This window comes from Aplidium turbinatum, chromosome 8 (genome assembly GCF_918807975.1).
Source record: "Aplidium turbinatum chromosome 8, kaAplTurb1.1, whole genome shotgun sequence".
Classification (NCBI taxonomy): Eukaryota; Metazoa; Chordata; class Ascidiacea; order Aplousobranchia; family Polyclinidae; genus Aplidium; species Aplidium turbinatum.
In genome coordinates this window covers 9839814-9983855 of record NC_137479.1, presented here as the reverse complement: position 1 = coordinate 9983855, position 144042 = coordinate 9839814, and the positions used below count along the sequence as shown (strand labels likewise).

At 37.6% G+C, this 144042-nt stretch overlaps 3 protein-coding genes and 2 non-coding genes across 8 annotated transcripts; 3 read left to right on the top strand and 2 right to left on the bottom strand.

Moving 5' to 3' along the window:
* Positions 1 to 7083: 7083 nt before the first annotated feature.
* Trnai-aau (transfer RNA isoleucine (anticodon AAU)) lies at positions 7084 to 7157 on the top strand. Its single transcript has one exon. It is a non-coding gene; the product is annotated as a tRNA-Ile (tRNA).
* A 10972-nt stretch (positions 7158 to 18129) lies between these two features.
* Positions 18130 to 18202, bottom strand: Trnar-acg (transfer RNA arginine (anticodon ACG)). Its single transcript has one exon. It is a non-coding gene; the product is annotated as a tRNA-Arg (tRNA).
* A 16009-nt stretch (positions 18203 to 34211) lies between these two features.
* On the bottom strand, positions 34212 to 35252 carry LOC145776040 (uncharacterized). Its single transcript, XM_082587448.1, has one exon. It carries the CDS (start codon positions 35250 to 35252, stop codon positions 34212 to 34214), a length of 1041 nt encoding a protein of 346 aa, XP_082443574.1.
* A 4861-nt stretch (positions 35253 to 40113) lies between these two features.
* Positions 40114 to 86310, top strand: LOC145775076 (kinesin-like protein KIF1A). The gene is made up of 43 exons (XM_082586272.1): positions 40114 to 40213; positions 42769 to 42842; positions 43128 to 43310; positions 43852 to 44114; positions 44597 to 44708; positions 46147 to 46290; positions 46845 to 46865; positions 51362 to 51519; positions 52498 to 52691; positions 53886 to 53965; positions 55494 to 55573; positions 56411 to 56566; positions 58043 to 58149; positions 59705 to 59845; positions 60170 to 60299; positions 60866 to 60938; positions 68816 to 68915; positions 69416 to 69573; positions 69919 to 70091; positions 70537 to 70665; positions 71599 to 71925; positions 73539 to 73657; positions 74075 to 74181; positions 74617 to 74800; positions 75486 to 75615; positions 75843 to 75933; positions 76644 to 76762; positions 77588 to 77643; positions 77821 to 77938; positions 78332 to 78486; positions 79002 to 79110; positions 79606 to 79629; positions 80537 to 80651; positions 81151 to 81281; positions 81657 to 81870; positions 82335 to 82513; positions 82844 to 83006; positions 83503 to 83562; positions 83766 to 83890; positions 84405 to 84551; positions 85021 to 85213; positions 85706 to 85824; positions 86157 to 86310. Exons 1-43 carry the CDS (start codon positions 40114 to 40116, stop codon positions 86197 to 86199), a joined length of 5604 nt encoding a protein of 1867 aa, XP_082442398.1. The 3' UTR covers positions 86200 to 86310.
* A 7550-nt stretch (positions 86311 to 93860) lies between these two features.
* On the top strand, positions 93861 to 136376 carry LOC145775223 (A disintegrin and metalloproteinase with thrombospondin motifs 12-like). Of its 4 annotated transcripts, none has more exons than XM_082586476.1 (27): positions 93861 to 94225; positions 95591 to 96039; positions 108400 to 108610; positions 109560 to 109661; positions 109812 to 110035; positions 110455 to 110538; positions 114392 to 114516; positions 118119 to 118268; positions 119576 to 119719; positions 119800 to 119950; positions 120670 to 120762; positions 121124 to 121333; positions 121736 to 121847; positions 123027 to 123160; positions 123393 to 123513; positions 123828 to 123967; positions 124254 to 124364; positions 124666 to 124807; positions 125089 to 125215; positions 125872 to 126091; positions 126720 to 127054; positions 127318 to 127732; positions 128374 to 128523; positions 129243 to 129416; positions 129543 to 129689; positions 134414 to 134564; positions 135060 to 136376. In XM_082586476.1, the coding sequence occupies exons 1-27, from the start codon at positions 94039 to 94041 to the stop codon at positions 135209 to 135211; spliced, it is 4761 nt and encodes a 1586-aa protein (XP_082442602.1). In that variant the 5' UTR covers positions 93861 to 94038; the 3' UTR covers positions 135212 to 136376. The 4 variants fall into 4 exon arrangements, with proteins under 4 accessions (XP_082442602.1, XP_082442601.1, XP_082442603.1 ...); XM_082586475.1 differs by having other exon boundaries at positions 135009 to 136376; XM_082586477.1 differs by lacking the exons at positions 134414 to 134564; positions 135060 to 136376 and adding an exon at positions 130642 to 131330.
* Positions 136377 to 144042: the final 7666 nt, after the last annotated feature.

The following is a 144042-nucleotide window of genomic DNA, read 5'->3' as shown; positions in this document are numbered from 1 at the left end:
TATCATTATCCGCAACTATTTCTATTGTCTTTTCACCATTGAATCAGCTCCTCAGACTTTCTTTTGTCGTATGTTGTGTAATGTTTATTTCTTAAAAATATGTTATTTGAACAATTTTCCGCTTTTATGCTTATCCTCATCTCAAACAGATTGCTTGTGAAGACCGTATATTTTAATAGTTTCCATATTTTAGTAAAGATTTCCATGTTTCATTTAACTCTTTTATCTTACCCCTACATCTAAACTTATTGTTTGGTTCCTCTTGAACTGTCTTTTGGTCACATGTTCCTGGTGCTTCATCTTTATTACCTTATCTCACTTAGAATACACTGATTTGTGGTTAGTCTATGTAATTCCGACATATACACTTGGTACTAATTATTACTTCCAGACTGTAGATTCATCCTCTTTATCTTCAATTAATCTTACAGTACAACGGCTTTAATCTCTTCCAAACTCCTCTTCTTTAGTCTTTCTCTGATCTTATTGGCTCAAAACGTAATAAGTTTACCAACTAGTCTTTCTGTTTTTACATATTCATGGTATTTTACCGCCACTCGTGTGTTTTTCAGATATAAATCCAAAGGTAAAGCTTTAATTTTGTGTAACATTTTCAAAATAACGTCAAACGATTTTTTAAGACATGTACAAAATATCATAAAATTGTGTTTGAACCTAGAAACAAATAGAAAAAACAAAATGTATATCTACGTAATACTTTTCACTAAACACAGATGCAAAATTGTTAAATCACTCAGTTTTGATGATCACTGTCTGTTACACAACAACAATCTATCTTTTGCTTGAGTAAACGTTTTTTTTCTTTTCTTTTAGATAAGTCACAATATCTGTACACACCTTTCCACAGTGATTGTCTACCAAAGTGGTGCTCCTTCCACAACACTTGTTCGAAATGTTTGTGGTGACGTACTTGTATTTAATATGATTGTGATATGCTAACTGTAAGCTATCAAACAAAATCTAAGACACTGTAAAATATATACCAAAGAGCATTTGTCAAGAAAAACTAGAATATACTATAATAGAAAACTACTTTAACATATTCTATATAATTTTTTATAGGTATAATATGATATATATATATATATATATATATAATAAAAAATATAATAGAGAGGTATAATTTTATAGGATAATCTAGTTATAATATGTTTTTCTGCAAATACTCTTTGGTATATATTTTACAGTGTCTTAGATTTTGTTTGATAGCTTACAGTTAGCATATCACAATCATATTAAATACAAGTACGTCACCACAAACATTTCGAACAAGTGTTGTGGAAGGAGCACCACTTTGGTAGACAATCACTGTGGAAAGGTGTGTACAGATATTGTGACTTATCTAAAAGAAAAGAAAAAAAACGTTTACTCAAGCAAAAGATAGATTGTTGTTGTGTAACAGACAGTGATCATCAAAACTGAGTGATTTAACAATTTTGCATCTGTGTTTAGTGAAAAGTATTACGTAGATATACATTTTGTTTTTTCTATTTGTTTCTAGGTTCAAACACAATTTTATGATATTTTGTACATGTCTTAAAAAATCGTTTGACGTTATTTTGAAAATGTTACACAAAATTAAAGCTTTACCTTTGGATTTATATCTGAAAAACACACGAGTGGCGGTAAAATACCATGAATATGTAAAAACAGAAAGACTAGTTGGTAAACTTATTACGTTTTGAGCCAATAAGATCAGAGAAAGACTAAAGAAGAGGAGTTTGGAAGAGATTAAAGCCGTTGTACTGTAAGATTAATTGAAGATAAAGAGGATGAATCTACAGTCTGGAAGTAATAATTAGTACCAAGTGTATATGTCGGAATTACATAGACTAACCACAAATCAGTGTATTCTAAGTGAGATAAGGTAATAAAGATGAAGCACCAGGAACATGTGACCAAAAGACAGTTCAAGAGGAACCAAACAATAAGTTTAGATGTAGGGGTAAGATAAAAGAGTTAAATGAAACATGGAAATCTTTACTAAAATATGGAAACTATTAAAATATACGGTCTTCACAAGCAATCTGTTTGAGATGAGGATAAGCATAAAAGCGGAAAATTGTTCAAATAACATATTTTTAAGAAATAAACATTACACAACATACGACAAAAGAAAGTCTGAGGAGCTGATTCAATGGTGAAAAGACAATAGAAATAGTTGCGGATAATGATAAACAAATCTTTGCTTAATGGGTCTGTTGAATAAATTGGCGTCATTGGTTTGCAGTTGTTAAAAGTAATCATCACGCGTAAATGCTATGGTACTATGTATTCAAGTAGAACGTTCAAGTAATTTTTTTATGTTTAAACGTAAGTTGATGGTAAACAAACCGGTAAAGTCGATTACAGACCAAACAACTGTTAAAATCTACGAACACAAAGTTTTTTGATGTTGTGAAACAAAATTATTGCAACTGGTTTGGCTCGTGGTGATAAACGTGGATCATTTAATAAAGCATCATCATGTGTTTTCAAGCATATTTTCATCAAAATCGGTTTAGACCTGTTCAAAAGTTACCATGAAATGCATCAGACTGCTTGATTTTTGTTTAGATCTTGTAAAACACTTAAAGTTACACAAGAGGCGGAGATATTAACAAAAATTTACCAAACAATATCACAATGAAAAAAAAAATCGTACTTTTACGTGATGTAAATAAATAAACATTTTTGCCACAAAATCAATTTGAAACGATATTGTAATCGATTTAAAATAAACCGCTAATTTCATATAAATCGTGTTCAGACTTGTTTTAAAAAAATGGGTTATGTCGATTCTAAACGAATGGATGGCGTTATATGGTTGGAAATAATTAATACTTTTGGTATTTCTGTATACAAACAAGTAAAATGTTATTCGTTATATGTGTTTAACTTTGATTCAGTTTCAAAATTGACATTTTGTAGGCACAAAATTATCGCAAATCACGAAGGTTACATCATTCTAACTTGAGTTTCTTTATTTTTATCCACCGTTTTTATTATAAGTAAACTCGTGATAAGTAGATTGTAGCTAGAAAACACGTAAAAACCTAATAAGTTGTTGCAAAAGTGTTGCTAAAACCTGATTGTTTGTCAGAAAATAGTAAAATAGATCAAAGGTAAAGCGATTTTTCATCTATTTATGTCGGAATCTGAGCAAACAAAAGGGACTTATTGGCAAATTTTTAGATGTCTATGTTTTTTATGTGAAAAAGTGAATCTTGTTGTGATTAAGAAAAACCACAACCGTGTGTACAAGCAACTGACGTGAGGTTAAGAAACAAAACAAACAGAATTAAGTGCTAAACATTAACCCAAAAATCGAAATACTAGATGTGGGATTTCGATCCCACGCGGACTTTAGTTCATTGGTTCTTAAGATCAACACCTTAACTTAGTGTTCAGTACGCATGACCAAACTAAAAATTGTTATATTACGTCTGTTTTAAACAACATAAAACAGTTTATTGCAATTTCATTTAAAAAATGTTTTGACTGTGATAAAACAAAGACGTTTAAAGTCATAATTCAACTGTGAAAACTCGTGATCATGAAATTATGTGCTATAGCAGGTGCCTAAGCTTTTCAAACAGGAGATGCTAGCAGTTTATTAAAGGGTGTCATCCAATTAAGGGAAGCGATTAAGTTGTAAGATCCACTTCGTTAGACGAATTTGATAGGAATTAAGGAACTATGGGTTCGTTTTTATACAAATCAATCAGTGTAACAGATAAATTTTGAAGTTTGGATGTAATACAAGACAATGTATTAGGATTGGTATAAAATAATCTTTTGTTTCCGAGATCTGCTTGTGTGCTTTCACCCAGCAATGAATTGAAGTGAAAAAATTTAGTTGTGGATTGATACTCATAGAAAGTTGTTGGCTTAAATGTACCTACCTCACTGAAATTAGGTTATAAGTAGATGTGGAAAAATCATTACATAAAGTTAGAGGCATATAGAACGTATAAAACAATGGGTTACTAGAAAAACATCTTTCAATGTGATAAAATAGTTTGGTATATTTGTTAGAGGTTACATATTAGGTAAGATATAATTACAAAACAGTTTAAGCACTGAGCGTTATAAAACTGAAGAACCCTAACGAAACAGCAACCTGTCATGAAAGTTCATAAAACAACATTGATTAGTTACTTATGCAAGTCAACAAGGAAACTAAAGTGAATCTTAAGTTATAACTAAAGTGAATCTTGTGTTATAAACTTATAAACTACCAACCCTTGAATGGTAAATTTACGTCAATACTACAAAATTTTTACCCGTCAAAGCATTTCATCAAAACAATGCAACTCCGTGACTTCTTCTGTTTCTTAAACAATCTTGTGGAGTGGTTCTGGTGTTTGTAAAATGCAACGCATATGAAGCCTACCAAAGACGTTTTTAATAAAACAACATTAAGACTGATTTATGCAATACAACTTACCACCATTCAAAAATAATGTGTTGTTATTTCAAAACAGTTAGTTATAGGTAATTATTATCTTTACAGATGAATTGTACTTATGGAATAGGAAGAATATACATAAGTAATCTCTAAATCGCTAAGAATGAATGTGAAATTAAATTGTAGTTGTAGCAGGTAGAAAATATAAATCACTTAAAGTAATATGCTTCATAAAACTAGGCTACTAGTATAAAATTTTATCATCTACAAAGTAAACCATGCGTGTGTTTAACAAAAATAACAGGGGTTGAAAATGTGAAAAAAAAAAATACTTGTGACCATAGTATAAACAAGACACTAATCCGTTTTAAAAATGTAAGCGTGGGATCGATCACGGATCCAACAGCTCAACAACAAAACCTTCAGAACCGAATGGAGGTGAAACCCTAAGTAAACAGTGTTGTCATTTAAAAGTCTCATGAGACACATCCAAAGTGTTTTATGATTTTTAGATTAAGATTATAAAAACAATTTAAGAGTTTGCAAATCATAAGTGTGCTTTAAGTTGCTGGAAATACGCTTAAGGTTGCTGGGAGTAAGCTTATGGTTGCTGGAAATACTTTATCTTAAAAAGAAAAGAGTAAATAAGCGGATGTATTATTCTTGAGAGAAATAAAAAAAATTATTTCAACAAACTGTACACTAAAACTGTTTAAAACATTAACACGATAAAAATTTTAAGAAATTAAAAATGTTAGTTCTGTAACTTACAAAACTGAAAAAAAATAATTTTAATAAATCATAAACTTTTCATTGCAAAAACCAACAACTAAAAAATACTTTTAACAAACTACAAACTTTTAAGTTCCATAATTTAAAACTGAAAACAAAATTATTTCAACAAACTGTAAACTAAAACTTTTTTAAAACATTAGCACGAAAAAAAAAATAAGAAATTAAAAATGTTAGTTCTGCAACTTACAAAACTAAAAAAAAAATAATTTTAATAAATCATAAAGTTTTATTCTAATAAGATACACACGAAAAATTAATTTAAATAAAAAAATAGTTAAGTTTTATTTTACAAACTAGAAAGTAGTTTTTACAAATCGTAAACTAAAAGTTTTATTCTAATAACATAAACATGAAAAATTATTTTAAATAAAAAAAAATAGTTAAGTTTTGTTTTACAAACTAAAAAGTAGTTTTGACAAATCGTAAACTAAAAGTTTTATTCTAATAACATAAACACGAAAATTAATCACAAACTCAACTTTTATTAAACTGAAAAATAGTTTTAACAAATCACAAACTTTTAATTGCACAAACCAACAACCAAAAATATTTTTAACAAGCTACAAACTTTCAGTTTGTATGATTGATAAATTTAAAAAAAAAACATTAACTAACGAGATGCAAACTTTATGTTCCATAATTTACAACTGAAAATTAGTTTTAACAAACGTTTAAGTTCCATAATTTACAACTTAAAAAAATAGTTTTAACAAACTACAAACTTATAAGTTCCATAACTTACAAACTGAACATAAAAAAATAGTTTTAACAAATTATAATCTGAAAGTTTAACACATGAAAACATACACATGAAAAATTATGTTAAGTGACAAACTTAAGTTTTCTTTTACAAACTTAAAAAATATTTTCAACAAATCGCAATTTTATTTTTACAAGCTTAAAAAACTATAACAAAATATCACAAGTTTCTGTTGTATAATTTGTAACGTTAAAATCTGTGTTTGGAGATTTGTTTGTATGTTTTTATCAGCAGGTGTCATTACGTGTTGCAAAATTTGTAACGTTAAAATCTGTGTTTGGATATTTGTTTGTGTGTTTTTATCAGCAGGTGTCATTACGTGTTGCAAAATTTGTGCTCTCATTCTGCTGGAGTTTGTATTTTTTTATGCTTGTCTTGAGGTAACAATTTGTGATGTAGATTGCGCTAGGTTTGTTGATTTTTTTCCAGTCCTCAGATTGTAGAAGTATACGTTGCAACAATTTGTTCTATAGCTGTTCATTTGGGTGTTCTCGTTGTTTAAAAGAAATGTTGATTGTTTAGCTGGTATTAGCATCATCTAAAATAAAAGTGTAAAATTTATTCCTGCATGATAAGCCTAAAGTTATGTTGTTTTGACCAAGTTATTACTCCAGGCTAGTTACATTTATCAAACCTTACCATAAAGTTTTAGCTGAAGCCGCTGTTACAGCGAAACGAAGACCTGGTGAAATAAAGGTTTACTGAAACCAACATTAACTGAAAAGATGATAAAATGCAATATTTATTAGTGTTCAAGATGATTAAATGCAGTATTTATTAGTGTTCAAGATAATTAAATGCAGTATTTATTAAGTTTTTTCGGTCAAGTCATGGGTTTTGCCTTACAATGAACTAAAACAATTCCACTGATTAAAAGATTCATCAAAGTACAACGAAATGTTCAATCAACCTAAACATTCCAAACAACAGTGAAACCTCATATACCAATAAAATCACCAAAAGATCCCACCAATCAATGACAAGTTATGAAACTCGAAAGATCCACTCCCCATAAGAATGCAACACAGTATTCGGAAAGACCTGGAATCGAACCAATAGACCTATTGTCCGTCAGCACATAGGTTTTATTAAACAACAAGATTTCCAGTAAAAAACTGGTCGGTTAGCTCAGTTGGTTAGAGCGTCGTGCTAATAACGCGAATGTCGCGGGTTCGATCCCCGTACTGACCATGTATTTTATTTTGATGTAAAAAGTCTTTCTATATTTCTTTCAGTAGAAGAAGTAGCTAAATGAAAAAAAAAAAATCTAGTTTCATTGGCGTTTGAACGAACTTCAGAATTTCCTCGAATTAGGCTATATTTTGTATCCAATTTAAGATGAGCTGTTCGCTATTGCAATCAGTGTCGGTCTGGCGGAGCAGCCTCCTTGTTTAACCATTTGTGATGACAGTGTCCATGTTTCTGCATTGTAGAGTAGCGTAGTCCATATATAACATTTCGCATTGGAGTGTTGATGTTAATTTTTCGTGTTAAAATCAAATATAAGGATTATTAATAGGCCCTACATTTCCCGCAACTTAACAATAGATTATTTCCTGCAAAGATGAAAAATAATTAAAATCAGGTCATTTACAAACGCTCATACGTAATTTGAATGTAATCCGTTAAACCAAAACTGTTTTTCTTTCTAACCTTCTTTCTGCACTGATTCAACGTCTAATCAAAATCAACTTTTTAATACAAACCACTCAACTAAAACCGCTATTCTTTCAAAATCGCTATTCTTTCTAACCTTCTTGACGTTTTTATACCAATTCAACATCTAATTAAAATCAACTTTGGGGCTATGTTTCAGCTTTAATTATTCCATATCCAACTCAATATTAAACTTTGCTAACATATTTCAGTACAAATTATCACATCTAAACTTTACTAACATACTCTGACAATCTAACAACACAAGAAAAACTGGATAATGTTAACTGACTAAGAGTGCATTGTACCAGCTGCTTGCTAGGCTATAGTTTATAAAAGTCTACTTCAGGAAGCAGGCTGAGTTCGTGCATCCACAACAAAACTGCTTATGATAGACAAATCTCTGTTTAGTGGACTTTAGACCTACTGGGTTATGAGAGTTTTACGCCTAACCACCACCAGCTGTGAAGAACAAAACGGTTTCATTAATATCACTCTTAACAGATTCGAAAAATAAGAAAGGTACACATTTCAAAAACAATTATTATTTATCAAATTTAAAAAAATACTAGCATAGAATGATGTCACGCGCCGAAATCAGATGGTGATACCCTACCTGTGGTGATACCCGGGGATACCACTTCCGTCAATACCCTTGGGTCTACCTTTGGTGCTACCACATCCGGTGATACACGGGGCAATAAGTATACATGATTAACTACTGTAAATACCATTCAAATCCCTTGACATTTCCTGCTTCACCAGCACGCTCAATATAGCCATTAGATTTAAGATCTTTCATGGTGTCAGTAAGGAAATCACGAAGTTCAGGCTGTTTTAAAGCTTTCTTTCTTAAAGCAGCAGCTCTATCTGACGCCAACACAAAATTGTTAGGTAGATCAATATCTTCCTTCAACGGAACAGGTATCTCAAATCGACCATCTTTCAACTCAATATTCGGTTCGACAAGTTCTCTAGCCAAAATATCATTGCGAGACAATTCACAGGTTTCATTTTGCAAAGTCAAATCCTGAATGACTTTATTCAGGTCTGCTATTTCTATATCGCGAGACTCAATTTTACGCTGAAAGCCAGAGATGACATCCGACTCTGAAGACGTCTGCACTCTGCACACTTTAGCAACGCTTTCAACTAAGGGTGACTTACCACCACAAGCCAACCAACCGAGAGGAGTGAGCAAAGCATGCGGTTCACTACGATTGTCACCAACACGCTCTTCTTTTGCACACATCAAATAAGCGTTGTCGTTGCCAATCAGTACATCTACAGTACTACAATCATTCAAATGAAACATATTCACGTCATGAAAATGACGGAAACCACTTAAATCTTGTTTATGGGGTAAAGTTTTAACATCGTCAGCCCAAGCTGGGTTAACCACCGAGGTTATATCACAAAACAGTTCATCAGTCTCTAACGACTGGATGTTGAGTTTAACAAGGTCAGCACAAGTAGGTTTCTGACCAGCCAGAGTATCCATTTTAAACGACGCTTTATCATACGGTTTAAGACCAAGTTCGCACACCAAGTCACTCGAAACAAAGGTCAACTGCGAACCAGGATCATGCTGACAATACACCAACTTCGATTTGCCAGTCATTGGATTCAAAACACGAGCAGCAGTTACGCGGTTAAAGGCTGCTTTAACATTTCCAATCTTAACATTACGCACAGGAACTCTGGCACCAGCCTCATCTTTACCGACCAAATCCAGAGAATCACGTGACGTCACATAAAAATCATGCAGAAGAAAATAGTGTTTCCTATCGTTGGTAGGTCCACACTTACGACAGTTATTTGCATGATTACAGTCTCTAACCATATGCTGGCGCAAACAATTCAAGCATTTGCCAGCTTTCACAATGACATCTCTCCGATCTTTAGGTGTCAAGCGCAAAAATTCTTTACAATTAGACAAAAAATGATATTCAACTTGACCACGTGACGAACAACAAAAACACGCCGGTATGTCACTATGTCTGGCCACACCGCCGCGCGGTGCGCCAACAGCAGTCGAGTACTGCGAACTCCCTGAAATCACATTATCATGGGGTTTTACCGACGTCTGCCTAACCGGACATGAAGGCAATTTTCCTTTGCCAAACTTTTTAAAATGCTGCGACTCACCAGAATCGCCCATTAGCATAATGCTAAAATCAGTCGACTTGCGCGTTTCCTCCCGTACTACAAAATCAAACAAACTCTGAAAAGTAGGTTCCTCAGTGCTACCATACTGATCACCTAAAAAGTCAAGATAACGCTGCTTAGCGTCAAACGGGAGTCGTTTAGCCAAATCCAAAACAAAACGTCCTTCTAATTTATCACGCTGACCATAAGCTTTCGCGTAAAGCAAACACTGCGACAATTCATCTTTAAACTCTTTCAAATCACTGGAAGAGATAGAAGTCAATTTGCTACCATAGCGATACTTTCTAATTTCTGGTTCTGCGAAAAGACCTCCACGAACTCCAAAACGTTGGGACAAGCGAGATAACGACATTTCTATCCTGTCTTCCTCTGACAAGCCAGGAGTGTCGGAAACCAAATTAGCAATCGTTTGTGCAGCTGTTCTAACACAAGCTGCTTGCAACAAAGTCAAACGAGTTCCCTTAAAGGGCGAAGCTGCCATCAAGGCCAAAACACGATTTTTAAAGAAGACAAATGGCATATTATTACCATCGTAACCAATCAAGGCCGCCTTATCGAAGAACGTCCTACTATTTTGGTATTCAAAAAAGCAATCCTGCTGTTGAGAACTCGATTTAGCGGGAGAAGACAAGCTATATCCCTTAAGGGGCTGAGTGGGCTCAGTCACATGCACAGCCCGATCACGATCCTCACACACGTTAAAATCAGGAGACGCGATACGCCTCTCACAACCACCCAAATTACGTGTAGCTGGGCGATCAAAAACTAGCGGCGCTGAAAACTGTGAAGGGGGCAAAGCATTACTGCTAATGGCGGCCCCGTGACCTGTACGCTCTGGGGGAGGAGTTCGGTTGTAATTTGCAGACCTTGGCTCTACAGCCTTCGGAAGACCCTTAGCCGCGGCCCCGAGACCTCCTGAAACAGCTGGAAAACATGTGGATTGTACAGGTCCACTTACGGATTGAACAGGCGTCTGGAAAAGGTTAGGTAAATTAAACTGTGATTGATGTTCACTTCTGGAATGCCTAGAAGAGCCCTTCCTAGAGCTACGCCGGGAGCCCAACTCAGAACGATATTCAGCTAAAGCTACCTCCTTACGTTGTTCAGCCCTCAACTGTGCGTCTTTGAGTGCGAACTCAGCAGCTCTCGCTTCGGCTTTCGCGGCAGCCTCAGCAGCTCTCGCTTCGGCCTCAACTCGTATGGTCTCAGCTCTCGCGGCGGCCTCAGCAGCTCTCGCTTCGGCCTCGGCTTGGATCTGGAGCTCCTCTCGTCTTAGCTGTAGGTTAATTTGTGCAACTATCCGTGACGAGCTCTCAGACATCCTAGTGCTTACATTTGAGGCGCTATCCTCAGGATGTATGTCAGCATCTAACCTATCTGAGAAATCACTTTCTTTTTGTTCGAAGTTATTTTTTAACGAGTTAAATTCGGGATCTACCCTATCACGAAGTTCTGCCAAGATTGCAGAGTTAACAATTTTACTCAAAAGAGCATGGAAATGCCTTAATTCCTTTTCTAAAGTAGATAAGTTAGATCTAAAAATTAACAGTTCCTGCTTATCACTCAAAGAACCTAGGGCCACAGAAAGTTTCCCAATTTGAGTCAAAATATCCCGTCTAAGATGCCGGGCCTCTCGAACTGACTTAGCCTCATCGTTAATGGGTCCCTCCCTAGAATGGCCTGCCCGACCGCAAAGAACATCATCAGGCTTAAACTCAGTCGAGTCGACGGCGGTCGAGTCCCTGTCACCACCGAGTGTAGACATATTAAATGTTAGGGCTAAATTTAACAATTAAAAAATTAAGTTACACAAACACACAAAATTACAGTAGTTATAAAAAACTTAACTGCAAAGACCGTAAAAATACAAAAAAGAATTTAAATGCACGATACCGTAGCTGTACGAGTATGTGAAGTCCAAACGTCCACAAAACTTGCTTGGATTCTTCCACTTGAATCTTCAAGCACAGATGGATTGCCTTTAATCTTCTTTCTTGCCAATGAATGTCAAAGTTATTTTTCTTCTGTACCAAACTGAGAAGAAATGTCTTTACTTTTTAGCTTAAAGTTCTTCAGTTGCCTACCGAGAAGAAATGTCTTTAATTTTCTTTGCTTCTTTAGACTACCAACCAATAAGATCTTCTTTTATTATTTCTTTGCTTCTAAGTGCTTCTTGGCCTACCAACTAACTAACTTCGTCTTTTATTTTTTATGGTCACAGCGGTAAACCATAATCTCTTCTTGGGAAAATTTTAACATAAAGTTCCCTAATCCGTTCGTCTGTATATAATGACCGAAGAAACACACACTTGAACTTCTTTTCAAACAGTGTATTCCTGTAAAATTAGCCCGAGGCTACCGAAAACGAGGGGGTGCAACGCCTACACCACTTAAACTGTCACTACACAACAGATTACTTGGATAAAAGACGGAACTTTTGTCCAGCTAGCAAGCACTAAGCCAACAGTTAAATGTGCGGCCAACTTTCAAACAATCATTTTACGAATGACCAGAATAGATATCAATATCTCAAATTCACGTAGAAAGTAACTGTGACGCAATAAATGAAAGACAATTATGAAGTCATTCCAACAGGTGTTTAAAACTGATGTAATATTTCCTGTTTAAACAGGCCCAAACAAGTCCAAACAAGTTTGACACAAGTCTATGAACGATGGTGCAATTTTGGCACATTTTCTAGCAACTTCCATGACGTAATATTCAGTAGACTTGAACGGTTTTATGTGACGTTTGATTTGTACAGAGATTGGCCGTAACAGTAATCACGATACAAGATAAAAGGTTTTTCAACTCTTGCAGATGAAAAGAAAACAGAGAAACAGATTAGACGTGGAGATAGATATTCGTTGTGCTCTTTCCAATACTCTTCTACCACATTCATGAGTTGTCGAAACAAAAAATCACAAGCTTCACACAGAAAACAAAAAAATCACAAACTGTAAAATGTGTGAAGCTGTTAAACTGTTAAATTTTTCCAACATACTTCCCATCATAGACTGGGTCTCTAAAGCCACATATGACATCACCATTAGAGTGGCTCGTTTTTAAACCTTTTTTAAAAATTTCTCGGGGTACTGGGGAAATGGTGCCAATGGGTGAGAAAACGCTCATGACAAAATTTGAGATTCGTAACAAATTGCCTTCAGCCTCCTCATGGGGCTCAAAAATGGAAAAATGAGTTCAAAAAGGCAATTTTTCCAAAAAATTAAAAAAATATTTTTAGTGTGGGTAGATACAAAATTGTTTAGATATATCTAGCCTAATTAACCTATGAAAAAAAATTGGAGTCATTTGAATTATTCCTTCAGCTTCCTTACAGCTTCTGAAAATTTCCATATTGCTGAAAATTTCGAAAAATTATCCATTTAGAGCAGACACTACTTTGTACCAAGACAAACTACAAAATATTCAAAATCAAGGAAAGAAGCTATTTGATATTGCTGCTTGTAAATGTTTGGATTTTACATTCTGCTTCTAAAAAAGTGCCCTGTAAGGAGCAGGACTTCTTGATTGACCAGCGCACGAATAAAATGATTATATTTGGTATTGACCACCGTGAAACGATCAAAGTTAGAAAAATGAATCCGCGGAAAAACAAACGGAAACAGTGCCAAGCAGCACAGCAAAATCAATACGTTGAACGCATTGAACTGGCTTCATCATCGTCTCAATTAGGGTTGCCAGATTGGGCGCTTTTACGCCCAATTGGGCTACTTTTGATTTCTCCAAGCGCCAAAAATTCGTGTTGGGCGCGCTTTTTTGGTTGGCGCCCAATTGGGCTACTTTTTTTTTTAAATATAATATAACTTTTTATGTAAAAATTGTATCATGTTTAAGATGTTTACCTAATTCGTAGTTATTTCATAGAGGAGCAGCGTTTTTGGAGGCCTCGGTCAAGCAGGGTTACCAATTTACTAAGTATAAAGATGCCAATTTTCAAAAATGTCCATGTTTAGGCTTTAATATCTGGCAATCCTGGCAACTTAAGTGATTCATGAAAATGCAGTGGGCATCAGTTCAGTAATTCAGTTTGTTTTTATTTCTGACGATCACAACGAAAAACAATATATTTTAAACATAGCAAGGGTCTAGAAAAAGGTAGAAGCAACAAAACACGGACGCTATAACGTGCATGATGCCAAAGCAGGACAATCAGTTATGGCATGGTCGCAACTCGTAACACGCAACACCTTAATAAAGTTTTTACAAATGTAGAAAGATGAGAAAAGACAGGCTAGTGAAATTTTTTTTAACAATTTATATGAGTAAAAAAAAGATAGTTTCTATGTTGAACGACCAAGGTGGGTTATCAAAACTGTTGATGGTCTTGAGGGGGACACTCTTGATGCGTTAGCTCATCACGAAAAGCAATTAAACCATTTTTTGTGTTGTTTGGTGTGGAACCGGTACGGTACTTGTTTATAGTTATTTTATCAAACAGTTAAGTGAATGCATGGTTGCCAATCTGTCTGAAAGATGTGAAGAACTGGAAAAACACTTATAATTTGGGACTGATGATCAAGCGTTCTTCAATAATTTTGTATAATAGCCTATCTCTTTGCTTGGGCTCCAATTTGGGCTCCATTTTAGAACCCCCAAAAAATTGGGCTACTTTTGGGCTACTTTTTGCATAAGCTTGGGCTCTTTTTTATATTAACTTCTGGCAACCCTAGTCTCAATGTGACACAGACACATCGGTAACATGTGATGACAGCGATGCATAAATTTGTGAAGAAGAGTTTGCTGACTCTGAGAATATTTTCGGTAAAAGCAACCAAAGGAGAAATCGGAGTCTCTCATCTGTAGCTCAAGTGTGCGACAGAGCAAGTGTGTCTGACAGAACAGCAGCATTTATTGCAAGCTCATTGTTGCTGGACATTTGAGTGATAAGTAAAAATGATGACAGCTCTGTTATAGATAGACTTACCATAATTTCTTGGGCATAATCCGGGACAAACTCAAAACTATGAATGAAATAACTGGACGAAAGGCTGAAGGCCTGAGCTTGGTAAATTTTTATTCCATGATTATATTTATAAGCTTTAATAACTTATTGCATAATAAAGTATTCTAACTTTCTGTACGGTACTTAGATTGAATAAAATTTTTTATTACTTTATTGAAAGGAAAATACATGTTAATTTAAGCAACACTAAGTCACAAATCAGACATTTATAAGAAAAAAAAAAAAAAACAAACACTGAGAACAAAGAAATAACACTAACTCACAAATCAAACATTTATAGGGGGATGCATTCAGAAACCATTGGCTTCATCGTTTCATTGAAGTCAATAGAATAATGACGCAATAAACGTCACTCATTAGTCCCTAACTAAAGGATTTGTCAAGCTATGCGCGATATTTTACTCAACCTAATAAGCTAAAAAATTAGGATATTAAAATAAGCCTCGAGTTAAAGCAAAGTTAAGCCTTTTGGGACGGAATTATTTCATAATTTTGCATCAGGTTGGAGTTAATTTTGAAAATTACACTAAAGTAAAATTCCGGGACATTTTGCTAACCGGGACGGGACAGAAACTATAAAAGTGGTTGTGATGACCTAAGTAGGCCTACTAGGCTACTAACAGAGGTGGGCAAAGTTACTTTCAAAAGTAACTGTGTTGCAGTTACAGCTACTTGGCCAAAATAGTAACTGAGTTACCGTTACAGTTACCGATTTCAAAAATGTAACTAGTTACAGTTAGCCTACTTTCAGTTAGTTACTTTCAGTTACTCATAAATCTCAATATAAAGTTCTGCATCTGGCCAGCTCTGCATGTAAGTCCAGTTTAACCGCAATGTTTGATATATAGGCTATTGACTAGTGTTAGAGCCATCCATGCTAACATAACTGCACAAGTACAAAACCAACAATGTTTTATTAAAAAAATTACTCAGTATAAATATGCTTATTTCCTTTGAGAAATACGAGCATTTCAAAGTGCTCGTCACTTAGGCATGCCCTTTTGGGCTTTAAAATGTCCTTGCCCAATGAAAACAACCTTTCCACTGCAGCACTTGACGGAATGGGAGTGTTATGTTTTAAAAACAGTTTTTTCATCGGTCCGCTTGTGAATCTGGAACCGCTTAACTTGGGCTCAGGGTCAGCTTCCAAACACTCCTGCAACAGATTCAACGCGCATTGCTTTTTCTTCTTGGTTTTTGCATAAAGTGGTGCAAAAAAGTCCTCTGTGGCTCTATCACCATCCACTTCAGTGTCGCTGCTGCTCCCCTCTTCAGCAGAGCAGGTTGCTTCTTCAATTGCTTGAAGCATGTTTTGTTTTATTGTGGTCTTCAATTCAGCAGTGTCGCTTATCAGCCATTGGACACAGGTAAGTCTAAATTGTGGGTGGAATCCAGTAGCAAGCTGAAAGTCGCTGTCCTCGAACCAATGACCAATTCTGGTTAGGATTGCTTCCACAAGAACGGCAAGCACACAGCAATGCTGTTGCTGGTTTTGATGTCAGACAACCTTTTTAAAGTCATTGCAAGCGTGGGTAGCAATACCCCCAGATATGCCTCCTTCTTGGAAATAATTTGTTTTCCGTGCTATGACTCGAAGTTACTTAGACATCGACTTCCGATTTTGAATCGAGAAAACAATGATGTAATAAGGTTGCGAACAGTGAACGTAACACCGAGACTCCGGGTCCTAAATGCTCCAAAACTACGGCTCCTGTACAACTCTGGCAGCCAGGGGCGCCGGAACGATTTTTGACTGGGGGGGCAAGATTACGAAAAAAGGGCACTTTTGTTTACTAAAGGGCCAATTTTTTTTCAAGTTTTAAGATAAGATATAGCGATAATGCTAATCTATCAGCTCACTATGTCTTGAGTAATGATAGCCTACAAGTGTCCGGTATACAAAGAAGGGCATCATGCCATGTTATAATGATGTAACCTACTGTCAAGCCTTAAAGCAGCATGTGGCCATGGCCGCTAAGTAGTGCTTGAATGACTGCCGGTGCTACCTCCTCTATCGGCCAAGTTTGGCCGCCGGTCTCTCTAGCCAATTATTTAATTTCGCAATAGAATGATCGTGGATTAACTGTCGAAAATATCTAGTGTCAAAGAGTGACACAAAGTTAGGTCAGCGCGTCATAATCGCCACTGTTGCATTGTGCGGGAATATTGTTTATTGATGGAATCAGTGGCGTACGCAGGATTTTCTCAAGGGGGGGGCCATTGAGAGCAGCGTAGCCAGGAATTTTGAAAGGGGGGTTTTGACGACCGGCGGACGAAGCCCGACGGCGTTTTCACTTAAGACGACACCCAGCGGCGGGGGGTCTGGGGGGCCTCCCCCAGAAAATTTTGAAAAATTACATTGAATTTGGTGCATTCTGAGAGCATTTTCAACAAAAATGTGGGTATGAATATTCCTGTAAAATGGTGCTGTCAGGTGGCATAGCAAAAGGATAAGATCATGTTTTCTTCGGCATTTTTCGGAAATAAAGCTAAGTCTCTATGTTTTCTTGTTGTTAATTCCTGACTGGGATGTTTGAATGTTTGGTATTGGCAAAACGCGCTCTTTTAATGCAGTTTTATTTAAAATTAGGGAAGTTTTTTTTAGACTGAAAGCATCATTCCCAAGCATAAAGAGACTGAAAGCATCATTCTCAATATCGTGACGTCACACGCGTGTCAAAGTGGGGTTGTAACCCCCAACCCCCCTCCCCCCCCCTGGCTACGCCACTGCAGAGGCCATTGATATCCCAGACGTCTTCATGATATCCCAGTATGGTTTTAGTTTAGACTTTATCCATTTCTTTCTCCCTAATCACCATAATAGGCTTACAGAACACTATGCTACATTGGCATACCTGGGGTGGGGTAGGTGGATTGGGCCATGTACTTCGTATTGGCTTAGTCTATAAAACAACATTGTTACAGTAATTGCTTTGACAGAGCAATGCAAAACATATTAAATACCTTAATCTACGTCGTTAACTAGGCCTACTAAACCATTTTTCAGGGGGGGGGCCATGGCCCAATGGCCCCCCCCCCCTGCGTACGCCACTGGATGGAATACATCCATCTGCGATCACCAGCGCTGTAAGTCTTGTTTGTAATTCTCGACGTTTATTTTAGCAAAGTCTTAATCCGAAGTGCTAATTTACATCGGCTGGCAATGCGGCCTATAAGCTGGGAGCTGGCCTATAAGTTAACAGCTTTCTAAGAAAATGTGCAGTGATAAAATTCCTTAGAATGAGGTAGGCTATCCCGCAACAGTTGTTTTTGCCCTATAAAATTTTCTTTCGAGCTACGACACTGTCATGAGATTGACAAAAAGAAAAATCAGCAAAAGTAGAAAATGAGCGAGCGCGCCAGGACTCGAACCTGGAATCTTCTGCTCCGTAGGCAGACGCGTTATCCATTGCGCCACGCGCCCGTGCTGCCTGCAAAGTAAAAAACTACATATTTAAACGCGCTTAAATTAAATAGACATTTCTGTTCGAAGTGGCCCATCATTATCATGGTTTCGTTTCATTCACATTTATTTTGCATTGCTGGCGCTGATATGCATTATGCAGTGAAGAAAAGGGTATGCATACGAATTTGGCACCAAGAAAGGGAAAAGATGGTAAAACCAAGAGGTTCCAAATTAAAACAGTGTCCAAAAATCAATATAGCAAAAGCTGGGAAGCCAATTTCCTACTTGTTACATTTTATCTTCCAATATTGGTTACTGATGCTCAGGGCCGGGTGAGCAATGAGCAACAGACCACTGTTACTCTGTCAAACCTAGTGACCAGTAGTGACCAGTAGCGACCAGTAGCGTAAGTGCGTAGTAGTGACCAGTAGCGTAAGTGCGTAGCCAGGAATTTTGAAAGGGGGGGGGGGGGCAGGGTTGCATTCCTGGGGGGGGGGGGGGCTCGGGGGGCTCAGCCCCCAGAAATACGAAAAGGCTTGATGTAGGGGGGGCTCAGGGGGGCTCGTTCAAGCTTCCATTTTTCAGCTTTTCTGGCTGAACAACAACTTCTCGACTGAACAAGTAAAACTTTAACAGCTTTTTCACACAGAACTGCAAAAAAACACGAACATAAGTTGATAGCAATCGCCAATTATCACGCAGGGCTTATCACGTTTGTCAGAAACTCTCCAGACTGGGAATATCAACTTCGTAGTAGCTAATCGTCATGTCAAATGGACTGTTAATTCTCTACTTCAAATAAAAAAATCTATTTCAGAAGAAAAGTAGGCCTATTCGTTTGATGAAGTTGTTAACTTGAGTCCCGGAAGTACAAAAAACTACTCCTTTAAAGGCACAACATTGGACCAGTTCAAAGCTCGACGTAGAGACTACCCATCTTTTGATCGTAATCGGTTTATTCAAGCTTTGGTTGACAACATTGGAAGCAGGATGGTGAACACCAACAATGAAAATTCTGTGAAGAGCTTGGAAATTACTGTACCAGAGTTGTGGCCTGCTGCAGTCGAAGTTCCATGGCAAGAAGGGGAGCACAGATTACGAAAAATGTAGGAGAGATTTCATGTCATCACTCATCACTCCTATTTCCGATTGTATGTTGACAATCCTTGTCAGTTGTCATATACCAGATACGATAAAGTTGCTCAAGAACGTAGTAGGCTACTAAACATGATTGCTATAAGTTCTGCTTAAGTCGAACGTGGATTTTCACAAATGAACTTGGTCATCACACCGCTACGATCACGGCTGACCATATCACTTGTTTCAGCATTGTTGTTCATCAGCAAAATAACGGCAGTGTTGGGCGCGATAACTCATTTTTTAGTTAAGCGATAACGATAATTAATCGATAAACAAAAAATGCCTAAAGCGATAACGATAAACGATAAATCAAAAAAAAGTTAAGCGATAACGATAAACGATAAATTATCGCCGATAATGTCCGATAACGATAGTTTTTTTTTCTTGATTAGAGCTGCCCCATCCCATGCAGCACGAACTGTTTTCATCAACATGACGAAAAATCGAACATAATACCTACTGTAGTGTAAAGGGACAAAACTTTTTGTAAGTTATGCATAAATAGAATCGCAACAGCGGCAGTAGGTATCAAATCTTCAACCTCTTGATCCAGAATCAAACCACTGAAGTAACCGCCGTGCTTATAATTATACCTTCAGATAGGGGAGACTCAGGTAAGTTGGCCCAATAGGCAAGTTGGCCCACTCTAAATAATTTTTTAACTACAATAGTTATTGTTTCGTATCGTACGCATACTGAGAAAGTGCTGTTGAAACTACCTTATCACCAGGTTGGGAGGCTCTAGCAAGCAGTATAAACATGTAAGCACGATTTTTGTATGAAAAATTATGATTTTTAAAAGTTTTGGATTTTAGAAGTTTTTAGATGTCGAGTGAGTTTTTTCTTACTATATAAGAAAGGTTATTATTTAGTGAGTGCAGCGCTAGAGTGGTTATTAAGGCTCACTTTGACGGTGAAACCGTTGTTAGAAGCTCGATAGTTTGACATAAATTTTAGTTTTTACAATATGGTTGCCATGCAGGGAAGTTGGCCCATATCGTGGGTGGGTATGTTGGCCACCATGCCTTCATGAGGTATTATATGAAATGATAATGGAATAATAATAATTAATACGATGACTTATTTTTGCAAGATTGAAGTAGCCTATCATCAAGTATCCAAAGTAAGTAAATCCCGGTTTTACATCGGCTTTAAACGATCAATAACAATAATACACTTCCTTACATCGTTTTTATGCCACATATTGCGACAACTTATTCCTAACCCAATAACCCATATGGTAGGCTAATAATAGAATAATGGTAAGTAATCAAGAAAACCAATCGCGGAAATGTGTATCAACCACTTCTCAAGCGACGGTCTAAAAGGTACCTCGTTTCAGAGATACATTAAAAAATGTTCCGATATTGGTAACCTACTCATGCAAAAATGGGGTTTGTAGCCTATATTGCAAACAAGGTCCTGCCTACCAGTATTGTTAAGGTGACCAAATCGTTAGGAATAAAGGCATGCCGTTCCAACTACATGATGTTTGATACAACCTTTGTTATTTTCGAAAGCATATTTGGTGTAGGCTACTCATGTAAAAAAAAGTTTACTGAGGTAAAATACAGCATTAAGTAATTAAGTTATAGCCTAATAGTAGATTATATTATAAACCATACATGAATGCATACAATGTAGGCTATGTATGCCTCTATAAAACCAAGAAATAATTAGAAAGAAAATAAAATTGGGGAGAAAGAGAACTTTTCCACTGTTTAATATACCATAGATGGACATGTTGCCCACGTGGCCAACTTACCTTCCATGGTGGGCCAAATTACCCGCACAGGAAGGCAAGATGGTCCATTTTATTTTTTTCGGAAAACTTGAAAAATTATATACCTAAGAATGTTTGTTTGATGCAAGTATATGTCCACTTCTAGAGTGATAAATTCTCTACTCTTCAATAGCATTCGCTTTAACATATGTTTTGTGATTAGCTCACAAATTTAATTTTTTATTTTGCTGGGCCAACTTACCCGAGTCTCCCCTACCAGTTGGATGCTTTTATCAATTGAGTTACACTGCCGCTCACGTGCAGTAGGCAAAATAATTAAATCAAATGAAAAGACCATAAAAAATGCCAAACTTTGTATTTTGTTTTCTGCTTAAAGGTCTGTTTACAGCAAAGTCAGCAATAGGCTAATTGAAAAAATTCCAAAAAACGCAAAATGCTTGAAAATTCATCAGTAATCTTAAGCGTTATTGGTAGTAAAAATGTGCATACTGTGAAATTCATCAAGCTTATCAAATTAGTCGTGTTTGTTTAAGAACAAAAACATAATCATCGTAATTTACTGGTAATTTCAGATAATTTTTTTTGTTTTCTTTGTGAACACCATCATTAATTAAAGCAATGGCAGAACGCTGAGTTGTTGAGATAAGAATTACAATATAAGCACTGTATTTGTGGGAATAAAAGTATTTGATTGAGCTATAGGCTATGTCGCATAAGTAAATGAGAAAGGTTATAGGCTACTGTATTTAGCATAATTTTACCACGCAACTCGATGCGCCTATTCTCATGCAAAAACTACTACAAGATGCAAAAAATGTGATGTCGGTCTGCATGTCAAATGCTTCAAGCAATATCATATTCCGCAATGACTTGTTTCAGTGATGTTGTGTTACTTTGCTAATTTTCATCTTCATATTTTTTGAACTTTCATTTCAATAAAATGCTCGATGACAATAATGACATGACAAGACATTTCCAATTTATCACTTTGAGCGATAAGTAAAACGTAATAACGCTTACGCATTACGCACAAGAAACTTGTGAAATTTGATAACGGATTTGCCTAGCGTCTTATTATATAGGACGGCTTTTTTCTCAAAAAGTACAAACACAATTAGGAAAAAAATAATTGTGATATGTTTTTTAGGTCATAATTAACCTATGCAATATTTAAATTTTTCGAAAATTATTTTAAGTACTTTTACTTTCGGCACAAATGGGTTAAATTTTTAAGTTAAATGGCACTTACGCATTTGGTTATTATTTTTGGATTAAAGTTATATTGTAGCGATCCATTATTTCATCATGTAAGTTTTCCTGCCTTTTACTATAGTGAACTAGTTTAACTTAAATTTATTTCCTAATGTTTCTGTAATTTTCCATGTAATCTGCTCCCGAAGTCAATAAGAAAAAAGGGAACAGAAAATAAAAGGGTTTGTTCGCCCTTTGACGAGAGCTCACACGAAACCAGCTCACATCAAACCAGTCCAGTTAGACCAGTTCAGCTCTCAGAAAACATTAAATTGATTGTTTACTTAAAATGTAATAATTCGTGATAATGTTCTACTGTTCTGCAATTTCACTATTCTGTAATGTTTAAATTCAATTTGTGTTATAGACTTACAACCATAGGCGCCGACTTTTCAAAAAACCTTGGGGGGCGAGAAAGGTGATGACGTCATAACCATAACGCTATTTTGCTCAATTAAAATAGTCTTTGATCAAGCTTACTGTCTTGTTTACATTGACACCTAGGTCGCAAGCCGAATTTATTAGAACTGCTGCTTAAAACGATTAGTTTGTAGCCGTAGCCTAGCCATGCAGTATAGCCTACGTCTAGTAAAAATTTTGATTATGTTAGCCAGTGGCGGCTCGTGGTCTTAAAACATGGGGGGGCTGCATCAACCAGTAGGCTAACCTAATATAAATAATTATAAACCTGTACCGGACTGAGTTATAAATGCACTGAGTTAGGGTTAGTAACACAGTAACATGTTCTTTTAATTGGCTGTCGTTTAATGTTTTTATCATTTAAAGTAAACTTTTGATAATGGCTTGAATTTGGTCAAGTTTAGGTGGTCACCAGATGGAGCTAGTATTATTTTGGAACTTGGTATTAACTTAGTTGGTTAGATCTGTGCTTGTGCTTTCCAACGATAGCAAATTTGTTGAAATTGAACAACAAATGAATAAATGGGAGACATGACGTCATCATCACAAAAGGACGAATTGTTAAAGAGCACCAATAATTACAGTAATTGGCTTTACTTCACATCAAAACTAGTCTGTCTCAGTGACTTCTCAAAACACAGATCAAGTAAAGTAACCTACGACCACTTCACCTAATCACCGATAGCTTCCACACGCTTACCCTAAAGATTTACGAGAATCAAAGTTGGAATCCCTGACCGGGGTCTGTTCTATTTGCAGTCCCTACAGCGCTTGTTCAGTGACGCTAAAAAACTTTTTTCTGAAAAACCTACGTCATAAAAAAAAGAACAAAAAACACCGCACCTGCAGAATTTGCAGACCCAGAGTTGCCAATTAATTTTTGTAACACAAACTTTTTTTTTATTGCAAAAAAAAAATTAATATTAAGAGTTTTTTTAATTCTTTAAGCGAAATGAATTTAAAAAAAAACATGGCAAAACTATCTATATATAATATAATTCACAAATGCACAAAAATGTTGGGGGGGCTGCAGTCCCGCAGTCCCTTATGACAAGCCGCCACTGATGTTAGCTCATAATTGGAACAGTTGGAAAACAAGCCGATTCATTTCCTTTTCGTGGGAGTGAAAAACAACGATCAAGACAGTGAAGTTATATATTACGAAATAAAACGCAAAAAAATCATGATCTCAAGCAGAATAAAAACCCGCTATGAGTTTTATTAGCTTCGTTTTGCTAATTACTTACCTTCAAAGCGTTAACAACGGCGAAGTGTTTTCTCTTATGTTTTTATAATCTTTTATCGAATCTCGTATATGCTCGAGTCAGGCCCGGATTTAGGGGGGGGCAGAGGGGGCAGTTGCCCCGGGCCCCCCGACTTTTGAAGGGCCCCTATGTGGTTAAAATGTAATATTGTGTTATTTTTTTTCCTTTTGGCCTTTAAAGTTTTTGCAAAATGCTGTGCAGTAGGCTACTGGACTGATGCTACTGTAGACGTAAAGATCGTTTTTGCATGGGGGCCCCCCCGATCTAAAAGTGCCCCGGGCCCCCCATCAGCTAAATCCGGCCCTGGCTCGAGTATAGGTCGAGATGTTCGCAAGTGATTTTCATCTCAAAAAGACAGGTTCAACTTATACACGGGACAAGCTCGGCAGTTTTCAAAATGAACACATTTTTGCTATAGGGCAAAATCATTGCCAACGTAGATTACGGAGTGTGTAATGGCGTCGGTGGAGTTAAAAGTTTTGAATACGATTTGCAGTGACTCAAACTTAATTTTCAAATGTAATGATTTCTATCAATTTTAAACTTTATGCACTTGTTGAGCAATATGCAAAGGTCACAAGACAAAACAGAAAGAGCTGCTTTAAGAAATCGATTTTTTTATTTTTGCGTGTAGGATACAATCGTTCTAATTACGTAACATTCCATGATCGTGGAAGTCGATGTTAAACCTTAGCGACCGCATAAAACAATGATGTCAGGTTAGTTAGGTGATAATAGCGGTAAGAGACGTTGTTAATGCAAGCAATATCTGCGACCAAGTTAAATACCTTTTCTTTTATCGGTTTTCGATTTAATTCTTACACATCGTGAAAAAAAACAATGCGTTCTGTGGAATCATAATTGATCACACAGCGGGAAGACCTCATTGAAAATTGCGCGTCTAATTTAGCTGGTTTACGTAAGTTACGTAAGTTAGCGTAAGTTACTCTACCTTCTACTTTGAACTTTCCATACCGTATGAGAAAGCCATGCGATCAGCTGCTGTTTTGCGGGCAAGAGCAACGTAGGCTATATTTCGCTTTCGGCATTCCTTAAGTCTGTTTAAATGATCTAAATCTCTTTCGCAAAGTGTTTTATCTTTGAAACACCACTTGTAATAACCATTTTTGTTGCCCCTCAACCATAAGTTTACGGGGGGCGCCGCCCCCCGGCCCCCCTGGAAGTCGGCGCGTATGCCTACAACATTATACGAACACCTTCTGATAACTTAAAATTATAATTCGAATAACAATAACTGTGTGGAAATTATTTCATGAAGTCAGATAGCCAAACTAGATAAATTAGATAGATAGAAATTTCATCAAGCAGTTAGACAGCCTTTATCTTAATTCAAATTATAAACAAACATTAGATCCCAAACAAACATTAGACCTTAATTCAAATATAAATACAAACTATCCTTATACGTTAAATATAACGTAAAATATATGTTGCCACAATATCGCCAAGCTAGAAAAAAATCGATCTTACAGTCTATAATCGATCTTGTGTTGTTATTGTATGTGAATTTTGTCTGTTAAACTGAGTTTGTGACGTAACCGCACGTCTCAAGGCAGGTTCTTGCAATTTTAGTTAATCTACTCATCTAAAGATTTAATGCGCTTAAAACAGTAAGTTTCACGTTTTGACCAGAGAGATTTTATTTTTTTACGACAATTACTAAAAGCTAACACCTCCAACGAAAAAAGAAAAACAACACTGTTGTATTTCCTGACGTTTAATATAAAATAAACAATAATAATTGTAGCGATAGCCAACCAAGTGAGAAAACCATTTACCTCTTGTTACTTACTAATAATAATAATAATGTTATGGTTTTATTTATTGTCGCTCTACAACAGCTAAGGTCTTTTAGCGACAGGGCTCATTTTTAATTTATATCAGGTTTACGATGTTATCACATTATTACCCGACTCATTCTCACTGCGCTATGCAGGATAGAACACAATCGGTACCGTTTTTTTTTTAAAGTCTTCGGTTTGACCCGACCTGGAATCGATCTCCGATCTACCAGCACCAGAGCCGAAGGCGAAACCACTGATTCAGTGTATAAAAGCAACGCAATATATAGTAAGAAAGAAACGCAAAACAATCAACTAAGGAACGTGGTACAGAACGCTTAATTGATTACACGTGCAGTGCGGTGGTAATCAATTCCAACGTCTGTACCAGAAAACGCTGAATGTGATTATGTAGTGAGGCAGGTCACAAGTTTACATAAAATCAACGTAAATAAAATGACGACTATAACAAACACGAAAAACACAAGAATAAAATAGTTGATCGTGAGGTGGCGCGAAAGACCATGTTTCCGATATAAAAGCGGCCTCTTATTGCGACACTTTCACAAACCACTTGCCAATTTCTTTCGCTTCGCTTCAAAGGAATCAGTACCGCCTGTGTGCTTAATTTTTAATTGTAAAATTTACTCGCGGTTGCCGATTGCAGCAAAACAACAAGAGACTTGTTGCATGCATTTCATTGCATTGCAATTTGCAACTCTAAAAATTATTGTGTTGTCAGGGCCGTCGCTGCAGGGGGGCGTGCCCCCTCCCCTGACAACGACCTGTGCACACACACTTCAGGCACTGAAGAAGAACTGGTTTTAATTTTAGTTTCATTAACTAGGTGGCTAGTAAAAATATTACTTTTCATTGTCTTTCCACTTGTGTGTTGATCCGAAATAAAATTTATCGGCGATAATCAAATATTGCCTTTCGCGATAACGATAAACGATAACTGACATATAGCGACAATACGAGAGAAGAAGAAGAAAATAACTGAAAAAAATAATTGAGCGATAACGATAAGCGATAAAAATTTATCGCCGATAATTATCGGCGATAAATTATCGCCGATAATGCCCATCACTGAATAACGGACCACCTCCTCATTTATGGAATGGCACTGCGGCAACTCAAGAAGTGATTGCAGACTCATCGGTCGGCTGTGGATATTCAAGTTAAACATTCTAAGCTGCCCACATTGAATGAACTCAGATCTCTGCAAAAACTGTTTGCTGCGGCTAAATCAAGGACTGTCGTGGTGCTTATAACTTAGCCCATAAAACCAAAGACCTGGCAGACAGGCTATTTGTTTTGTGTAATCTCGTTTGCACCAACTTGGAATATGCTTTTGATGTAATTGGAGTTTTTTAAACTGTTCGTTAATAACTAAATGAGTTTAGTGTAACTGTCACATTGGTAGCTTATTGGTTCTTATATAGCAAATCTGCAACCACAAGCGCTCATTTCAAGAATTGCATTTCCTTACTTTCCTATTGCAGTCAATGTTTTTGCAAGTGTGCTTAGGATTGGCTCATACAAATAAGTTTACAATTGAGTTAAGAGATTGGAATTAGCTCATGCAAATCGAGTTTCAAGTGTAGGCCTACGCAGTAAAAAAAAAGCAAAGGAGATTGCAGTGTAGCAACCAAGTCAAATTTCAAACTTATAATTTTATATCGGATTCAACCACGTTTTCACGTTTTGTTGCTTTTACCTTTTTCTGTACTTCAAGCTATGTTTTAGCATGGGTTGTTTTTCGACATGATGTTCCTTTTAAAAAAGTTAAACATTGTTGGCTAACCTACACCGATTAGCCTACTTATACATACTTTGTCTATAACAACACAGCTAAGTGTTAGAGCCCCCCAAAATTTTTTTTAGGAATGCACCCCTGGGGGGGGGGGGGGGGTATTGACGGCCGGCGGGCGAAGCCCGACGGCGTGTTCGCCGAAGGCGACACCCAGCGTTGGGGGTCTGGGGGCCTCCCCCAGAAAAATTTGAAAAATTAGTTTGACTTTGGTGCATTCTAAGAGCATTTTTAACAAAATGCGGGTATGAATATTCCTGTAAAATGGTGCTGTTCGGTGGCATAGCAAAAGGATAAGATCATGTTTTCTTCGGCATTATTCGGAAATAAAGCTAAGTCTCTATGTTTTCTTGTTGCTAATTCCTTGCGGAGATATTTGAATGTTTGATATTGGCAAAACTCGCTCTTTTAACTCAGTTTTGTTTAAAATTAGACAAACTTTGTTTTAGAGACATAGGTTGATTGCTTTTTTTGCGAGATTATTGCGGTTTTATTATTTATCAATTTTCTCCATGGTTGATCCAAAAAACGATCTTATTCTGTAAGTCACTAACTTTTATGCTTTAAACTTTAAAGTTAACCCAAAGTTTAGCAAATAGACTTCATACATCTTGATGAGTGTCAGACAAAAAGCTTTGAGACAATGAAGTTACTTCATTTCTGATATATTCAAGTTTTGTATAACGAATCACTGGAATCAGTTATATACAATAAAAGGTCAGTGCAATTTTTCACAGCTGTGGATATTGCAGTGTTTCCATGGACTGCACGAGTTAGCTGCAGACTATGGATACTAAACAGTTGTAGAGCGGTCACACCCTGCTGTATACACACAAGCTCTAACTCATTTTAAAAGATAAAGCAGCAGAATTGCTTTAACATGTAGAATCATGCTTACAGACGTGACGTCACACGAGTGCTAAAAGGAGGGTTGCAACCCCTAACCCCCTCTCCTCCCCTTGGCTACGCCACTGCCAGTGACCATTTAAAGCAATGGTTTTAATCTTTTTAGTATGTTTTACCCTTTTAACAAAGATGAATATCAGATTTACCCCCAATAAATAAAATGGTAGGCCTAGGCTACTCATTTATTAAAAAACGAAAGTATCAAATTCCATCAGTTACACTAATTCCACTAAAGTATCAAATTCCATCGGCTGCCCTTGCTTTTTGGCAACGAGTTGTTCAAATAACAGTTCAATGTCTGGTAAAGTAAGAGATAATGCACAACAAATATCGGATTTAACATGAAGTTGGTTTCGTGCTTTAGATTTGATAGTAAGCTATGCAGAGAAGCCGCATTCGCATAGGTAAGTTGAAGAACACGTGACCAAAACATTCAGAGCTTGAATAGGCTACCTATCCTTGGAATGTTATATCCAATGTTATATTTTAACCCAAAACTTTTCTAGGTTGCAAGAGTGAAACTCATCTTTTGCAAAAGAATCGTTTGTTAATTCTATAAATTCTTCTTGGATTGCTTCAGGAACGTCTTTCACTTTACATACAAAAGGATTTCTTGCTACTTTCATCAAAATGCTGCCAGTATTTATCTCGGGAAAATATCGGTCAAACTCCTCCTGCAAGTTTTGAAGATGACTGATGATGTCATCCTTCAGGTTTTGATTGAGATCATCTCCAGCTATCTCCGTCAAGCGGTGAAATGATTTCTACAATGCCAATAGGCCTACCTAGGCTACAGCTGGCACAATTTTTTTGTCCCGTCAACTGATGTGGATATTTTGATTGATAGCTCATTTACCTCCCAAAACGCTGAAATTTACCCCAGTTTAAAAGAAATGCTGATTTAAAGCAAATTTCTTCTTCGTGGAGCCTACATGCCTGTTTCAGGCTGAGGCTTTTCAATTATCCCGGTAGGCGGTAGCCTATTTGTAATAAAAAATGGTCATCTAAAAACATAAAAGTCTTTATGACAAAGCTTTGGTAGAGAGTTTGCTTTGTTGAACCATAGACAGACAAAACAAAGCAGCTTAGGCTAAGTGGGATTAATATAGGCTATTTATTACACAACGAAATATGACATACTGTATTTAAAAATTAACTCAAAAGTCTTCGACATGTTTAATTCTTGTGTCCTTACTAGGAATTATTTTACAGCTGCACTAGCCTATACATAAAATGAGAATTATTAGACAAATCTAACTATGATACACCTTTGGTAGAGAATTTGCTTGGTTGAACTTGAACCACAGAGAAATAATTAAAACAGAGTAACCTTAGCGGGTTTAACATAGCCTACTTTTTAACACACACAAAATATAACATAATTAAAATAAAATCAAACGTTTTCGACACGTACGTGTGTCTTCACCAGGAATTATATTTGCAATATAGGCTACCTAAAATGAAAAATCGTAAGATAAATTTGACTTTGCACTACAACTGTAGCGACATTCTGGACTAAAAAGCACGAACTGATTGATTGATTGATTGTTATGGTTTGTTTTATGTCGCTTTACAACATCTAAGGTCTTTTAGCGACATTCATTATTATAATAGCTATTTAGCACAGTTAGAGCACAACAGGGCATAGTGAAGGGTGCAATACGACACAACACAACATAATACGATACAGTAGTTTAAATACATCATTAGTGGAAAAGAAATTCTTGTAGGAGGTTAGGCCCACGAAAGGCAGGTACTTCTTTGGAATTGCACGCTTGGTGTTACAAACTGAAACAAAATAAGGAAAGCCCAGCCAGCAAATCAATCGCTTTCCACACCGATTCAATGTCCAAAGACGCTGAATCAATGTAAAAAACGATCGATCTCTGGCTGGGAGCAGACACGACACGGGTGCACTACAGTACAACATGGACGATTACAGTGATTAAAATAATAATTTAAATAAGCTTATTGCAGGAGTTTATAAAAGCCAGCAGATGTGTAGTAGTTGGACGATTTTCAGCAAAATTTTTCACCGATATGTTTATTCCATACGTGCTCAGATTTTGTTCAAGACACTTCCTTTGAGTTGCATATTTACTGCAATGAGATAGAAAATGATTCACAGTCTCAGGGCTCATACATGTGTCGCATAGTCCAGAAGTGTGGCATCCGATCTTGAAGAGGTGTTGGTTTAAACGGCAGTGACCGGTGATGAGTCTAAAGACGGTTGGATGGTCAGGTACTTTGTTTGTTCCTGCACTTTTGATGTCAGGATATATAGATTTGTAGAGTTGGCCTGTGGTACTGTTTATATAGTGATTATTCCATTTTTGCAGAGCTAGATCTTTGGTGAGGTTTTTGACTTCACTTAGGCTGAGTTTTGTGTTTGCGGAGATGGGGGTAATGGCTGATGTTGGTATTGCTGGTATGGCTCCTGAAGCAAGTTTTGCTAAGAAATCAGCAGTTTCGTTTCCAGGAATGCCTACATGACTAGGAACCCATAAAAACTTTACTTTTGTTGTATTTGATATAATGCTGGAATGAAGCAGAAGTATGTCATTGATTAAGCTGTGTTTTGTCCAGGTTGGATTTGAAATCGTCCGTAGTGCACTTAAGCAGTCGCTAATGATGACCGACTTACTTTGTTTGGTCTCTTTTATCCAAATAAGTGCAGCCTTTATTGCAAACAGTTCGGCACTGAACACAGATGCGGATCTATTAATTGTGAAACAGCGTTTTATTCCATAGCGGTTTACAAAAAAGGAAGATCCGGTTTTCGTGTTGGTCTTGGATCCGTCTGTATATATGTTGAGAAATTCTGAGTAATTTTTTGTGAGGTGCTCAGCGACTATTCCAGAGATGGCATTTGGATGGTCAAGCTGGGAGGTTTCAGTTACAAGGGTGTAGTCAGTTATGGGTATATAGACTTCCCAGGGTGGGATAGATGGTTCTTGGATGAGGTTTACGGTAATATTCGTGTCTATTGTCTCGGTGAGGGAATGGAATGGTTGGTAGTTACTTGTGCTGATCAAATTTCTTGGCAAACTTTCCTCGAGGATGTCATGTGCTGGGTGGCGTAAAAATGTCAGAATGTGGGCTTTGTAGTTTAGACAAAGTTGCTCGTATCTAAGTGACAAGGGTAATTCATTGCAGTAGTGTTGTAGGTTTGAAATTGGGGTACTTTTCATTGCTCTGGAGCATATTCTTAGAGCTTCATTTTGTAATGTCAGAATTGGTTGGAGTGTGGTTTTGTTTGTGGCAAAATATGCTTCCATACCATATTCAATAACCGATCGTATTATGGCTCTGTAGATGCAAAGCAGTGCTGATTTTCCTGCTCCCCAGTTTGTGCCCTTCAGTACACGGAGGACATTTAGTCTTGATTTGGATTTTTCTGCAACATGTTTAGCATGGATGCTATACTTTCCATTTGACTGAAATGTGATTCCAAGGTATTTGTAGTCTTTTTTGATGGGGATTAACGAATTTTTTATTTCGAGTGTACACGGATCATATTTACGTTTGTTTGTAAACAGCACAACCGCTGATTTGTTTGCGGAGATCTTGAAGCCCCATTTATCACACCAGTCTTTGGTTTTTGAAAAGTCAGATTTGATTATATTAGTCAGAGTTGAGATGTCTTCTCCAGTTTTCCAAAAACAGAAGTCATCTGCAAAAAGTGCTGTAGAAGAGGTAATTAAGTTTGGTAGATCGTTGATCGCTACGTTGAATAGTAATGGACTAATAACGCTGCCTTGAGGAATTCCGTTTTCTAGTTTTCTTGTGGTAGATAAAGCTTTGACAACCTTGACTTGAAAAGTACGATTTGACAGGAAAGATTTGATCCAAGATAGCATGGCTCCTTTGATCCCTAGGTCATATAGTTTTAGGAGGACTGCGTCGTGATAGACCATATCATAAGCTTTCTCAAGGTCAAGAAATACAGTTTGTACTGATTCACCGTAAGATAAGGATTTTTGGATGGTGTCGTGGAGTCTGATAATATGATCTGTCGTTCGACGTCTTTTTCTGAATCCAGACTGTTGAAGATGAAGTAGATTGTTTTGTTCTAGATACCATCTGAGGCGATTAGTTACTATTTTCTCCATAGTTTTGCAAAGGGTGCTGGTTAAAGAAATTGGTCTGTAGGAGGAGGGTATACCCGTTGGTTTGTTTGGCTTATGAATTGGAATGATGATTGAATGTTTCCATTTGAGTGGCAGTGTACCTGTCGACCAGACGTAGTTAAACAAGTCGAGGAGGATATTCAAACTGCAAGGGGGTAGATGACATAACATTTGATAATAAATGCCGTCCGCACCTGCAGCAGTGTTTTTATTACCTTTAAGGACTGTCTTCAACTCGTTCATTTGCAGGGGTGAATTGTAAGATTTATTGTAGAAATGGGTTGCCAGTTTTGATTGTAGATTGTTCGAAATTGAAAGACTGGAATTTTCACGGAATTTTTTTGAATAGTTGGTTGAGCTGCTAACTGAGAGAAATTGATCTGCAAGGATGTTGGCTTTGTTGATATCACTTTCTGCTTTAGTGGCAAGAGTGGGAATTCTTTTGGTTTCCTTTATGCCTGAAAATTTTTTAATAATTTTCCACACTTTGTCAAGCTTTGTTTTACTATCGAGGGAACAGCAGAAATTGTTCCAGCTTTCTTTTTTTGCTTGGATGATGGTTTTTCTGGCAATTGCCCGGAGGCGCTTAAAGGCTTGGATGTCTGTTGGGTGTCTGGTACGATGAAGACGTTGTAGTGCTATTTTTTTGTTCCTTACTGCTCGTTTACAATTGTCATTCCACCATGGAACGCCACTTGATTTGAATGGTTTGGTTTTAGGAATTGCTATAGACGCGCAGAGTTGGATAGTTTCGGAGAGGTTTTGGTTAAATGTATTTATATCATTTGAGACAACAGAAGAATTTAGCTTTTCTTGGCATAATTTGGAATACTTTGCCCAATCAGCTCTTTGGAATGCCCATGATGGTACAAACTCTGCATTTTCTGGGGAAGAAACATTGACTGTAGTAGCGACTATGCAGTGGTCACTACCCAAAAATTCATTGGTGACATCGGTGATGCATTTGTGACCAAGGGAAGTAGAAGCAATAGTGAGGTCTAGAGTGTTCCATCGGATTTCCGGCTTATTTAAAGACATGTGGGTGGGAACAGTGGTGTTGAGGATTACTGCGTCATGATTTTCAACTACTTCAAGTAGAGCATTCCCTCTATTATTATTGTTGTTGCACCCCCACATGACATGGTGGGCATTGAAATCACCGCAAATTAATAATTTATTATGGTTAGTGAAAATACAGTTTATTTGGTCACCTGCAAATGAGTTTGTGGGTGGGTTATATATACTGCATACAGTTAGGTGTTCGATTTTAATTGCAATAATTTCCAGCCGTGGGTCTGCATCCGGGATGGGTAGCTCTGTAAAGGAGATATTTCTTTTAATGCAGATTCCGACACCACCTCCTTTTCCCAAGTGAGCAGGTCTGTCTTTTCTGTAGAGATGATATCCATTAATATTAGGGGAGTATTTAGGAGTTAGGTGTGTTTCTTGTAAGCAAATGATATCCGGTGGGGTTTGTGAGCTTGCTATTAGTTGATTCAATTCCGGGATTTTCCTATAAATTGACCGACAGTTCCACTGCCACACTGTGAAGAACATTAAATTATTAGTGATTTTAGCATGTCCGAGTTTGTTAGAAATCCCATTCTAGAACCTGCTGCATCGGCGATAATTTGAAAAATGTCAATTTCTTTATTTTGGCTTTGAGCGAACGTTGTCTTTGTAATCACTTCTGCTAAAAATGCAAGAAATAAGATTGGGTTATTTATAAAGTGGCCGCTCTCGTCTCCTACGTTGGTTGGTTTCGAGGGTCCGGGTTTTTCCATTGTGACTGGAGTTATATTTATATTGTCATTAGTTTGGTTAGAGGATAGATTTTTATTCAATTGGCTTGTTTGAGTTGTGCTTGCTACAAGAGGAGGGAAGTCCAGATCGTAACTTGGCATTTCTGTATTTACAGCTCTTTGCTGCTTGCAGGCTTCAGCATATGTTAGGTTCTTAGTGGTTTTCATTTTCTGAATGGCTTTTTCTTTCAAGTACTTGGGGCAGTTTTTAGAAATAGCGACGTGATTTCCACCACAATTTGAGCATTTTACTGCTATACTTGGGCATTCGTCATGCTTGTGTTGATCACCGCATCGGAGACATTTGGTTTTAGATCTGCAGAATTTTGCTATGTGTCCAAATCGATTGCAGTTGTAACATCTTAAGGGTTTTGGAATGTATTGCGAGACTCTAAATCGTTGATAACCTATTTTTATTGAGTCTGGTAGTGATTTGCTATTGAAGATTAATAATACAGTAGTAGATGCAATTAGTTCAGCCGATTCAGAATTTCTTTTATTAAACCTTTTAACCGACCTTATGTTCGCATCCTTCAGCGCCGCAAGAATATCTCCGTCCTCCATGCCGAGAGGAACATTGTATATTACTCCACTTGCTCCAGGTGGTCTTTTGGCGTAGGCGGTGATCGGAATGTTGATGGTGTTTCCATCCGTCAGTGTCTTTGTTTTGAGGATAACCTCTATCTGGCTTGGGTTTGCATTTATCTGAAGTCCTCCATCTTGTCTTGCTGAGCAGGATTTGTATTCGCCTATTAGATATTGCAGACATCGGTCGATCAGTATCGGCGAATACATTTTTAATGTTTTTTTTTGCTCTCCCGGCTGGTTCAATTTCAATATGACTGTAGTAGTATTGTTGCCATTTTCGTCTGGGTTGTTTTCCGTTTGGTACTCCTCTTCGGAATGCATTCGTTTTCTTTTTAGAGACGGCGTCTCCTTCTTGTTTTCTGGGTCGTCTGTCTCCAGTTTGGTTGAGTTGTTTAAAATTGAGAGCTCAAATTTGTATTTCAAACTGCACCTTCCTTCTTGTTCTGCACCGCGCAAAACACTTGCTTCTCTGGGCAATTCGCAAGCAAAAAATCGGCTATGCTTACTAGAAGAAATCTCACAACCTTCCTCTAGCTTGAAAACTCTAGAATGTTCAAGCTATGTTTTAGCATGGGTTGTTTTTCGACATGATGTTCCTTTTAAAAAAGTTAAACATTGTTGGCTAACCTACACCGATTAGCCTACTTATACATACTTTGTCTATAACAACACAGCTAAGTGTTAGAGCCCCCCAAAATTTTTTTTAGGAATGCACCCCTGGGGGGGGGGGGGGGGGTATTGACGGCCGGCGGGCGAAGCCCGACGGCGTGTTCGCCGAAGGCGACACCCAGCGTTGGGGGTCTGGGGGCCTCCCCCAGAAAAATTTGAAAAATTAGTTTGACTTTGGTGCATTCTAAGAGCATTTTTAACAAAATGCGGGTATGAATATTCCTGTAAAATGGTGCTGTTCGGTGGCATAGCAAAAGGATAAGATCATGTTTTCTTCGGCATTATTCGGAAATAAAGCTAAGTCTCTATGTTTTCTTGTTGCTAATTCCTTGCGGAGATATTTGAATGTTTGATATTGGCAAAACTCGCTCTTTTAACTCAGTTTTGTTTAAAATTAGACAAACTTTGTTTTAGAGACATAGGTTGATTGCTTTTTTTGCGAGATTATTGCGGTTTTATTATTTATCAATTTTCTCCATGGTTGATCCAAAAAACGATCTTATTCTGTAAGTCACTAACTTTTATGCTTTAAACTTTAAAGTTAACCCAAAGTTTAGCAAATAGACTTCATACATCTTGATGAGTGTCAGACAAAAAGCTTTGAGACAATGAAGTTACTTCATTTCTGATATATTCAAGTTTTGTATAACGAATCACTGGAATCAGTTATATACAATAAAAGGTCAGTGCAATTTTTCACAGCTGTGGATATTGCAGTGTTTCCATGGACTGCACGAGTTAGCTGCAGACTATGGATACTAAACAGTTGTAGAGCGGTCACACCCTGCTGTATACACACAAGCTCTAACTCATTTTAAAAGATAAAGCAGCAGAATTGCTTTAACATGTAGAATCATGCTTACAGACGTGACGTCACACGAGTGCTAAAAGGAGGGTTGCAACCCCTAACCCCCTCTCCTCCCCTTGGCTACGCCACTGCCAGTGACCATTTAAAGCAATGGTTTTAATCTTTTTAGTATGTTTTACCCTTTTAACAAAGATGAATATCAGATTTACCCCCAATAAATAAAATGGTAGGCCTAGGCTACTCATTTATTAAAAAACGAAAGTATCAAATTCCATCAGTTACACTAATTCCACTAAAGTATCAAATTCCATCGGCTGCCCTTGCTTTTTGGCAACGAGTTGTTCAAATAACAGTTCAATGTCTGGTAAAGTAAGAGATAATGCACAACAAATATCGGATTTAACATGAAGTTGGTTTCGTGCTTTAGATTTGATAGTAAGCTATGCAGAGAAGCCGCATTCGCATAGGTAAGTTGAAGAACACGTGACCAAAACATTCAGAGCTTGAATAGGCTACCTATCCTTGGAATGTTATATCCAATGTTATATTTTAACCCAAAACTTTTCTAGGTTGCAAGAGTGAAACTCATCTTTTGCAAAAGAATCGTTTGTTAATTCTATAAATTCTTCTTGGATTGCTTCAGGAACGTCTTTCACTTTACATACAAAAGGATTTCTTGCTACTTTCATCAAAATGCTGCCAGTATTTATCTCGGGAAAATATCGGTCAAACTCCTCCTGCAAGTTTTGAAGATGACTGATGATGTCATCCTTCAGGTTTTGATTGAGATCATCTCCAGCTATCTCCGTCAAGCGGTGAAATGATTTCTACAATGCCAATAGGCCTACCTAGGCTACAGCTGGCACAATTTTTTTGTCCCGTCAACTGATGTGGATATTTTGATTGATAGCTCATTTACCTCCCAAAACGCTGAAATTTACCCCAGTTTAAAAGAAATGCTGATTTAAAGCAAATTTCTTCTTCGTGGAGCCTACATGCCTGTTTCAGGCTGAGGCTTTTCAATTATCCCGGTAGGCGGTAGCCTATTTGTAATAAAAAATGGTCATCTAAAAACATAAAAGTCTTTATGACAAAGCTTTGGTAGAGAGTTTGCTTTGTTGAACCATAGACAGACAAAACAAAGCAGCTTAGGCTAAGTGGGATTAATATAGGCTATTTATTACACAACGAAATATGACATACTGTATTTAAAAATTAACTCAAAAGTCTTCGACATGTTTAATTCTTGTGTCCTTACTAGGAATTATTTTACAGCTGCACTAGCCTATACATAAAATGAGAATTATTAGACAAATCTAACTATGATACACCTTTGGTAGAGAATTTGCTTGGTTGAACTTGAACCACAGAGAAATAATTAAAACAGAGTAACCTTAGCGGGTTTAACATAGCCTACTTTTTAACACACACAAAATATAACATAATTAAAATAAAATCAAACGTTTTCGACACGTACGTGTGTCTTCACCAGGAATTATATTTGCAATATAGGCTACCTAAAATGAAAAATCGTAAGATAAATTTGACTTTGCACTACAACTGTAGCGACATTCTGGACTAAAAAGCACGAACTGAAACAAATGATACAGGAATGATTACGAGTAAATTATGCGGTGGGGAAGCAGATCACATGAGGTGTAAACTACAGGCATTGGACAAACAATTAAAACACACACAAGAGGAACGATGAGCCGCTCATCGGAGCCACAGGCGAATAACTGCCGGCTGCCTCGAGAGATGATTTTAAATTGGTCGATCGAGACAGTGTCAGTGCACATTTCACAACAGGCGATGTGCTCTTTAAGTTTAGCTAGACTTTTTGCAAACCTTGTTGAATTTTTTAAAAAAAAAGTAGGCATAGGCTAAAATAATTAAATAACCAAAATCTACTTCTTCAGGCGTGTCCTCTGGTTTATCAGCCATGATGGTGCTTAAAACTTTATTGAAATTGAGAAGGATATCTATTTAAATAAAAAATGTTATGTTGAGAAATTATTTTTGAAATAAGTTAGTTTTAAGGTGTGAAGATGTTGCAACTAGATCATAACGTAGAACGTCATGTCATGAGCTGGACTGATTTCGCTTGGCTGCACATTTGCACAACGCCTAAGTCAATGGCACATTGCACAGCACAAATCGAAGTGTATTTATCTTTCCGCTGAGAGGCGTTAGTGTGCCACTACCAGACAAACAGCTGCAAAATACGCAGTCAATGAAAAATAAACATAACAAAACAGCTGTGAGAGAACAAGCCTGAGGCAATCAGACTCGTGCGCATATTCGACGAGGGTCTCCTGCAAGCAGTTTGGCATTGGTTGCATATCGACTTAGGTTTTCCAGAAAACAGAAGCTTGTTTTCAATGAAAAGATTTTGAAGAAAGCAATAGAATAGTTCGACGCCAAACAAAGTGCATTTAAGCTGGAAGCACCAGTTACATTTATACAAATTTACAGCATTTACATTTTACAAGCATTATGGTGACATGGACACAGACAGTAAAATCCGTCATTTTTACATTGCAGTCCATCAAGGTATGCAGACGTTGAATTAATGTAAAAATTACGGATTTTGCAGTTTAAGATTTGAATTGTTATATTCGTTATCAGCACCTTAAGGTTAACGGTATGTCTCCAGACTCACTGTTTTGTGGAGTCAACAAGTAGAGAGATTAAAACCATTTATTTCATTGAAAGAGGAAGTGGATGATGTTGCCAAAAATATTCAATAGCTATTTGCTCCACTGCTCTACAGCAACATGCAGCAGAGGTCCAAAGTGGGTAGAATTTGATCCTAACATAATTTTAAATCACTGCTGAAAAGAGCTACTTATACACCACAGATTTAATCTTGATACAGTGGTAACTTGTTAAACTGAAATTTAATACCAAACTTAGCTGTAATCAATTACAGTACCGTCAAACCCACTTTAAAATTTTCTGTCAAGGCTGAGTTTTGTGTCATATTTGCATTGCATGTATGCACTTAAATCGCTGGTAATGAGTTTCACACATTGCATTTTTCGATAAAATGTTTATTGTAATTTTTGGTTTGACTTTTGTTCGTTATAAAAAAGTTTCAAGTGTGATGAATTGTTCATTCAAAAAATGTTTTAAGACTGTTTGCAATAAAAACGTTTCAATTTAACATTGTTTGTCTTAATTTCACTTTGTTTGAGAACTTAGTGATTTTCTGAAACATTTTTCTCTTTGAATAACTGCCTTCCATGCTGTAGAATTTTAATTCTTGTCATAAAGTAACTGTTTTGCTTTAATTGTCCTTCGATACATTGTGTTTTCATACCCTATCTAGTATGAATGCTCAGGTAATTGTAGACTTGTTATTTCATACCTCAATGCACTATTCTTACACCTTGCTTCCTTGTAAATGATTGCAAAGCTTGTTTTTTGTTTTTAGTTTTGGCAAACAATTACTCATTAGTTAGATATTTTAGTTAATAGTTTTGATAATTATATTTTGCACCTATTCTTTATTGTATATTTATCATGGACTAGAAGAAAAAAGGATCAGTGAGACAGTGACTGGTTATTTTCAGAAGCATTAAATTCAAGATGTCATCAGTTAAGGTTGCAGTTCGAGTGCGACCTTTTAATAGTCGTGAAAAAGAAAAGAAGTCAAAATGTATCATTGAAATGAATGGAAAAACTACAAGTATGTATACTTAAAAACAAGTTTGTTACTAGACTTTGTTGTATTACCCTCATTATCATCATCCAAATTTAGGGTCCACGTCTTTTAGGCGCAGACAGTTAGGCGCCCGTCAAATAGGCGCGCACACTGTGGTGTCTGGATATTTAGGTGCGGAGCACTGTGGCTCCCGTTCATTTAGGTGCTATTCCTAGTAAAGTCTGCAGATTGTATCAGCTTGGCAGGTAGGGCAATGCTGTTTCACACAAAATGTTATATAAATATTGAACAGAAAAATATGTTGTTTTGTTAATGCGCGAATGGAGATGAGGTGCGAGACAACGCTCTACTACTCTTGATATTAGCACATCTCCACAGGACATTTGCTATGCATACTGAACACAGGTTGCAGCAGGGGGTTGCAGCCAGATGGAACCTTACTTAATCTGTTATCTTTCGCAATTACTTCTACTCGGGATGGATTGGTCGTGTGGCGAGTACGTATGAGACAATGCTCTACTACATGAATACATTTCTATAAGGCATATGAACCCTGGCTACAAGTTGCAAGCATAATGGTGCGACTTTTTTCGTTATTAAACCTAGTCGGGTTTTGACGGAAAACTAAGTTAGTCTTCACTCAAGCCTACCACTCGCTTGAATATAGGCTACGGTATATCCGCTTGAATATAGGCTCAGTCATGTTCGGAAACTTGAAACCTGGACTAACAACAAATAAATGCCGTACTTGCACATTAAAATACAATATATTTTTCTGTTCAATATAACATTTTGTGTGAAAAGCATTGCCGGTTAAAGCAACTTCACTCAAGGAAGCCATGACATATTTTTCTGTTCAACACAACATTTTGTGTGAAAAGCATTGCCCTACCTGCCAAGCTGATACAATCTGCAGACTTTACTAGGAATAGCACCTAAATGAACGGGCGCCACAGTGCTCCGCACCTAAATTTCCAGACGCCAGACGCCACAGTGTGAGCGCCTATTTGACCGACGCCTAACTGTCTGCGCCTAAAACTTAAAGACTTGCTCCCCAAATTTAGTGTTGTCCTCACTAGCAGGGGTGGCCGATATTTTACAGTAAGTGTTATCTCTAGTGCCTCCAGTCTTTCCTGCAATATTGAACATGTATTAAGCTATTTATCAAAATGAGTTATTTTATCAGTATAAAACGCTTTATTTATAGTATATAATTGTTATTACTAGAGTGTAAATATATTTTCATGTGTCTGATAAATCTTCCAATACTCTTTGAAAGTTGGTTTGAAATGTTACCAACTCCTGATAATGCCTTAGCTCAGTGGTTCTCAACCTTTTTGTTTTGGCGGACCCCTTTTGGTACCTTCGAAGCGGTCGCGGACCCCCAAAAAATTTTTATCTGAAATTTTGGTACATCGCTTTTCCTATAATTATAATGGAATCAAATGTTTTATGAGTTTCGAAGCGACACACTTAAAAGAATTCGGTGAACTCGCAACGCACTTATGACTATTGATGACATTAGAGAAATTATGTTATGAGCTTTATGTTGGCACATCAAAAATCAGTAGGCTATATAATCTATAATTATGTTGATTTGATGTTTTTCTATAAATTTTATCAAAAACCAATAGAATTTTGCGACCGTTACAAACAATTTCTTCCTTTTTTCGTTTCTAATCAATATTAATTCGTTATAATCTTTGTCATCGCAAAACTGTGAGTGGTGATAGACTGCTGACCAACGTTTGTATTTCTAAGCTAAGCATTGACCAATAGACTACTGTCTCAATAAAATTAAGTTGAACATAGTCTTATTAAAAAATTTATTCATTTATATGATATTTTTTTAGTTAGAAACCAAACCTTTGAACTTTCAAAGGACATCGCACCGGTTCGTTGGGAAGTACAGTTTGAAAATCACGGTAGCCTAATACACAAATAAAGCACAACCAACCAATTTTTACATTTCGTAATTTATCAATCATGCTGCAAACTCGCAAGCTTTCACGGACCCCCTGAAATCGCTTCGCGGACCCCGAGGGGTCCGCGGACCCCCAGTTGAGAACCACTGCCTTAGCTGAATAGCAGGTACATATTCCCTCAGATGAGAAAGAACACTTTGTGTGCACATTGCTATCATATGCCCCTAAACCAAATCATTGTAACGTCTGAAAGTTTAGCACCAACTTCTTTAACTACCATCTCACTATTATTGCTTTGAGCATTTTATGAAACAAGCTTCAAAGTAATTGCAGTCTTCCTAATTTCTACTGTGCTTCTGAGTAAGTTGGCTTTTCGTCATGGTGTGATGTACTGTCGTCACAAACTCATCTATTGTGAATATATATACGGTTATATGACAAGTAGAACCAAAAATTCAGAAACTACTTGTTTGAGAGAAATTGTTTTGAAAACTAAATTTTTATTAGCATTGCTAATCTTCAATTTAATTCAGCACTGACAATAAAAACGGTCTTAGATTTGAAACATTTGCTCAGCCATATAGTGATGTATATATCATAAATAAATCAATAAATTTTATTCATGTTAATTGACCATTGTTTTTTCACTTGCAGTTATTGAGGACCCCAAACACATAAAAGAACCCAAGAGTTTTAATTTTGACTATTCGTATTGGTCACATTCTGATGTAAGTATAGTGTTAGGCACCGAAGATGATGACCAGCAATTTTTCTCATAGCACCATATCTAAACTAAAATGTAATAAGTAGAAACATTGTATATTTTGAAGCTTTGTATGTAAATATATCTAGATTTAAATAGTTTTTACTTACAGATACTTGTTAATGGTTGAATGTTACATGAGGTATCGAGTTCTCAATGTAACATTGCTTAAATATCGGTGAGTGGTCACTGGTTACCCACCAAATGCATTAATTTTTGTTGATTTATTGAGTTTTTTGTGATGTTTTAGGCCTCGGATGCAAACTTCATTACCCAACATCATGTGTATGATGATTTGGGAGTTGAGATGCTCCAACACGCGTTTGATGGGTATAATATTTGCATATTCGCCTACGGACAAACAGGTGCTGGAAAATCTTATACGATGATGGGAAAACATGATTCAAAGGATCAAGGAGGAATTATACCTCAGGTTTTTATTAGCATGTTATTTATAAGCTTAATTATTATCCTAGATTATTATGCAATAATTTAACTCGTAGACACTGTCCAAAATTCAAATCTTTCTATTTTCTGTTATGATTTCTTAAAGATAGTCTTGTCGTCTTTTTTGTCTTTCCCAGACAACTATGTGTCATACAATGACTCACAATTTGTTGATGAATAAATAATGTGTACGAGTCAAGTTGTGGAACAATAAATCAAGAAAGAGCTAAACTTGCATTTTCGAACACTATTTTTGTTTTTGAAGTCGACCTTCCGTTTTTAGTTTTTGTTCCAACCTGATCGTAGTGTCACCGAAAACATTAAGACTTTACGAATATATGCCAGTTTTTAACACACTTAATAAGGTTTGGATTTTAGCCAAATATACGTCTAATGCTTTGAGTCTTTGGCATAATGAAGACTAAATGGAATTGTACACCAGCCATAAAATGCAAACTATTGTGATTGATACATTTTATGAAAGAATAAGTTATGCGTTAAGTTCACGAATAGTGTTTTTTTCTTAGATGTGTGAAGAACTGTTTACAAGGATAGCCGAGTCCACTTTAAACAACAATCTAAACGATGGTACCATAACACATTCTGTTGAAGTCAGTTACATGGAAATATACTGTGAGCAAGTACGGGATTTGTTGAATCCTAAAAACAATAAGAATCTTCGAGTCCGTGAACATCCATTGCTGGGACCCTATGTGGAAGACTTATCAAAATTAGCCGTATTGTCTTTTAGCGACATCAACACTTTAATGGACGAAGGAAATAAAGCAAGGTTAGATTGCTCAAAAGTTCTTAACTTAATTTGTCCTTTTCACGTTGATTCTACGTCCTGAGACGTCCATTGTGTAACGACATAAAAAAATAAAGTTGAAATAGAAATGTATTCAAAACTGTAATTTTTTGGTTTTGCCAAGTTTCTGGTTCGAGCTGATCTACGGAACGGGTTAAAAAAGGCGAAGAACGTCAGACTGACTGAGTTTAGAATAAGCCTGACAGAATTTTTCCGTTAAAAGGCTCGGATTGAAAATTGTAGCGACATTGTTTGCAACGCATGATTTGTATGTACGTATAGATCCAACTGCTTTAGCAAGTAATTCGCAAATAAGTAGGTTCAAATAACCCAGACAACACATCAGTTCATATAACGACTAATTTATTATCTGGGAAGTTTCTTAATGTTTCTAGCACTAGTTGTAACGTTTATCTGATGTTCACAACGTTCTTGTTATTCTTACACACTTGCATATTTTACAGAACAGTTGCAGCTACTAACATGAATGCGACAAGCAGTCGTTCTCACGGTGTCTTCAGCATTGTGTTTACTCAGAAACGCCGTGACCATGACACCAGTCTTGATACAGAAAAGGTGAAATATATTTTAATGATTTCACGCCAGTTGCAAAAGTGTTCGCGTATTAATAATCTGCAGGTCGCTGTAGCAGCAAGTCGCTGATATTGTGAGTGTTTTTTTTCGAAACTTTCAGATATGAAATAAATTTAAGCTAGCGATTCGGTGGACGCAGATTGGCATAATAATTGTTTTGTCGCCAGAGTTTGGGAGGTAATAATTTTGATGACGTGGTTCGATTCCCACCCCTGCCATTACTTTTTTAAATTATCAAACAAAGTTCAAAGCCAGAATCAATTATCTGTCTGAGTGGTACCGGTAATAGGGTCATAAGGACTGTAGTCATCTGGTTTGTAGTGAAAATTGTATCTTTAAGGTGTCTACCTGTCAAAACACTCTATCTGCTGCAGGGACCTGCAGATATACTTATCCAGCCAGCATATCAGTCCTTGACTACGTTGATTTGGCTTGTACAGGCTGATTGGCTAGATGGGTTGGCTATTGTTTGTAAACGTTTTATCCAGCCTGTGTTGAGGTTATTTGGCGTAAGAAATGTGTATAAAGACACATGCTTTGCAATTCGTGTATTTATTTTTACATCAATCACAGCGTAAATAGTCAGAACATACGCGTGAGAGAAATAATACTTATAGCCTATCTGTACCAGCGTGGGGTCTGCTACTATTCGGTGAGTCCGATTCGGTGAGTCCGATTCGGTGAGTTCCTAACCTCTAACCCCTAACCCGTAACCCCTAACCCTAAAACGGCAATGATAATTAGGTTACGGTACCCGATAATTTAGAAAAAATAATTGAAAAAATCACCGAATAGGGATCGGACTCACCGAAACGGGCCATTCCGACCAGCGTGGCAGCAAAAAAAGTCCGGTTTTGTTACAAAAGGTTTCCTACTCCATGATGCCATCATAGAATTGTTTATCCAATGCCGATGGGTTGAATCTTTCACAAGTGGTAACAAATGGAAGCTGACGATATTGCAGTTGTCCCAACCATATTTTACTCTTATAAAATTTTAATGCGTTTACCCTGTGTATTGAACGTAACTTAGGTGTATGTTAAGGCTTTTGGTTTTACTAGTTACAGAATTGTTTTAGTTTGATGACGTTTTGCATGTTGTAAATGTGTGATAGAATACGCAACTGCGCAAGAAGCGCCTACGTGTGAGATATTTTTGGTTCTTGTATTATTTATGAGGAATCCGCAATTGGTATAAATAACTTGTAAAATTTACATAACGGAAAAAAATGTATTGCAATTCGATTTTTAGGTTAATATTTTTTAATTTTTAACTGAACTTTAACTGAATCTTTTTGAACTGAACTTAAAATGTTTAACTGAACTGAATGTTTTTTTAATTTTTTTATCGTATTTTTTTTTTTTTTAATAACATTATGTTGAAATCAGGCATACAAATTTATGCTTGTTATATTCTAAAGGTGAGCAAAATAAGCCTGGTTGACTTGGCGGGGAGTGAAAGGGCAGAATCCACTGGGGCTAAAGGGAAACGTTTAAAAGAAGGAGCGAACATCAACAAATCTCTCACTACTCTCGGAAAAGTAATCTCCGCTCTAGCAGAGCAGGTACGGCGCTGCGAAGTTAGTTATATACGGTTTTGTTGAACATTTTCTTGCATTCAATTAAAGTACGCCGCTTGTGCTCTTCTATTCCAAAGGGCATTTCTAGAGGTTTGTAACTCTACTCCTGATGTTGTAGATACAGTTTTAGAACTATTGAACTTTAGCCATAGCATCAATCCCATTCATTGCAAATAATACTCTTGTGGCTAAGTAGTCTTTACCAGTGCATAAAAAGTGGATTCAAACCAGATGGGCTTACATGTCATTAACTGGATAAATCATTATTTGTGTTTTTGCCTTTTGCGTTTGAAAGTAAATGAATCCTAGCTGTAAATAAAATCACTTCGGCTAGCAAATCTGTCTTCTGTCTCATTAATTTAACATCTACAGACGTTGAATCATTACAAAAGAGTCTGATTTTCCAGCGGGGATATGTTACTTTTTAACATAACTGTTTTTTCAATTACACTTTCCTTGGTGTTTTGTTATGTTTGACTGAGTAGCCTATGACATCAGAGTAATTGGCTATTTTTTTCCTATTTCAACGCAAACTACAGGACTGCAATGGTGTTGCAATAGTAAGTTGACATTGTCGTCATGGGCTGTTTAACGGTTAGATGTACCAACAACGGATCATTTAAACGGCCGATTAAGCTAATCGTCTGAATTGATAATAATCGATAATAATAAATTGTGCACGGTTCATTGGTGGATCAGTAATCGGCGACTCTAGCCAGCACATTACTGTTGGAAGGATAAGGGAAATCAGTAACCCGCGAAATAAGTTGCTTATCAACAGATGTAATTGGTGAACAATCCGCAGTTGGTGCATCCAACCCTAAATGTTGTCATCTTTCTTGCATGTATGTTTAACCCAGCCAGCAAATCAGTCGTTTTTAAAAGAAATTTCGTTTAAAAAAAAAAACGAGAGTCGTTTTTTATTTATTTTTTTAAAAACGATTGATTTGCTGTTTGGGAAATCTGCACAACATGTCAGTTAAACAGGGTTCATATCCATACAGCAAAATCCGTCATTTTTGCGTTGATTTAACGTCTGAGACGTTAAGTCAATGTAAAAAAAGCGGATTTTGCTGTCTGGGTTGTCTTTGGAACTCTGCGAAATTAACAAATATGTCCCACGATAAAGAGATTGATGCAATTGTGACTCAGACCATTGAAGTCACAGACGCAAAGATTCATGAGATCAGATTCTCTCTTTTCCATTCACACATAGGAGTTTGATTTTCAGTTACAAATAGCGTTCTACTTTCATTGTTTCAACAGACACCAATGCAAAATTCTCAAAACTAGTTTACTTTCAATTATGATGCGTCCTGTTATTCCCCTTGACTGTGCAACAGCAGCTATGAAGTCAGCCTTCAAATCGGTTCTTTTTATGTTGATTAAAAGTCTACAGACGTTAGATCAATGTAAAAAAGTACTGATTTTCTGGTTGGGAGTAAAGAAGATATTGATCGCCAATCCCAAGAGAGATGTTCGTTTGTCTCTCTGTTTATGACGTCGTCGATTTATATCCATTCCAGTAACGAAACTAATTTAAACTAATGTCATATGCACGGCCAAGGTGAAGTGTTACTGGCAGTTTCATGCTGTGAGAACTGATGTTTCTAAAGTTTTCGTAGGAAATGCTTTTATGTTCCATTGAAACTATGTTTGGACGCGGAGCACACTTCATAGGAGTGCATAGCACCAGTCGAGTCATTATGACGTAGGTAGACGAAACAAAACAACTGATGAAATAGACCATTTTCTGCTTTAAACAGAAACAGATTGATTCTGTTCCTTTCTTTTTTTTTTACGAAATTTACTTTCTACGAAATGGCATCAGCAATCCGTCATCAGACACAGAGCGTTCTTTGGGTGCAACTGACTGCCCATCTAGAAAACTTGGTTTTCTTGACATTGATGCCACTTCTGAGGTGTCAAATTTGGATCACTTGCTATAGCTGAAGAGTTTCGAACTGCTACAACTGGCAAAAGATACGCATTGGACTTAGTTTATCATGCGGATTGCCTTCTGGTTTTGCAAGTTGATTGTCGTAATATCGAATTTTAACTTGCGCATGTCTGTGCGAGCAATAGATGTACTGCAAATTTGGTTAGCGTTTTGGTTTGCCGTTTGGAATTGTGTGAGTTATAATACTGAAAGACGTTGTGCAAAATAATAATTTTTTTACAAAGTTGAAAAATCGTGTTGCAATAACCGCATTCTGTGTAATATGTAGTCAAGAGATCAATTCTTTGTATATTGAATCAACATTTGCAAACGTTAAAGCCATGTAAAAAAGGGCTGCCTTGTTGACTGGAACCTTTCGCTTTGATGAGAAACCACAACACATTGCTTAAGGGAGTATCCTATTAAATGACCGCGATATTATTGTCTGAAGATTATTGTCGCTTCTCTGGTTGCAAAGATTGAACGATATCACAATAGCATCTGATCGATTTGTCCTTTTAAGCGGTGATTCTTGGTTCTTGAAACTTTGGCTTCCTTCCGGTCTTCTTGCATAATATCTTTTAGTTTCTGAGTTTAGATCAAGTTTGTTTCAGTTTAGAATTTGGATGCAACTGTTAAGTCATATCTATAGCATGATTGTTATCTTCTTGCTCGCCAATCGTCGTTTACATGATGTGTGGATGTGGATTTGTTTTCTTTTTGGTTTTCCAATGTCCGCAGTACGACACTAAGAAACAAACTTGATGTGCTAGCGCCATCATCACTTGACGTGCTTAATTGCAGTCACACCATCATCACTAAGTTATAAAGTTAGTAATTTAGATTGCCGGAAAAATTCGTGGCCTATGTTGCTCTAGTCTCTTGTAAAAGGTTGGACCACTGTTACATGTCCGTCCACCAAACGTGACAGTTTTTAATTTAGTTTACCCATACTTGTCTATTTTATCTTTTTAATCTGCTAGAGAGGTAATTACATCCTAGCCTAAGCGACGGGACTTTACCTGCCTATTTTTACCTAGTAGCAGCATTATGGACCAAGTTTTTTGCTTCTTGCATTCACAAGGTGTGCAATGTACATAGCATAAATTTTTGAACTTTTTTGAAAAACTTTGCGTGTTAAATTGGAGATAAATGAATGCATGTTTGAGCAGTATGAACTTTGTAGATATAGTACAGATAAACCGAGCTGTGTTCATTGTCAAATGGGCACTAGGAAAATTGCCCGTCGGATAATTGCCACCCGGAAAATTTCCCGCCGGAAAATTGCCCGTCTTTGAGTAAGAAATAGCTGCGAAAAAAATCCAGCTGTGAGTCTGTATTGAACCATTGTTCCTCCAATAGTTTAAACTTAGCACCCAGCTGTAATAAAAGGCGTGATAAATTTTAATCTGTAAATGCCAAACTAAATGAAAAAATGCTTCTGGGGAATATAAATATCAACTCTCTATCTCATACCGACAAAAATATACAGCTTTACACTGAGTTCTGAGGACAGTCTTCTTTCAGATTCCGCTATTGTTTCAAATTTTGTCACCCCAAAATGGTGACCGTCATAAAAAGTGAGCTCGGAAAAGACATTCTTGTAGATGAATCACAATGTATGTATCATCGGAATAAGACGAATAAAAGTGGTACTATACGATTTATTGGGAGTGCAGTGAAAGAAAATCTAAAAGTTGCAAAGCAAGATTACACGCGAACTCGCATATTGCAATATTGATGTTGTTATTGTTAACTAAGAAGTGAAAACTTGCTGATCTGCCACGCACAACGCACATGACACAAACTGTTATGTTGCCACCCTATGTAATTGTTTTACTCTTTGTATATTAACATGGAATCGTCCGGGTGTTTTGATGGATGTATTCTCATTATTTGCCTTCTGTATGATCGCTTTGGTTAACACATGAGCATTGAGCAACAATAGTAATCATGTAAGTTTTTGATATCAATTAAACCTTTCCCATACTTGTCATTCCCGCATGAAAGTTGTTGCTACTTTCAATGTCTAAATGATAAATTTATGATGTGATGTGCCTTTATTACTGCAAATTACCTAATGTACATTTTCAATCAAGTTTGCTACAGATTAAAGTAGGCTATTTCATGAATTTCGCTTAATACATGACAAAGATCAGTGTCAAAACGTGATTATTAAATCTCGTCGCACCAACCTGGTTGCAAGGGTGCTAAGTTTAGACTATTTGAGGAACAATGGTTCAATACAGACTCACAGCTGGATTTTTTTCGCAGCTATTTCTTACTCAAAGACGGGCAATTTTCTCGATGGCAATCTTCCCACACGGGCAATTTTCCGGCGGGTAATATTCCCATACGGGCAATTTTCCGGCGAGAAATTTTCCGGGTGGCAATTTTCCGACGGGCAATCTTCCTGTCACGGTCAAATGCTTATATGTGTCGCATTGCAAACTTTGAATTGTTAATATCGAATTAACGTCCGGAAACAATGAACGAACGCATGCACATATCTTTTTTTTGTGTCTGCATTGCATTTGCATTGCACAAGCTCCACAAACAAGACATCAATAATTTAGTGATATTTTTCACGTCCTGTCGTTTCTTTTTTAATTAAATAGTTGTGCATTTTTTTTGTGTTAATCTAACGTCATTCAATGTTTAAATAATGTTAAGGGCCCTGAATTGATCAATTGGACTTTGAAGCGCAGCAGAAATTGTTCTTTGAGACATTAATTCCCAAAAGTTGCCCCAACCTCTCACTACAGAAAGATGTGAAATCCGTTTTTGGATTGTTAGATTACAATAGCTTGTAATCAGTTGACATCACCCAATTTCAACATTAAACAGACATTGAAATACGTCCAGCGAGCTAATTTCTCACACCATGGTCCATAGGATCATAGCCAAGGATGAGGTGGTCCATAGGACCATGGCTAACTATTGGGGCAGTTGTAGTAGTCGATTCGACATGCAAGCAATCAAGCATGGATGATTCCACTATAGTGGTGCAGTTGTGCAACACGAACTCTGCGTAACTGGTTTAAAGTATTTTTAGTTGTGCGAAGCATACAGGTCATGCTTGAAGAGAAGTATTCCGAAAATGAAATATTTTTTCAGGCAAGATCGAAGAAAAAACGAGGCGAATACATTCCCTACCGAGATTCCGTTTTAACATGGCTGCTGAAAGAAAATCTCGGAGGGAACTCCAAAACAGCCATGATTGCTGCCATTAGTCCAGCAGATATCAACTATGATGAGACTTTAAGCACGCTAAGGTTTGTAGCCGATGGACATTTGTGCAAACGTTTTGCTGTCATTCGCATGGTCAGAACTGTCAGTTAGATTGACTGGTTGTTGTATTTGTTTTACTTAAAGCTCTACAGGGAGATTGCAAAACCTTGCAAGTTTGCTTTTATGGCACTGTGTGATGTTGTAAATCTTGACTGGGTCATACTGGTACAATAGACAATTAATCTTCGCTCTTTGACGTTGGATTGGTGTGGTAAATCATTTCTTTATTGATCTCAGTATTGATTTTTGTGCAATTTATAAACGTATGCCGCTACTGGCTTAAATCCCAAACTTGGCTTATCCATTCGATTGCAACTGTTTATTTTGTTGCAAACTGTTGGCTGACTGCAGCTGTTTTTGTACAGAAATATAACTTACATAGCTGTTTGGTTTCCACGTAATTTGATTTGAGACGCAAACGATTCAAAAACTAAAAATACTGTTTTTATCTTTGCTGCTGAAATGCAATCTTGATTGTCTTTCCTTACGTGTTTATCTAACCTTTGTGTTTGGGAACGCGTCATTCCAACAAATCTATATCTATTGTCAGCTTTAATTTTCTTCTAAAGAGTTATCATTAACAATAACAGCATAATAATATCAGTAAATACTGTATTCAAATATTAACCTTGTTGATGAAGGTTGTTTTGATTAGACGAGTTTCAAATTTTTAATCTATTACACTTGTGGGCTGCGTAGCCGAGAGGTGGAAGCTTTGACACGGCGCTCCAAACGCACCGGTTCGACACCGCTCAATGGCACGTTGTGGTGCCTTTGGCAACACACTTAAAGGCATGCCTGAAAGTGGACATGAAAATTGGCTTCCTTTACTTCCCGTCCAATTAATGTAAATCTTTAGCCACTGGCCGTAAGTCTGGATTGTTCGAAACAAAACATTTGTTCTCTGAAATGTGTAGACAAAATACTTGGACAAATACCAATCTTCATCTTTTATTCTTTAGGTACGCCGATCGTGCCAAACAGATTCGTTGCAATGCGGTTGTCAACGAGGACCCGAATGCCAGATTGATTCGTGAGCTTAAGGAAGAGGTTGAGAGACTCCGGCAGGTATTGCGTGCCGAGGGTCTTGCCAACTTGATCAACCAACAAAGCCTTTTGCATAATCGCACGCGTCAAAACGGCACCATTGACAAGGGTGAGTACTGAGTAGTCATGAACGTCGGTAGCTTATCATGCATGTGCGATGTCATGTTCTTGGCTAATAAAGGTGATAATTGCTTTGTCGCTTCTGTTCGAGGCAAACTTGCTTTGTTGCGTGACGTCTGCTTTCACTTTGAGTTCAATTATGTTGATAATATGTACAACAAAGTCCATATTGAGCCGTGCTTAATGTTACTTTTTCAACCGCCGTGAAAACTACAATATTCTGCCATTCCTGCGTTCGGTATGGAAACTGATTTGCTAGATTCTGCAACAAATTCATTTTTGAGTTCTTTTCCTGACTATACACAATACACGTATATACAAGATTACACAAAATGATGTCAGATTATAAAAGTCATCGATTGGTTGTCGATTTGTGAAATTTAAGAATGATTGCATCTTTGCAATGGACATGTGATAAGGAGGGAGGAAGGAAGTTTTCTTAGAAAGGCACTAGATCTAAAGGTGGATGGGAAGAGGAAACGCGGTCGTCCAAGAAGAACGTGGAAACAACAAGTGAAGGATGAATTTAAAAAAGTCGGACTGAAGGAGGAAGATGCAAGGGACAGGGTGAAATGGAGAGAAGGGATTAGAACAATTGCTGCGCGAAAACAATCGGCCACCCCCACTAGTGGGGAACAAACCGACGATGGATTATGATGATGATGATGATGATTGCATCGTTTGAATGCTGAAATCTTTGGTTGCTCATCAGAAGTATTTTCGAGCAGTGGTTGCGATGCGCTATTGCTACTAGTTAAACATGTGTAGCATGCAATTACGTAAAAAAAAATCTGAAAAATCGGTACATAGATACATGTATTACTAAAGGAAATGCACAGAGAGCATACGTGCAATTTTCAACCAAATTTTTCGAATAAACTGCGTCGTTATGTCAGTACGTAGTAGAAGACTTCTGCTGCATTTCTTAATACTTGAATTTTCCTGGATTGCTTCGCTGAAATCTGCGGCCAAAATCTCAAACAAGGGGCTTATAAACTGGACTGGAATAATTTTTTGTTTTGTTGTGGTGTTTTGAAATTGTGAAAAACGAAGAACAATGTGTAGCTTCGATAAAGCACTGCTGTTCCTTAGAAACATATTTTGATTATGGTAATTGGAATCCATGCACGCTTATAAAACTTGAGCACAAAACATTATCGTAACTTTATATGTTATTTTTCAGCAATAAACGCCGTTTCCAATGGATTGAACGATATTGAGAGTTTAAAAGCGCAAGAGAAAAACGCTCTAGAACGCATTAAGGTACGAAACTTGCTTTGCTGCTTCTTAGCTACCATCAGGTGACCTTTGTACATCGTTTCAACGTTGAAGTGATGCAAAAAGGCAATTTTTGTTGGTTGGAAGAGCGGATGACAATATTCAAAAGTAATCAATTTTTAAGCTAAAATGTCGTTCGTTTATGAAAAACTCCATCTTCTTGCATTGAAACAAACAACGTTAAGAGATGTTTGAATTATGCAAAAAGCAAAGGTCAAGACCAACTGCTTTCCTCTTAGCCCTGTGATTAAGCAATGATGTTTATTTAATTGATTTCGTTTGACAATTTATTTACATACAATCAATGGCTCACTTCACCCCAGACAGTAAAAGAAAATCCGTCATTTACATTGATTCAACGTCTGCATACGTTGAATCAATGTAAAAATGACGGATTTTGCTGTCTAGGATGGTCCCTTGCGGCATCACCGGATGTCTTCTGTAACTGGGCCTTTTCTATAAAATTCTGAAAAAAACGTTTACCTGGGCAGGTCTAGTTTGTTTTATCGTTGATCAATAGCTCAAACAACCTGTTTAAAGCTGACCAACTATCATTAGCATTTTTGAAACGTCAAGCTTAAAATAAAGAAACTGAAACAAACCTGAGATTAACTAGATCAAAACGACCATCTCAGTCAGCTAAACTTGTTCTTTTTACATTGATTCAACGTCTGCAGACGATGAATCAATGTAAAAAGGACCAGTTTTGCTGGCTGGCATCTGTGTGTAACACAAAAGGCAAATCGTAGGGCTGTTGATTGGACTTTAAGGGTAATTAAATTTTTTATTTATAATAGCATTGAAGATGACGACAGTTTAGTTTTTAAACGTTTTCTGAACATGAGTTTAGTATCTAAATTTTTGGCTCTTTGTTTTTTGATTTGATTGACCAGGCGTTCCGACCATTTTGCCCCTAATTATATTATTACTTCAAAATTATGGTAGTTTTGTAAATGGTCAGTAATATATTAATATTTCACATTACATTTCTTGACTTCATCACTTCCACAAACTGAATTTCAATTACTTCCTAATCCAATGAAGAAGTAATAGTATCCCATTTGATTTGCATGTGAATAAAACGACACAAAATAAAACAATTTTGCAACCACACACAAAAGTTTATTTCAAAACCTTGTTTCGAAACATCTTTATTTCGAACACCTCGATGTTGTGGCTGGGCTCACAAAAATCAATTCAAAGTTCAATGTTATTTTCAGGATTTTTTTACGTCATTAAACACACACCAACGCTAATTTCAGTTGTTCAATTCTCATTTGTAGAAGTTTTAGAATTCCCAGTTGGTCGCAACTTTTTTCCTCATAGTTTGGGTTAGATTTTTTTTTTTAAACACCGGCTTTGCTTATTCTAACCGCCCAATCTATAGAATATTATGAATGGTGATAAACACAGAATTGCAATATTAAGCCGTTTTTGTTGTTGTTGTCTGAACATGAAGCCCAGATCTAATATCTCAGTCGGACTGAATATGAGCCAACAATTGCTGTTTCAGGAATCAGAGAAAATTATCGCAGAACTCAATCTTACATGGGAGGAGAAGCTTCGTAAAACCGAGTACATCAGACTCCAAAGGTTGACAATGGACATTTTATTGCTTTTTGATTTTATTTTTGTTTTTAATATTATCCCTGTTCTTGAAGGATGTTTTCATTGTTTTTGTCAATGGTGGGAAAAGTTATTAACATTTCTTGGAACTGTTTACGAAAAAAATATGATGTAAACAGGAAAATTAAATTCCAAATTTTAAAACAAAAACAAGAAAAAATAGGCAGACGTCTGCAGGTCTAGCTATTACGATCATACGAAGTAGTAAAGAATGACGCTGATCATGAGCCCCAAATAACAAGTCAAAAATAGAGGAGTCGGAACCTGTCAGCTCACGTTTCTTGCTTCAAACGCAAACCTTGTGCTGTGCCTCGACGCTCGACAGCTCATTCGATAAACACCCCGCTTTGTGAGCGAAAATCGACAGGAACAAACCACGATGGTTCAACTCTAGGTGTGTGCAGCAGAGCAACACACTTTAAGGTGTATTTTATTAAGGACAGTTTTTTTTATCAGCGCCGTTTAAAGAAATAAGTCCAACACGTTAACTCTCCAGGTAACAACATTTTGGTAGCTAGGTACAAAAAGAAACTTGGTACTGTTAACCTTTCGTTACCGGGTTGCCACTTGCCAGTAGAGTAAAGATTCTGCAAGTATTTACAATCACAAGTAGGTTAACTAAGTTTCAAAAAAGCCTTTCTCACTCTGAGGACTAGTACCCTCAGTCTCAACCTCTTTCACTAGAATGTGATTTTCTTACAGTCTCCGGCTGCTCAAAATTTACAGATTTTTCTGAATTTTAATTCAAAAATATTACATAACGAAGATTCGCTTTTGTACTGACCATGCTCACCCCTTTCGTAGAGAGAATGCATTGATGGAGCTGGGGGTTTCCCTGCGTGAAGATGGGGAGACTGTTGGCGTATTTTCACCCAAGAAAACCCCTCATATCGTTAATTTGAATGAAGATCCTTTGATGTCAGAATGCCTTTTGTATTATATCAAGGATGGGATCACGAGGTACAGTATGTCTGTGGTAAATTGCTTTCATCATTCTGGTGACTTCTATCCATATTTTCATGACTTGGTAAGCCAATTTAAGTCAAAAATAGTTTTTTTTTTTAACTTTATTTAATATAATTGAAGTAACTTGCGTTCTTCTGGTGTCTATAGGCTGCTAGGTTACCTCCTGGTGTTAAGGATGATACCTAGCTTTTATTAACATCAAGAGGTAACCTAGTGGCCTATAGTCACCAAAAGAGCACAAGTCACTTTATTTATTAAATGCCTGGTGAACAGTTGAACAGTTTCACTCCGTTTTTATTTAATATCACTTAAAAACCTAAAACTATAGCTAAAGTTAAAAGCCTATTTCTATAGCGCAGGGCTACTCAACTGGTGGACCGCGGTCCGAATCCGGACCTTCTGGGTCTTGAAGGTGGACCTCGGGCTTCTGGAAGAATAACTTCATTGCCACATTTTAGGGCCTCTTTAAACAGATTTCCATTAGAGAAAAGCAATTTTTTGCGATTATCCAAGGAGCTGGGGGCTTCGCCCCCAGACCCCCAACACTTTTCCGTCTTCTCTCATGTGCGATCCACACAGCTACAGTACAAAAGAAACACAATGCATTTTTTCCCTTTTTTAGTTCTTTGTGTGTGTCAGACAAAAATCCAAGTCGTGTTACATACTGCCTGAAAAGTGTTTTGGTGCTCGTACTGGTTGTTTAATTTTCGTGGTTGCATGTGAAATATTCACCGGACCGCAAAAATATTCAACTTGTCAAAATGGACCTTTGTTGACATTAGTTGAGTAGCCCTGCTATAGCGAAATCGATTCTTAATAAATTACACTAAGAGGTTAGATGGTTGTGCAAATTCCAGCATTTGATGAATGCAAAATAGCAAAAAAACTAAATGCGGAAGTTTTAACCAATGATAGAAGTGTGCTAAAAATTCAAAGAGACATCCGTCCTTATTTTCATGACTTTGTAAGCCAGGTAAAGTAAGAATTACTTTTTTAAAGCTTCAAAAAAAAAAAAAAAAACTTACATGGAAAATTTTTAAACAATGAAGGAAGTTTACTGTAAATTCAAGAAGACTTTCATTTTTGAAATTTTTTGTTCGGTGTCTAATTTCAATTCTGTGTCTTATGAAATATTGATATAAACTATATTTTCTTCTTGCATATTTGATAACCACGCTCGGTTTTGATAACATAGCATTTTGCACTCTTCTTATTCTTGACACGCGTTGCACGATTTCAACCTCGGCTTCGTTTGTATGTAATTTTTTTGTTAGATTTCAAACCTCGCAAACCAATTCAAGGAATAAAAACAACCATTTCTTCAAAAAAATGCGTTCTGTCTTAAAATCACCAAGTTAACTTTTTTGAACCTTATACTATCCAACGTCATTTTGAAGCAGTTGTCGCTGTGAGAAGTTCTGTGTACTATAAAGGTTATGAAACGTTGAAGCAATGTTTTTTGTATCACAGGGTTGGGCTGTCTATTGCGAAAGTGACTCAAGACATTGTTCTAAGCGGCCAGTATATCATGGACGAGCACTGCATTCTGCAATGCAAAAGGCTCTCTTCTGACCAAAGTAATTCTTTTTGTGTAATCAAGAATCGCCTTATGATGCTTGTGATGAGTTCACTTCGGATTCATCTAATGTGCATCCCAGACAGCAAAATCTCACTTTTACATGGATTTTAACGTCTGCTGACTGTGAATGAATGTACAAATGACTGATTTTGCAGTCTGGTCAGTTGTTACAGTCACGACTGACATTGACTGAACACCTGACACAACTCACCAGCCAACAAAAGTTATTTTCTGTTATTAAGTTGTCTTGGGCTTGTCTGTGGTGTTTGTTTGATTGATTGCGCCCGATCTGACACGGACGTTGGCGAGCGTGGTCTTCCAAGCCTTTCTGTCGTTTGGAATCCGTATAAAGTCATTGATTTTGACAGTTGTGATTGCAATCCATTAAGAATATGTGAAAAAGGAACTCTTGTAGCTTTTGTGCAGTTTCCTTTTGATTGACACCTGAATTAATTCTGTTTGCTTCAATTTCATTTGCTTACTTTTCTTCAAAACCGCACCAATGGAGATTCAGTTTACGTGAAACAGAAAAGAACAGAGCTTCTTCCTTCAATGCAACAAAATCTTTCCTTTAAAACTTTGTCAAATATCCTCCACCGTGGCTTCATTCACCAAAACTATTATCACGATCGTGTCACGTGACCGTCTCACAGCACCCAGCGTTTGCAAAAGTAATGTCCTTTGACGTTAAAATAACGTACAGACGACGTTTATCTTTTTGCAGAAGACATTCCGTCACCGCAAACTTCTTGTCTGAAGCTACGACCACCAAACCTAATTCTAATCAGGATAATCCGTTTTTACATTGATGTAACGTCTGCAAACGTTAAATCAATGTAAAATGATTGCATTGTGGGCTGTGATGCCAAACGCAGGCAGAGGTAGTTCCTTTCTGCCTGCCTGGTATTTTTTCTTGTAAAGCAATGAATGCTTCATCACGTCCGTGCATCAGCATTACTTCACATGAAGACTACCCCAACCAGCAAATGGGTCTTTTTAGGGCAGACGTTAAATCAATGTAAACATGGATTCGTTTGCTGTCTGAGCGACCGCTTTGATTGTGCATTTGTACAGTTTTGTTCAGCAAAAGTAGATGTAATGCTTAAACAGTTTCATCTTGGGTTGATTTTTAATTATTTTTATTGTTTAGGTAAGCCATTTTTGACATCAAATTTATGCGGAGAACACGGTTCGTCTGACTTAGTTTAGTCTGTTGCTCTTTTCTGTTTCACGTAAATGAACTTCCATTGGTGCGGTTTTGATTTATTGATCTGGGAAAGTTTCTGTCGCTTCCATCTTTCAGCTAAGTTAGTCTTTGCTGCAGTTGAAAGCCATCGGTACTTTAACTGATCGATATCCAAAAGTTTTATATTTGTTTTTGTTTGAACTTGTCTTCTTACGCTTGACAAGTTACGCAGGCAGAAAGTCTTCGAGTTTAGACCAACCGAGAATGCTTTTTGTTTGATAAACACACACAGAAAGACAACAGCCTCAAATTTTCGTTGAAATTTATGCAATCGAAACTGCGTGATAAAATGAAACGTGTCTTTTAGCCATCGTGAGCATCCTTCCCTTTGAAGACGCTCAGACGTTCGTGAATGGCCGTGAGATTCACGAACCGACTGAACTGCGCACTGGCAGCCGCATCATACTCGGGAAGAATCACGTCTTCCGGTTCATGAATCCTGATCAAGGTATTGAAGACTTTATTCCTTTCTATAGCGTCACAAAAAATCACTATGAATATGGCCCGCTAAACTTTCGTAACATTTAAAATTAACCTCTTGGAGAAAGTTCCTCCTGTATTATACCACAGATGCATGGAATATATATATGCACTTGCTTTTCCTCAATGTACATCTAGCGTAAAACGTTAAATCAAATATGCAAAGAAGTTTTTACATGCTTCACTGACGTTTCGTCCGCTACAGTAGTGCGCATTTCCAGACTTTTTATTTAAGTTCATATTTAAACTACATAAATCGCACGCACAAAGTAACATCCATTGATTTCCTCAGCCCGGTTGGAGAGGGGGCAGCAGGATTTCATGGTTCTGGAATCTCCCGCGGAACCTGTGGACTGGTCATTCGCTCAGAGAGAATTACTGGACAAGCAAGGCATCGATATGAAGCAGGAGATGGAACGAAAGTAAGAATGCAGGAATGTTTCTGAAGAAAAATAATGATAATGCTAATAATGTTCACCTGATGGGCTTGAAATGCAGTTTCGTTTTTTTATCAATTTTTTTTATCTTTGTCTGTCGTTCTTAAGACTTCCTCAAAATTCAGTGTTTTTACAATTTTCTTAAATTTGTTTAGTGAAGCGTGGTCAAAATACATCAGCTTAAAAACTTAGCAACACTCCATCGTTTACTTGCAAATGCGTGTGCAATATTGTCGCTGTGTTATCTGAGCTTGATTGGCTGATGGAAGTTTGATCGCCTGATTGAGAAAGGCTCTTTGATACCTCAATAGCAGTTGTGCTTGAGGTTTTAAACCACTCACCTGGATTCTCACCGAGGTTAACAGTGTGAGGTTTTCTCTTGTAAAAATACCTATAGATCTTCCACATTTGCCTTTGTGCCATCTTCCCATTTTAAGCGATTCATTGATTGAGCTAGCATGATGGACTAAGTTTTGGTTTTCGATCTACTTTCGCTAATTGTATCTTCAGGATAACGAATCTAAAGTTTTGCTTTCATTTTTTGTTTGTAGATTAAGCGAAATGGAACAACAATACAAACGTGAAAAAGAAGAAGCTGACATTTTGCTTGAGCAGCAAAGACTGGTGCGTACTGGTTTGAACTGGTTCAATAGTAAACGTTTTGCGATGCATGCATTGCAACTTTCGCTAATAAAATAGAATTTAGATAAAATTGAAAAAGCACTGATTTGTGACATTGAAATTAAAGTGGTATATATTTAAAACATAAAACCTTAACCGCCATTTAACAAAGCTTTTGGTGCTATTACGTTTGAGGATTGTTCACCTTTAATCACACAAAAGTTAACAGCTTGCATGTGTGCTGAAGAACTATCGTCCTTGTCCCATTGATTTAACGTTATGGCAAAGGCTTCATGCAATTGACTAACCAAAATATTGCTTTCTCCTTCATAAAGTAAAATTATAAGTCAATGAGCAAAGTTGTCAGTTTTATGTTGATTCAACGTTAGCAAACTTCAAAGCAATGTTCAATGAGTCAATTTCATGCAGAAGTTTGCTTTTGCTCAAAAACGTCGAGTCAACGTCTACTGATGATAGTGTCTTCAATAAACTGCATTTACCTAACACCTTGCATCAGGGTCATATTACACTGATAACATCATCAACTAATGTTTTAAGAAGCTGTTACTAACAAGAAATGAAGCAAACGTTTAATAACAGTTTGAATGCAGTGGAACAAACTTTTTGTTGTACATGCAAGTAAAACTTGCCCAGAAAAGTTCAATGGGTCGATTTGTTGCAGATCGCTGACAACGGCGATCGTGTACGTTGTTTGTATTGACAGAGTCCCCTTAGCCTTGCTTTTGATATTATCTTCCTTCGACACCAGACACGTTGGCTATGGATGAGCAATTGCTTTAGCCTCGGGCTACTTCGCCGGAGTTCAAGTGTGAAATATTTCATCCTTGAAATTTTTAGCATTTTTTAATGACTGACTGCAATGCGTGTCATGGAAATACCCTTGCTGAGCAAAGCATCTGCTGGGGGTGTGCTGTTAAACAAATTATGACTTCGATTTGTAATATACCTTGATTGGTACTTAAGCATTATGTCATAACGAAACTCACCTTTTTGCAAATTTTCTGTCTTTGTCACGATTTCATCACGACCTGCTGCAGGATGCTACTGAATTGTGACAAATAATTCATTCAAAATGTGTTATATATTTGATCCACGTTTTTAGAATAGAACATGCAGCCGGGTTTTGAGAATGTTATTTAATGGCAGAGATTGTTTTAAAACCTATTGCAGACTCCACTTTTCCAGTAATCGATTCATTTAAAAATCAACTTCCACTTTCTTAAAAGTGAAATGCAAGGGAATATGGGCGCTTGTTTCATCACAATATCTGCAAATCGCCGTTTGAAAAACATTGCATTGTTGGTTGATGCATTCAGTTTTGAAAAGACGCTGGTTTTATCGTCTCCTAAATTTAAACTCCATTTTTCTTTGCTGCATTTTCGCACCACTTGCTCTGTAAACGCAAAGGTTTTCGACAGGCAGTAGAAACAAGCTTTGTCGTGTCTTTGTAACATTTCTCAGAGTATATGTTATGCAATTGTGTTGTTGTAAATCCCAGTAAAAAACGAAACGTTTCAACGTTTTGTATTACATAAACAAGCACGCTCACACAAGGCTTGTGAAACTCGACTCCACTGCAGCTTCAGTTCTAGTAAAAGGTTTAACATATTTCTCAATATTACCTCATCGCATTAAAATGTACCAGTTCAACCTTCTTATGACTTCCAATGCCATAAGCTGATAACTATGAAAGGACTGCACAAGCTCCCAACACACAACCCGGTGTCATTGTTAACTGACCAGTATTTTGTTTTTTTTCGCTTTTAAAAGCCCTGAACCGCCCATGCCTTGCTATGGAGTGCATGCTTTATTGTTTTGAGAACACATATGATTGCGTTTGGGCATGTTCATTGAGATCAGTAGTGAAGTAGTCGGTCACATTGGTGGACGTTGGCTTGTCTGTGTCCGATCCAGCTTCTGAATTATGAAACGAAAGTGATTTTGCATCCCACGAAGTATCTCGACCATATTTCACTGCTTATACCAGTTGGCAAACGTTGTCATTTTATAAATGGCAACTTTGCCAGCTAAGCTGGAACTCATTGCTTGGGCATTGCATCTAGAAACCATGGTTTCATAATAACTTCATTTTAAGCTTGGTCTTCTTTTTCATCATCTTTTTACACACAATCAGCTTTGATCTCTTATCTTATAACAATCACGGTTCTGGTGCTTATCTTTGTACTTTGCTGCCTATTTTAACTTTTCTCCATTAGCTTATGTTAACCTTTTTCTCACTACCTTTACTTCCAACTTATACCTATGACTTTCATCAGGCGTTGCAGCCTAACGCAAAAGACGATCAACTCCAGCCTTGTGAAGAAAGCTGGCGTCTCATAGCCAAGCTACGAAAGGATCTTGCGCCAGACAAGTTGCGTTCCATTGTCAACAGATGTGGTTTGCCAAGCGGCGGAAAACACAAGAGCTCGTGTTCGTCGCCAGACTTGAGCTCGTATGGCATCACAACACAGAGCCCGTTGAGGCAATCGACTGGTGACAGAAATGCTTGGTTGACAATGGCTGATATTAAAGTGCAGGCTGTCAAGGCGGTTTGCTATGAGGTGGCCATCAAAGGTTTTCAGCAGACTCAAAATGAAATCGAAGCGGCCTGCGTGTTTCAACTTCAAGAATTATGTCAAAAATACGGAAAACGCGATCCGAAACCTTCCGAAACGTGGCGATCTGTTGCTCGTGACGTCATGGACACCATCGGATTTTCTGGTGACAGCAATTATACTGATTCATCGTCCTACCAAGATAAGTCTTCGGATCTTGTGGTTGATGTCCGAGTTTTAAAAAGTTTTGAACGTCAAGAAGTAGTGAAGGACATTGTAAAAAATTTAGTAAAAACCGCTGCAAAACACGCTGACGCGACAACCATCAGCAAAAAGTCAAACTCAAGTGCCTCTGGTTGTGAAATTGTTAAGTTGCAAGAAAGCATGTCAGAATTAGTGGATATGTTCAAAGGCGTAAAACAAGAAAATGAAAGCAAGGATGAAGAAATGAAAGCGATGAAGATTAAAATGGAAGAGATGGAAAGGGCTCTTTCTGGAAGCGCTGAGTATGGAAAATCATTGCTAATGCGAAATTTTGTCTCTTCCAAAATGTCCGATACAAGTTCAGAAGCAAGGAGTGATATTTTAAAACCAAAAGCGACAAGTGAAGCTACTTTTACCAGCATTGGAAGTGCCACAGCGTCAGAAAGCGGTAAAGAAAAAAGTCTGTCTGAATGCAGTTACTCTCCTCGGTACGTTCAATCTGACGATTTCAGTGAACCATCTCATGGAGTGGTTGTTCCAGACTGGATACAAAATAAAGAAGAGAAGATAAAGTGGTTAATGGAAAACGATCTGCCCTTCCGTCGTGGCCGCTTGCGCTGGGAAGCACAGCAGAAACGACATCAGGCAAATTTACGTTCTCAGGAAGTCAACCGTGAACGCAGACGACAGCAACGTGAGAACAAGGAAGGTAATCAAGATCGCACTGCTCCTAGGTTTGCTTTCAAAAAGTCAAACCAGCTTAGACAAGATTCAAATAAAACGGACCTGCGTTCGTCACCAAGAAAATATTTTGAAGGTCCGAGGCGAAAAACTTGCTCAGCTATTAAGGAAGATAGCACCGAAAAAGACGACCAAAAGTTTACGTCTGATAAGGTTGAAGCAGATATATCAGATTTTGAAAGAAAACGTGTTGCTCCACCTAATAAAAGTGGATTGCAAGTCATCGGTGAAGGCTTCAAGAGCGAGTCGGAAAAAATGATTGGTGTTCAACAAGGGGGCAAAAATGGTCCTGTTGTACAGATGCGACGTGATAACGTCAACGAAAACAAACGGAGTCGCGGATCCTATTTTAATGAAAGACGAAAAACTTGGTGCGATCCCTCGCCTAATTTAAGCGAACGACCTCTTTACAATGTTCCACAAAAGGGATTTCTACCTGTACAACAACCGTTGCAATTCCCAGGCTCAAACCAAAATATTCTCCGACACAATCAAGCCGTTTACTACCAGGGCCAGGAGTGCAAAAACTACCCATATCCACAAAACTGGGGACAACCAGTGTCAACCGCAGCTGTGTACGAAGCATGCCATCCGTTGCCTCGACCCCAATCCAATGGCTTCAAGTATTTCAATCAGATCCCATCCAAGTTCAATGCAGAAAGGTTTCTTTCGCCGCCGTCGTGTTATGATCCTTACATGCATCAAACACTGAACTCCGTGCAGTATTATGTGCATCCACAAATGTATAACCAGCAGACGGTATCTACCACTACGCCAAGCTTGTTCGTTGACAAGCCCCGCTTCTACATTGGAAATAACAATGCTGGTACTTCAGCATACCCTTCTAACCCTTTTCCATCACAAATTTATCACAATCCTCTCAATAGCCCTACAAGCAACCCAACAGTCACTCCATCTCATGGTACCACCCGCTGCAACGATTCCCCACCGTACATGTCAACGTTGTGTGGTAATTTAGAAGACAACCTGAACTCTTCGAAGACATTTGTCAATCCAAACCAGACCAAACCGGCTATTTCTGGTTTAAGTGGAAAAAATGATCAAGAAATGAAAAAAAAAGTTGTGGGTCACGAAATTTACCAGCCACCATTTCGACGTCAAAATATGAAGCAACCTGGTGATATCTGGTGAAGATGTAAATACACGAACGAAATAGAAATGCTTCATACATGTTATAACTGTATTGAAATTGTTACATTTCCGATTGCGCATTGACCTATCTTTTCTTTGATGTCTCTTCACCTGTAACGTTTTCAATATGAGGAAATTTTTAGAAAATACTTTGGGTATTCGAACAACATCAAACATCACACAGTAGCTTCATCGTGAATTCAGATTTTGACTTGGTGAAAGCGAATCTTAGTGATATATGTTGTGCGAAACAGGGAAAATAATTTCTGAGGAATGCATGTAACTGCTTTGCTGATACTTGCTAATGACTTTTCTCTGTCATATGACAGTGTAATGTTTCATGTGTTAGTTAATTTTAGGTTGTTTGAAAGATTTTTGTTGTGTATTAGATGAGAAAATGATGTTAAATTCTGTAATGTAACTTGATTCATATGTGTGCCATACGACAAAACGAATGGTCCATCAAAACTTTAGAAATAATTTTATATGACAAATAGATGTCGTATTGTAAGTGTTTCGTGAGATGACCACATTAAAAGCGAATAATTACGTTTTGTTTGCGCAGCTATGCTAACGTTTTGTGCATTGTGCCAATCTGCTTCTTTATTGATTACACCTAAATACGGTAATGATAATTTGGGCTTCCCTACGGGATTTTTTACAGTAAACTAATCATAATCATTTAAAGTAAAAATATTAAAAAAAAATGATCACAAGTTGTCCCCCCTTCTTTTGTAAATGTATAATGGACGTGGTCAAAACTCTGATTTGCACTCAATTGGATGTATTGAATTACTTTATGACATAACCATTGTTTTTTCTGTCCTTTAAAATTTAAATCGGTCATAACGCTAGGCTAGGCCGCCTAACCTATACACTATTGCCTGTCCAAAAACAATTTACATTTCAAACTTAGCGTGCGTGGCAATTGCGTATTTAAATTTTAGAAGAAGTTTGAAATAGGCAAATCATGCGTTTAAAACCATTGCAGTTGCTTTGTGCACACCTGATAATAGCATTGAACTCATTATGCTTATGATCTGTGACAAAAACGTACAACCAGATGTCATCAGCGATTACTATGTCAAACCGACACTTTGGTTTCTGGGAAAAATAAAATGGTTAAAAATCCTTTCCATTCTATTTTCTGTACAGTTTGTACGGTTCATAGGAAACTGTTTTGAAAAAAAAGTTTATGTCAACATTTTGCACAAAAACTATTAAGTGGAAAGTTGAGATGTGAAGTTTTCGTGCAGAAAGTTGATAAGTCACAAATTAGAGAGAAAAGTCCACGTTTTATTTCAAAATGCAGAAAAACTACAGAACCTGGCCAGCTGAAAGGTACACACCAAAAATACATCAAAAATCTCCGTCAAACCCACATACCCTCAGTAATTTCTTTTGATGTGTAGACTGTAGACTGCTTGCGGGATGTTTAAATTGTTAGCATGTATTCGAAAACTTCAAACGTCATTTTCTCAAAACGCTCAACTTTTGCAGCAAACGGCTTCATTTTCTTTGTGAAAAGTAATCGGTTAATGCAAAATTGGTTCCTTAGCTTGGATGAGTTTCTTCAGTCTAAAATATACTCCCATATTACGTGGATTCATTCAAGACGTTGAATCAATGTAAAAAGAATGAATTGTTTTTCGCTCTTGTATGTAACACGATTTCTCATTGCAATGATATTTTGGGTGGAAAGAGCCAGGTCAATTATCTCCGTTAGAATTTAGTGTCCTGTAGGCTTCTATATGGTGCTCTCCTTAGCTTTCGCTTCTTTCCACAGTCGCATGTCTATATGTATCAGTGGAGTAACCTGCAAACTTTGTTGAACCAGCAATCATTTGCATTCACTCGAATGTTTTGAAACGTTGCATTGAAGTGAACCGCTTGATTTTAAAATGCAAAATACTATTCTTAGCCTGTCCCTCAGCATATCTTGTACAATATTGTGTTTATACGTTTAAGCCTTTACTTTAGGTACATTTTTCTTTCCTTACTGTAGTCTAGATTAATCATATATGCGTGCATGACTTGTATAGTGTTTTCTCAGTCCTTCAATGTCTTGTCTTATTTATTGCTTTGCAAGTTCATTGAAACTGAATGGCTTTTTTTAGATGAAGCTCTCTGTTTATTTTAAAAGTGCTTTACACGGGATGTTCAGTAAAAAATGATTTACTTTAATTTCTATTGTGAAAGCGTGACGTGAGATCTGGGTTACTTCTCAGGTACTGGTAGGAAATTATTGAAACTACGTAAAAAAGACAAATATAAGTAGCTATAATTAAAGAAATAGGAGCTAATGTCTCTCGACCTTTGTTCTGGTTTCTCGATGTTATTGAGGCAGCTAGATAGCGTGTTAATAGGCGTCGGGTCAGTTTTCAAAATTTTCATTTTCATATCGCTTCAATGTCAGCCTCGATTGTTGGCAAAATCAGTGCATTTGACAACTGTATGCCACTTTTATACATCCAAGATTAGACAGCTGATATGTGGCCAAATCTCTTTTATACTACATCCGCATTCCACCTGGCATAAACCCCAAGTTTGCGAGACCGCAACACAATGCAAATCTAATAAACTTGCGTTTGTTTATGCACGAGCGAGTTTGTAGATCAAAGATAGCACCGTATCGTGCAGACATGGATAAATTAGTAGTTTTGTTGTCTGACTGGATCATTCCTAATGCATATCCACTAGTTTATGTGGAGGAACCAGGAGCAATTTGAATGTTTCAAACCCAACGTTTCTTTCTAAAATACTCTGTGATTGCTCAGGCAGCTCTGCAATGTGATGTGATTTGGGTGTGGTCACCTCTGTTGACATCAAGATTTCATGATAAATGTTTGATTTGGTGGTTGATAATAATTTTTTTTTGAAACATAGAGCTTTCCAGCTCTCAAATGTTGCCATTTTTGCATAGGTTCAACGTCGTCCGACATTGAAAGATGTAAAAATGGTTACTTTGTTAGCTGGTTTGATACAGTACTGAGCAAAGTTAGTGCCAGTAGCTGTGCACATCCTAACCGATTGTACGATATAGTAGATTGGTTGTTTCAGCGTTCATGCAATATTTATGATACATTTCCATGCAAGCTGTTGGTCTGGCTTTATCCTACCGTGTATAAAACTCCATACATTTTTCCATCATAAAGTTAGGTTTGCATTTTCGATATCAGCTTTCGACAATCGGTTAGTGTTTCGCAGGAGTTCGAACAAAAGCTCGAACAGCTCCAGCAGCAGTTTGAAATCATATCCTCAGCCACGAGCGAGAATCTTGCAATTGAAGATGACAAGGACGTTCTAAGTAAGCGAAATTAGTTTTCATGCATTGACGTCGGTTTTATAAGCGGCTCAATAAAACTTGGTGATTGCTGTAGCACTACCGAGACATCCTCACTGTTTCATGATAGCGCACTGAAAATTCTACTAGAAGTTGGACTCGAAGATCGGGCTTTACATTCATGTCTACTTACGCATTGATTGCGGCTGGGGCGCCTCTTCGACTATAGCCTTTGATTTCTTTCATGATTATGAACATTGAACAGTAGCCTACGCTTCTCTAGAGAGAAATGCCTACAATCCTTCTTAGGGCTATGGCCTGCTAAACTGAACTACTTCTGCATCTGGTGTTTACCTGCCATGTTGGAATCCAGCTAGTGAAAGCTCTCTTCACACTTCTGCAAAGGTGTGTGATCAATGTCAAAAAGACACATTTTTGGCTTGGATCAAGCCTATCCCTCCTTTTCACGTTAGTTTTTATGTACTTTGACGTTGAATCGATACAAAACTCGATTATGTCATTAGCTTTGGACGAGGATTGGTCGGATCGTGCATACAACCTGGCACGGTGGGTTTGGAAAAAATGGACGAAGTTTCAGTTCACTTCACTTCGCGATGACTTGTGGGGGAACGCTATTTTCCTTAAAGAAGCCAACGCCATAAGCGTGGAACTGAAGAAACAGGTATCATCACTTTATGATTTGAAGCAAGGCGATTTTATATTTTGCATGTAAGAGCTATAAACATCGAAATACCTCTCGCGGTCCTGAAGTCGGGAGTATAACTGCAATGGTTATGACTTGGACGACTTCAGCAAGAGAATACATTTTGCATGATGCCCTTGGAATCCTTTCTTTAGTAAACAACCCAACCAGCAACATGTCTTTGTTTTTTTTACAATAATTCATCATCTGCAGACGTTGAATCAGTGTCGAAATAGCGTGTTTTCTTAGCTGAGTACGTAGTGATTTCAATTTTGTAAAAAAAGCTACCTATCTCATGCCAACCCAGTTTAATCCCTTCTGCAGGTGCTATTCCAGTTTGTCTTGTTGACCGACACTCTCTTCTCGCCCTTGCCAGCCGACCTGGTGCCAGTCGAAGCGATCGGAAAGCAACGTCCTTACTATAAGACGGTTGTCGCCGTCAAGGTTTGCGATCATAAGAACGGAGCGACGCATTATTGGTCCTTGCAAAAGCTAAGGTAGGTTTTTGAAAGTTTCAATTCAACTGAGTGTCTTTTGACATTCTTCTTTTTTTTGTATGATGTTGTAACAATGATAAAATAGCGGTTTTTCTTTGAGAAATAACTTGTGTTTAGAAAAATCCTTTATTATTGATCCTTCATATCTTTGCTGCAATGACTGTGAAGTTGTTCTAACTTTTACTCAAAATATGTCAGATCATGCACAGTTGCACAGTGCACACCGTTACACTGGACTAACAAAATTTTACTAGATATTTCTTAACCTGTCACAGTGTGAATGGGTCTTTTTGGGTGAAATGGTTCAAAAGACCGATTTTTTTGCACTCTGTATGAAGGCAATGTGCACTAAAAGGCACAGTTACACTGAATTTACTGATGCTGTGAAAACACATTAAAGTCATTGCTATCTTTGAATTCACGCCCAAATTCACTATCACCTCAGACAACGACTTGAGCTGATGCGAAAGATGTATGAGCAAGTGTGTGAGCTGAGCACTGAAAACCAGGGAACTCAGGCGAACACCAAGGATCCATTTAGGGACCGACTTGCTTGGTTCAAGATGCTGGGGAGGTAAGTTGTCTGTTTTCACATAATTTATTGCTTATGACAGCAGCTGCATGTCACCTCTCAGGAGCGTCAAAAATATTTTAGAAAATCTTACGTTTAATATAACAAGGCATACAATGCTTCATTAGACCCATTTGTCCGTCCTATTAGCACTGAAGGTGTTTTGTGACTCATGTCATCCTCATAGTTTCGGCATTTATAATATAATGAGCACATGCATTAATTAAAAAAAATCAACTTTCGAAGTTAAAACAATGTTTTGTGCGCTAGATAGTCGATATTTAGCACCCATCTTTGTGGTTCCTGTCTTCAGTTGAGGATGCTCTGTTGTGCCGCTGAACACCCCCGGGCAACAAACCTGGATTTTTTGCATCGCTTTAACGTTTTCAGACGTTGAAATAATGTAAAAAATACATAATTTGTTACATGGGTCCGTTATTCAAGTTCTAATCTGTTTGTTTTTTATCATTTATACAAGCAGTTTTTCAAGTATTCCAAAGTTAGTTATTGTGTCTACTGTCTATTATTATTCTTTTGTTTTTTATTTATTACTTTGCCCGCGCGCTTTATTTCAACACTTTTTTCATAATGCTTGCCTTGGGTTGAGCTACAACTAATTTACCGCATTTCTTGAGCAAATCTCCTCCGTCAGTACAGTGGAGGCGAATTTTATTTTGTTGCATATCCCGAGCGATACATTCAGTTTTATTGTGTTTAAGAAGGTCAGACTGCTCTGCCTTGTGTGATGAAAATCTCTAAAAGGAAGTGATCTTCCTTTTGTTGCTTTTATTCATAACTGCTCTCAACCTCGGATGGTAACTTATTCGACGCATGCGCATTAAACTTTTGCTTGATTGTTACCAATTTTTTGTTTGTCCTCACTAAAACAATCATTCACCATTGCTATTAACGTGCCTTGTTGCTTGACGCTTAAAGACATATTCACCCCCCAAAATTCAGCCTTTTGTGCATTAACGAAGGAGATGTCACCCCTCCTTGTAACAGCCCCCCTCAAAGCCCTATTGCTCAATCTAGAATCACATCTTCCTTATCCAACCTTCCATCCTCTGCATCTGACAGTAATTTCCAAGCAAACAGCCCCCAAAAGAAGCCTCAGACTCCCACTGAACGGCCCTCGACCCTGTCCGGCGTCCACAAATCGTCGTCCATGTCTGACCTTGAATATGAGTCAGCGATTTACGCTTTGCTGAGACAGCAAGATCCTTTCTACGACCGTACACCGTGGTTCAACATAGTGGGAAGGTGGGTTGACTCAACACACCGCCGTTGCTTCGATGTTGTTTTACGTGATCTGACGTCAATGTGACGTTAGATGAACGTAAAAATACTAACATTGTTGTTTGTTTTTTTCACAAAGTATTTGTCAGTACTTCTCCTATTCCTAAACGAGTCAATTTTTTTTACTTTTATGTTAAATTTATGGTAATGCTTCGTTAAATACAAGTTAGATTTTCAGCTTCTTGTGTGGGTAAGATTTCATGATAAACACTTCTCCAGCCAAAAAACAAATGCCTCTGAAACGTAGATTTTTTTCACGCTGCTCCGATACAGCGCTTATTCTTTTTGTATGGAAATGTTTCTAACAGATGCTCTTTCTCTGTGTCATGCGTCAATTTTTTTTCCATGTCCTTAAGCAAAAAGTATTGAAGAACTTCTTATTTGTCAGCAGACCTGCTTCTCATTTAAAATAAATATATACTCTTCAGTTGCAATTCCATCGGTAGAAAATTGCTTGACACTGCTGTGGTGCTTTCTAAGTCATTCCACTATCACGCACTTTTGATGCCGTAACATTTGCAATAAATGGTGACGTTAATCCATAAGCTTAGTTGTTTTCTATGGCACACATACATCGAGTGGCTATGATTTACTTTTAATGTACATTATACATGTTTTTTTTCCAAACAAATAAATTTTGTTTTCGTCTTGGTATGTGGTGTCATGCGCATGGCGGTGTATGTTCCTAGACAGAAAATCAGTCGCTTTTTACAGTGATTCAACGTCTGTAGATGTGAAAAAACGTCTGATTTGCCGTCAGGGATTGCTTGCAATGCACTTTGTTTTTATGGCATCTCAATTACATTATTACTTAACTAAACCAATTTATTCCGTCTATATAATGAAGGACGTTCCACTTACTCAGTTATCAAAATTGCTATTTTTACATCGCTTTAACGTCGCCAGACGATGCAAAGGTTTGAAAATAGCAACTTCTGTTAGCAAGGCCGGGTGATAGGTATTGCCAGTCATGCTTGGGTTTTTCATGAACTTGAAAGATAGTTTTACTATGCTATGAATGATGTATGTGTTAGTGTGCTTTGCGAACATCTCCATTCTCCATGCAATAACTTGTTCCCATTCAGTAAACCAGTCTTTTGGTGAAGTGCAATTACTTAGCAAAAATAGTATCGTAGGCTAAAGTGTTTGTGCAAAAAATTGATTTAAGGCAGTTTGAATTCCTTGTTAAATTGATTCAACAACCGCAAGTAAAAACGAATGTACAAAATAACCGATTTCCTGTTAGATTAGGTTCAGACTGGCTGCAAACTGCCAGTTAGTAATTGCACGTTGTCGCCAAACTGTTTTGAATATGATAATTTTTTATATCTTAGTTGGTAAAATATTTCTCGACTGAAATTTAAACGAGAGTTGATTAATCTATACTTCAACACAAATGAAGGAGTCCTGCTCACTTTCGCGTCTGTATTCATGCAGTGATCGGTCTTTTAAATAGTTGATTTTTATATTTAGCAATTTGCCAAAAAATATCGTATTTGATTCGCGTATTAAATCGTTATGCCCTTCCCTGACGTTCAGCGTTTGTATGCTGTACTAAAAAGTCTCCTCCCTTGCAGAGGCTTCGTTTACTTAAGTAACCTGCTTGTTCCTGCACCTCTTGTCCACAAGATGGCGGTGGTAAGTGAAAGTGGGGAGATTCGAGGATACCTGAGGGTCGCGGTCCAACCTATTCTTGGTAACTATCCTTAGAAATGACTTGTCGCTATTTTCCAACAATGTAACATTTCTACATACGTAGTAGCAAGCTATGAGTGAATTGCTTTCAGACCTCGTTATTCTAAATTCCTCTGGTCAAGATAGGTCGGTTTAGCGAGGTTGACTGATTATATCATGCTCTTCAAGCAATGCAATGTCATGCAAATACAGAAATACGATGTTCCTGTTTTTTGCTTAATACATTCTATGCAGCTACAAAATACATTATTTTTGCGTTGTTTAACACTTTATGACGTTATCTTTGCGATGGTTCGTCAATTTGTCAATTTCATATCGCAAGCTCTTTTTATACTTGTAAACACCAGCTGTTACTTTTTCATTAAATTGACGTTTAATGACGTGTATTTTAACTGACATTGCTACCTTCGTGCTGCAGATAGCAAGCGGTACAGGAACGACGCTTGGAACAACAGCTCGATACAATACACAAGCCGAAGACAGTCTACAACTATCCATGTGAAGTTCGACGAAACCTTTATCGGGGTGGGTGTGCTTTGTTTCGCCATAACTTATTGAGCGAATTATTTGTGTTTATTGTTTTTTCTGGGTCTGCTACTATTCGGTGAGTCCGATTCGGTGAGTCCGATTCGGTGAGTTCCTAACCTTTAACCCTAACTCCTAACCCCAAACCCTAAAACGGCAATGATAATTAGGCTACGGTACCCGATAATTTAAAAAAAAATTAAAAAAATCCCCCTTTAAGGGATCGGACTCACCGAATCGGACTCACCGAATCGAACTCACCGAATCGAACTCACCGAAACGGGCCATTCCGGTTTTTTCTATACTTTTGTTTATTCGCCAGCAGAAAATCATAAACTGCACTGATATATTGTCAGCCGTTTCATATGAAAGCTCTACACAATCTTTATTACATAGCACTGAAGATTGTTTGAAAACGCTTTTTTCTTCCTCCAGGACACAGATCTATCCTCCCCGTGTGAATCTGTGAGTGAAGACATAGACGTCCGTTTCGTGGAAGGACGTGGAGATAGCTCCGCTGAAAATTCCATCAGTGAAAGCGTTCCGAAGGAACTCCTCTCTAAGACTGGAGATGATTCTGGACTCTGCATGGATTCATCGTCCGAATGGGAGAAGAATAGTAAGTGACGAATCAATTCTTTGATTGTTTTCTTCTTCTGGAGGAGGAAGATGTTGAAACTTTTGGCTATCTTTGTTCGCTGGGGCCGAGTGTTTTTCCTTTTACTACCCCAGAAATACTCTAATATGTCTATTTACAGTCATTAGCCTGATTTTACTCAGTTACTGGGACTAAAAAAATAAATAAAAAGCATGCCGGAAGCACTAACAAAAACAAAAGACAGAACAAAATGGAGGCAGTTCATAAGGGAGATCACAGCTGATCAAACATGATCAATCTGTTGAAGAAGAAGACTGGGACTCACCATGAGGAGGCTGAAAACATGAGTCACTTGTTTTGGCAACATTTCTTGTATTGTACGTTTTGTTTTTCAACAAGCCACGCAACAATCAAAACTGTCATTGTCACTTTGTATACTGTAATTAATAAATGTAGATTTATAGTTATAATTTTTCTGACAAGATACAAATAAAATGAAAAAATGTCTCCCCAAATTATTGGATGTTCGTTTTCAAATTCATATTTAAAACCATCTAATTCGATTTCGTAAACCATTTCTGTTTGCCAAACGTTTCATGATGGCTATTCTATGACACCAAACAATGATGTCATGTCGAAAGGTTTATTGTCAACATATTGGCTTAACCGACCACTGTACGATACTTTTCAGGTTCTGCATTCAAAGAGCCCTCCGTGCTGACTTGTGATCCTGTGCAAAACCACTTAGAAATCGGTTCAGAGCTGCAATTCCGCATAACGATATTGGATGCTATTGGAATCTCCACCAAATATGCTGATATTTTCTGTCAATTTAAGTATGTGAGCTGAGATGACTTCGCCTGTTTAGTTTACATTTATAAAACGTGAAAAAATCGTGTAAATACTAGTTTTCTGTGGTGCTGACTATACATGGACAGTTGGACACTCAGCATCACTACTTTTCGACATTTTAACCATCCCTCTAGTTGATCATATAATTTTGTAACCAACTGTATCTTTGAAATGTTTTACATGACGTCATGTATTGAAATTTGATTTGCAGCTTTCTGCATCGTCAAGAAGAGGCTTTTTCTACAGAACCTCTGAAGAACACAGGGAAGGGTGCGCCTCTGGGCTTCTACCACGTACAAAACGTAAGGAAAACCTTCTCAATAATTAATGCTTGTCGTTTACAGTGGCTTTTCGGTCTTCAAACCGCAGAATTGCCTTTTTACGTTCATTCAACGTCTCCTAACATTGAATCCACGTAAAAAGACGATTCTGCTGAGATGCTGCATTTTTATAGTTTGGTTTACTGCCAACCGCGATCTATAAAGGTTTTTCCTGCACTTGTGGAGATCAATAGGTGTGTCATCTTTTTCTTTTTCTGTGAAATGCTGCTTACGTAGATTTGCTTAATGAAAACATCAGTTTGCGCAGGGGAAAACAACAGTAGCCTACATCTTAATTTGTTCTTCATGGAATTGCCAAATGCGACCTGACAAGATTGCTACGGTTTTCAATTTCAATTGGATTCAACTTTTAAGACGAAATTGGAAGCACCGTGATGCGATTTTTTTGTAAATTGAAACATCTCTTCAAAAACCAACTATTGACTTTGTGTGTAACTCGCGTAACGTTGACGTCCAATCAGTGTTCAGTTTGAATTTCTACCCAGCTACTTATCAAGAAATTAACTAGGGATTAACATAAACTGGAAAAACATAGTAAAATAATACTTTATATGTAAATGCTGTGTTTTCTTCAGATTTTTTCTGAAATCTTTTGAAAGCGTTTGGTCATTTGATAAACTTTTTTATCCATTTTCTTCAACCAAATGCATAATTTTTTTCATGATTTGCAGATTTGCGTGAAGGTGACTCAGCGATTCATCGATTACGTCAGCACACAACCGATTGTGTTCGAGGTTTTTGGTCATTTCTCACATCACCCACTGCATGATGACAGCAAGGAAATGGAAATGTAATGTTATTTGAATAAGTCAAAGCTGATAAAGTCTCTTTTGGTTTTAATCTCTTTTGGCTTGTTTGTGCTTAAAATCTCTTTTGGTTTTTTAAAGCTGATAATGTCGGCTGCGTAGCCGAGTGGTGAGAACGTCTGCGCGACGTTCGAAAGGACGTGGGTTCGACACCTCTCCAGAGCACGCGGCTGTGTCTTGGCGAAAGACACTTAAAGGCAAGCCAAAATAAAGGGAGCAGCTGACTCGAAGACTATATGTCACTTCGCTGCTTCCTGTCGTCTGTTGTATCGCATCTGTGATCACAGTGGAAAAAAACTTTTGTCAACAAAACTTTTGAAAACTTTTGTCAACAAACAAAATAATAATAATCATGCTTTTATTTGCGCCCATTGTATACGGTAGTATGTTATCGCAATGGGCGCAAATAAAAGCATGATTATTATTATTATTATTTTGTTTGTTGACAAAAGTTCTCTTTTCGGGAAAGCATGTCATGTATAGTTTTTTTGTATTTTTCTGTGTAAACTAACTTTCCAATCCAGTTCAAACCGAATTAAACCTGTGGAAAATCACCTAAATGCGTTATTTTATAAAATTGATGAACTGCAACAGTTTCTTGAGATTTATCCTTTGCCTAGAACTGCATGCTAAGACAATTTGAACAACTTTTTTTAATGTAACTTTTACTAACGTAATGTTATTACAAATTAGAATCAACGTCACCAGTCGGCCAATCCTTATAATCAGAAAAAAAGTTATAACTTCTTCAATATAAAGCTGTATTGTTTTGTGGCTTATGGAAGAATTGAATTTTGTTTCAGTTCCAGCCCACCCAACCCAAGACTATCTTCCATCCTAAGTTTAGCGCCTCTGTCAAAACCTGGTATGCTTTCTAATTGTATTTTGCATAGTTATTTTAAGTTGATAATTTGTATAGGTAAAGGTTGGAGAGTTCAATTTAAAAAAATAAAAAATAAAGATATAAACACATCAAGTTTTAACAGCTAAAGTAAAACTGGGAAAGCTTTTCAACAGTTACCACAAAAAACTATGTTTCTAGTCCCCGCCACAAACTTGAAGTGTAACGGCATCTCAACCTTAGGAATGTCTGGTGAAGTACAATGCACGTACGATCTCATGGTCTGGTTCGAAATCTATGAATTGGAGCCTCAAGGAAAGTGAGTATCATACCTTGGATCTCCGTTTTCTAAGAATACAAATCTAGCATGGCTTTGTGTGGGTTTTGTTTTTGCTTTCTCCATGTTGCTTCAAAAAAGTCTGGACTTCATCCCGAAAATCAGAGGTCGACTAGTTGTTTGGCCTTGCAAGTATGCACAAGAGCTTTCTTGCTGTTAGACCTCTGCTGTTTCCGTTGCATATACCTTTAACAAATTTAATTTGATAACAGTAAGGAACAATAGTAATTTTCAACCTTGTGATTGAGGACTGGATCACCAAAAATGTTGCAAAGCAAAAACTCTTCTGTTTGATGAAACTTTCCAAGTTGAAATTTTTGATTAAAATAAACTAAATTGGGTCGATTTTTATGCTTAAAAAACGCAATTTTCCAGCTATACGCCTGTCACAGTGGATCACAAGGGCGACGTGTCCAACAACAGCGGAGAGTTTCTGCTCCACCAAGGCATCCAGAGGAGAGTGGTAGTTACAATAGTGCATGAGCATGGTCCAGAGCTTGTATGGAAAGACGTTAAAGAAGTAGTAGTAGGTATGTAGTTGTTGCTTGTACGAGTTGTTGCAAGTGATATGTGATTTCGCATGGTTGCTTCTGCTTTTCTTGCTTCGCCACAGCAAGTTAAGAAGGAGTGACCTCTCAACTAAAGCTTTCCAAATGATATTCAGTTTAAAGTTGATGTGATCAAAACGTTTTTTTGTAACAACAAATTTGAGTTTTAAAAATGTCAAATGCCCTCTTACTTCATGATTTAAACATCGATGTATTGGTTTTATAATATAATAATGCGTGCTTGCTGTTTTTATATCCATCGCAGATGCGTTGCTCTGCAGCGCTTTATAAAGCAGACAGTGTCAATGCAGCTGTATAGAGGCGCACCTGAATAGATTATTACTGGAATCCATTCCATTGCTGAGTGCCAAGCAGGCATAAGATTCAGTACCACTTTTAAAAAGTCTTTGATATGACCCGGCAGGGTATCGAACCCCTGCCTACCGATTGAGAGGCGGACAGACGAACCACTAAACCACCGAATTTCAACTTTGTAGGACGAATCAGGAGCCAACGTAATGCGGACGATTGTCCACAATCGACCGACCACATTCTGTCTCTCAGCCTTTTTCCCGGCCACTATGTGTATCCCGCCATCGACGACCGGTGAGGAAAGCTGCTTTTGGAACTGTATAGTGTGTATTTCAGCTCCCATCATGAGTCAAAGGTTGCACTAATATTTTTTTCGTTTTTTGGTTTTGACATGTGGTGAGCGAATGCGTTTTGTTCAAGTTAGAATGATGCACTGTTTGCATGTATTAAAGATGAATCTGAGTTGTTAAGTTCCATACTGCATTATATTGTATGGTGGCTTTACCATGTTACAAGGGTATTCAGACGGGGGGGGGGGGTGGGAGGGGTGATTTTACCTCATGAGCATAAATCTTTACTATAAAAGTGGTAAATTTACGCAGGAAAGATAAAGTGTATGTTAAATATCCAAGTTTTGATCCCAAATAGCTGATGGGGGTAAATTCATCTTTAAATCTTTGGCAAGAAGTAAACCATAGAAAAAGTTTAGACTCCTTTTCTGTTGCATGAGTGTCAATCAACTGTCAATTTTCTTAATTTTTTTCCTTTTTTTTCTTTTCATGCTACAAGCATTTCGTACGGGAGAGATACAAGGTAATTGCGTTGAGGGATATGTTTGCTTTCATAACACCCGTTTACACTTAGCTTTGAAAGTTTGACCAAAGCGTTGTGTTGTGTCAGCGAAGTGTAGCTGTTCCTTATGCCAAAGTTGGAAAATAAAATCTATTCTTATCTCCGAGAACAAGACATGAGCGTACGTGGGCTTTGTTCTTAGGAATTGATCTTTATCCTGCAATCAAGCTCATCTATTATTCAGAACTCTCTCTGTAAGACCACTGACGTTAAAGATAATAATCGCACAATTGTGACGTTCATGTTGCGTCATCGGGAGAAAGCGAACACTTTGATTACGTAATATTTACGAATAAAAGTTTGTTTTAAGTTCCAAAAATGTTTGTTTCCCTAATTTGCACTTTGGAAATATTGTTTTTTTTAATACACGAGCTGAAAGTGTAGTAAAATTTCTTGATGAAACAGATAATCTTTTTCTATATGTCGGAGTTAATATGCATCTTTAGTGCTAGACTGCTAGTTCTACTTGCTGACACATATTTGTTTTTGAAGCATGCTACATTAATTACTTGCGCATCTCAACATAGATGCACATTGAGGCATCTTTCAATATACAGTACAACTCGCATATAATGGATAAGTCTGGACTTATAACTTTCATCTGTTGTACGCGATATACGTTACTTGCGAGGTATTCTAGATAAATCCATCCGATACATGCAGTGATCTTTTATATGCGAGCTCCACTGTATTCAAATTATTTCATCTGGTAGTTTCTCGACCAACAGTTGATTAGCGCGTGGCATCGTGAACTAAACCAAACCAACATCGCAGAAAGCTTTTCGGCTTATAAATTGGCCTCACGTTTGTCTGGTGTTCCTCCAGGACCGATCTGGGGACCGATATGAACCATGTATTTTCATTCCAGAACATTCTTCCGATTTGAGTGCTCATGGGATAGCTCCCTGCACAACTCTCTTCTCCTCAACCGGGTTACTCCATCTGGAGAGAAGGTCTTTGTCACTTTAACTGTTTATTTGGAGGTAAAGGAAGTTTTTGTCGAACCTTTTTTCTTCATTGTCTGTTTTATTTCATGATATCCTATTACGCAAAAAAATGTCTGAAGTGTTAGAAACAGGAAAGTGCGTATTTCCACAAGCAGAATTGCTGTGTTCCAGAAAAGGTATGTGTTGCATAATGCCGTAGATATCGATTAGCACAGCACAGCTTGCCTAGACTTTGAACTCATCTGCAGGACATGCGGTTCACAATGGCAGGTGATGGGTATCGCTCCACAATGATTCCCAAAGAGCATAATTGGTCTTTTTACACTGATTCAACGTCTATTAATGTAAAAAGATGGATTTTGCTTTCTGGGTTGTTCACTCTTTTCTAGGTTGTTACATGCAACTTTTTTTCATTTAAACTAAAAAAAATCAACAAAAGTGAAAATTGGTCAAAGGATTTGCTATGAGACTTACAGTATTGTAGATGATGTCAATGCTCCCTGTGGAATTTTAAGAAGGAATAAATGTTTCACAGCTCGACCATTGCACGCAGCCAGTTGTCATATCGAAGGATCTGTGCCTGGTTGTCTGCAACCGTGACGCCAAGTTGACGTCATCAAGAAGCATCAGGAATTTCTTCACCGGCTCATACCGCTCGTCTGACAGGTATGTCGCTCTAGTCAGTAAATAGATTTTTTTTCGTCTGCAACGTTGAATTATTCTAAAAAATTGCTGGTTTGCGAGCTTGGGCGGGTGTTTAATGACTGGGTGCTACTCTGCAGCATGGGTGTGTGGACCCAGCCAGCAAGTCAGTCCGTCTCAACAATTATTCAATGTTCGCTGACTGCTGAGAAGCTCCGCCGATGTTGATTCAATATGAAAAAGACAGATTATCTCGCTTGGTCATGACTGGTTGCAGCTTTCACCGAATGAATCGTTTCTACGTTTACAGCCGTTGAATCAACATAAGATTACGTATTTTGCCGACATTTCTGATAATTTACGAAACCACTGAGGAAACAAGGTATTTTCCAATCACAGCAACCGAATCACCGGCATCTACGAGCTGTCACTCAAGTCTGGTGATGTTGGCGGTCGAGACAGCCCCGGAATGCGACGACGTCGCCGACGCGTCATCGATACGTCAGCGAGCTACGTCAGAGGCGAAGAAAATCTAGCTGGGTGGCGTCCAAGAGGAGATAGTTTGATTTTAGAGCACCAGTGGCAGCTGAACCGCTTCCACAACGTGTTGCAAGTAAGTGCATGATTTGGTCGTGTACAGTGATGCTAACTAGCATCGAGAAAGAGAACAAAAGTTTATCGCTGAGGAAAAAGGTTTGGTCTCAGTGTTGTCCTGGTGAACCACCATAGGCCTGTTGCACTTGCACAATGGTTAAAATAATTGATTCGTTTTTTCTATTTTGTTGTCAATTGCGAATGAAACAATAGAAAGAATCGAAGTGGACACTTTCATCTTCGTCAGCGTTTCAATCCCTAGCAAATGTACCAAAACACCAAGGCTCCGCTTGAAGAAATGTTTTCTCATTTTCAAGATATATATGTCTTAATTACCAAGATCCTTTCAATGACGTGTTAGAAATGCTGCCAGATTTGTCTTTAAATACTTGAGGATAGGAAGAACCTCGTAAATCAACATGATTATATGATTATAACCGTCGCTGCTAACATCCACCACATGAGATGACTGATGTATTTCAGGTTGAAAAGACTCGCCATATTCTGCTCCTGCAAGAAACTTTGAAAGTGGATTCGCCTCAGTTTGTCACCGGCCGTTCCTACGAGCCCATTGGTCGAGAATTCGACAACGCAGAAGACAAACCAGTATCATCCGGTTCGAAACCGGTTAGCAATGCCGTCACTGTAGCAAATTCCTTCAGGTACTGCAAAAAAATGTAAAGTGCAAAATTTTTTTTGTTCTTCGGGATTTCTATTTCGAAGTTAATTGATGTGAGATATAGGGTATTACCTGTAGCATTATGCCTATATGATTGCAAAGTTTGTTTTATTCGAGACGGAATCTTCAGAAACTTTTCAGTAATTTCAATAAAACGGTCAGTAAAGGTTTTTGAAAAAAACAATTTATTTGCTCAATTCCCTCTGCTCGGGCTTTTCACTGATCATTTCACAGTCGAACACTTTTTTTGTTTGTTAATAAAATTTATTGTGTAATTGCAAAGTTTTGTAGAAAACATCAAATTACCTTTCAGCGTGGATGACCTCACGTCTTCACTGGTGATAGACAACGACTTGAATCGATCCCCTTCAGCGGGCAAGGTGCGACGAAGCGTGACCACCGACTTTGTGAGCATGCCACGTGACCCGGACAAGGACACTGACACAGTTGCCAGGGGAAGGAAATTGACCGAGAAAGTAAAATAAAATTATCAAATGCTTCTAAATTGTAACTTAAAAAGGCAAACTGCTTTACTGTTGCTGGTGATGTTAAAAAAATAACATCTGTTTCAATTTTAATCTGAATTGACTGCTTTAAAGCAGTAGTCTGGTTTCAACTACTTCACTTCAATTTCGTGTCAGGAGTTAATTGTACTTTGGTGTATTATGCCAATGTGTGGCTGTAATGGTCACCCTTTCTTACGAGATGAGCAAGGTTTAGTTTGGTTGTCACAAATTGGTTTTAAAGCAACACTGAGATCATAGTTACCACCATAAATCATTCGAAGTTTGGTTCACAACTTGGAAAACTAAATTTTGAGAAGCATTTCACTTTGTTCCACGTCCCTAAACAATTGAACCGGGTTAAAGCATGACAAAGCCATACTCGTATTTCTGCATCACATTGTCACCATTTCTCACTCTTAAAAGTTTCTGCTGGCTTTGTTTAAACTAATTTCAATCGATATTTCAGTGCGTTCGATTGATGCGCTATCGCATACCAAGCATTTTTGACTTTCAAGAAATTATTGAGGTATTGTGTTTCACGTTTATTTCACGTTATTAGACGTTATTTGATACCAAATGAAATCGCGTTGACAGCAATTAAAACATTGGTATCACTGGTTACTTTTGTTTTATTCAACGACAATCTAAAAAATAACTTTTCAAACTTTATGGGGAAATTGTAGTCTAGAATCTCGAATTGAAATTTATTGAATTCTATCATCCGAACAGACACCAAAGCATCAAGGCGTTGGCTCAGCAGAAGACGATTCCTTTCTAACCCCCTCAAACTCCCATCACACCATCGTACAAAGCAACAGCATCATCTTTAAAGATTCTCTCAATGACCATCGTGGGTGAGTATGAGGGGTCCAGTCTCTTATTGCGATGTACATTTCTTTAAATTTTCTGCAAGCTGGTTTCTCAACGAAATATTTCATTGCCAACATTTCAAGAAGCTTTTTCTCCATGAGCATGTTGCGATCGTTGCGTAATGACAAAATATTTCTTTTCATCACTTGGTTTTAAAATTGCTACCGCTTCAAAGTTTTGACGCCGCTGAAGAGACCCCAGCTGTGTCACTGGTGAGATACTTGAAGAGCTACCTGAAGGCGGACACGACGATCGATGTTGTTACCTCCCCATCCACTTTATCTAAATCTTTAACCATCGGGCATAACCCTGGATAGAACGACGATGATGGCCAAATATTATATTGTCTTTAAATGGGCGATTATGAGCTGGATTTGTGAACCACCAAACAAAAGTCACCGTAACGCTTTCGCTTTAACTTTGGTTGTATTGTAGTAGCTTTAGTTGTTTCACTCGCGATGAATCGTTAAGAAGTATTCATCATATTTTTTCCCACAGAAACCGATCCATAGGGAAATTGGATTTAACCGACTCACCATACTCCACTCCGACAACTAGTGGGTCAACCACCCCTGAGAACCCTGTCGATATCAATTGGGACGCACCTAGCCGATACATTCCCCTTGTCACGGAAATCCGAGTCAGGTAGGGGCCGGGCATACGACAACTCTTCAGAAACTTTAGATTGTTTTGATATTTCTAAGCACATGGATCATCGTGTGTTATAACTGGTACTGTACATTTCATTTCCAGGGATCAGATGGCTCTGAGTCATTTGTATTTCGCTTTTTTGCGGTTTTGTTTGTTTTTTAATGTTTTACTGTCAACTTTGCGATCGATAGCAGAATATTCGTATTCTTGCTTTTAAACTTTTTATTGAACAATTCCTTCCATACTTTGGATTAAAATGGTTGGAACACCTGATCAATCGGATACAAAAAATAAAGAGCCTGAAATGAAGATCCTAAACTAATGTACAGAAGCAAACGTTTCGAAAACGTGCTGCTTCTGTACTTTTGTAGATTTGCTAGCAGCATATAGTGTTCGTTGAATCTGCCACTCAACCTTCTTTGTTGGAAACTTATTTTTTGGATAATGTCTTATTGTCTTCCAGCCCTGTGGTCTCCCGAAGAGGATACTTGAATCTTCTGGAGCCAGGAGCGAGCTGCTGGATGAAACGATGGCTTGTGGTCCGTCGTCCGTACGTGTTCCTCTACAACAGCCATAAGGACCCCGCGGAGAGAGGGATGTTCAATTTGGCCACCACCGTGGTCGAATGCTCCCCGGAACAGCAAGTCTACTCTCCGGTAAGACAAGTTATTGCTAGATTGGTCAAGATTAGTGATGTTTTCAAAACTAGTTTATGGCTTTCGTTGAGATAGCTTACTTAATTTTTTGTTCACCAACTCGGCGTATTTCAAGGGAAGTAGTTTTGATTGTTCAAAACACTAGGATCGTATTTATGAAGTGCATGATAGTTAGAGAATTAGCTTGGAAAGGTGACTGGATGATAGTTTTCTGTATTGTCTGTATAATGAGTGAACGTATAGCTGAATGAAACTTGTGACCCAGGGCCGGTGATAGACACGCTACATTCCTGCCAAACCACGACTCTACCAGAACTTACTTGATTCGTTATATAAGTTTTTTACTTCTAGAACATTTTTATATTATTGAAAAAAATTGATTACGTGCCCCTGGCATTGGTATGAACTTTCTGATCAGACAATTTGCCACCTGTGTGGCTTGTTCAATGAAACCTTACGAGGCAAAGTAATCTCATCGCTTCATTGTTTCAGACATCCTACACATTTGCTGTCTGTGCCCAACATCGAGGCTTTGTCCTTCAAGCTACAAATGCTGCCGACATGCATGGCTGGTTATACGCGTTCAATCCGCTTTTAGCCGGTTCTATCAGGTGAGTCGAACTTCGTTTGGTCACTTAAAATTTCTTACTGTAATCACTGAAAACAACACAGATCATCTTTTTAGTTTTTCGAAAGTTTCATTAAAAATATTTCAAAGGTTTGTTGACTATTCTTTAATTATTTTAATATTATTGCTTTATCTTTTCTACACAATGTCAACCAATTCTTGTAAGAAATCATTCAAAGCAATCAATGCTTGCACTGTCTGCTTTGTAAAGAGCCCAGACCAATGAATATCTGCAATGAATGTAGCGCTGCGTAAGAACACATTATTATTATTATAAAGCAATTTTCAAAACATAAAGATAACTTTTACATTTAGCAGATCAAAGTTGGCCCGCGAAAGCCAACACATCGAAACATGATTTGACGGGAAGAGACGTGTTTGGCAACTGATGTTTACCAGCTATCTCAAAAAGAGTTTTTCTGATCTGGAGAGATATTAAATTATGTGCTTACTTTTTTCACTGTTATATAGCGACCGTTTTCAAATTGTGATGTTGATTTTCTGTCCGCTTAGTTAATTAAACGTGAAATTTTTAGAAAGTTGCCAAAATGTTATCACTTGTCAGTGATTCCCAAAGAACATTTGTGACTTTTTGTTCAAAGTAATCTGCAAGGTATCTTGATAGTAATTTAATCTGAAAAATCATTGGATTACATCAAAATAACGTAACGTTGGGTGTTTTCTAGCATCTTGCTTGCACAAGCAGATTGTTTTTGCCTGACAGTTATATGCCACCAACAATCGCATCCATTCATTGAAGCTCCTTATGCTGCCAGTAAATTAATATAAAAATCTTTGGTTTCCCGCCTGGGAAACTTACTTTGACCCAATGTGTGACCTCATACAACAAAGTCCGTCGGTTTTACATTGTTACATTTACTGGTGGTACGTCTGACGACATTGAATCAATGTAAAAATGACTAATTTTGCTGTATGGGATGTCACTGCTGACTCTCCTCCCCAGCCAGCTAAAAAAAAGTTCATTGGTTTATTTTAGTGTCTTCAAATGTTAGGCTACCAAGCAACAGCTTGATCAAGATAATATTGTGGCAAGTCTCTGATTTAGTCAAAGCGCACTATAACTTTTGCTGGTTTGCCGTGCGTACATCGCAAATGAACGATAACTTTGGCTCAACGTTTTTTATCATCTCTCATGCTGCTCGAGAAATTGCTTGTTAGTGTTGTCCTGCAGTATTTTGTGGTTTCGTGCGTGGATTGTTAAATTGCCACATTTTTTCGTTTTTTTTTTTTTTTTGTAAAAGTACAACTTAGCTGTTGCTCACTCAATCGTGTAAACATTGCTTGTGTATTGCCTCATGTCAGCACCCAGCTGGCAAAACCTGTCCGTTTTACTTTGATTCAACTCCTGCAAATATTGAGTCATTGTAAAAAGGGACTGTTGTTGTTATCTGGGTGAATGCTGTTTCCAAAACACTGTCTTTTTTTCTTTCTTTTTTGTTTGTTTGTTATTTCACTTCAACTTTCCTATTTCATTTGTTTTCTTTTTTCGTTTGAAGATACGAAAAGTTACGTCTGTTTTATATCCCACTGATATTACGCTTCCAACTGGCAAAATTGGTCCTTTTTACATGGAATCAACGTCTCCCGATGTTAAATCAATGTACAAAAGAACAGTTTTGCTAATTCACTCAACAAAACATTTCAACGCTGTATTTTTCAATGTTTTTACATTGATTCAATGTCTGCAGATGCTGAATCAATGTAAAAACGACTGATTTGCGATCTGGCTGCAGAATCAGCAAATAAAGAATTTAAAATGAACCCACATGACAAACGTTACCTTTTTGTTGTTTTAACGTCTGGCGACGTCAGAATGATGAAACATGACTCGATCTTCGTGCTTCAAATTGTCACCCACTCTGGCATCACATTTGCTTTTCTGAGTAATGCTTCTTTATTTTTTACGGAATATCACTGTTATTACACGTCACAACGCTCCAAAACTACAACGATTTAGACTGAATTCATTTTCTCCTCAACTTTTGCAAAAGTGTATGAAAATTTTGCGGAAATGTGGATTATCGTTAACATTCAAGTGTTGTAAAATCGCAATCTGACATTTCAAGAATGAAGCTTCAGGCTATTATCACTGTGTGTTTGAATGATATTTTGTTTTCAATCTTACCTTTGGAAATGCAGTCTTTTTGCTATTTAACTGCACAACAATAGTATACACACGACCTAACTGGCAAAATCAGGGTCATCACATTAAACCAACGTCTAAAAACATCACATTAACTTGAAAAAGTATGATTCTGTAACATGGGCTGTTAATACGTTGCACTTCTTTGTTCAAAGCAATTTGTGTCTAAATATTTCGCTTTTGTTTCAACTTTCAACTTTATTTGCAATTTGTCCTTTTTTGTTTTGTGCAATTTCACTGAATCATGTTACGTTTTATTTTACTGAAATATGTCGGTTTGCCGTGACTCCAAATTAAAACTCAAAACGAAATCAAAATTAATTAAAATCAATTGAAATAAAAGTTATATTTTCAAAGTTGGGTTAGTAAATAAAAAAATGATTTATTGCTTGACAATTGGCGTGCTGCTTTTGTGATGGGCGCTTTTACGTTTGCTAGATGTAAAATAACGTTGTTTTTGATACTGATGCAACAACTATTGAAAATAAAAAGAAATATACTAACCAACGTTTTTCCCAGTCTAAATCTTAAAGATATTTAACAAATGTCACTTGAATAAAATTTATGTAATGTTGGGATGAAGACATCACTGCCTTCATTTGTTTAATCATGCAGCAAAAGTTGCCTTTTGTACATCGACTCAACGTCTGTCGACACAGAAACGATGCAAAAATGGCAACTTTTGTTATTTTCGTGATGTTACCTTCCGTTTTGCAAAATAACTTGCTGGGTGGAGCGACGTTTTCAGTCGTCATTGTACAATGTACATGATTATATTCGCTTGCAGTCATATAGCCACTGCCCAAATAGTAAAATCCCTCGTTTTTACATTGATTCATCGTCGGAAGAGGTTGAATCAATGTAAAAATGTCTGATTTAGTTGTTTGGGTACTTGTTCACCTTGTCCTACACAAATGATAACCTCCTACGTTTGTTAATTGCAGGATTCCTTCTAAAGTGAATCAACAGTTATTTGTGAGGTCGTGCTTACTTTCAACAAGCCTTGGTGTTAAATGTCGCAGTAAGTTATATCAATGGTCCTTTCAGTTCTTTTTTTGTCCTTTTTCCTTAAAATCTACGTCCTTTTCGATTTTTTTAACGTAGTGAATATGTTTGCCGTCTAAACTGCACCATTAAAATGCCGATCGAAAAACCCGTCAAGTTTTACATTGATCCAACATCTATAACAGTGAGACCAACGCAAAATTTGTTGGATTTTTTCAACATGGCGCTCTTTGCACGTTGTGTTTGCGTACATTAACGTTATTTGTGCTAGTTATCACGATTCCCGGCTTAAATTGATCTAGTTTGCATTGATTCAACGTATTGCAACGACTGAACGACGTACAAACAGTTTAATTCTGCAACCTAGGTGTAATTAATCTCGCTGTCAAAATGTGATGTTGTGAAAAATAAATTTCTATTTATTGGTGTGATATGCAATTGCAGAGATGATTGATAACGATCGTTAACCTCCTCTAAGAGTAAGTCAATTGTTTTTACATTGATTTAACGTCTGCAGACGTTGCATGTAAAAAAACGTAAAATGTAAAAAACGGTTGTAACAAATGTAAACTAATGTAAAAAAAACATTGATAGTCTGTCTGGTTGGACAGAGAAAGCATCGAAATTTCAGGTTAGACGGAATATTATATTTCTAAACTCTAGAACCAAAGAAGTTGAATCACTGACCTAAAAAGATAAGGTTTGTCAGGTTGAACTTCCACCTGAAGTTGGAAATCAGAACTGTAGAGTCGTAGCCTACAAACCTATCCTACCTTCAACTTCGCTCCTGGTCTCCCAAGCATCTTTCCACTTAGCCAAAATATAAATGAATCGAAACTTTTGCTGGCTGAGTGACTCCATAGCCCGGATAAAATGGCACTATCGATGGAATAGTGTGCGATAAAGCTCTACTGACAATTTGTACTTTACCACATGGAATATAATTGGATCGTTGGGAACTTTATGGTTGAGCCACCTTTGTCTGTTTTTGTTATATCTAGCCTAAACCGGGGAGATGGAAAAATAATGTATAGCATTGGTAGAAGAGGACCATATCGCACGTTGGCAAATTTTTATCAAAATGGCATCACATCAGCGCAATCGAAGATAGATTGCTGCAGTAAGTTCGATGCTATGGAATTGTTTATTAAACAAGATTCGTGTTTTTTATTATCCGCTAGTTAGAGCTAGAGAGTAGTTTCTGTTTATTACAGGTTTACGAATGGGGAACGTTCAAATATTACGTAACGCCTTCGAGGGGGAGGGAGGGTTTATGCAAAGCGTTACGTTAGCGTCACATCGGGGGGGGGAGGGGGTTCAAGCAAAACGTTACGTAACGCTTTCGAGTACGGAATGGTAGTTTTTTGTGCTGAATTCGTAGTGAAAAAGCGTTACATGGGGGAGAGGGGGATTGAAAAAAGCGTTACGTTGGCGTTACATGGGGGAGGGGGGGGTCAAAAATTCGGAAAAAAAGCGTTACGTAATATTTGAACGTTCCCATGAGCTTCCGGACAACGCCGAATAGATGCCAAAGAGCAGCCGATCTTCGGTTTCATCGCTAGGTTATCAAACTAATTTCAAATAAATCAAGCTTTTTTCCTCTAAATTTCTTCCTGTTTTTGCCTTTTGCTGATATCGTGAAATTCCACCCAAACATTATTGCTGTCATGATCCTGTGGAATGTGGATAGTCCTTCTGATAACTGGCAATATCCAAAGTTGAAGGTTGGTTGGTTTTGAATCTTTATTCTCGGACTGACAAAGCCTTGATAGGTTATTCCTGGTAGTTTCGCATTCTTATAGAGGCTCTTGACGCAGGGCCAGTTACCGAGATTGACAGAGTGAAGTTTTCCGATTATTAAAGTGTTGTTGCCAAGGAATTATTCTATTTACAAGGTGTCACTGAATGGAGAGGTGTGCCTGAAATGCGTTGCTCAAGCGCACACCCCGCGAGTCGAACCAGCGCCGCGTGATCTTGAGCCGGTCGCGTAACCACTAAGCTATCGGGGAGCTATGAAGATCTATTTTATGTAGCCTATCGTCTTTGTTATAGCCTACTGATCGCCCTACTCATGACGAAATATTTTCAATATTCATGCTGTACAACTTAGCCTACTGTAGCATATGTAAAAATATTTTCTTCATGAGTAGGGCAATCATTTTTACATGAAGAACGAGAAATTTTGACCAAAAATTCAAAGTTTTGATCAATTTTAAATAAAAACATTTTTTTGACAAAGTTTGACGTAGTAAGAAAAGAATGCTTATAATCTACTTTAAAGAAAGCATTAATGTAGCACAATTCAAATCTTGTGCAACAAGAGATATTTTTACATTTTCCGGTATGAACAGTTTGTCTTCGTGATTACGAAGCAGCTTGTCTAGAAGATGTCTTTAAATCGCTGTTCAGGCTTCTCGACAGGCGCGGATCTAGGAGTTTTTTTTGGGGGGGGCCCAGAAAATTTGAAAATGAATTGCAAAGAAAGAAGAAAGTAAAACACCCAGCAGCGGGGGGTCTGGGGGGCCTCCCCCAGAAAATTTTGAAAATTTACTGAGAGCATTTTCAACAAAAATATGGATATAAATATTCCTGTAAAATGGTGCTGTCCGGTGGCATAGCAAAAGGATAAGATCATGTTTTCTTCGGCAGTTTTTCGGTAATAAAGCTAAGTCTCTATGTTTTCTTGTTGCTAATTCCTGGCTGAGATGCTTGAATGTTTTGTATTGGCAAAACTCGCTCTTTTAATGCAGTTTCGTTTAAAATAAGGCAAACTTTGTTTTAGAGACATAGAGACTGAAAGCATCATTCTCAATATCGTGACGTCACACGCGTGCCAAAGGGGGGTTGTAACCCCCAACCTCCTCCCCCCCTTGGCTACACCACTGTGAACAATGATAGCCTACTACGACATATACGATATGCTATAAAATAGACATTAAAACAGCCATGTTCATCAATAAATTTTGCTGGAATAAAAATTGCTAAGCATGCAAAGTAAACTTGAAATCTGGTTTAAAACCCTGTACGCAGTGTCCATGACCAATTGGATATTTGTATGTTTGTAGAATTGTAGACATATAGCCTACGGTAATTGATTGAAATTATGATGAAGACTAAAAACTATAAAACAATTCAGGTTTCAGATTGTTTCAACTGACGTCATTTGGCTCAGCGTTGGTTTCAGCTGAGCCAGCTCCAACAAATGTTGCTATTAAAATGTATAATCGATGGATAATTTCAACTTTAATAATAACAAAAAATAATTCCCCCCCCTCCCGGGATAAGTTAAGTCCGCTGCGGGACTAACATCCGCTGTTTAGAAGCATATCAAACCATTCAACCATTTCTCACAAAATTTCGGGGGGGGGGGGCCCGGGCCCCTTGGGCCCCCCCATAGATCCGCGCCTGCTTCTCGATGTTAGGAGAATTGCAGGTCATAAATAATAATGCAATGCAAGGATAGCCTACATGTATGGTAAGAAGCAATCAAATGAATAAAATCAGTAAATGAAAACAGTCCGGTTTGGTAGGCTGACTAGTAAAATTTATTGACAAACCTTTCACCGCCGTAAAGACGACTTTGTCAGTGTTCTTAATAAAATCGATTTAAAAATGATTCCACTGGAATAAGAATACATGCAAAGCCGCCTTTTCGGCGGAAGCGCTTTGTGAATAATTGTTTTGAGTTACCCAACTTTACTGTTTTATTTTCTGATTTTATTAAGAAGCTAGACTTAATAGTTCACAAATGTATATACAAACGAGAAACGACCTGTTTTAGCCTGCTGCTGCGGTTCGCTGTAGTAGTAGTGGTTTGCAATTTGCATTAGCTTTCGGATCACGGTTTTCTGGTCATGTGTATTTGGCAATGACAATGACAGCGAACCCGCAGCATCAGGTTAAAACAGGTCGTTTGTATCTGCATTTGCAAAGTAAATAATATTTACGCTGTTAAAAGTGAAACTCAATCTATTGCTTAGCCTTAATAATTTAACGTCAATATCAGCTAATATTAGCTTCTGAAAACAACGCATCTTTCAAACAGTGGGCTGCATAATCAAAAGTATTTAATTTAGTCTACACATTTATGAGAATAAAACGTCCATGATTCAAAGTCTACAGCGTCGGCACTTTTGCATCATTTGGCAGTTGGCACTGCCATGAGGGAGAGCTGGACAAGGTTGTTTCCATCAGCGGTATTCTTAAGTTATTTCTGGCCGCTTGAAGTATCCTTTTGCTACGTCACCATGTACAAGACGGCATAAATTTATTCATTTGATCGCGGAAGACAACCTTTTTTGAATATTTGAAGTCTGAAAAAAAAGGCAGCGATACTCTTTTTCAGCTCTGTTTTTAAGCTGTGATCATGACAAATACCTCAAATTCAATTGTTTGGTTGTGTGCATTGGCATTGAAGAAAGTGTATTACAACTTTATTATTGCAGTATTTGTTATGCCAACAAAGCTGACTGGCTTGCTGACTTGAGATTAAATGTGGTAAACGGAGAACTTTTTGCACAGCAATAAATTGCTCCAGTGCTCGCTGATTCTGTTAGCTGACTGAGCGTTTAAAAACAGCGCCAATAGGTGAAACTGAAGTCTGCAGAAGAACAAAGGTTAAAGACTTAAGTGTGGATTTAAGGATTAGCAACGTCGCTTATTCTTATCTTAGGTTGGCAAGCAGGCTACTGTTTTGAGTTTCTAGTGTCTCGATCAAGTGGTGTGAGAGGTCGGCAAGAACAAAGCGCAAGAAAAGTATAAACGAAGTTGTTAAATTCAGCTGAGTGGTAGTAAACTTGCTGACAAGTGACTCTTAATCAGCAAGCATTCTGTTTTCTAGTGTGACTTTTAAGGGTCAACTCTCTACTGAAAGCACTTATAGGCATTCTTTTATGAAACTTACTCTTTACTTGGAACCGCATATTCAGCTGGGAAGAATATTTTGTACTCCGGTTAAGCTTTTGCTCGTGTTTGGAACAAGTTGTAGTTGTTGCGGTTAAACTATAAAATCGGAGCAACTACAAATTAATGGCAAGAGAACTGATAACCAGTTGTTTGCAGCCAAGCTGCAAAATCGTTTATTTTACTCCGATTCTGCTTTGCCTCTGCAATGCTGTACTTGCAACAACGCTGCTGCAGTTTGAAGAAAGTGTTCGTCAAAGTGTTATAGAAAATTTACCCCAAGAAATTCGTTTTGCTGACAGCAGTGTAAAAGGTGAGTTAGTGAACAAGTTTTACTGACGTTGAATAGCTAAAAATTTAGCGATGGTAAAACTGTGTTGCTGGAATTCTCAATTTCGTTGTTTCTTTCTGGTAAGGGGAATAATGTAAGTCTGCCAAAATCGCGGTAGCAATTTTACCAACAAAGCACGAGTACACAAGGCTATGCCACAAAAACGCGCTCGACTCCTAGTTGACGTTCAGTAGCCTAATCTTGAGGATATTAAAAACCTGCAGAAGCACTAGTACATTCTTGAAAACAAATGAAAATATCGAAGACGTAGTGATGACTGATGAGTGCACATTAATGCAATCTTGGCATGTTAATTCAGTTCATCGCCAACCTGCTGAAGTTTGTAGGCTCTCTTGGGAGTGGCACGTAATGCCAAGCATATTACGCATATAATCCGTGTCGTTTGCAAATAGATATGTATTCAATTGGGAGGGGAAGGCATTTGTTACGGTGTTTTGTGCTTTGATGGCATCAAACACATAGAAGCCAAGCCTATTTAAACGGCTCACTTTGTATAAAATTAGTACGGTAACTAGTTGTTTATTCAGTGAAATGTTTTCAAACGGACCCGCCTATTTGCGCTAAATATAATTATAATATTATCATGCAGCTGACGGCGCACAGTTATATACTGCACTTTGTTACATAACATGGTTTCATCATTCGTAGGCTATTATCTAACGTTTTATGATTCATTTTCAAACATAGGCTACAATATTTGTGTAAAAATACAATAATTTGAGATGCATCCGCAATGAAGCCTACCCCCAGGGCCGTAGCCAGCAAAACAAATCTGGGGGCAAATAAGTATTTTACTACATGTGAGTGAGCCCAGAACGAGTCACTGAAGGCGAAGCACTCGGGGGGGTTCTGAGGGGCCTCCCCCAGCTAATTTTGAAAAAGTAGGCCTACCTTAAAATTGCACATTTTGAGAGTAGCCTACTTTCAGCCAAAATCAATAGTAAAACTTTGTCAAATGATGTTGTAACAGAATTTGAAATGTTTATATCCCCCCCCCCCCCCCTAACTCCTACCATGTGTACGGTTAAGTTTAAGTTATGACTTTCATCGTAGGCTTCAGCTCTTGTCTGAGACTCTGAGCATTGGTGTCTTCTTCCGTTTAGGGTGGTGCAATCGCCCCGCCCTAAAACACAAAAAAAGTAACTTTATTCAAGATGTATTTACAATGTCGGATTAATGCAGAGTGTAGAGACCAACACATTATTGTGTTGCTTTGAAATCGCTCCATAAAACTACTTACTAGATCCGCTTCTACTACGACACTTTGAATATAAGCAAGAAATACGTGAAAGTACAAAATACTTAATACGTTTGTTCGTTTCGCAGATATACCTTCTACATTAAACTCCCTAGGCATCGGCTCGACGTCACAGCTTGATTACGTCATCACTCATCCAGGCCGTGTTGACCACAAGGGACAATTTCTGTCACACAACGTCAAACATTTCACCGGATTCCGGCATCAAGAAAAATTAAAGTCCAGGAGGAAACGACGGGATATTGATGAAGATCGGGATGTTGCCCATTTGTATTTTACCGTAGACGTGGAAGGCAAACAGTTGACTCTGAATGTTTCCGAGAATCAAAAGCTGGTGCATTCCAACTTTGTGGTAGAGCGTCTTCGTGGAGAGGAAGAAAATGCAAGAGGATTCTACAAAAGTCCTCCTCATCAACGAACCTCGATTCAGAGAGGCACAAATTGGCCCTGCCACTTTCGAGGTCACGTAATTGATCATCCTCAATCCGTTGTTGCCGTATCCACCTGTAGCGGTTTGGTGAGTAGATGTTGATTAACGATAATTTGGCACTCAAGTTTTCGATGTTTAATTTATTATTATCTTTAACATTTGTTTGACTGAGCAAATGTTTTCAATCTTTCTTTGAGCTAACGCAATGGGTTATGCAACATTTAGGACTTTACCTTTTCAATGGAGAAAGATTGTCATTTCTAGAAATGTGTTTGTTTATAAACCCTACCCAACTACTACATATATTAAACAACCTACTTAAATCCTGATTTTTAACAGGAAAATTGGGGTTGACAAAACACAATATTTTGGTTTAATAGTTGTGAATTGACGAAAAGCTCCTATTACTGTAAAGTATTGAATAATTTGCTGATCCCATCCCATGCGACTTGTTGGCTGCGCTAAGATCTAAGTTTAAGAAAGCTACCAAAGCTGTGTGCTTTGCGGTGTCAGCCAGGCCTGTGAAAGAAGTTTTTAAATGCATTTAGAAAAATAATTTCCCTTTTACAGCTACATTGAATTTTAGTGTCCTATACCTTTAATCACATATGCTCGATAATGCAAGGAATCATTCAATTTTTGTTCAAAGCTAATCAGTTGACGCAAAAAGGAATCCACTTAAGAGTAGGGAAGAAGCCGTATCCATGTCGTACCCCTCAGATTACTGTGTGTGGTTGATACAATCAACAAGCTTGTATTTGTTAGAAGTGAATCATCTAAATGTCAAGGACTGTGGTCAAGTACCTCGTTTTATTTGTACTTGACTTAGTCTCAAAACACCTTAAACCCTCGTATGAATGTGTATGGTTTCTCTTGTATTGTGAGTTTCCCATGGTTAAAATACCACAACTTCTTAAAAAGGCAATTCTTCAAATTGTTGTTTAATTTTGTAAAATAAATCGTATCTTCATTTCATTTAATTTCCCTATTTGATGAGAACATTTTCCAGAGATGCGTGAGAAACAAAATTTGTGTGAAGCAGCGTAGATAAAAAGGGTCAATGTATGATTATGTTCACTTTTGTCTGGCGTTGGTCTTACACTTTTCATTGCTTCGTTGATTTATAGTCTAAACATGGTCAGCCAATGTTTAAGAGCAAATAAATCGAAAGATCAACAGTGTAGCTGATAACATTTGGTAGTAGTTCAGGGCGTCAACTTAATTAAATATAGTAAGGCTGTGATATGAACCTCTCCACAATATTTAACATCATTCAATTCCGGTACCGGTAGCAGTTTATCATGCACAGGCTTGATTGTATTGTCTATTTGTCGGGCTCTTAAACGTGTTGTCTGTTGCAACTTGACCCACTGACTCATATTAGTGAAAACTATTTTTGCATACCCCCTTGGTGTTGCTAAGTGTAACGTATTACGTTAATCTGATGACGATTCACGTACACTTGACGCAAAGCTACCGTTTTTTTGTTTTTTTTCAAAGTTGACAACCCTAAAATTCTGAGCTTTACTGTATGTAGCCGATGCTGTATGGTCCGTATGGAAGCACATTCTCGGCATACTTTTGTCTGTAAATTTGTGTTGGGGTGATGCGTTTTTGAAATCAATCGATATTTTTGGCATCCCACAAACTATGAAAACACGCGAGAGTTCAGTGGAGGTTACGAAAGCGTGTGTTTTGCAGACACTTTTGCATTGGGTTTCTACGCTTGAGACTCGCTCTATCAACACTGCGACATTTCATATGACCGCTGGTTCACAATGTCGCGGCTCAACGCATCTGTTGAATATTCCCCGTTAATCGGTATTGTCACAGCGCAAGTAGTTGGTAGTTATGTTTTAACATAATTATCAAGTTTTCTATTATTTTGAAAAAAAGATTAGCTTCTGGCTGGCGATCACATAGGTTGAAGCATCGTAAGCACGGTTCTTCATCTTATAAACAAATGTTTGGTGTCATTGTTTTTGTGATTGATGTGGCTTATTCGTTGGCAATGACTCTACGAAACATATTTAGTCAGAGATTTTAACCTTAGGCCAATGGTTTGTGTCTTTGATGAACATTAACAAAAAAGGTTTGTTTTTTATATCAAACGTCTTATGTTGCTCATATTTGCCACAAAAGTAATTCAGCGTTTGACTCATAGTATCATACAGCTTCTTGCATGTTAAATAACCGAATAGTTGCACTTGTTTCTACTTTCGATCTATATTTCAACAGACCATGGCTACATACTGTAGATGATCCGTTTGTTGTAAGTAGCTTGTGCCAATACAGCAGTGGTTCCCAACCTTTTTTTGGCTGTTACCCTAATCTCCACCCTGAGGTAAGCGAATTACCCCCACGATCAATTTTCAAAAACAAAAGTGTTTATTGCTATGTATTTCAAAGGGCTAACTATGACTATCAAAATGTAATACAATATTGGATACAAGATAAAAATGCGTGGTAAACATTCAATGCGAAGGTTGGGCCTGAACTTAGCCGCCAGCTTTGTGATCCTGGGCTTTGTGGTACTGAAGGCGATTCTTGCGTCGCTTTTAACATCCAGGCGATTGTGCTTCTTTGTCTTTATTCCTAAGACAGTTGAAAATCCTTGTTCACAGCAATGCGTGGTTGAAAAAGATGTCAGGATATTTAATGCACGTGTTGCTAATTAATGTTGGTGCGTTCTGGTGTCTGCAAAACCAGAAGGGTTCCTACCTTTCCCCTTGAAATCAAGTTTCAACACTTCGTTCATTCGGAGAGTGATAAATTCTTTTTTGGTCGAAAGTCGTCATCATCCACCTGACTGTCATCACATGTGAAGGGCTTAGTGCTCCATTGGAGACTAGCCGTTTTCAAATTCGGAAAGTAGTTGTCCATCTTCTTAGCTAGCTGGCCTAAGTGGTCAGCTATGTCCTCCTTCAACGCCGCTGTCAACTCATGTCCACTGCCTTCGAAGTACATGTCAAGCGTTTGAAACTGCGCCACTGTGCCTCTTCCAACTCGCTTGTTCCACAATTTAACCTTTACGATAAATGCTGCTACAACTACTTTGGTGTCGATCACACTTATATTCTTGCCTTGAATTAAAAGATTTCCTTTGTTCAATTCACCAAAGATATCAGCCAGGTAGCACAGCTGGGAAATCCACTGTTAGTTAGAGAAGTATTCAGCCAAGTCGGACTTCTTTTCTATCAGAAAAACATGGACAGCCTCACGAAGTTCGACCAGGCGGGTTATCACTTTGCCACGAGACAGCCATCGTACTTCTGTGTGGTACAGTAATGCTTCGTATCTTTCTCCTATCTTCTTGCACAGTTTCTTGAAAAAACGGTTGTTTAATTCCTTCGCTTTTATGAAGATCACAACCTTTACTTGCTTCGCTGTTTCCAAATCGGGTCTCGTTACCCCCCGAAAACAGGCAAATTACCCCCCGGGGGTAATTTACCCCCAGGTTGGGAACCACTGCAATACAGGAATGTAGTCAATGCCAGGTAGTGGCATAAAAATGCTGGAAAATGTGATACGAAGATAGTTTAATTGGTTGATGGATGGGGAAAACGTTTATCCTCTGATAGAGAAATAATCTTTAGCAGCTTAACTGTTGCGGTTTTGAGTAATGTACTGTACTGTACTTGCAGTTGCTTGAGGCTCGTAATATTTGTAACAGTAGTAAGTCTGACACGAATCTGATTACCATCATTATCAACTTAAAATGGCTGAAGAATGATCAAAATTTGTTTAATACGTCATAATACACGTAGTTGCACCAGTGACCCATGGCCACCATGGTTGCCCAAATGCTCAGTATAAAGAAACTGAGTAGCATTGCAATCTTGGTGTTAAAACATTGGACTAAAACGGTTCTCTTGTGCTTACGCAATGTCAAAACGTGGCTTTTCATGAACATATTTATGATGCTTGATAAATAATTAGGTTTACAATACATGTTTGCAAAAGTTATCAGTTTTAATTAAAATCATCACAAGGCAGCCAATTAATAACCCGTATTCAAGAATCTATTTAATTAAACGTGAATGAACTTTCCACATTTGGTTAAACTCCAGTTTTTATAGTTGTAATGAAGCAGAAGTGTAACTTTATGGCAACACCCAGTAAACTACATGGTGGATACGATAGCGTTAAAGGTTGATCGGATACATACTTTTGAGCTAATCAGTAGTGTTGCCACTTACGAAAGCCCTCAGTTAAAATCTATGGGCCTTTTTGCCTTGACTTTGGAATATTCAACGCCGCTGTGTGCCCGTCCACCTAATAAGATCTAGTTATTTGATCGTAATTGGGTTTAATTCAATTGTTGGACCTCATGTTCTATCAAGATGAATGATGCACACTTGTAGGCTACTTGGTGTGCTCCTGACAGGATACACCTTTTCTATCGCTTTTCTTTTTTTAATTCCATTGTGTAAGTTTGTCAGTGTAAATTTTTCATTTTCACAATGGTTTATGGTGTACATCTCTTATAGTTTAATCCCACTGTTTTCGTTTTCCTCTTTTGGCATCATTGTAAATTGTTTGGAATTAGTTTTGCTGGACGGATGCCTTTCCTGTCATCAACCCCCTTCCACTTCTCCAGCACGCAGTCTTGAAATAGTTATATTTCGTCTGTTCCTTACTAGAGCAAACATTAAAATTGAACTCAGATCAGAATTTTTGTGTTGTTCACAAAACTAAAAAAATTCTCAATGAATAAATGAATAAAGTACAACTTAAAACGATTGATGGTCCAATGGAGAACGCCATAACGAAGAAGGCTACAAAGGTTATTATTTGTGATATTGCTCAGAGAAGGCTTATCGTGGAAAGTGTACTTTCAAACAAAGAAAAAGCTTATTTGATAATGTTCTTGTTATCTACCATGGAGTATGGCTGTTGTCAGCTAAATGAAGTAGGCAATGTTTTGATGTTGACTTCTTATCTTGGCTCAAGATATCATGACAAAAAACAAGAAACTTCTTTAGTTTTTGATGACATTCACATCACAAGAGGTGAGGTCAACATTTGTATTTTTGCTATCAAACACACCAAGCGTATTTTCATCAATAGGGAATTTTTCATTGCTTGTTCGTCAAATACTTATCTGGCTACTTTGAGTTGTCTGTCGATATGTTCTGAATTGCTAACACTAACCTCGCTTCATAGATGGCATCCACTTCAAAGAATATTGTGACAAACTTGCGGAAACTGCAGTTTTTTTCAGTTCTAACAAAGTGAGCACTGAGCAGGCGTTTGTTCTTTTTGCAAATTTTTGTCAATTATTCACACGACACGTTGTTGCTTGAGGTTTAACACTTCAACAACATTTGAAATATTTAATATTTGTAATTTTTAAATCTTTTGCAAAACACCCATAAGATACGGTTTCCCCTCTCTTAGCTGTGGCTCTATTGCGCTTTTGAAATCCATCTCCACCAAAACTTAATCGTCATTATTGAAGTTGATCGCAGAGTTTTTTATGAAGTTTGTGTTCAAGCCATGGTTCAACCCTGTTGAATAAAGGTAAGATTAGATGACTGCAGGGAAGCTAACCCTGTTGCCCACTGCCGTGACAGAAGCTCCTGCTCTCAGAGTACGTGGAGCTGACATCCTGTGAGTATGAGACAGGCGCTACTATTTTATCACTCAGTTCAGGAGCTGTCGGCAAAGTGCGGGTTGTCGGTTGTCCTGATTTCTTTTGCAACGATATGCCTTCGTAAAGCATGATTCAGTGAAGTATGTACAACAAACAATTCACAGATATTAATTGGATGTTCTTCTTCCTCGTCATCTGGGCCTCTGGGGCCGAGGGTTTATCATTTTACCACCCTCAGATTCAGGATTGGATGTTGAACATCATATACCGTTTAACTCAAGGGTCTCAACACGCGGCCGCATGCTGCCCACAAGGACGTTTTGGTGCGGCCCGCGATGCATTTTTGAACTTTCAAATAATTAACAATTAAAATTCACTTAGAGAAATGAAACAGCATAACCTTAGCGGGTTTAACATACTTTGTTTACACACAAAAATTGTGTGTAAAAAAAGTATGTTACACCCGCCAAGGTTACTCTGTTTTATTTCTCTATGGTTCAACAAAGCAAACTCTCTACCAAAGCTTTAAAATTCACTTAATATTTATAAGATAAAAGTCACTTTGAAATTGCTCAAAAAATCTGAAAATGCCGATCAAACTTCACACAACTTCTAAGCGCTAGCCTTTTATCGCGCCATTTATTACGTGCAAGAAACCCGCATTGTTGCATCACAATCACATTGTAACATTGCCTCTTCACTTCTTGTGCGTTTTTTTTTCGGGCTTTGTAAGAGTTGGTTGCAAAATTTTTTGTTCTCCAGGTCCAAGTCGTTCCGTTTGCTTGTTTTTGTTTTTACAGTGTTTAATCTCTTAGTTCCTACTACTATCTTTTTTTGCGATCTTACGTTAATTGCTACTTCTATTATTGCCTCTTTAATGGGTTGTTTTGTTCATTCAACGACGATGAACTGTTTTATCAGCATCCACAACGTACGGGTACTAGAGAACACTGCAAGAAGAGCGCAATAAACATAGCAAGGTCAGAGGCTTCAAAGAACTGGTCTGCTACACCCGCGGCAACGGGACGCGGTGTGATTTTGGGGTGACGATACACCCAGGGAAGGTCCGCCAGCTTAGGTTGCGGGGACCAGGCTGTGGAGTCGTGGTTCCAGTGGAAGGAGAGTGTGGATCGAAAATTCGTGGACTGTAGGACCCCTGCGCAAAATTTAGAATGGCGGAACGGGCTAGGAAGACAGGCTTAACTTTCCGCAATGCAAAAAGTATTGCGGCCCTCGCGTTAATCCACAAGTACTTATTTGGCCCTCAGAGCAATTTGAGCTTGAGACCTTTCTTTAACCTAAACTTGAAAATGCATATTTTGTGTCATTTTTAACATCAGGCCAACACCTCAATCGACCGTCGTTTAAATGCTAGGCTTGTTCGCTCGACCTTATCATTGACTTATTAGGCAGTCTCTATCTGCCTTACGCATCTCTATACTATGGTGGGGACGCTAGTGCTTGTGACGTTTGGTTGTTCAAAAATTGTGGTATCTTCAGAAAACTTTTGGTGACCACTGGTTTACTGAACTGCTTTGAGTTTTGTTGCTCGCGTCAGATAAAAGAATAACTTTTAATATCCAGACAACCGTTCACGCCACTTTCTCACGTTAATGACAAAAATGAAATATTTCAATATAGCTCGAAATGCTTCCAACAAATGCCGATCGCTGGTCAAACATCTCACTACACCTGCGCATAAGAAGAAGCAGCGGAAGCTACTTTATTGCTTGGGAACTAAGTAATCAGTCAAAACTTATGTGGAAGCTATTTGTCAGTTGTCATACTGTTAACTCTGACTCACAACTTAATCTTTTTTCAAAAACCTCTCGAAATTCTCAGTATTTTCTCATATATTTCGCCTTTGTCTAAGAGAATCCACTCTCCGGGCCAGTAAACAAATCATCAGAAAGGCTTGAATGACACCATATTGATGTAATATTAATTTCATCTGGCAAACTAAACTATGAAAGTAGAACAGCTTTTAAATTTAAAAATTATGTGCCACGACGTTACACCAATGTCTGAAAGACGAGTTTTTATGTTTATGAAACGAGTAGTCTTGTTAATTTGTGTTTCGTGTGATCAAAATTTGAGAATTTGCATGTCACTTCCATTATGATCTGGGTTTTTTTTTCGCTGAGACTTTTCGGTCATTTGTCCGAAGTGACTTGAAAAAATTCGGTCATTTTTTCTGATGAAAATGTTTCCTTTCAAGTAGCTGATGCAAACCAAAACTTGCACTTCCTGACTAGCTACAACATTAAGTTTCGCAAGAAAAAACGTTGGACATTTTTTCAGACATTTTGACCGAATTGACTGTATTTTTTTCGGTCATTTTGCTAAAAAACCGGTCAATGACCGATAAATGACCGAAAAAAACCTCCAGATTATGATACTAGCATTAGCAATAATACGCTAAATAATAATCATTGCACGTAGTAATTCGTAAGGATAGTTTTTTTATATCTACTGTCTACCTACACACTACTACAGTAGTAACAGTTGGATAAACATAACAGCCGACCGATAAATGACCGAAAAAAACCTCCAGATTATGATACTAGTATTAGCAATAATACGCTAAATAATAATCATTGCACGTAGTAATTTGTAAGGATAGTTTTTTTATATCTACTGTCTACCTACACACTACTACAGTAGTAACAGTTGGATAAACATAACAGCCTAATGACTCATTCTTTTTACAATAGTTTTAAATATTGATCTTTTTTTTCATCCCCATCTCTTTTGTTTTGGATATTTATGGTCAATTGAGCTAAAATTTAGACAAATTGCTTTGGTTGCTTTGCCGCACATAACCGTCGCTTCACTTTGGATGACTTTTACAAACCTTTACGATATAATTTTGTCAAAAGAGGTTTCATCAACGTAGACTTATCAATATTATAAGCGTCTGACATCCAGCTACTTTTCACCCAACCATCAAATCAGTTTTTATTTACAATGGTGAATATGATTGTACAGACGTTAAATTAATGTAAAAAACACTCATTTGCTTACAAAGTAATTGCAGCTCAACTTTATGAGCGCCGACATTGCAAATAAAACTTTTTGCATTGAAATATGAAAGTCAATTGATACAAGGGATGTCACCTGGCACGAGCAGAACGTCAGGCCACTCACTGTATACGCAGGTGGTGAACTCCGTTTGTATTTGTTTTTGTCTGTCTGTTTGCTTTATCAGTTCACATTATTTTAATTAATTCTTGATTAAGTTTTTCATTATTTTCAATCTGTTGCTGAATGCTAGTCGATTTGTTATGTGGAGCATCCAAAAGATTTTATTATGTGATGTTCATCTTTGTAAATGAATTGGTCAATAAGGTTTATATTATGCCATAAACATGGCGGAAAATTATATTATTATGTGGTTAGTCAATTAATGACATGCCAAAGTTGACAGCTTTGATCGCATTGCAATGCAAGGTTGTATGAAGGCAGCTTTGAAAAGACAGGACTTTTTTTTATTTTGTCTCCTCATGATTAACTCCAAAGTGCGAATCAACGATTTTTGTGTTGTGGTTTATAGGAAACCCACCATTTGACTCATGTCTATTATTACACCCAGCTGATGACATCCACAATTTTTACATCGATTCAACGTCTGACTGGCCTCCAACTACGTTGAATCGATGTAAAATTGTTAGGTATTGTCGATTGGGACACTTCTTTTAGTAACGACAAGGATTCTATTCACAGACTAATGACTTTCTTGATTGCCCATGAAAAGCAAACAGGCTGACAAGCACTGACTGAGCATTGAAAGTGAAATAAGAAATTGAACGCCAAAATGGTTGGCTTGCGCCTGTGCAGCAAATTGACCTGCTCTTGAGGTTTTATTTTTTGTAATTAGCCTACATCTCACCACCAAATCACAATAACCAGATAATTCGGAGGTGGCTGCACAGACGAGTGCTTTGAGTTACTGAGCAACGCTTGGAAGGACTAATTGTATATCCACCACCAGCACGCGGCTATGTCTCGTAAAGACATTTAATGACATGCTGTAAGGTGGACACAAAGATTAACTTTGTAAGTTTCCAATTCACTTAATCCAAATCTTCAATCATATTACAAAAGCCGGATGTGACAGTAGCCTACGATATTCTATGGTTGTGCTACTAAAGTCGTTTGATCTTACTTGTGTTCATAAATTTGAAAGAAAAAAACTGGGAACGTTTGGAATATGTGAGACCAATTTGTATCTGTAGTCAACTGAGAAACGAATCATGGTGGCAGACAGCTGCTTCGGTCTTCAGAGTCTTGCTAAATTACGACTACACAGTACACACCCTCTATTGTTGACAGTTTTTGTTCTGCTTTTTCTATTTCGTAATGCAGATGCTTGACTGTCCGTTCTTCTGTTGAACCACATCAGTGATACTTGACAACTGACATGCTAACTTTGGATTGAGATAAAAGCTTCATATAACCGCATAGGCCCTATATCAAGTGTCGCGCGTACTGGGTTGTAATTGTTAGTCTGCTGGGTCTTCTGGAAAGAAGCCTCTAATTATTCACATCATTAAAATTTCTTGTTGGGCTTTGTACTAGAGCAGCGCTGAAAATAATACTGCACTATGCAGTTAGAATGAACGTGCGCATTTATTTTCACACAAACTCGTGTTCAATGATGAATCCGAGAGCCGGCAATCGTTGCAAAGTTGTTTTTTCGTGTTTTTTGTTTCACAGAACTGTTCTATGAACGTCATGTTACAAAGTGCTATTGAAATGGAGGTTGAATTACTTTTTGCGAACAGTAAAAGATTCTGAGGTTTGTGCGCAAATATGTTCAAGATATTAATGTCTTGTACGTTGATTCAACGTAAAAACGATAAAACTTTCTAGAATGTGCTTTTCTTCCGGGAAAAGTAAACACAATTCTGCAGTTTTTTTTCTCATAAGCTACCGTGAGCTACAAAGGTACCTCCAATCTTATTTCCTGTTGGTGTTTAACGTGCTAATAAATCGGCTGTTTTGATATCTGTCTGTCTTTTAGAAGTATTTAATCTATGTTAAAATAACGTAATTGCTCTTAAACTTATTGAGATGAATTCTGTCAATATTAGATCGCCTTGCAAGAACAGATATGTCTCAAATCCTTGACGCCGAGTGCTCCTAAACCTCCCAATCAGTTAATCAGTCTTTTTTGCAACGTCTGCAGACGTTGAATCAATGCAAGAGTGACAGATTTGCGGACTGGGTTTCCACAAAGCGATAAGACCTTGTATCATAACCCACAGAGTTCAACTTACGTTGCAATCTTGTTGGCAGCATACGTCGCACAATTAATTATAACGTATGGCTTGTGCAAGACCTTGTGACCTTTTAACCTCTGAAAGAAGACGCCATGCTTGTTTGTCAAGGTTTTCAACTTTTAATCGATTCTGACGATTATAAATACAATTATCTTTGTTGATTTCAATGACAATTCAATTTATCTCTTAATTTAATTACCGTGTTATTTTGTTTGCCGTTTGCGATTTTATTTTTGTCAACTTGTACGACTCTGAGCTGCGAAGGTAGTTTTGACTTTGTTTGCTTTTGGTTCTTAGTTAGTTTTCAGCTTAAGTTGACTAAAATGTTAATATCGTTGCTTCGATAGACTTTTTTCTCTAATAATATTATAATATGCTTAATTATCGTTTCTGCTTTTTAATAGTGTAAGTAATGTTGCCTGTTAGACATGCACGATGGTTCCTGGTGAATAAAACCGCTTTAAACAAACTTGCATGGAATACCTCCTCAAACGGCACTTGCTTCAACACAACAATTTAAGTTTGTATAGAAAATACTGTAGCCTAATAGTTGTAGGTTTAGTAGATTGTAGGTTAATTAGCAATAGCTTTTATATTGTAAGTTTGTAGTTGAACTCAGCAAGCAAAATTGTATTGGTTCCTATTATCTTTAGTTTTAAAACACCCTAAAAACACACACATCTGTTCAATTGCAATAAAACCTTTTTATTGTCATAGGCAACTACAGTACATTCGGCATTTTCGTGTCCAAGTTAAAAACGTGCAAACGAAATCTTACCAAAAGATTTTCTGAATGCAAATACAAAACAGTGTAAAAAAAGTGGTTTTCTTGCCCTATTATAGTTCAGGCTTCACCAACCCAAGGTTTACGCTGCTTGAAAGCCAAGACCTTGCTTGCTTGCTTTTTCTTGATTTATGTTCTGCATCGCTGAGCAGCCTTCGTTTGCTTTTTCAGAAATGATGTCCACTAATTTTGACAAATACTTCCGAAAATTTTATGATGTATTTTTATGTTACTGTACTCTAATCATAAAACGAACTCTCTTGATTTAGAAGATTTCGTATCCGGAAAGATAGAATAAACACACCGTCATTTCAGATTAACAGCAAAGCTCAGTTCAAAGGCTTTGTCGTCATTTTTTGTTCAGCGTTTATAACACAAAGTGTACGCTACCTTCAAATTTTACTACATGTTCAAATGCAGTGATTTTGTGCTTCCAGATTGTAGTTCTTTGTTGTTTTGATGTGTTCCCACTTTCCACCGAGCTTTAGGCTACCTGCTCATCACTTCCTTTCTGCCCAGCACTTCTGCACTTGTGATTGTAATTTTAAATTCTGCATCCTTCATAAGCTATTTTCCAATGTCATGACTGACCATAAAGTTTTCATTGCACTTTTATCTTTCAAAAGTATGCATTTACTAACAAAGCTACGATTAATACCAACACAAAAAATACATTAGTTCACTTTATGCGTAGGAAAGATGTGGCTGCAGAAGTGTTGAAGATTTGCGTAGTTTTTAGAAAGCTGTGAGAACATGGTCTAAAATTTTCCATATTGTTGTTCCAGACTGGCCTCATAAGGTTACAAGATGGCGATTACTTTATCGAACCTGTGGTGCATGCCTCACCTGATGAAGAATCCCAAGAACGACAACCACACAAAGTATACAAACGTGACGTAGGGAAGTCTCCTTTGTCATCTTCAGATCGAAAATCCCAACCTAAAGAACAACCTTCGGGTTCAAAAAGACACAGAGGTTCTAGGAAAATAAAAACAAGTAATTTGTTAAGATAAAGTGAACTTATGGTTCGTCAAACGGTTCGAATACTAAGCTAGATTCATCTTCATGCCGAGATATTCAATTGGATTTTAACATTAAAGGTAGATGGTTTAGATTTTGAATCGCTTGCTGAACCACGTGGTTAGCTTCACGTTGATCTTTTGTGCTTTTTATTCAGACTGGTTAGCAAATACTGTTTGCTGTCACTTTGGAGTTTTATACTTTCTCGCTTTTGGGAAGAAAAACATTTCAAAAATTAAACGAAAAGACACATTGGTTCATTGTCGAAATAGGATGAGTTCCATTGGCAGATTTTTCAAGAGCTCAATACTGTAGTTGTTTTAAAATAAGCCACTACAAAGATGAACTGTGCAAATTTTTCAGTGATTACAATCATAACAGAAGAAATTTAAAACGGAAAACCGGACTTTGGTAAAGAGATGGATAGCCTAATTAATTGATGTTTTGTTATGTAAGAACAACAAGTCTGAAGAAAGAAACGTTCAATCCCGCTTCAGCCAGGTGTTAATACCTCCCACACCTTTACACTTTATGAATAGTTTACTTATACTGGGAGGTTGTTATGTGAAACTAAAGAATAAGGAACACTTTTGAAATGTCAATAACGATACAACAGTGTTTTTCTTTTCTTGTAGAAGTTCAATTGTGCGTGATCTAACTAAAATTGCGATGCAGAGAGTTTTATGGTGATATCGATTGGATGAATGTCTGCGTAAAAACAGCAGCATGGAATATCAAGTCATCGTAAAAACAGACTTGTATATACTGTACATGGCTCATAGTAACTCTGGTTACTGTTTGCTTTGGAATTGAACTCTCTTTTCACTTTTGATGAATTTCATCAGTAGACAACGGATCCAAAGTAGGAAAATTATTGGTTTTCTCACAAGAAGTAGTGAAGTAAAACATTAATTTATGTCAACAGACCGGACCATTGGGAAGAAAAAAGTAGTCGAACTCCAAATATTAGACCGAGAGAAAAATGAAACCGTTGCTGGCAATGGAAGAGAGTTTTGTGGCGTAAAAGGCAAGTTGCCATCGATCTTACCAATTGATAGCACTTTTACACTATTCCAAAAACAAAAGTTATTCAGTAATTTAAACGTTATTAACGCTTTTAAAACAGAAAAGAATCTGAAACATAAAAACTAATTTCTATTTTTTGTTCTTCTTACAGACACGAAATTGCAATACGAACGTGATTTGCATAGCAGGAAACTATGGGAAGCCAGAAGAAGAGATTCTCGATCTCTCGCCAATTCAAAAACTCGTCACCGTCGTTCACTGAGCCTCGAGCACTGGATAGAGATGATGGTTGTGGTTGACAGAAAGATGACGGAATATTACGAAGGAACCCACAAGGGTGGAGCAGAAAGATATGTTCTCACCATTATTAACATGGTAGGTCTGTGTAGTGTGTTGTTCTCTGGTGTTATTGCTTTGTTTTCAATAAATTGCGTTGGTTCGTGGTGGCTGGTTCTTATTTGGATAATTTGAATGAGAAAATTGTAGGAAACACAAACAAAGCAATGTTTCGCTCTCTTTGCGATATTCTTTTTCAGTTATTTTTTTTAGCAAAGTCTTCTGTTGCTGATTTTCCGGTTGTTTGCATAGTATTAACACCAGGTTGTTGATTTTAATGTTGTTTTAAACATATCTTCATATTGATTTTTAATATTCTACTGAGCTGGGAAGTCATCTGAGTGAGAAGGTTATTTAAAAAATAAAAAGATGAGCACTCACTATGTAAATTCTAACTGAACATCTTTTTGGCACTAAGGACGTGAACGACGAATTTGAACAAAACGTTTACGTCACAGGTTTCCGAATTATTTCATGACGTCAGCATAGGAAACGCTCTGCACATCACATTGATTCGCTTGATCATACTGGAAGGGGAAGAGGTATAGTTATTTAAGACGTTGATTTATTTTATAATTTGAGTTACAAAACAGTACAATCGCCCCGGCCTTCAATCTTGGTCCCGTTAATGAACTCCGCGATAAGAATGAAACGTACAAGAAGATCAAAATGTATGTATTTTAAACATCAATCAAACTAATTAGGTTAACAAGAAGATCCTGAGCAGATGAGTTTTGATGCTTTTTAAAAAGTTTCATTGAAGCAATCAATCTGATTTATTTTCGGAAACTCGAACAAAAACACCGGGAATTGTAAACATTGTATTGCTCATTGTGATTCCGCCTTCTGGTGCGGTTTGTCCTGTTTATCGGCATCAGATTGTTTTGTATTCACGTCCAGCATATTGGACAGAAAGCTGACACCATTCTCTTGTATGGGTGTTCAAGACTACTTTTATCATTTTTTGGTTTTGTTCATATGTCCTCCGTCGTGTTTTTTTGTGATTTTTCTCCTTTTCCTTGACGATTTTATTGCGTGGTACAATTACATTAAATATGTTAACCTGTTTACTTATTGTGTTGTGCCTAGTGTGTACTTCTGCCTGGACACCACTGTTTAAATGTATGGTCCAAGTCAAAGACAATTTCAAACTAGTTTTCTTGCTTGATGAAGTTGTTTTGGTTGATCAAAGGTGAAAATAATAACCTTTACCTTAACAATTGATATCAATCTAATTCATTTTTTTCCATCCCCTTTCTAAAGATTGTTGAGAGTTGTTGCTGTGATGTGACGTCACCATATGCGGAATCAATTTCGGCATTTCAACATTTTGTCAAATTGAAACGTGGCCACCCACACATGGGAAACCGCCTTTTTGATAAGAAATCTTTTTGTTTGATTAACGCGTGTGAGCAATCAGCTGCAGACAATGAAATAAATAAATTTTAACATTGTTTTTTTGATTACTTTAGTAGTATGTTTCACGTTCTAAACTGAAATCTAGCCAAGCTTGAGAGAATTTCAGCTGTCCGTTGTGGCCACGTTGATTTAAAGTTGATATAATGTTGTAAACAATCACAGCAAACAATAGAGGTTGCTGCTTATTTGCCAGTTTACCAAGCTAATGCTTTCTGAAACACTTCATTCTTTTCACGAGTGATCATTTTCGCTTTTTGCTGGTTGACGACCTCAATCGACCTAAGATGTTATTAAGTTTCATGTCATCTGACAAACTTCATGAGCACAGTCCTCGCCTGAAATTCTGCGGAGATGAAAAAGTTATCACTTTTCTACTTGTTGAATTCACTTCGCGAAATTGTATGCTGTTATTTGGTTTACCATGAAAGTAACCTTTTAATATATTAAGAATCACTACGGTAGGTCAATGTAAAAATAATAATAATAGCAATTAAACTGCGGTATGCAGTAGCCTACTCTGCTCTGTGTTTCAAAAATTCCATAACTATTGATTGTCATATCAAGGTTTAATTTGTAAAGAGTGATAAACTTAAAGCTAATCCTTTGATTTGTAGTTAAAGTAGAAATCAGCTTATGGCAAAAAATACAAACTATGATAAAAGCGTTGGCGGTTTCTCAACTTAAAGCTACTGGCACTAAAAGATCTACACTTGTATGGTTAGAACCAGGACAAACCATGTAGAATGACATTTTTGGATAACTGAATCAACTACGGTCTACGGACAAGCAATTAAAATCCCCTTTTTCGAAAAATATTTATCAGTTGTTGTCAATAAAGGCAAGTTCAAAACTCGTATTGCGAGATATTAACCTATGACTTCCATAGATACAAATTGGTTTGATTATTATACAGGCTTTGATCTTGCTGTTTTGTAAAATCCTTGGCCTAGCTTCCGGAAATACTTCGTTAAATTCTGCATCGAAATTAGATCGGCTGATTGCTTAGCGACTACTTCACTATTTTTCAGCTACTAAATTTGGTCCTTTTTGCAGCTGTAAACGTTGAATCAATGTAAAAGGATCGGTTTTACTCGCTGGAAACTTATGCGTTTTTTGTTCATTCAATCAGCAGATTGTTGGTAGATTCATTATGTGAGAATTGTTAATTTGTTGTTTATTCCGACGCTTGCTTGTTGAAGATATCATTCTTTGTCTAATTTTTGCACTTGAAGATTATCTTCAAATCGCAGCTAAAGCAACAAAGGATTTTTTTCTTTTACACAATTTGATATTGATTGGACGTTGGTTACATTAGTTGGATTTTTCCTAACGTAAAACTGACGAAAAATACAATTAATTAACTTGACAGGGTGCTTCAAACTCAATTTATAACCATATACACTTTCACACGGTTGAGCCGTTGTTTAACACGATTGCAATCTTCTCGGTTGATTGGTCAGTAATTGGAAGTGAAAAATTTCATTGCCTTTTCTAGCTAATTTTTCCTTATTATCTCATTCAAAGCGTGGCTTGTCTGATGAAATGCAAAAAAATGTTTCATTAGTTTGGGAGTTAACAAACTATGTTTGACATGTGAAATAATTTTTACACTTTGTAAAAAAGTACAATTTTAATTTAAAGTTAAAAACGCGTCTTCTCAATTCAAATTTACAATGTGACATACCCCGGTGGCACAAGGTTCACTTAACTGTCAAATCCAAGGGTGCAATTATTGTTTTTAAGACTCTTTGTATAAGATTTTCCGGCTATCTCGGCCAGCAAACCAGGTCCGTTTTTTGTGTTGCAATCGTTAAATCAATGGTTAAAAGGACTAATTTTTTGGCTGGAATAGCATTTTTGTGACTTAAGTCAGTGACTTAAAAGATCTTGCGACGAAGACGTGTTTCGGATAAGATTTGCTTCACAAATAAAACGATTGCTAAAGGCACAAAAATAAGTCTTCTAAACCTTTCCCTGTTAAGTTGCGTATCCTTTGGGGTTTACCACCTCGACAGACGAATTGAAACAGCTTTGACGCCATTCAGGCGGTAAAAGGTAAGAACTCGACAAAGGTCAATTTCAGATCAAAAGAATTTTTCCTTGCAACTTCATCTTTTACCCAACTCCAATAGAAAATTTGCCTTCGTACTGCAGTAAAATTAATGTTAAACGAAGCCTCAAGGTTTGGTAGTAACAGAATTGCCCTTTAGAAATGGAATTATAAACCAGAAACTAATTAAACCCATCGGTTGGTTTTTGGTTACTATTTACATTGGTGTGCTCTTTTATTTGATTGCCTATTCCAATATTTTACCATAACGTATGTACAGCGTTTTGTTATTATACATCTATAGGTTGTTTCTCACATCCGCAATTCTAAATGTGTTACATAATTTGTTGTGCTAATTTTGAGAATTGCATCACTGCATTTATAGTCATAGAACTGAAGATATGACTTTACATAAATGTACAATGCGGAAAGTGTTGTGCTGATTTTACCTTGTTCTCAAAAGCAGCATGCCAAATTAACCTTGAAAAGAATTCAGCCTCAGCCTCATAGACAAATATTTCTTGGGTTTGTTGTTTTCTGCTTTGTAGCAACTTGAAGAATTTTCACGACTTTTAGACGTAAAACAAACATAACATCGCGATTTCTATTTACATATGTAGCTGTAATCTAATACCGCTCTAATTGTCTTTGAAAATTATTCCACACCTTCCTTTGTTTAATTGATAACAATTCTTTCATAGATGTGATCTATCTTAGAATACTTTAGCATGTTGTGCAATATGTAGCCTACAGTTAGTTACATAAAGAGTGAACACAACTGCTAGGGTTCTTAATGACTACATTTGATCATGCACGTGTCGGCCATTGAGCTGATTGAAAGTGACCTGAAACATTTTACAGGAAAATTTAACTAGCTCTGCAGCTAAATATTTACTAATTTACATTTGCGTTTTTTACACATCCAGAATAGCTTGAAAGTTCCTTCACATGCTGAGAAGACTCTCGATAATTTTTGCCGATGGGCCAAACGCATGAACCCACGGAGTGATCACCATGCTAACCATCATGACGTCGCAGTCTTGCTGACCAGGTATTCAAATTTGTCATTTTGCTTTTCATTGTGTTGTTGTTCTTTGACTTCCTTAAGGAGCTGATATAGAAATCTTTTTAAATGTTCGCTTTTGTAAGATTTGTTCAACTTTTGTGATCATTATTTTGTTGTCATGCAGCTATGTCACAAGAATTCGCCAACATTGCATTCAAAAAGCCAACACAACTTTCAAATGCAACCTTATGAAATTTATCACATTTTTCTGCTTGACGTTTGCCCTTTTTAAAAAAGCAAAGCCCCGTTTTGTGTCACCTAACATGCACCCACCTCACTTCTCTCTATTTTATCCAAGATCACCATTAACCAACGCAACATCAGGATCAAAGTATTGCATTGTTTCTACTCCCCAAAGTTAGGGTTTAGTTCATTTTATTTCTGGCCATCACAGTAAACAACAACACATGCTGAAAAAGGTAGAAGCGACACAATGCAAACTTCATTAAGACCGCAATAGGATAATAATGTAAAAATTTGACACGGTTGCAACACGTTTACATGTTTTTATGTAGATTGTTTTATATTCAAACGCAGTAAACCGGAAGTGTGGCACAAAGGTTTTCTAGGAGTGTTGCTGCCGGAGAGCGGTGGGGTTTAATCTTTTTCCAATGTAGAGTTGAGGTCCTCCTTTTACTTGTTAAAATTTATCGACCAAGTCGCAACAACTTGACAATATGATGACTACCGCATGAACTTAAGTATTGTTTAGTCATGACTTAGGCGTATTACGATTGTGTGCTCATACACACTTTGTGGTTTTGCGTTGTTTGAATGGATGTTACCCAGCTTGTAATTCTTTGTAATGTCTATGGTTTCGACATACCATAGGTTGTTTGAAGAGATGTTTTGATTTATTCTTCTGTCAAGATTCTCCTTAAGATCGAATGAAATTTTACTCCCCATAGCCTATTATGATGTGTACTTTCAAGGGAATGCTGACTTTTCAAAATGATAATTATACTCTGAATGACGCTAACACATGAGAAGTGTACTGTGGATGTGCTTTTACAAACAAAAAACAATCTAAGCTTTGAAGGACAATTAAAAAAGCATTCGACATCGTATTAGCCAGAGAGATGACACAGCGGGGGATGTGACAAATTGAAACAATAAAATAAACCTACTGCCTTGCGAAAGTTTCTTCTCGAAAATTCCATTCAGGCTCAAGGAAAATCTTGATAAAAGAGTAACTCAAAACCGCTCCTTAAAACAACCGATTGGATTGGAGACCCTGGGCTTTTGACAAAGCCGTAGAAGAAGGAATATTTTGAGGGTGCGAACAAATTTTGTGCTAATTTTGTGTTTGCAAATATATTGTATATCTAAAAACCCTGTAATTAGCGATTTTTTACAATTTTCTCAAACAAAATGAACATTTTCTCAAATTTGCGATGCTTGTTTTGCAGCGGGGTGCGACCGCCCCTCCTGCACTACCATTTCCTACGGCTATGGGTTCCGAGCACACTATCCTATGTCTACACAGTTACGTTTATTAATTATTGCAGATGTTGACGTTTCGAGATCAGTTGCCAACTGTGTCTAGTCAGGGTGATAGTATGTTCACATCGTAAATACAGCAGGATGCAAAAATGCACAGTTGCTAAGAAAACTGAGCTGTTGTAAAACGATAAGTTATAAGTTATAAACCGAAAGATAATTATTAGAGCTGTGGTTTTTGGTTCGCAATCATGAAAATCAAGTGATGTTTCATGATGTAGGATAGAGATACGAAGGACGTCGTGTAAGCTAAAAACATTGAATTTTTTCTTCACGTTTTCCTTAAAAGAATGCTAAATATCTTGATGTTTGCTTTATATGTGGTTGTTGAACTTAAACTTTGACAGGGTGTGTAAGCTAAAATCAAACGCATTCTTTTTCAAAAGTTTTTATAGATATTTCTAAGCAATACATCAACAGCGCTCACTAAGGTAGTGACCTAAGCAGAAAATCTGCTATGACTAGATGATAAAACCAACGTTTGGTGGTCAGGGCCTATGAGAGGGGGGTACGGAGGGTACGGTGTACCCTTGAGGGCCCAAGCCTGTGATTGTTGGGGGCCAGAAATCGTGATTTTATACTTTACGCGCAAAAAATGTTGGTTAAAACCATCCTAAACGACTAAATTCAAGCATAAAAGTTGCTATTCTTTAGTCCTGGGGTGGCCCGTAATGTAGCAAAAGGGCCCGGAAAAGTAATTGAGTGCAATGCGCGCAAATTAGGGGCCCAAAGTGGTGATTTAATGCTTTACGTGTAAAAATGTTCTGCTAAAAGCACCTTAAATTAAATCATAAAAGTTGATTATTTCCTGTTCGGGGGGGGGGGGGGGGGGAAGGCATAGGGAAGCAAAAGCAAGGTTGAGAAAAAACCTTGAGGGTGTCTTTTAAAAATTATTTGAAAAAGGTAGTTTCACGCTTATTTCTCTTTAAAATGAATTTCGGAGTTGGAGCAAGAGTCAATACTTTCAAAGCAGGAGCAGAGCCGGAATAAAAAAAAAGAAAAAGTGACTTCATTCACCTCTGCTAGGCATGTGGTGAATGCAAAAGTGACTGAAGAAAGGTTACTGGTCAGATGATTAATTTGATTATGTTTTAACAAGATGTTATGTTTGAGCCTTGGTAGAGAGCTTGACTTGTTGTACCAGATACATATAACAACACTCAGTAACGTTAGCGGATTTAACATTTTTTATTTAGCACACACAAAAAACAAGATAAAACTACTAAATCCAACGTTTTCGACACCACATAGTGTCCTCATCAGGAATAATTATAGGCTAGATTTAAGAGCAATAAATGAATGAATTTGAAAATTTTACATTTTAAAGCTGTACAAGCGACACCTCTCACAGCACCATCAACAACTAACACACGAATTCAATGCAGGATAGCCTACACAAATTGGCGAGGGTCAGATCGCTTGACATGCGCAACACTAAACACTACAGTAAGTAATAGTTTTATTGCAGCCTGATGCTATTATTGCGCACAGATGTCCAATTCTGCAGTTAAGTGTTGTATGGTGTGCAATACGTTTAAGCAAACATCACGCCTTTTGCCAAAGACAAAGAGGGCCCGGAGTGAGAGGGGGGCCCGGAATGACTCTTCGTACCCCTACTGAAAATTTCTCTCAGAGGCCCTGTTGGTGGTTCAAGTAGCCTCTCAGTGTAATCCAGGCAAAATCTGCATCCGAGAGTGGTGAAAGACTGAAAGGACAGATTATCGTTTCAGAGACTCAAACTAAGAGAAAAAACAACCACAAAAAATTCAAAAATGAAAAAGCATTGAGAATGTACAATATTATGTTGACAATTGCCAATACATTGGACAAAGCAGCACGAGAAAATATTTTTTCAAGCTCAAACAGTATTTTTCCTAAAGCTACAGCAATTGGCTTTGCAAATTATTCTCACAAGAAGGGCTTGCTCAATTTTCAGCTTGAGCGGTGTGCCCGACCTTTAAATTTTTCATCGTTTCAACGTAATGTTACATAAAACTGTAGTACTTAGGCTAAATGAAAAAATGTTAATTAACGTAATCCCGATGTTAACTGCATTTAAAACTTTTTGGACCTTTGATCTTTTTCAGGCAAAACATCTGCAGTCACTCAAATACGTCATGCGAGACGCTTGGCTTAGCTCATGTCGCTGGGATGTGTCAGTCACATAGAAGTTGCAACGTCAACCAAGATACGGGGCTTTCCCTTGCTTTCACTGTTGCTCATGAGCTAGGGCACAAGTGAGTTGACAGGCTAGCCGTTCATGTACTGTCCTAACATAAGTTTCGATGTCAGTTTTTCGGGTTATAAACCTACAGAGTAAGCTATTCGGGCGAAGCAGTTATTGCATAACAGCCGGCACGTTTGTTGATTGTGTCGCGCTCATCACCTTTCAATGAACGTTTACAAACGGTTAAAACTCTTCTTTTTTGAATTGGAAGAAAAGTATGGTCAGCAGACTATTGAATCATAACTGCTAGTGAAATTACTTAGAACATGACCGAAATTATCAGGTTGTAGATTACGTAACGATAGGTGAATCCCCGAATGACGATTTCATTCACAAGATTCGTACAATTACAGCCTTACTGATTTGTTTATTCATCTGTCGAGGTTTTGCTTGAAGTGACTTTGTCAGTCTTGTAGTTGTTCGCTTCTACGTTACCAGATGATGGCAAGAATGATTGTAAATGAATAACATGCTTAGCATCGTTTTCTTAGTTGTATTTTAACAGTCGTTTAGTTTTTTCTTTAGGTTAGTTGTTGTCACATCAACATTCCGTAAATGTTTAGTTTTAATTTGAGTTAGTAATTTACTATTAGAGAGGTAAATTTAACCCTATTGAGAACCCTGATACATCGCCATAAAATCACAAATAAAAGTTTACAAGAAAGGTTTTCGAAAGTGTGTTAAACTCGTGAGCTGAAGGCTATGTGAGTTCTTTTTGTTTGCTTTCGCGAAAGCTTGTTCACAGTTTTCGTCATAATGCCGACAATCTATAAAATGTAACGAAAATCCTGGTGGGGTAATTTTTGTCAACGATTTTAATCGCTTGTTAACGACAAGCATGTGATTTTTGGGACAATCATCACGTTTTTAATGCTCGTATACTCAAAGTGTTACAAATCTTTTCAACAAGTCGACGTTGAAGTGATGTATAAAGAATTAAAGATGCTGATTAGTCGCAAACAACTTTGTTGTCTTAAAAGTAGCACGTCTTTCTGACTAGCAGAAGATTTTTTTTTCACATCGATTCAACGTCTGATCACGTTGAAACTACGCAAAGGAAAAGTAACTTTTGCTAGATTGAGTTTGAGTATTGAACCTAGCCAGAATAGGCGCCAAATTGAGCGACAACAGGCTTATGTAACTACATCATTTCAGCCATTACTTCCTTTATTGGCCCTTTAAATCTATTTTTATTATTTCTGTTCATTGTCAGAGTTCACTGCGAGGCAGCTGTATCACTTAAAAGTACCACATTACATCACCGCCAACTAATTGTTGTTTTGTAAAGATTTTTTATCGATTGTTTTCCTATTTTAGTTTTGCAATGCATCACGATGGTCAGCTGAACGGTTGCACACCCAACGAAAAATATCCCCGCGTGATGGCGCCTCACCTCACATCGAACAACTTGGCGATGCGATGGAGTTCATGCAGTCGTCGTTACGTGACACGATTCTTGGAGTGAGTAGTGTTGAAATTATATAAAATAAGTCTTCGTTACGTTAATTTAACGTCTAAAAACTGAAAACATGTTTTTGCAGCCGAAACTGGGGCTTTTGCTTGATGGACCCCCCATCTATCGATCATGACCAGTTCAGCTATCCAAGCGAGTTGCCTGGTGTTCTGTACAATGCAGATCATCAGTGCAGACTTATGTTCGGTTACCAGTCAAGGCAATGCAGAAGAATTGATGTGAGATTTGGTTTTGGAAATAACAGTATTTTTTCTGAAAGAGATTTTTGACAGTTTTATTTATTTAGGGTTAATGTCCAGTGCCTTTGATGTAGTCTTTGCCTAATGTGTAATAACTTTAATCTGATTCACTTATAAAACTTTTCTGTTATTGTGAACCAACCCAGAAAATTGTCCCTTTGAAGCGGTTGAATGTCTCGTATCAGCACTATAAATGAATAAGGATGCCAAATAATGAGGCTGGTACACTGTTTGTTGCATTGAGTAACAAGGCTAATAACTTTAATCTGGTGCGCATCCCGACAGTTGTACTTCGAGCTAATCGCTCTCACTGTGTTCAACACGACAATAGATGATTTCCATACACCAGTCATTCATGGCGCATTTAATTTCGCTTCGTGCTCTTTGCTTTTGTCTGGAAGGCGTTTTTCAGTGTGTGAAAGAAGAACCAAGGAACATTGTTTCCAATGACAATTGAAGTTTGACGGACATAATGCAGTAATAATGCGATTACATCAGAAAACAATAGTCCAATATTGACTTCTCCGGAATTGTCAAAACCATAAAAGAAAGCAAATGCTACAAACAGAAATTAAAGAAAAGCTTGTTGCGCAAATGTAAAAATGACGGATTTTGCTGTCTGGGATACTTTTTGTTTATTGCGACCAGTTCTGATGGCGTTTGCGGTCAGTTCAACTGAACCTCTTTGCTCTTTGCAGGACATGTGTGGTAGACTGTGGTGTGTTTACAAAGGCACTTGCCGTTCAAGATTGCATGCAGCAGTACCTGGAACAAAATGCGCGCCAGGAAGGGTAAATGCACTTAATACGAAGTAGTTGTTTTTCCATTATTTTAACGTCACCAGACGAAAGAGGTTGTTAGGTATATGACGTAGCTTTGTCTTTCAAGATAGTTTTAAAAGCTTTTGTTCTTTGTAAATGAAATATATATTTATGGGCTGCTGGTGTTATGCTTTCACAGACAAAACGTATCCTTAACATTTCACCCTAAACATAACTCATTAATATGCTGTTGTTAACATATTCCATCGCGTTAGAATATGAACATATTTCAGTTGGAAGTCGTGTTTACGTTATGCCACTACACTGTTCTTTAGTGCTTGAAATTTAATTAAAGATAGCAATTAACTAAGTTTTGACCGCTCCAAAACAGTGGTGCTATGCGGGGAGGTGTGTGAGAGTCGGCAAGCGTCCCTCTTCAGTGGACGGATCCTGGAGTCCTTGGAGTAAATGGAGCAGATGCTCTCGAACATGCGGAGTTGGCGTCACATTTTCGGCGCGATATTGCAACCAACCAGCGCCGAGACACGGTGGGCGGTTCTGCTTGGGTGAACGCAGACGTCATAAAACCTGCAACGTATGGGTGAGTTGAACGTTTGTACATAGCAAAGCTTTAGCAACTTTAAAGTTGATTCCACCTTAGACGTTGAAAACAATATTTTATTTGCTAAGCAACAATTTTCAAGGCTTGTATAATATTATGAACAACCCTGTGTTCATCATTTTTAGATAAAACATGGATTTCTCTACTGTATATAACTTAGTTTTCACTAAACAACAAATGTGAAATAGTTGCGGTTTCCGTGACATTTTAAATCCTTATTGCCCGACCAATGAATACCGAAAACTTTCACTTTATTTTTGTATTACATTTTTGTATTACAATGCCCTGTGGTGGCACGCCTTGGTTTTTATATTGCTGACTTACCAGTTATCACAAAACTAGTTCATAATCTAAGCTCTGACAACAATCTTTGCATTACAGAGTTGTCCGAAGACGAACAAAACAGTGTCCTTCCGCACAGAACAATGCGCTGCCTTCAACAATGTGCTTTATCGAAACCGCACGTACACTTGGTTGCCTGTGGACAGCCCAGGTAAAGTTTGCATTTTGCCAATTGACATCATTTTATCCTGGCCTAGGCCGGCTGGTCTACTTTAATAGTATTTGCTGTCTTATAAATCGATGCAGAAAACTTTACAATTACTGGATAGCAGCAATCAGCTTTTAGTGTGTGATTTAGTCATATTGCGGTGGGATGACGCAGCGGATAAGGCGTTGGCTTTCCAATAATGCGAACTTGGTTCGACTCCCAGCTTGAGCTGGTTGTTGATAAACACCGCCCACCTCTTCCCCGGGTGTAATAAATTGGGTGGGCTTAATTGTTGAAGGAAAGGCAGCTGAGAGAAAGGAACTGGCCACCAGACTCTCATGAGCGCTGAAGGCCTAGCCTGATAAGAACCTTATCTTCTCATTCCCCAAATCTCAGATCCAGGGGCGTAGTCAGGGGGCAATTGCTCCCTCCCCTCACCCAACATATTTTGAATAAAAATTTCTTACTCTATTACATTTGAACATTAAGTTTGTTTTAACAAAAAAAACCTTAAGCGAGTAATGTCGGTCTGGAATTGCATGCGGGAAGTGATTTTCTGATGTCTCTGGATTTATTAATATTCAATTGAATACTGAGAATATGTCCTTATAATGTTTGTAATGTATTGTATTGAGTTTAAATTTAACCGTTGTTATTGCGTTCATAAACGTAGTTGCACTGATGAGAATTTAATATTCGAAAACGCGTTCTGCAACACTGTTTTTTGCACTCTGCAATGCCTGATGCAGATTTACTTGTAGATTTCCATCACGCATTGAAGCGGTGATCCGATAATGAAATTTTCTACGGTTCGAGAAAAAGTTTTCTCTGCCTATAAAACGTTGAATGGTAGTTTAATTAATTATTACAGCATCATTTGAGAAAGTTTTAATATTGATTTAGGCTGAAATGGGTGCTCCGCCTTGGGTGACTCGTTGCCGGACTTACTTACATACCCGAAAATACTTATTTACCCCCCTGTAATTTTTGTACTGGCTACGCCCTTGCTCAGAACTAAGTGTGGGACTACCTATAGTATAGGTCCTATACCATAGTCATAGGTTTACACCAAGGATGCATGACGTTACACTGTATTAATTACTAATAGGAGAAAAAACGCCAAATGTAGTACAGCATAATTAAGGATACATTTAACCTTCTGCTTTAACCGTTTATTTACAGTATATCCATGTGAGTTGCATTGTTATACAAGGGACAGCAAGCAGCCGTTTGCTGACCGGTTACGCGACAAAGTGGTTGATGGGACCAAGTGTTTTGCTCATGGCAAGGATATCTGCGTGGATGGGATATGCAAGGTGACGGACTGTGAGCAATTTTGTTTTATTTCAGGTTGGTATAGTGTCATAAAGCATGTAAATGATGCCATGGGACGGTGATACTTGTGCGTGATGTGTATGCAACGTTTATAGAAAGCACGACAGAAAGTTTAAATCATTAATGATATTCACAGGCCACTGCCAACCGATTTTTTTGTAAACTAATTTTTACAGTAATTTTGAAAGAGTTGAGGTTAAATTTTTTCTGCAGCATTTGGGCTGTGATTTGAAGATTGATTCCTTGGCAGAAGAAGACAAGTGCGGAGTTTGCCGCGGTGACGGATTATCTTGTTCCGAGGTCAACACGACTTTTGATGTCTCAACTGGAGAAGGTATCTCTCCAAAAATCGCTTATTTATGTCGTTTCAACGTCGCTAGAAGTTAAAATTTTATCTCAATTTTTATTTTCAACTTTTATATTCTTGCAAAAAATTAAAATTAATAAGTCTGTATTGTGAACAAGTGTTAATACTCGATATTGGTTTACTGTCACCAGACGTTAAATTAACCCCACGAAAAGTAGTCGATGGCTGAATTACCGTAGTGTAAGATGAACTGATTTGCTGTCTGTGCAATAGCTGTGGTAACTGCTGACATGTTATTGTCAGTAGGCCTACTTTTCACAACCCTTTTTTTTGCTTTTCAGAATACGTTCAACTTGGTCTAATACCTAAAGGTGCTAGAAAGATCAGAATTCATGAAGTAGCCCCCTCTGGGAATTTTCTTGCTCTGCGAAACCCTTTAAACGAAGAAGATTTTTACTTGAATGGAAATTACATGATTCAGGTACTGGGGATACTTTTGATGGATGTACTATGTTTAACGTTTTATTTTTCAGCGCAATTGTATTTATTGTATACTATTCGAAAGCATTTACACACTACTGTATTGTTGTTGCTTTTAACCCGCTATCAAGACATTGTCCGATGCAACTCCAATGTTAGTTTTGATTGACCAGTTGGCATAACTTATAATAGGTTAAAAAAATATTTTACATTGGCAACACTATTCTGAAACAAAAAAGCATTTTCTTGTCACTTTCCAAATTAAGCATTCGCTCTGTTCTTGTTAGTGGGATTTCCAGTTTGACTTGGCTGGTACGGTCTTCAGCTACAAAAGAATGAACAAAACGCAGGACAACATAACATCCGACGGCCCAGTCACACATGGTATTGCAGTGGTGGTAAGCTTGGCCTACGGTTGGATAATATACAATGATGCCAAAGTTTTCTTTAGATCCAATACCTCTGTTTGCAACCTTTGTTTTAGAAGTTTTTGAGAAATTATCAATGATATGGTGCGATAAATACCTTTTATTTCATTACTTCTTCCTTGTATACAGCTGCACTGTTTCATCTGCAAGTTATTCACGTAAAGCTGTTACGTTACTTGAGGTTGTAGAGTTTTCTATTGTTCACGTCAACCCTTTATTATCACGAGAAGTATGGAAAGGTCTTTCACCATAACTTTTGTATCTTCTCCAGCTTCTCTTTGTGGAAGAGAATCCAGGAGTGCAGATATCTTACATCTTGGCTCATAATGTCAGCGCCGTATTTGACGAGATGCAACCGGAGTTTGAATGGATGCTGCAGCCGTGGACTCCTTGCTCTAGGACTTGTGGAAGAGGTTAGAGGCTGAATGATGATCCTGGATGTTGATTTTAAAATCGCTTTTTCATTTTTTTGACAATGAATCAACATAAAATTAAGTGGTGAACTACTTTAAAAAAAATGATTTAATTTGGCAAAGATTTTCTATTTTTATTTATATATTGTTTTGTTTATTTACTGTTGTAATCAAAACTTATATTCGTTATTGAAACACAGCAAAATAAGAAATCATGTCTGCACAAAGATTAAACTTTGCAGCAAAAATCCTTTTTTAGTTAGTTATAATTTACTTAACAGGAATTCAGCTGTCTCTGGCAATTTGTGTGGAGAAGAAAGCTGGAATTGTTGAAGAGGACTTTTGTGATATTGAAAGCAGACCGAAGGATCAGAGAAGAACATGCTTAAACCCAAGCTGTCGACCTGAGTAATTATTTAAACAAATAAATGAAGTACTTTGTAAAAAGACAAAATTATCCTAAAAGAATGTTCCAGCACGGCCTCATGTTAATGGCTTGTTATTATTTGGCGTATTATTTTTTCTTTTTTTTATGAACGTGACAGACATCTTTTTGCTTTCCATTTTTTTATTCTTACGTCAATATAAAAAATAAAGCGCCAAGTGGAATATGCGATACTTTTTGAAACAAACACTGAGTACAGCGTTGCAGAGAATGCTTGATGGTAGATTTACAACACTTGCAAAAACTATGAACACTAATTAATTATTGTATTGTAAGTTTTACATTTTTTGATGGTTAAGGACCGATGGGACATATGTGTCCCATAAAAATTAGCCGACTACACCCCAGTTAACTTTAAAAAAATTGCCACTGCTGATCCCCTAACGTAGTATTCGATATCTATGCTTAATTTTAGGATAGACATCTTTTTTTATTTTTTTTTGCGTGGGTGTTGTTTATATGACATATGAAGTGTAAACAAACAAATTCTACATAAATTTTTTTTTGAGGAAAATTAATGGTCCTCAAAGGGTTAAGGTCTACTGATTGCTGGTTCGGCACCTTACTGACTTTTATTTTATTATTTAATTTCTTGTCATTATTAAAGCAATTATTTCAGGTGGTTTGCGGGCCCTTGGCAACCCTGTTCTGTCACATGTGGTGGAGGAATGGGTCGCCAGAAAAGGACAGTATTGTGCATTCGGAGCGTTAGCGGCGATGAGCAGGTGATCCTCAACAGAACAGAGTGCAGAAATGCGATTGAGCCTGAAACGACCCGCTCTTGCTCTGCAGAGAGTCAGATCCCGTGTCCTGCATGGAGAGCTGGGAAATGGGGAAGCGTAAGTCTTTGCTTTGTCTTCTTGTGTGCTATTTTAGATCTGTATCTTGACATCAATATCATTTTTTTCGCCTTTTTCTAAAACTGTAAGCAGGGAAAACCACTCGTCTGCTGAGATGGGTTCCGACTGTGGAGCTTTTATTATATAAAATGGTGCATTCTTTGTGCACGAAACTGAGATTTCATATTCGGTTTTCTTTTCCACTTTATTTGTGTGTTTGAATGAGACACTTAAGGCTGATTGCTCAATCGAATGCTTGCATATGTAAGTGGCATTATCATGCCGGCCATTTTGCAAGCACGAGTTTGCAGTAGAATTTAATATTGATTTTTGAACTACTGTAATTATATTTTTACCATACCTTTGTCACGTCACACAAATGTGTCGCGACGTTTAGATAAAAAAGTCCCCCTTGACAAAATCAAGAAGAGGCTAAATGAGCTCAATTGTGTAGGTCTATAGCACAAGGCGGCTGTGCGTCATAGTTCACACAGCTTACTGTAATTTTTGTGCGTACTTCAAATCATTTCCTGTTATGTTTTCTGTCAAATATGCTTGTGTACTCCATCTCTTTCTTGTCTTAGCAATAAAACATCAATAATAATTGCTTCTTCAAAACTTTACACAGTGTTCCAAAACGTGTGGGATTGGAATTCGTAACCGTACGGTGACATGCGTCACTTACATAATCGATGACGTCATTGCCATTGATGAGGACACAGAGCATTCAGATGACGAGTACGCGGATTTGCCCTACGTCGACCGTACTGACACGGCGTACCGGCGCGGCGGCACTTCTCGTTCAATTTTGAACCAAATCACGATCGTGAAGCGGCGAAAGCAAAAAAACCTCTTGGAAAACTTCGACTACGATGTTGAAACCGACGAGGAATGTGACCACAAAACCCGGCCACTTTCCACCAAGCCTTGCAATGTCGCTGAATGCGAAGTAATCACTCCGAGGTAATGTACAAAATGTCGATGGGTTTTAGTAAATATGTAATCGGGTTATAGTAACAAGCTAATGTTGAAATACTTTATAAGTAAATGTAACATCGCCAACGACTGCAGCTTAAGATATCTGTTAAAGTGCACATGGCGTATGCGAGGACGTGTGTCGCATACGGGAATCGGTTAAATAAAATCAATTTAGTATACATGGATGCACTACTGTATCTAAATTGACTTTTCTGTTTTAAAATTTAGAGTAGGCTACTTCTTTTCAGGTCAAGATTATTCGGAATCAGTTCTCTGTCAAACCATAACAACGTTTCGCACAATGTTCAAGATGAAATCCTCACGAACCAAACTGACAGAAAGCATTTCGATAAAGACTTTGATGTAAACGATGACTTGAATCCGACCTTTAATTCTTCCTTGAAAACCGAAGGATCATCACAGTATGAAGATCTCTTGGATGTGATTTCTCCACTTCCAGTTGCTCACCATTGGAGCGCTTCTGGAGAAAAGAGCACCTCTTTTGTTCCTCTCACAACAATGGGGAACAATTCGGAAAGCAGCGAAGTTGAAAATGTCACCAAAAGCGTGCCCCCTACTCCGTCACCGACCTCCGCGACTACAACAACGACATTGGAGATTGTTACTTTAAAGCCAAAGTGGTTGGCTGGACGTTGGGGTCAAGTAGGTTAATTGCTATGTAGATTAGGAATCGTTTCTAGCACTAGTTGCAATGTTCAGTGTTTTTCACTTCAGTTGCTTTTCAGTATTTAGGTTAGGAATGTTAGATATCACCAGTTATACTGACTCACCCTGCAAAATAGTTCTGTTTTGCACGTGTCGGTGGTGAAAGGAACCTACAGTATTTTCTGGCTGGGGCAATAGAATAACAAAAATTATGATCACGTCATCGGCTGTCAACTCTTTCCCAATTTTCTCAGAAACTTATATATCTTGTCACTCTTTTTTTTTTTAAAGGATCGACATTTGCTTTTTATACTGTAGGATACTTATCAATTAATACAGTATAATAATAATAATGATCGAAGTTGACTATTGAAAACAGTTTGACAGTAAGACATCTTACTTCACCAAAGATTTTTGTATTGAATCTGAGATCTTGTGTATTGTCTGTTTGAATGAGCAAATTGGGACGTATTTTAACAGCTCAAACTATAAATGTGAAGAAATCTAACACAGGGTTTATTCCATAACCCTGTGAAACTGTTGTTCAACGTAATATTTTTATTTTGTTAATCGATTCATCAGTAAAGTTTATTTCCTTTGCTGCTCATGGTTTCTCAACAATCAAAAATGTTTTGCAGTGTTCCACCACGTGTGGCGTAGGTGCGCGAATTCGAAACGTCATTTGCAGTACTGGAGCTGGCAACTGCCAGGGCTTGATAAAACCAGCTCCCGCACAACGGTGCAACTTGAAGCCATGTGCCATCCGGCAGTACGGACGCTGGACTAAGGTGAGATTTTCTCTGTGTGTTTCTGGAGGGCTTGCTCGGTGAAAAAGGTTGTACGGTATGTAGAAGCCACAAAAAATTGGAATTCCCGCGTTGTTTGAAATAATTATGGTTTTATTTACTGTCGCTTTACAGCAGCTAAGGTTTTTTAGCGACAGGGCTTATTTTTAATTTTTTTATCAGATTTACAATGTCATCACATTATTACCATACTTATTCTCACTGCGTTATGCAAGAAAGGACACAGCCGGTACCGTTTCTAAAGTCTATGGTGTGACCCGACCTGGAATCGATCTACCAGCACTAGTGCCAAAAGCAATAACCACTCGGTCTTGGTGGCATCATTTGTGAATCACGAAATTTGTATTTAACTGACTTTAAAATATTCAGAGCCTTTTACACCATGCAATTTTTGATACAAGACAACGCTTGTCCTAGATAAAGAGGACAGAGGCTCAATTTTTAAACGAAGTTTTCTTGTTTATTTCTTGATTATTTATCGCATTGCAACTGATTTGTACTGTGCTTATGCACCAAAGTGAACATCACCAAAGAACGGTTATGCCAAAACGTTTACTCAATAAAACTCAAATGCCAAGAATTTGGACCACATGGAGGTCCATGCACGACTTACCAAGCAATTCTTGTCTTTGCTTGAACTTTTTTTAAAAGTTTGGCAACCCTGCAAACTTAAAGTAAAATGATTTTTGACGTCAACACAGTGTTCAAGAACGTGCGGCAAAGGACACAAGACACGGAGGATAAAATGCAGAGATGCAAGGACAAAGAAGCTGATCAGGCCATATCATTGCAGCTTTCTTCCTAAGCTACGGAGGATCAACATGACTTGTGATCTACATGGATGTCTTCCGTGGAAGACATCCCGTTGGAGCATGGTTAGTATTCTTTTCACTGCAAGTTACCAATCAGCAAAAATTTAGACGTTGATATGATGTAAAAAAGGCAACTTTTGCTAGTTGGGTTATTGCAATTTTCAATTTTTTAACAATCCCCTCTTCTAGTGCAACGTATCCTGTGGGATGGGGACTCAAAGGAGACGCGTCGTCTGTTCAAAGAAGGGGATGTGTAACTCATCCAGGCGTCCAGTGGGTCAAAAGAACTGCTTGCTGAGAGTTTGTGCTGAGTGGAGAGCCTCTCATTGGCGTCGGGTAAAGAAAAACCATCAACGCGGATAATTAATTAATGCACTTTAGCTCGTGCCTGTCATTTTGCAAGCATTTTCCATCGCCTTTTGTTGCTTTGATGTTGTTAGACCAATAATTATTAGTTTTTTGGGTTGTTGCTTTGATGTAGTGGAGTGTGATGCTTGCCAAACTGCAACCCAAAACTTGCTTACAATAATTGACATCAGCAACTGCTTGACACGTTCTAATCCGGTTAGAAAATAACAGCATTCTAACGTCGTTTTAACATTTTGCAGCATCGATTCAACGTAGAAATTGAAACGAATCTTCATGGTAGTGCAATGAACACCCCTTGTGATTAAAAAAAAAGTTTGCTGTTTTCGTTTTGATAAATCGGACAGAAATGAATCGCTCTGTTCGTGCTCTGCTGCTCCACCAAATGCGAAGGATTCGCATCCCCTCACTGCCAGCTTTACATTCCCAGATGGCAAATCCGTTATTTTTACATTGATACAACGTCTGCAGATGTCATTTTCACATTCTGCAGACGTTAAATCATTATAAACATAACGGATTTTGCTGTCTGGGTTTTTTTCAGCTGTCCCAGTGTTGGTTGACTTTAGCTTTCGTGTAAATCGCCGATGTGTTATATTGACCCTGTTGGATCACTACTGAAGTGAAACAGAAACAAAGTGTTGCAAGTTGCAACGTATAGTAGACTGATTGTTTCCACTTGCTACGTTCTGCTGATGCATGCTTTGCTGCCCAGCTAACAGATTTGTTTCTTTGCAGTCAGAAAATCTATCTCTTTTTACATCCATTCAATGTTTTCAGACCTTGAGTCAATGTAAAATGGCCTGATTTGCTGGCCAGGTTTTACATCACTTCAACATCCCTGTTTGTATTTTGTGCAAAAACTTTTCGTAGTTCATAAAATACTTTTTTCGTTGTTAATACGTTGCTTTTACGTCTCTAGACGTAAACTTCAAGGACACACAAGTTCAAGAAAGTAGATTTCCAGCAAGTATATCAGTTCTTCTTTACAGTGGCTCAACGTCTGCAGACGTTGAATCAATGTATAAAAGGCTTGGTTGATAAAACAGATTAACTACAACACAAAAATGAAGTTGATTCTGAGATTTGCCAACTCTTGAGACAAGGTATTTCATCAAATTATTCACACAAAATTACTCACATTTTTTATATCGTGCCAAGAACACTTTTGAGTTAAATGTTTTGTCAATTACAGTTTGTTTCGTAGATCTACACAATTCATGTGACTTATAATTTCATATACCTCCTATATCCAATAGTTCCAGTTTAATTTAAGATGCTTTCTTTGCAACTTTGCTTAGTTAATTTTTTAATTAATTTTTGTTAGTCAATAAAATGATTTAATTTGACTTTTTCGTTACTTTTAGACAAGTTCAATGTCATTAGACAGTTTATTGTCGTGCAGTAATGTCGTAATTTAACCTATTCAATTATTATCACTGCAAGTTGTGAAATGATAATAAAACTGCACGTAACGCTGTTGTGTATTGCAGAATAAAATGAGAGGTTTGCAAGTGAAAAGCTCTTGTTGAAAAATTGATATTTTTACGTTGAACCAATGTAACAATAACGAATTTTCAACGTGTAATACTCACAGGCTCTCACCACCATGCATGCTAGCTTGGCTGCAATTGTGTGATCTATTGACACTGGTTTGCATTGCTTTTGTGTTATATCTATGTGTAGGTAAATGCCATGGTTACGCTAGTTTATGACAACAAATCAAAACTAACTGTAAATTAGTAAAGCAAAACCATAACCAACTTGTAATTCATCAAGAGGTTTTATTTATTTTAAAATGAAACAAGGTTGTGTTTTTCCTTGAGCTATTGTAGCCTACTTATTTGTTTGAATAATCATTTTGATTTTACAGTAATTTATAGTGTATGGAAATATATAAGCTGACAGGCACTGGTATACGACTTAAACTAGCAGTAGAACCTACTTTTGCTTATTAAAACGGAGTCATTTGAGAACGTATCGTATGACAACAACAACACATATGATGCAATCAAATGATTTTTGGCCTGAAATAGTTAACTTTTGGAGATTTCTGAAGAAACATTAGTTCAACTAAGATTAAATTTGCAAACAAAACCAAGTCACTAATCCAGTAATCCTACATGCAGTAGCCTATGGTAGTTGCTTAACATCAGCAAAGTATGAGCTTGGTAGCTTCATGCGAGGGTAGGCGATTGAAATATTTCAAAAATTTTGTTTTTTGAAGCATTTACAATTTGTTTAAGTTGAAAATATGATTTAAAACAATATGCAGATATTTGGAAGCTTACAAACGGTGGAAAGGCGCTTCATGTTTTAAAAGAAATTCACAAAGTTTCAACGATATAAGAAGATGTGGTAGGCTAGGCAATCTACAAACAGAGGAGGCTACATTGCCATTTCAAGCTTTAAATTTAGTTTGTTGCCACATTCATACTTTTTCAAAAACAAATGATCAATAGCAAGTAATTTGGTTGAATGTCGCTCGGATAAATAAAATTATAACGAATATAAACGTAGTATTTTACGCAATGTGTTCTTTTTAGAAAAATAACCAATTAAGACCCAATCTACATATAAAAAATAGGAATTTTGGCAGTTGGCATCCTACGTTTATTTCATGATTCAGTTTGAAAGCTGATTTGTACATTAGCTTATTACTGAAAGCAACCAATCAAGTTACATTTTACTCATTCTTTTTGCAAATGCTTCTATGCAAAGTCTTGTTTGTATCATGCATCACATAAAGCATTGGTTCCCAAAGTAGGCGCCATCGCCCCCATGAGGGCGTTTGCAACCTTGAAGAAAGCGCTATCTACTAACTGGGCGATTGGGTGCGTTGAGAGTAAATTGGGGCAGTTATACACATACAACAACATGCCCTGTTATGAACAGTAAAATTACACTAAATTTTTATTTGCTTCCAAGATTTTCTGTTTTAGGACCAAATCAATTAAACAAATTACCCCAGATTTTTGTGAGGTTCCAAGCTTTTTCACGTCACTTCGATACCAAACTATTTCACGAAACCCGAAATCTGGTGGCTAGGATAGCCTACCATCTGGCTGCACTTGAAAAGTCGTTGTCAACAAGCAGTGGCAACGTACTGACAATATTTCCGAATATGGAATTCTTGAAGAAGAACTGATCCAACGAGAATTTTTCTTGCTGCCATACGAAGAGACAGATGCAAAGACATTTCGGGGATAGCCTAACTTTACATTTTACTGCATAACACTTAGCTTACCTGAGCCAAATGTATAGACTACGTCTAAAATAATTAAAAGGTGGACTCTGGCATCAAGGGCGATGTCAGAAATTAGAGATAAAGAGTGAATTTTTCATAAAGTAACCGATAGTAGTGTTTGATTGAACGAAAATAATTAAATCTAACTTAAAACGTTTTTTCAATAAAGATTCCTAACATCACAGAGTGCTCATCATTAGCCTACGTACAAACCTAAGAAAAATCAACCAGGCTAAATAAAAGCACTAATTTCTGAGCAAAATTTACTGCTTGTTACTCTTTCAAGTAAAACTATCAAAAATCCTTATTCGAATGGAAATTACTTTGTTAGAATAAAAATAACTCATAGGTTCAGTATCTATAGACAATAATGACTAATTACAGTAGTAGGCTAACTGTGATGTTGGAAAAAAATATTCTACAGTATTAGAGAAAAAACAGTTTCATGATCCGACTCCAAATGGAAACAAGTTTTAAAGTTTTTATTTTGGTAGTAGTGAGATGACCCAGGGCATGTGCTCGCTTGCTAATCATGGTATTTTGATTCGGCTATGAAGGTTGTTGAAAAACACCGCTCACCTCTAACCAAGGTGTAGGCGTGAAGGAAAGGCGGCTAAGCAGGGCTGTTGAGAGGACATATTGGGCGTGGTTCTAATGAAATCCTAGGGCCACAAATCAATATATTTATAAGAAAATCGCATGGTATCCAAAGAATACACTGTGGCTCTTTCTGTTTACAAGCCCTTTGAAAAGGTTCTGGGCCCTAAAACTATCCCGGGCCCTGGTCCAAAAGTACCCATTGGACCCCCCTGTCAACGCTACTGCCGCTAAGAGCCATCTACTTTTGTTAGTGCCGCAAGCTAAGTGCAGTATGACGAAAATCTTATTTTTTCATTTCCCGATGCTTGGATTCAAGTGTGAGACTCATTCTTGGATTCAAATATTCATCTTTAGGCCTACCTAATATGGCAGTTAGGGAACGTTCAAATATTACGTAACGCTTTTTTTCCGAATTTTTGACCCCCCCCCTCCCCCATGTAACGCCAACATAACGCTTTTTTCAATCCACCCCCTCCCCCATGTAACGCTTTTTCACTACGAATTCAGCATAAAAAACTACCATTCCGTACTCGAAAGCGTTACGTAACGTTTTGCTTGAACCCCCTCCCCCCCGATGTGACGCTAACGTAACGCTTTGCATAAACCCCCCCCTCCCCCTCGAAGGCGTTACGTAATATTTGAACGTTCCCTTACTTTGTTGGTATTAAAGAAACGCTTAGGCCATTTGTTTTTAGTTGAATCTGACATTTTACACAGACTTCGGCGTAGCAAAACACATAAAAGGATTTAACAAAGGAGCAATGTTGTCAAATGTCGCAAGAACTACGTTTTCGTAAAAAGTAATGCTATTCTATTTTCGTTCAACAAAACCTTATTGATGTTGCAGTGTCCTGTCAATTGTGGTTATGGAATCAAACGTCGAGTTGTGAGATGTGTAGACAGAGATCATGGGAGGCTAAGCCGAGCCTGTGATCCCAAGCTCAAACCTGTCCGAGTTAAAAAATGCAACAAAGGGCCATGTCGTGTCACAGACTATGGTGAGAGATAGGCCTACGATTTTTTTTTGTAATTTGACAAGGAACATGGGTGTTTATGTTTTGTAACTTTAGATTAATATGATCCAGTATTCTGATGAGTAGACATTTAAAACTTTTTACCAAAGCAAAGTGAAAAACATGTGAGATTTCATATTAAGTAAGTTAAACGCTTTCCCGTAAGTCGTTTTACTTTTGAGTGTCAAATTAATACAATGCAATTGTGTTGCAATATGGAATAGGCCTAAGTCTTTAAATCACGGTTTAGCTTATCTTAGCAAAATCAACTAGGTAGGTCATACAATATACATGTAGGCCCAGTGATCAACAATGCTAGTTTCGTTGTTATTTATTTGCATTTTGTGTGAGTATCATAGACGTGCATCGGGTTCTCTAAAATTATGTTGTAAAGAATATCCGTGTAGACTTTGTCTTTTTTTCTGACAGGCTTTACGAAAGCAAAAAGGCATCAACCAGTTGGAAATGTTCATGTTTCAGATTTCTCTTCTTGCATTGGAGATCGACTAAAACCGAGATTCTGTAAAGTTCTGAGACTGTGGGGAAAATGTGTGCAACCTTCTCTCGCTATCCAGTGTTGCCAAACGTGCAGAACATTTATCAACGTCAGAAGAAAAGATAAAGTTTCGTAAACGTTCAAACAAAGCGTATTAATATTTATGTCTTGCAGCGGCGTTTCTTCATTATCGATAAAATGTTGTTACTATTTTTTTTTCGTTCAGTTAGACGCATTTATTTCTCATTTTTTTATCCATCAGCAGCGTTTATTATATATTGCAAAGGCCCATTGTTCCAAAAAAATTCCACTTTGAAGCATCATTAATTGAATGATAAACAGACTATCATTGATGTTAATTTTCACATTACAATATTTGAGAAACAGGCTCCACTACACTGCCGTAACCACACTGTTTTTGTGACTGCAACTGCCGACGAAATGAATTACTGACTGCAATTTTGTTTCAATTAGACTCTATGGTTGAACATAGCTAATTATTACTTATGCCTATTAGTCTACAAAAGACTTATAACCGATTCTGGTATTACTGTATCCTAGCAAGTCATTGAACCTGCCATTTGTTTCTTAAAGCTGGGTGTGTCATGGTTCTTTTGATACAGCGCTTTCTTGACAAATTTCGAGCACCTTTGTTTTTGTCAAAACTCAAAAACAGAGATAACAAACCAGGTCGTCCAACTAGAAAACGTGTCCATTCTGCATTAATGTAATCTCAAAAGATCCTGCATGAATGCAAAAAATTGGGTTTTCGGATGTTGGAGTGAATAGGCTAATTTTAACACTCGTGCTTTGGCAGGAGCCATGATTTAAAAATCTGCTTTTGATGAACATCGTCAAAAATGTCTTCTTCTTCTTCAATTGCCTTTCCTGAACCAGGCATCGACGGTCTCAGATGAATAATTAGACCAAATATTCCTATTGCATGTTGCATGGATGTCTTCACAGTTACAAAAACAAATAGATGAGATTAAAAATGTTCTATGCTAAGGAAATATTTTTGACCACTGCATTTATAAAGTTTACTTTAAAGATTTCGTCTCACATGGCTGGTCAGCTCCATTTACGGATATTGCATGAGATAGTTGGATTCTGTTGGTAATTTTGGAGCGTCTAATAAAGTTTTATGAGTTTTGCATACGTACCAACTAAGACTAGCTACGTACAACAGTCGATCGACTTTCAATTAGGCCTATTTTGAAAGTAAGCTTTAGAAAATCAATCGTTCCATTTTTTAATAACTTATCTGCTTGGTTATTGCTTAATAAAGCTTTGGTGAAGAGTTCGCTTTGTTGTACCACAGGCATACAAAGTAAAATAACTTCAACGAGTTTAACATACTTCATTAGGTAGACACATAGAAATGCAACATAACTTAATTAAATAAACTCAAACGTTTTCGTCACGCACGTGTGTCCTAATCAGGAATTACTTTTAATCTGCAATTTATACATAAATATGAGATTTACAAGATAAATCTGACTATGACAACCAATCCATCAGTGCGGCAACCTGGGCGGACCACCAATGGAGCTCGGAGTGGAAGAAGAACTCCTCAAGACTCCAAAGTTTCATCTCCGACACCAGCCACCATCCAACCGGAATGCATTTGCCCAGGAAGGCCTGGGTGCGGCTCAACCGCCTTCGTACTGGCGTCGGACTATTTCGCTTCAACATGCACAAATGGGGGATGGCTCCATCCGCGATCTGTGAGTGTGGCATGGAGGAACAAACCGCAGACCACACCATCTGTAACTGCGCCATCTACCATGCGCCAAGTGGTGTGCGTGGACTGCGTGAACTGGATGACGAATCAATTCAATGGCTGCTCGACACCTGCCCAAACATTTAAACCGCGTCGCCGCCACTGCCCAAGGGTGGTAAAAGGCAGAGCCCCTCGACCCTTGAAGTGGCGAAGAACAAGGTTCAAACGAAGAAGAAGAAGAATCTGACTATGCACCATAACTGCAACGACACTCCTAACTGAACAACAAAAACTCAAGAAGTGATGCAAGAATGATCACGAGTAAATAACACGGCGGAAACAGATCACATGGAGTGTAGATAATACAAGAATGTGACACCAATTAGAACATACACAAAAGGAAGGACGAGCCACAGGCAAATAATTGCCTGCCTGTTTAAAGATAGACATTCTGCTTGCTTCTTACAGCTTCCATAATCTTTGTCTGGTCTCTGATATTCAAATTTACCTCGAAAAATGATTTTGAATTAGTTGATCGACATATTGTCGGTGCACTTTACACTAAAGGCGATGTGCTTTTTAATTGTACTTTTAGTTGTTAAATTTGTGTTTAGGTGCTTCTCGGCTCTCGTCAACAAATGTCTGGTTGACATTCCAATGCGTCTGGTTTGCGTCACGCTAACAATTAAACTTATAGACAACATTAGAAGAAAAAGCAAAAGGAGTAGGTAACTTAGTTGAAAATACTGTATATAAAACGTTTAAAGTAGGCCTACACCATTACTTTTAACTGAAGTTTTTCATCGCCTTTGCTTTTTATTCGAATGTTGCTTTAGTTTAGTTGTTTGCATGATGCAAACCATGTTGTCCGCCCCGTTAGCTCAGTGGTTACGCGCCCCGCTCAAAATTACGCGGCGCCAGTTCGACTCTCGGGGTGTGCGCTTGAGCAACGCATTTCAGGACTGCTCTCCATTCAGCGGCACCTAGTGAATGGAATAATTCACCCACAACAACACTCCGACAATCGAAAAGCTCGGTAACCGGCTCGGTAACCGGCCCTGCATCAAAAGCCTCTCCAAATATGCGAAACTACCAGGAATAACCAATCAAAGCTTTGTCAGTCCGAGGATAAAGATTCTAAACCAACCATACATAGCCTACCATAAGTTTAAGACCACACATAAAATGATGAGATCTTGTACTATGGCATCATATGATAGCATTGCTTTGTCCTATAACTGTATCATACTTGTTGTTTTTATTTCTGACATTCATATATTGTTCTTTTGTTTTTAACGCCTAAGTCGATGTTTTTATTGATTTTTACGCAATTTGAGTAGCCTATAGTGAAAATGCCGCACATAAAGTCCTTTGTTAAAATTCAAAGGATCCAAATTGTCACCCTACATGGTGAAAGATTACCAGAACGGCAGATATTTATCAAAATCAAGCAAGGTCAGCAAGACAGCAGTTCACCAAGTATTTAAAAAAATTCAACTGCACGGCTTGTAAAACGACCTGGAGGAATGGAAGAGCCAAAAACACAGCATTTATATAACCGCCTGACGAATCGCATTATCACCAGGTCGTATTGGTAGGCTATGTCAAGAAGACATTTTTTGTTGCGGGCCAGGGATCACCTAAACACAACTTTAACAACTAAAAGTGCAATTAAAGAGCACATCGCCTCTTGTATAACGTGCACTAACAATGCTTCGATAGTCAAAATCATCTCTCGAGGCAGATCTGCATACCAGAAAAAGATTATAGAAACATTAAGAATCAAGCGTTAGATGTTCCAAGAATTTGGCTTTGGTAAGGCCTTCCACGTTAACTGCAACAGTATATTACTCCGACCCTTACGACAGGTGGAACTGTCTGCACTAAAAAGTGCACTTGCTCAGGAGGATGAGTTTCTATCGTTGGAAACCGGAGCAGAAGGTTTATCCTTTTGCCGCTCCGGGCAGGCGCGGATTTATGGGGGGCCTGGTCCCCCCTCGAAATTTTGTGAGGAATTGTTGAGAGGCCCGGGCCCCCCTCGAAATTTTGTGAGGAATGTATGTTTCCGCATCAAATGGTTTGATATGCTTCTAAGAAGCTGATATTATTCTTGATGAGGACGGAAAGTTGAGAACAGGGATAGGCTACCTAAAGAGGGAAGATCTTTTCTGAACGAAGAAGAGCAAGCAAGAAGTGGTTTTCTATCAAAAATCAGAACAAGTAGGCTACAGTAAATTGAACTGATACCAAATAGGCCTAGCTAAAAATGTGCTGCGCTTTACTTAAGTTCCCAGCCGATAGAAAAAGTTTCTGGCCCTTAAAATCATTCTGGGTCTGATTCAACGTCTGAAGACTTTTGAGTTCGTCTGAAAAATAGTCAAATTTGTTAGATGAAGAGTAGCCTACCTTAGCTTACCTGTGGTTCTGTTTGGTGTTGCACGGTAGTGTAGCATATACTCACTATTACGTCAGTAAGAAAGAAAGAGATGATTGTTTATTTGCTTTTCAAATAAGAGTCGAAAACAAACACGTAGTCGTATAATTAGAAATAATAAAACAGCAGTAGAATGGTCTGGCAGCAACAAACAACCTTTCGGTTTACAAGTCAAGCCAGGTCTTCTGTTTCGGCAACATGAATCCATTTTTTACTTTCCTGTAGAAAGATACTTCAAATCGTTATCGTCAATCGTCCCACCTCGAAGCCTGTTCATGGGTCCCCTTGTCAGCCATGTTACATAAAATGAAGTCTGTAGCTGTACCTGATAAAGTTTATTCCTCTTCAATTTCTATTAGAAACTATCATTCTAATGTTATCTATCCACCACACTAAGAAGGTTTTTCAACTAACAGTCAGAAAGTAAGAAAACTTTTCCTGGCACCTCCAAATTTTACTTTTGCAACACAAAACTAGAATATATGGATTTTTTTCTCCTACTAATTGTCGACCAACTTGCAAAGTAATTATACGTGGAGCACTATACGTGGAGCGGTCTGCTCCACGTGCATATCTACACGTGGAGCAGACCGCAAAACCACGTGACAGTAACCAAGCGTATCTCTCACACACAAAAAAAGAAAAAGGCATTGTTCATTGATCCCAACCTGTTCATTGGTCCCACATCTCCCCTACTCCTCATCTAACAAAGTTGACTATTTTTCAGTTGACTATTTTTCAAACTCAAAAGTCTTCAGACGTTGAATCAGACCCAGAAAAAGGAATGATGCAATAGTTCACAGGTGTTACAAAAGAATGATGAAATCTCTGCTCATTTTTTAGCAATATTCCACGACGTAAGACCCCAGGTTAAGTAGACTTCAACGGTTTTATGTGACGTTTGATTTGGGGAAACGATTGTCCGTAACATAGCAACCCCTAGTTATGACAGTCCAACATGGCATAACTAAAGAAAAATTTAACGACAATCGTAAGCCAATGAATAAAAACACGCAATAACCAAATTGTTTGAATCACTCACGGTTAGGCTAATACGTAAATACAAAGGGCATGCTAAGAATGAACAACAATAAGAATAATACACGACGATACATGAAATTGGTACCATAGGTACACCATAGTACACGCAGCGGCGTACCTATGCAAACTGGCGCCCATGGCAAAGTTTAAATGTGCGCCCTTTTTCAACAATTTAAGTTAAATATTGCATACAAGTCTTTTATGAACAAATCATGAAGAAAATAAATGCGTTATTGCCGTTTTATTATGTTCAAAGGCAGTCACGTGTGATTGTTTCGTCGTGCAAGTTTTGTTCTTTCTGCGGAGCTAATCAATTTGGTAGAATGCTGCGCTTTGTGTCTTCTTTCCAAGTTATTTCCCACAGAAAAACTGGCTAACGCGGCTTCCCTTTTCTTTTTCATCTGACGCTGTGTATACTGTAGCCTACTACCAAGTAAATTATTATTGGACATAAGCTTGTTATGACCTTCTAGTTACTAGTGTTGGCTAATATCGTTGGTTTGTAGTAGGCTATGTACCTTTAATGTCAATTGTTTGCTAGTGTCTCATATTGGTCTTGTTTTAAATACAGATTAGGCCCTACTGCTACGAACCAATTAAAGTCAGTGGCGTATATTCAGGGTGTTGAAGGTGTGCACTGCACACCCCAAGAAATCCAGAAAAAAAGAAATTTCCATCGGTTGTCGATCTTCTTTACTTTCATGATATTCTAACATCTTGCTGCATGCTGATTGCTTTCTTTTCAATTGCAAAACTTTTCCCCTTCTAATTTTAATACTCCAACGTTTGAGGTCATTGCCTTTAATTTTTTTCGGTCATTACCTTTAAGCTGGGTGTGCACTGACAGCTTTGCGAGTGCTATTTAAAATAAACAATTAAGAAAAATGACGTCACAAGGCAGCGAAAACAGCAATGGTTTTAGGTCAGCCAGGCTGTGCACTCGCTGATCTGCACACCTTGGCGCGTCTTGGGGGAATCCCAGGCAATAGCAAGTTTTAGCTTGTTGGATTAGAGTTTGAGGTGATCAGCGTTGGAAACAACTTTTGCTAGAACTGAAGCAAAAGCAAGCTTTCTACGACGATGTAATTCAAAAATTTATTGCACAAACAAGAAGAATCGAATTATGCTATAGATGAATTTTCCTTCTGTAGTCGAGGTGTTAAACATTTTCGTTTTTACTAAGTAGTACGGCGGATAAAAGTACAGCCGACCAACATAGCAATCGACTTTCTTTTCTTGTTTATTATCGAGTTGCTTTGCTATTGTTTTTTGTTTTAACTTTCACCTGTTTGTTTTTAATTCGCTTGTACATTTCTCAAGGTGTTGCGACCGTGCCTAATCCTTGCATGAAGTAAATCATTTCCATCTCGAGCACGCTTTAACTTTCGCGTTTTTTCAGACTCCTGCTGTGTTATGGCAAGTAATATTGTTCGTTTTGATGGTCGGAAATAAAAAGTGAACTGAAGTATGTGACTTTAGAAATGCAACTTAATGTTTGATATTAATGCGCTGCGCTGCTGCTGCTGCGCATTCAATGCGCTGTCAAATAAATATCTATTTTGTATTCTTCTCCATTCCGACAACATTATTTTTGTCAGTTCTGTTCATGTTCAGAATTTGTGCTGAAAATGCTCTCAGAACGCACCAAATTCAATGTTAATTTTAAAAATTTTCTGGGGGAGGCCCCCCAGACCCCCCGCTGTTGCTTTGACGTCACTGAACACCCTGTCAAAGTGGTCACGGTACGCCACTGGTTAAAGTGCGTCAATCTACTTGTCCCCAAACGAAGGGCGAAGCCCATTGTGGTTTAACCCTCGATAGACCGTGGCCGCAATAAAATAAATTCTGCCTAAACAACAAAATAATCAAAACTACTCAGCAAATGAAATGATTGAATAAAATATTCATAAGTTCCATAACATAAGTACCAGGCACATTATCCTACGTTAGTATTGGCTAACCAAATTGGCAATCTGACAAAAAAAAATCATACAACATATTGAAACTGCAAACGACAATTTCTTTGTAAATGAAACACATTTAGATTGGAAGGTTCACCTGGAGTCGCTTTCTCTTCGACTTGTGGTGCATTATCTTGTGTCTCTGAAACATATGCAGATTCTACAATACTAACAGAAGGCCCAGGCCTATTAAAGAAGGGCACGAAGAACCTGCTTGACTTTTCAGCTTCTGCTGCTTGCAACTCTCGTCTGTTTCGCCCTTCCGCTCCACTTTCCTTTTTCTTTGTATTGGTTTGTTTCATGGTCTGCTTTTATAATTATTTAGAATTAAAAAGGACAAGTAAAAGTTAAATTAAAAAAATGGGCTTGGTCTATAATTATAATGTATAGGCCTGCCCTACATAGACAAAACGTTTTCATAGTTTTTTACGCATACTGTATGCCTACTTAAAATTCATCTCAATAGAGCGCTGTGTTGATGCAACCGGCGGTGACCGACCTGTAGATACGGTATTTTTGTCGGATAGCTGTGCATAAAAGTAAAACGACCCAAGTCTGGCAGATTTTTTCAAAAACTAATATTAACTAATTTAATTTGTCGCCGACATTTGTTGGCATGTCGGCGGGTTTTGTGACCGTTGGGTTGTGTGCTAACTGCGTTCATTTTATCCGTTTGATAACTTGAGGAAGTTAAGTAAAAGTTCGGTACTGTATAAGTTATTCATAAAGCACAGCTTGCGAAGTTGTCAATGAACCTCAAAACTTCAGGCTGCTAAGTTCTAGGCGGCGCCAGCACAGCGCGTAAAAAAAGATCATACCCTACCTAGCCTAATTCTTGGTCTCATGCTTATAGGCTCAATAATACTTTGATGCTAATTTCTTCCTAGAACAAACTGAATGCTCTGGTCAGGCCAAATTGAAGTCATACAACAGATTAGATTTATAAATTCTTATAAAAATGAATAGCCTAAGTAAGTTCTGGTGCTATTTCTAAGCTTTAACCAATCGCTGCTTAGCGACTTTATTAAACTTCCAATTGTTGCTGACTGAACGCAAAATGAGCCAGGAGAGGAACAATGTTGCTTTTGCGATGTCACGATTCCATTTTTTTAACAATGACCGCAGTACAAAAGAGACTCTTTTTCGATTTTTGTATTGCATTGGACGCAAATTAGATTTTGAAGAAAGTGTAAGTCACAAATTTTAATTTTCACCAACCGATTTTTGCACCCCTGTCAATGTGGCGCCCATGGCTCGAGCAATGCCTGCCATACCCTAGGTACGCTACTGGGTACACGCTATATACAATGGTTGCGATAATAACCGACTGTTCTGGCCTCAGACAAATGTCGGCCACCACAGACAGAACCAGACTCAAACCCTAACTCTTAAGTGTTCTTTACGGGAGCGAGGCACGAAATATCCCTCGACACGTAGTCTACTTTCACTTCCCTGTACTCTCATCATAAATGCAAACGGCAACTTTAGCTCTCCGAACCACAGGCTTCCCTTTCTTAATTTGTGGGACCACCTCATGCACCCTCTCAAGTTGATACTTCCCACGTTTACCAATGTCTTGGAGAGAACCTACCACTACAAGTTGACCAGGCTCCAAATTCTCGGTCATTTTTAACCATTTTTTCCGGCCCTGAAGCCCTGGCAAGCAAAAATCTATCCATTTATTCCAAAACTGTTGAGAAAGTGACAAATTGAACCGATAATCTCTTCTTAATTGGTCACGATCATGTGGTTGCCCAACAGCACAATATAGGTCCAAATATGGGGTCAAAAGTGAAGCAGGGGTGATG

Coding starts and splice junctions, on each gene's coding strand:
- LOC145775076 (XM_082586272.1), top strand. CDS start 40,114: ATGTCATCAGTTAAGGTTGCAGTTCGAGTGCGACCTTTTAATAGTCGT. Junction 46,866..51,361: donor ACTGCAATGGTGTTGCAATA/GTAAGTTGACAT, acceptor ATATTTTTTCAG/GCAAGATCGAAGAAAAAACG. Junction 58,150..59,704: donor AAGGCTCTCTTCTGACCAAA/GTAATTCTTTTT, acceptor CGTGTCTTTTAG/CCATCGTGAGCATCCTTCCC.
- LOC145776040 (XM_082587448.1), bottom strand. CDS start 35,252: ATGTATTCGCCGATACTGATCGACCGATGTCTGCAATATCTAATAGGC.
- LOC145775223 (XM_082586475.1), top strand. CDS start 94,039: ATGGCAAGAGAACTGATAACCAGTTGTTTGCAGCCAAGCTGCAAAATC. Junction 119,720..119,799: donor TACGTGACACGATTCTTGGA/GTGAGTAGTGTT, acceptor ATGTTTTTGCAG/CCGAAACTGGGGCTTTTGCT. Junction 129,417..129,542: donor AGACATCCCGTTGGAGCATG/GTTAGTATTCTT, acceptor CCCCTCTTCTAG/TGCAACGTATCCTGTGGGAT.